This window comes from Cheilinus undulatus, linkage group 19, assembly GCF_018320785.1.
Source record: "Cheilinus undulatus linkage group 19, ASM1832078v1, whole genome shotgun sequence".
NCBI lineage: Eukaryota > Metazoa > Chordata > Actinopteri > Labriformes > Labridae > Cheilinus > Cheilinus undulatus.
The window spans coordinates 28,735,327-28,879,505 of NC_054883.1; the positions used below are offsets into that span (position 1 = coordinate 28,735,327).

At 41.3% G+C, this 144,179-nt stretch overlaps 1 protein-coding gene across 2 annotated transcripts; it reads right to left on the minus strand.

Annotated features, from left to right (window-relative positions):
* Positions 1–3,407: 3,407 nt before the first annotated feature.
* Positions 3,408–97,228, minus strand: nrp1a (neuropilin 1a). 2 transcript variants are annotated; one of them, XM_041814095.1, is made up of 18 exons: positions 96,740–97,228; positions 95,166–95,586; positions 93,856–94,030; positions 70,769–70,950; positions 58,599–58,826; positions 54,751–54,906; positions 49,927–50,093; positions 31,538–31,693; positions 26,765–26,909; positions 21,080–21,411; positions 17,566–17,710; positions 14,417–14,506; positions 13,633–13,683; positions 8,407–8,550; positions 8,022–8,299; positions 7,819–7,915; positions 7,680–7,733; positions 3,408–6,460 (listed from the first exon to the last, which is right to left on the minus strand). In XM_041814095.1, exons 2-18 carry the CDS (start codon positions 95,230–95,232, stop codon positions 6,174–6,176), a joined length of 2,754 nt encoding a protein of 917 aa, XP_041670029.1. In that variant the 5' UTR covers positions 95,233–95,586; positions 96,740–97,228; the 3' UTR covers positions 3,408–6,173. The 2 variants fall into 2 exon arrangements, with proteins under 2 accessions (XP_041670029.1, XP_041670028.1); XM_041814094.1 differs by having other exon boundaries at positions 14,396–14,506.
* Positions 97,229–144,179: the final 46,951 nt, after the last annotated feature.

A 144,179-nucleotide genomic window follows, 5' to 3' on the forward strand; every position in this document is an offset into this window, starting at 1 on the left:
ACACAGAAAGTGGGTCTCTCACAGTCCCAGGCTGAACTGCAGTGGTCCCCATAGATCTGGCGTACAGGACCACCAAAGAGTGGAAACTCCCTGATGCCTGTCAATCACCACCACAGCTGTAGGTGAATAACCCCACTCCAGTGTCTTAGTTCTTTTAAGACAAGGTAATGAAAGCCACGTCTGACAAAAAAAACAAAAAACAAAAACAAAATAAACTGTGCACAGTAAAAGGACTGTGGAATTGTTTTTCTTACTGCTACCACAAGGTTTAGGAGAGCTTGGGCTTCTTACTGGGTACTCACAACAAACAGAGGTTACTTCACTCAAGTTTGCTGACAGGAATGTTCTCCATCACCTGGCCCTTTGTGGCCATGAAACCATTTGCAACTGCCAACTATAACTTAATAGCTTTGCTTATGTAGTTAATTCAAGTGTAATCTCGGAGTGGTTCATGCAGTAGCTAAGGTGCATGATTGTCACAAGATTCATATAGTTTGCATTAGAACATTAAAGGGGAGTTTGATTCTCATGCATGTCAGCTGTTTTTGGTCAGTCTGTCTTTGTTCTACAGGATATGGACGTTTAAGAAAGCTGGACCTTCATAGGAGACACAAGGTGCAGGACAGACCCAGGATGAGCAACAGGGAAGCAGGTGATGGACTGCTGCTGACCTGACAGAGAAGAGATGGATCTCTTCTTATCAATAAATCAAAATCAGGATTCATATAAAAGGATAAAAAAAGCAGAAATAACTGCCTATTCAACATACTTTTGGAACAACTTCATTGTATTCAATATGCATTTTTATAAACCTATCTATTCATATTAGAGTTTCTGGCCATGCACTTGGAAAGTCAAGGCAGAGCCTTCTCCATAATTTATCCTTGTCTCTCTATGTAAAGGAAATGTATTTTTGCTAATTGCTCACTTTGAGATTCTGTTTCTGACATAAAATGTTGATGCGAATACTCTCTTAGAGTTTTGGTGCCGACAGAATCACAGCACAGCAGCACCACCGTGTGCCAAAACTAAGAAGTACATTACAGTCGAGCACAAGCATTATGTTTAGATTGTTACCAGTTTCAAGCCACGGTTTGGACATCCCTGGACAAGTCTAAAGCGGTAAAGCCTAATTTCACCTAATGACAGACAGGTGGGAAAAGAGCCAATGGATAAAATGTAAAAAGAGTTTCTTTCATTTATGTTCAGCAACCACCATCAGTGGCAGACTTACCATCTGGAAGATGGGTAAATGCTAGAATGGCTTCCCTTACTGGGCTGTCTAGGCCACTCAGAATGACTCATATTTCCATTTGTTAAAATAACATGAAAAAAGAAATGAAAAAAACTTCTAATAAAGTCCATTTGTGGTATTAACCAAAAGGAGGGGCAGAGTAAAATAAGAGGGAGATGAAGCACCTGTTGTCAACCTTTTGGAATATGCACTGTAACAGTGCACTGCTTTTTATATGTGTTTTGAGAAAATCATTGTATTATTGGCCATATCATTATAAAGTGGCCTTTAAAACGCTACATTTTTGGTAAAATTATACTTCTTGTGTGCTTGTGCTGAATGTTTCCCATATCAATGTATGGCCCCTGTCTTTCTCTGATTGAACTATATCCTTGCATACACAATACACTGTAGGGATTTTATTTTACATCATTTATGTGTTCTTTTTTTGGTAAATGATTACGCAACAGGCTGATTTCTAACTCAATTTTGTGTAAAACAGGGGAACTCCAACACTGTTTGTATACACTGCCCTTTAAAGAATTCTTCCCCTTGGATGTTTTACCCTTAATAAATCAGTCATGGCCAATATAATCTAGCTTTTATGACAAAAAACCTTATTGAAGAAAGATTTCCACAGAGGAATATCAGTGAAATAAAAATATGTAAGATAAAATAAGTGACTAAATAAAAATTCACCCCCTTTAAAGGGACTGACCTATTTTAACAGAGGTCCAGCCAATTTGTGTCAGTAGTCTTGTAATTAGTGAAATGGGGATCACCTGATTGCTGTGAATGTGTCTCAGGTGATTGTAGTATAAAGACACCTGTGTCTGGAAGGTCCAGTCACTGGTGAATCAGTATTCCTGGTTACCATTACACCATGAAGACAAAGGAACACTGCACAACTCAGAGAAAAGGTTACTGAAAAAAATACAAGTCAGGGGATGGAAACAAAAAATATGTGTAAATCTGCCTAGATCAGGCCATCCTCACAAACTGAGTGACTGTCCAAGAAGGAGATGAGTGACAGAGGCCACCAAGACACCTATGACTACTCTGGAGTTACATCTTCAGCAGCTGAGATGGGAGACCCTCTGCATACAACAACAGTCCTTGAAAAGTCTGAAAAAGTCTTGAATTGAACCAGAGAGGACTTAAATTTTAGCGGGGACTTATCTTTGTTTTCTAGTCCACCTTTTACAATTTTAATCTTCTCCCACAAAATGATGCTTAAATAGCCTATTCTCCATAATTCCGAAAAATTCAGTGTGCCAAATTTCCAGGAGGAGGACCCTGGACCCATCTCTTACTTTTACCTGACTCACTTTGAATAAATACACTCTGTACTGTTGTAAAACACTAGTCCAGTGCTCTAAAATCTGGGATAACAAGCATTTTTCTGCTTTCTAATTGTTAAACTGATTAGAATCAGCTCAGCACACCTGCTCAGCAGCTCTATATTGACAGAAAATAGGCATTAAATGTGCCAGAACTCAGCAAATTTGAGCGTTTATGACTAAAAAAAGTATTTTACCCTTTACCAGTTCATATTTTTAAAACAGTTGAGTAAATCGGATAATTCAGTCCTGGCCCGATGTACTGAGAAATTGCTCACCTCTCTTTTTTGACAGCTTACTGTGCAAATAAAGGTATAAATTTTTCTCAGTTCTTGCCTTTTGTTAATATTTAAATCAGGAACCCTGATATATGGAGGTGGAAATGTTCCCTGCTGTGGCCTTGTTCTTGACATATTTTACTGTGCGGTGCTGTTTTGGTCAGATTTTTTTGCTGTCACTTTTAGTATTAAAGAGCCAGAAGATGAAGTCTTGTATCGGTCCTCTTTATTAGAAGAAGGATTTCTTCTAATTGTAGTGTTATCAATAATTATCAGGAGGCATTGACTGTCTTTTGTTCTCCTGTCTTATAACATCACTTCGCGGGTTATCACTTACGTATCCTTACACCATTTTACTGCGTAAAATAGTGCCATCACATTATATTACACCAATGTGGGAATATGTAAAGCTTAGCTTAGCTCAGGTGACAAGTAATGCAAAAGTAATGTAACTTTTGCTCTGAGAAACTAAGTATTCATTACTACCCCAACACTGCTGGACACCCTTTCAGTGCATGACACGTTGAAATAATAATAAATGAAGTGCACTTATTAAGATGCCTTTTATTTGTTTCTTTGGAAAGCGATGTCTGTAAAACAAAGACTAGACAAAAGTTCTGGTTTACATCACTGTCTTTCTGCTGTAGCGCTTACACACACAGACGTGGACGGACAGAACAGATGTAGCTTCAGAAAGCTGATGGTGAGGCTGCTGGTGAACCTTTACAGCACGGCTGTGATGACGATCCGATGGGGTTCGATTCAAAAAGAAAAGTTTTGGATTCTGGATCACAACACAAATATTCACTTTTCTTTTTAAGGCTTTGCTGTTTATTCATTTTTTCCTACAACAGCAAATTACAGAAGCAGTATTGAAAATAAAAGTCTTATTTTCTTGTCCTTTGTAAAAAACAGAACAAAATCTGCACAAAATCGGAATGACAGTACAAAACGAAGCGTTAATATGCCATGTAAATGTGTCAGGGAGGGACATAACTGTTGGAAAATCTATTTGCCTTTTTCAATAATGAAAACATCTCAATATTTTTACATTTCAGAATTATATCACATAATCTGAAACTTTATATATATGTATAAAAAAGATGAAAGAAATGAACACGTGTTTTTATGTTTTTGACTTTCTTCTGTTTTTTTGCAAATGAACGCTATAAACACATAAACCTCTTAAATATATTTATCAGTGCAACATTGTTTCTCTTGAGTCCACGCTACAGTATCCTTTTTCTCTAGTTTTAGCAGACGGTGCTGGAGCTACAGTCCTCTACAGCTGAGAGCGTGGCAGACAGTTCGGTGTAGAGGTCGAGAGGTTGGATCTGAACTGAACAAAGCTGAGGATGCGTTCACCACGGCACAACGTACAAAGCACACGGATGTAAAAAAAACAAGTCACCCCTCTCAGGATCCAGTTTTTGATTGTTTGATTGCGGAGCGGAAGAACCTCTCAGATCCGGCCCCGTGGGTTCTTGTGTCCTGATACTGTCAGTCTCACACAAACAGTTCCTTCCCTTTGTAGGTTAACTGTGGGATTGTCCGATACATCCATCTGCAAACAAGAGTCTCACTAGAGATTTAAAGAGTTCACATTGAAGTGACATGTGCACTTCTTTTGAGCTTATAAAGAGATAGAAAACACACTGTAAGACAATGCTCCTCTATCTTCCCCTCTCTTTGAGGTTTGACAGAGTAAGTCTTTTCTGAGTCAAGCATCATGGGTAAACTGTGGGTTTTCTTGCCTTTGAATGTTGCTGAGAGCCCCCGGTGAACCAGAAAGGGGGCGACCATCCTTTGGTAAAGCCACAGAGGGGAGGCCAGGTGACCTGATTCAGGTGACGCCCCTCGATCCCTCGCTGTACCACCGTCCCGTCTGAATGACATCAGCTCTGACATCACAACGTTATGGCTGCTACACGTGAAACACGTAAAACTCTTTGCGGCCCTCCAAGAGGCCTTAAGCTACAATACAGCATGTGAACAATACAAACTGGGCTTTTTTTCAAAGAGACAAATGTGTCTGACTAAAGTAATGATAGCACCATTCTTCAGTTTAACCCTCGTCTTTTTAAAACAAGGAGATCGGTAACAAAGTGCATTCAAGCTGCATTGTCCAGAGAGCACTTCTTCAGTGAACAATCCACAGTGACGTTAGGAGGTGACACGCTAAAGCAGAGCAATGGTGATTGTTGGTTTTTTGGTATGCTGGCAGGTATTTTCTGTTAACCACCTCCTCTGCCGTGTTTGAAGCTACATGGAAATATTCAGATGACCAGCTTAATGCAGAGCGAATAATGAAATCAGTTAAAGAAGTTCAACTGCTTTTTGTTCTTATGATTCATTTGATGGCTTGAATGCACATTGAAAGTCGCTGTAATACCACAAAAAGCTAACTCGTCGGAGCAAAGAAACCTAGAAATCAAAAACCGTAACACTGCACCTTCCACGAAACAGTCAGAAGATTGTATTTACACACACACAAACCCATGAAAAAAGGGATACTGCAGCTTTTTTCCTTTTTACTTTCTTTAAAAAGGGCAATAAAATATATTAAAACTTATTTACAGTGTGTGGTTTTTGGACAGAAAACAACAACAACAAACAAAACAAAGCGCTGTGGTAGATTGTTATCCTGATTTGCAGATATTTATAATGTGCCCCTGTTTCCTGTCATAACTTAAGCCATGTACAGTAAAAAACACCCGGATCAACAGAAATGTACTAAAGGCACTGTCAGAACCATACATTGCCATGAATGGGACCCTCACTTTAGCATGAAAGGGGTCTAAGGGGAAATGGGCACACCCTGTATGCCTCACCATGGGGCAAATCTACAGCTTTGCCAGATATGGTTCATTTAAGATTTTGATACGTCTCTTTCTAAGTTGAAAATAAACAACCTTCATGAACTGATTATAATTAAAAAAAGATTTCTTTCTCAGAAATGATAAATACTTTAAACATTATTAATAAATTGGTCTCAACACCAGCATCCGATTGTAAAAATGAATGAAAATCAAAATAGAAAATTAAAATATCATCTGAATCATCTGTACATATTTTTTCCTGTAGTTTATTTGTACACAGTGTCCCCTACTGGTAGGTTCTTTTTACTGCAGCTCCTGAGAAAAGCATGGGTCAGTCCAAACCTCCCATTGGTTCCTGAACCTGTCCCTCATCCTGTGAGTTGAGGGTAGTGGCAGTCCTTTGAGCCTGCCTCCTCGCCGAGAGGATATGCCTACAGCCAGTCTCGTGTGCACTCTTTGAGCGCCGCACATTACACAGTCACATGATTCTCTCTGTCCCAGCTCACGCCTCTGAGTATGAGCTCTGTACATTGAGTTTGTCCTTCTTTAACTTCACCCCGTCCACAAGTTCAAAGTTATAGTTCTCCAGGGCTGATAAGTTCCTGTCTGACATGCCTCCGTGTGAGCAGGCACAGTACAAGACCACGCCGCAGATGGCGCCCAGGAAGACCCCGAGGGCCGACATGGCGATGATGGTGATGAGGATCGGGTCAAGTGTTTTCAGCATGTTGCCCGCTCCGCTGATCTGGTTGGTTTCCACAAAGTCTGGATACTCAGTGATGTCCTCAACTGGAAAAGAGACAGAAGAAGAAGAGGGGAGTCAGATGTGGTTCAATGTGGAGTGTGAAAGAAAGTAAGAGACACTCAAATTCATCAGGAATGGTTCTACAGGCGTCCGAGATTCTCAAAGTTTGGTGGACCAATTCATAAATTTAAAAAATGAAAAAATAAGCTGTTGCACCTTAGTAAATCACTATAACGTGTTTTCTTCTAATTATCTATTTAAATAGATAAATGTTTTATTAAAATATGGGCATTCTCTTGTAGTTTCTAAGTACATATTCATTCTTTTTCCCTAATTCCCAAGGTCTTGTATTCATTGAGGCACTTCTAACAATCAAATCAAAGACTTTTAAGACCTCAAAAGAAAAAGATGAATATGTGCACTGCATGGCATCAGTGCTTTTCAGCTTTAATGTAGGCTCAACAGTTTTTTATTCCCATTGTCCCGAATTTAAAAGATGTTTAGGTCACCTCATAATTAGTGTTTGCCCTGTCAAATTTATTTTTCTTCCTAGACCAAATTTGACATTTTCTGTCTTCCTGTCCAGGGATCATATTAGCTTTATAACTAACCCTAGTTCAACAGTTGTATGAAGATGAGTTAAGTTACTCTGATTTTTTTTTTTAATTTAATGTACACAGAGACTCACCTACACGGCGTTAAGCATGTAGAAATAGTATTAAAAAAAAAAAAAAGGCAGACTGGTGTGATTTACAGCATCCAGAGATATTCATAGCAAACATTAATGTCATATATATAAAGAAAACTCACAAGATAAATCCTTTCTGTTAATATTTCTGGATAGGATGATTCACAAAATGCAGATATTGTTTCAGTTTAGACTTCATGTGACCTGGTATACGTCTTCAGTATTAGAATGGAGCCAAAGTGGCCTGGTCCATGTTCTAAATGCTGTGTCTTTACATGCCTTACACAAGTTTAATGACGTGAGTCTCTGTACAGGACCAACACAGAGTGGAAACTCCCTGATGCCCATCAACCACTGCCAAAGAATTGGACCTTGATCTTAATATTAATAGAACACTGCATTATCTGAGGGTTCAAGTATTGGATATGAAATGGGGTGCTAACACAGGCCACCTATAGGTAGAATTCAGTGGTCACAGGTCGCTAGACCACAGTTAGGTTGATCCCTGAAGCGTCCCTAAAAAGGTTCCCCAATATGCATGCTGCTAAGTAGGTGCTCTGTGTTAAATAACTTACGGATGTCATTGAGACGATCCTCTGGTAGCACTGGCTCAGTGGGTTCATCAGGGTCTGTTCAAAAAGAAATTTTAATTATATCCAACACCGACAGAAAGCATACAGTATCCTTAAAATCCAGAACTGTCTGCAGCCTCACCTTTACAGTCTGTCATGCTGAGTCCATTGAGAACCTTAATGTCATCCACAGCGATGTCTCCCCAGCTCTTTCCATCAACCACACCTTCGATCACCACCTTTAAAGAAGCAGACAGTGACTTTTAGGCCACCTTTTCTTCAGTTCGTCACTGGAAAGAGCACAGATAAGAGCTCCATGGCCAAATGTCACAAAGCAAACATTACCTGATAGGGTTTGTTGTTTCGTGGCACAAGGACACGACCTTCCCTCCAGCGGTTTCCTTGGTGACCACTTAAAGTCCACAGCAGGATGTCAGCTGGACCATCTACTGTCTGTTTGCGCTGTTTGATGTGCAAAGTGCCAATGTGTGAGCCGAACATGTGGTACCAAAAAGAAACACACAGGTCTGAGTCTGGGGAGCTGACCACAGGGCTGACCAGTCGAGCCACCTCAGTCTCTTGGGGTTCTGTCGCAAGGGTATAGATGAAGTTCCCCGATCCACCTATTGGGGAGAAAAGCTTCATCACTGACAGACAAAAACTCAAACAGAACTGTATGTCTTTGAGGTATGGCGTAGCTCATTTGTTTAATTCTCAGTGGTGGCCTTACCTGTGTGGTCCATGTTGGGTCCAGTGTTGAGGGTGGGGGTGCCACTGGACTGGATCTGCCACCTCGAGCCGGTGTCTTCTGATGTCCAGCTGCAGTAGGATGGGTCATTGGCCCAGCCAAAGTCACAGGCAAACCACAGAAAAGCTGCAAAGTCATGGAAAAACAGGTTAAGATTTAGTGTCAAAGCAATAAAATTCTCCTAATCACCAGGCCCGCCCAGAGGAATGGCTGGGCCTCTGAAAAACCCCAGAGAATGGGCCCCATGCATGTTTAATCAGTAGCATTAATGCTAGTGTCCTGGCTAACAGTTACTTAATTCATGAGCCTTTTGTCACGTTTCTTTTTTATCCATTTTAGACATTTTTTTACCACTTTTTACCACATCCTTTTGAAACATTTTCCTATTTTTGCCAGGTTTTGTGTTTTATGCCCATTTTTGCCCCCTTTCACACATTTTTACCAGTTTTTTTTGCTGCTTTTTGCCCATATTTGCCTTTTTTTCCTTTCGCTTTTATTTGCTAACCGCCCCCATTTTGCTCCTGCCTTTTGGCTCAGATGTCTCTTTTTGGCCCATTCTTGCCACTTTTCACCCATTTTTGTACTGCTTTTGCCACTTTTTTGTTCATTTTTGTCCCCTTTTCAACATCTTAATGCCACTTTCACCCATTAATGCAACTTTTAGCCACTTTTGCAATTTCTTCTTACAATTTTGTCCCCAATGGTGCCACTTGTTGTCCACTTTTTCTACTTTTAATCTGTTCTGCCCTTTTTCACCCATTCTTGTAGCTTTTTTTAACCACTTTTTGACACTGCAATATTTCTTTGCTTTTTTTCGCCACCTTTTGCCATTTTTGCAATTATTCACCCATTTTCACAACTCTTTTCCAGTTTTGCAAATTTTTGCCCATATTTGCCACTGTTTTGTTGCTTTTTGCCATTTTTGCATTTTTGTTTTATGCCACTTTTCTCTCATTTATGCCACTTTTAGAACTACTTTTTACACCAATTTCTTCCATTTATGCCACCTTTTACTCTTTTTCCCTTTAACCCATATATGCTTATTTTTCACTATTGTCACATATTTTTTGCCCCTTTTTACCTAATTTTTGGTCTCTTTTTCACAAGTTTTTCATTGTTTTTAAACAATTTTGCACTTAATGCATCTTGACATTTGTGCACATTATGGCCCAGCCTTAAAGTCTGATATAACTTTCCTAATTCCTTAGTTCAGAGTGCTCATCCACATTGTTTACATTGCTAATTCTGTTTTAAGAAATTAAAAAATGCTGTATTGTACTACAGCATTAATAAAGGAAATTCCTTTTTTTGTTGCTTTAATATGAGTGGTATTTATTCGGGATATAAAGTAATTATGGTTATCAAAGCCTAGCTTTAAAATGAATCATACTTTTTCTGCCCTATATGGGCTTCAGTTTGGCTGGGCCCCAGAAAGCGCTCCTCATTATCCCCCCTTATTGGCAGCCTTGCTAATCATAACAGAAGAAAATGCTGAGATCTCCATCTTTAACTGAACAATTATCCACAGGCCTGTCGTTATTATGTCTTCAGGCTACTCTTTGTAACTTGCTTTGATCAAAATCAAGCACTAGAGGGCAGCAAAGCACTGTGGGATGTTAACTTAGCTGCCAGAGGAAAAAAAACGGCAAACTAAAGCGGGAGCAACAGACGTGGGGTTATGTCTCAGAAAAGACCTCATGTTGACTTTATATCTCAGCTGCAGTAATGATCTGCTTTAATGAACATCACAGGGTATATAAAGAGATATAGAGTGACAGTAAGGACAGGCACAGCACAAAGAGAGGGGCAGAGGGAGAGGAAGCTGGAATCTGAACATGGCGCCTGTTCATAAAGCAATGTTCATAGCAACCTGAAGAGAACTCAGGATTTTAATGAGAGCTTGAGGTTTTGACGACAGCTATGGTAACAGTGCAACAACGTGATCCCCCATGGATACACACAGCGCCTCAGTAGAGGCAAGAAAGTGTGTGGGAGCTCAGGCTTTAGTGTTTTTCAAATTGGATAAAGGGAGACTTCCAAGGAACACAAAGGAGTAAGATGTTTGGGATGTTAGCCATGGCCTTAAACTCCAGTGTGAGATGCCTTTTGAGATACAATGCGGCAGCTCTCCAAATGTCTGAATATACGAGCCAATATTCCCTTTAATAAAGGGAAGATTTTAACTGGCTTCTGCAGGCAAAGCCTCTATGTAACCATTAAACACAAAGGATGGAATTCCCATGTGGAGCCACAATTCAGGCACCAAGCCACTGTTTTTACGTTGAGACATCCCATTTCCAATTAAAAGGCTTTGGGTTTTTATTTTCCATTCTTTGACTGAGGCTACTGACAAGTTCTGGAGCAGCCACATGACTCACACGGTCATCTGATGAAAAGAGAAGTGACTCTCTCTTTTTTCATGAATGCAAATGGAAAATAACATCCTCTGAGATTAGAGTGTGCAGAGCAAACACTCTTACTCCGACAAATACACAGAACTGATAAGCATGCTCAGTTTGAGGCTCTTGAAATGAAAAGTCACACAGATAAGTGTTTACCCACAGATGTTTAGTTTTACGCAAATATGCAAACACACACCTGCACCTCAGCTCTCATTTATGATAATAGCTGGTGCCCCTGCAGACTGCAGACAGACCACAGAGCCAGCTGATGGAGTGAAGGGGGCTGGGTGGGGCCTATGGCCCATTAGCCAAGGTCAGTCTGGGGCAGAGCCTCTCAGCTGGCTGCTGCCTCATCAACCTGCAGCAGGAGACAGCGCTACATACGTGTCTCTCTGTGCGTGTGTGACCCCAAAGCACACCTCATTTCCTGTGGTCATTTGCATTTTTGCTTCTTTGTTTTTGTGTTTAGTGTGTATGTAGCGTGTGTGTGTGCTGGCCCAGTGATTAGTGATTATGCTGAGGAGGCAGCAACAGAGCACCAGTGCTAATCATCAGCCAGCCCTGCATCACACAACCTCCCTCACCCTGTCAGTGGGAGCCTCTCAGGGCCATATCATCAGCTTTAATAACAGACACACATCAGAGGAGAGAGGCCGCCTTAAGCAGGCAATCATTAGCGAAGTACGCTTCTTCATAAAACTATGGAAATAAATTCATAAAAACCTTGAGTAGATGCATAAATACACTCCTTCATAAATTCTACCATGTAATGTTTAAAGTCTGCCTATTTGCAATTCTTTTAAAAGCAGGCAGATAGGCATGAACCTGCCTCTGATACTGAACAATAATTCCTAATCCACCAGCTAGCTCTAAGGTCCTGCTCTAATGGGAGAGGGACATAAAAACACAAGAAGGCTTTTCAACGCATGTAAAATTAATGTACACCCCAGGGATGTGTCGTATTTTAATTTTTCTAAGGAATTACACTCCAAGGAATTATCAAAACCATACAAAATATACTTTATATTAATATTGGGCAAGACCGGATCAACTGAAATAGTGGGGCACTGAGGATCTTTGAGTGGCAGGAGCGAAAAATAAAACAAGAAAGGCACCTGCTGTATGATGTGGAGCACCAGTGCATGGAACGTTATCATACAGCTGTACTAATTTAGTTAGACATCCTGGTTCAGATTTTAAAAAACAATCTGATTTTACCTTCCACACATCTGTAAAAGCAGCTGAGGAATAATGAATTATTTAACCATTAATTTCACAAAGACACACAAATGAGGATGTCAGTAAAAATCAACTTCATTGCACTTCATTGCATTTGCTCCACTGCTGCAGATGTACCCTATAAAGGCCACGATACCACATTCTAAGAGGCACCAGAGAGGGCACAATATCAACTTTTGCTCACTTGGAGAGCACCATTGAAGGTACATTGTCAAATATTGCCCGCTTACTACGCAAACTAGAGAGCACCTTGTCAAGTTTTGCCCTCTTGGAGAGGACCCTTGAAGATACATTTTAAAATTTTGCCCACTTACAGAGCACACTAAAAGGCATTTTGTCAAATATTGCCCACTTAAAGAGCACCCTACGAGGCACCCTGTTAAGTTTCACTCACTTGGAAGGTACCCTAGAAAGCACCTTGTCAAGTTTTGCTTCCTTGAGGGGATTTTAGAGGGCACTGTGTCGGTTTTCTAAAGTGCAAATTGTGAAGTTTTGCTCACTTGGAGAGCACACTAAAAGGACCATTGTCATGTTTTGTCCACTTAAAGGGAACCCATGACAGCACAAATTTTGTCCACTTGGATGGCACACCAGAGAGCAGCTTTTGAAGTTTTGTGAGCTTGGAGAGCACCCTAGCAGACACATTTTCCCACTAACAGGCCAAAAGGGCACATTTTGTCCACTTGGAAGACACCCTAGAAGGTACATTGTCAAATTTTGCCAACTTGGATGGCATCCTACAGGGCACCTTGTTGAGTTTTGTCCACTAAAAGGGAACCCTAAAGGTCACTTTGTCAAATTTTGCCAACTTGGATGGCCCCCTTGAGAGTATCTTGTCAAGCCATGCCCACTTGGAGAGCATCCTAGAATGCACATTGTCAAGTTTTTCCCACTTACATAATCAAGTGGAAACCTTGTCAAAGTCGGTCCACTTAAAGGGAACCCTAGAGGGCACTTGTCAAATTTTGCCCACTTACAGGGCAACCTAAAGGGCGTCTAGCCAAGGTTTGCCAACTTACAGGGTAACCTAGGGGGCACCTTGTCAAGTTTTGTCCACTTTAAGGAAATCTCAGAGGGTACTCTGTCAAATTTTGCCCACTTGGAGAGCATCCTAAATGAGCATTTGCACTCTAGAAGGCACACTGTCAAATTTGGCCCACTTACAGGGCAACCTAGAGGGCACTCTGTGAAGTTTTGCCCATTGGAAGGCACCTTAGAGGGCTCTTTGTCAAATTGAAATCATTTTGAGGTCACATTAGAGGGCATTTTGTAATTTTTTTCCACCTAAAGAAAACCCTAGAGGGCACTTTGTCAAATTTTGTCCACAAAGAAGGCACCAAAAAGGGGACTGTATTTAAAATTTCCAGAGCCCCCTTAAGAGAATTATAAAAAAAGACCACTTGGAGGGCATCCTAGAGAGCCTCTTCTGTCTCAGACCACCAGTCAAGTTTAAATCAGTGAAAGACATGTTAAAATTACTTAAACATCCATATTGATCCATTTGAAACATACTAAGAAAAAAAAAAAGACAATTACTGTGATATGAAAAAATTCAGTTTATGCTCACCTGGGATGTTATCCACTTCAGTTGTAGTGGTCACTGGCATAATGGTACCACCTATCACAACATTAACACATTAGCAGGGTTAGCCTAGCATTACAAGAGACTCATAAAAGTTCATTGCATTTTTTCCACATCTCAGTGTTTCCATGCTTAGCTACATTAAGCTAAAAAAAGCTGTCTTGATCTTTCTTTTATAACTGCCTTGTCTCCATTCTACTTAGCACTTATATAATGCTTTCTAAACACGTGACAGAGACGGTGCCATGCTCATCATTGGAGACTGCTGGTTAATGGAAAGTGCAGGCAGCAGTGCAGCTTGAGGGAGTTACTGGGTTAGTGGGAAATGAGGCCAAGAGGAGAGAGAAAAAGGTGCAGGTGTGAGATAAAAGGACTGAGCGAGAGAGAGAGAGGAAGAACTGATTGTAGGTAGGAGCAGTTTTGTGCACATTAGAAGATCTTTCGAGCAACAATCCTCTTGTGAGCGTGCAGAGGTGGAGGTAAGAGGAGATGGACCAAGGAAAGAGGTGGGCACTACAGGTGCAGCTAATTAGGGCCTTGTTCGTGCCAGCAGGCATGTGTGTGCATGCATATGTGCTTGCAAGTGTGCAGAATCGATGGCGAATCCGCCGTAGTAACAAATCTAACTGCTACAGTGAGCGACAAGAGCTGGGAAAGCTGAGCAGATTGAGCGTGAGCTGCAGCAGAAGGAAAGGCGAGAGGGGGAGAAGGGGGTTTGTTTGCAGTCTCATGAGGGCGATGTTAGCACCTGTCACATCGTAGTCATCACCTGTGCCGCTGTGGCAGCTCGCCTGGTCGTCGTCGCACTCGTCTGATGGAGTGGTGCTGGGTGCAACTGTGGTAGGCGGAAGGGTAGGAGCTGTAAAGGTAAAATAGAAGAGATCATAAAGTTAAGCAAACTGAAAAGAAGTAATGAAGTTCCTACACAGGGAGAGCACTGGCTAATGCGTTCACTAATCTGACATTATAAGGACACCTTTGAGTGCATTGTGCTGGCAGCAGGCCTGCTAACAGAATTGGCTGAAAAACCCAGTGAATGGCCCCTCTCCAGTTGTGATTGATTGATGATTTCAATGCATGTGTGTTAGATGAGTGGTATTGGTGCTAGCATCCTGGCTAACAGTTACCTAATTATGGATCTGAAAGGTGTGTCAAGCTATTATTGGGTTCTGATGTTCAAATTATTCATTAGTGCCCTTTCATCAATGTGTCTGGCTTTTTGGCCACATTTTTTCATAATGAATCAATTTCTTGCCACATTTAACCACATTTTTGCTACATTTAACCCTTTTCACTGCTTTAGCTGCCCATTTTCGCCCCTTTGTACCCACTTCTCAGAATTATTACCATCCATTTTTGCAACTTCAAGCCTTTTCTTAACACTGTAAACCCATTTAGCCATTTTTGGCCCATTCATGCTGCTTTAACCCTTTTCTGCAACTTTAAACCCATTTTTGCCACTTTTTAACCGCTTTTCAAATTTTGACCACCCATTACTGCCATTTCTGTAATTCCCTTCTCAAACCACATTTGCTGCTTTATTTCTTTTTTTGCGCATTTTAACCTCGTTTAGCCACTTTTAACCAATTTTGCCACTCTTTAACCACTTAAACCAATTATTTCTGCCAATTTTTGCCACTTATAATCTTTTTCTGCTACTTTAAACAAGTTTATACCACTTTTTATCTACTTTTCAACACCTTTACCACCCATTTTTTTTACTTTCAACCAATTTCTTGTCAGTGTCAGACATTTTTGCCACTCTTTAACAGCTTTTCACATATTTTACGAGCAAGTACTGCACTCTTTCCCTTTCTTAAACCATATATACTGCTTTCTCTTTTTTGCCTCTTTTGACCTAGATTAATAATCTGTTATCACAACTTAAAACCCATTTTTACCACTTTTTATCTGCATTTTACAATCTATACCACAAATTTTTGTCGCTTTCTGCCAATTTCTCACCTCTGTAAGTCATTTGTTTTGCCACTTTGAACCCATTTTTCCAAAAATGTTTTAGTCAGTATTCCAGTCCACATTGTTAACATCACCAATAAAAAGGCCATTCTGTTTTAAGAAAAGTGGTTTAAATTTTGAAAATGCTACATTGTACTGCAGCCTTGATAAATACAATTAATTTTTGTTGCTTTGATCGGAGTGTATATTATCAATGAAAAATCACAACTTAACTTTCATTGGACAATGATTTTGCTGACCTCCATGGGCCCCAAAATTGGCTGGGCCCTAGAAAGCTTTCCCCTTTATCCCCCAGTGCATTTATGTCGACCTTACATTTAGTGCATGGTCAACATGTTTAAATCACCCAGATGCAACATCATTTACTCTTTAAAACCTTACAAAAACAGTAGCTTTTCTCACAATTAAAGCTGCATTTTTTAAATGTTGACTTTCTTAAAAAGGTAAGAAACATGGAAATATATGTATGGAAGTGCTGTATGTTTTACCTACAACAACATATTGGGGTTTGAGATATTAACACTCCTGATATAAAGGTGTTGGTGTATAAATAGAGTTCAAGCTCAAGCTGTGGTGGCTGAAACTAATAGATGGAGAAGCAGTGAATGAGACTGGCTATAGGCAGGGCCCCTGGCTGCCACAGAGCCCTATCATTATGGTCCCGCTGCACTTGGATGTGGATATGGCCTTAGATCCACTCCACTCTCCGCTGCTGCACAGCCGTGCTGCGGTGTGTGCACATTTGTGTGTGTTTACAATGACTGAGTAATGAGCGGGCTTCCCCAGTGAGCAGGGAGGAAAAAGGAAGGAGGAGAGAGAGACGGACATAGACAGATAGGGGCAAACTGCCTGAACGATGTATGTGCGAGCCACTGCCCGCTCTCTCTCTCTCCCTCTGCTCGATGAAATATGAGTCAGATCAGCCCCTGTCAGATTCAGGGTGGGGAAGGTCAGGGATGGGGTCAGCACTGCGTCAGGGGAGCCTCTCACAGAAATGACGATTTAGCTTTCCTGCTACTCACACATGCTTCTCCCCAGTAGTGCAGGCACCTGTGCATGAACGTGCCTGTGTATACATGCCTGTAACCACATGTTTGGCAGGGCTATTGCGGTTGCTCTGTGTGTTTACGTCTGTGTGAGTTTGGCATTTACACTGAAAACAAGCATTATCTGACTAAAGCTCCCACTGGGAGACCATGAGGCTTACAACTGAATGGGCCTCCCTGAAATCCAATATGTAAATCCACTTAGGGCTACACACACTTATATTGCTGAGCTGGTTGTGCACTATATCAGCTTTAAGAGAAAGAGAGAGAGAAGGAAAATAGGGGGTAATTTTAAGGAAAGCAAAGTGAGTGCAGCCCTTTGAAAGACATGCAGAGGTTTGGAAAAGTGCGATGAGGGCTAGGCAGTGATGATCCTACTGGGCCAGGTGGGCTTTCATTTGATCCTCTCTACAAGTGGCTATCTATGGGGGCAGCTTTGATGTAACAGGGAGACAACTGTCCCTGGTATGGATAAAGAGCAGGAGCTAGACAGCTGTGAGATCAGCCCAGGGACGACTCACGCACATCTTTAAATAACCCATGCTACTTAGAGATCTGTCCTTAGCTTCTATGATAGATGGTTCAAATGTGAGCACATGCCCATTAATGAAGTAAGGCTGACCATCATTGTTAGGCAGATTGAGAGATATAAAAGCCTAATGATGTTGGAAAGTAGCGTCAACACTGAAAAATGTTTATTGCTGCAGTTCAGAGCCTTAGCACAGCTGGAAATGTCATCAGCATGGGAAAAAAAAAGGTTTTTAATCTGAAGAATGCCAACTGGTAGAGAAATCAGCACCACAGGTGGAAACATGATTGCCTTATTTTTACATTTTACACCAAGACTAGAGTGATACTAGAGGCTAGATTTTAATGGAAGCTCTAACTTGGGTACCTTCAATTTCACAGCCAAGCAGCTCAAGTCGAAGGCCCATCCCAGCAGGAGTGGCTCTCTCTGGGTATATCCTGATGAAACGTGTCAGCAGAGGCTCCACCGTCCTCAGCTCAGGAGTGTCGTAGTTGCTATTCCCTTCAAAGATCTGTTGGAAGAAGGGAAACGGGGACAAAGAAGAAAAAGTGAGAAAAAAAGTGGCTGATAATGTCACTACTGGGAAGAAGAAAAAGACCCTGAGGCAGACTTTTCCCTGCCATCTGAGGACCATAAGGAGGGTGGAGGGCTGGGTAGGTGTGGGGATGATGGGAAAGAACAGAGGATGACCAGCGCTCTCTCATCTTGCTGACATCTAAAGCACAGCTAAGGCAAGTTAGGAATGTGGCTGGTGGCAAAAACAGCATGGCACACACCTCTGTCAAAGGCAACTTTGGGTTCCTTTAACTTTGCGTCAGATCTTCTTCAAGTGAGAGGACAAATGAGGGAAAAGAGGAGGATGAGGGGTGTAAGAGAAGCAACCAAAGTAGGAGATAGAGGATTGATGGAAGTGGATTAATGGGTGTTATCATGTGAAGGAGCCTGGTGCAACTTAGATGCTGGAAACCTCTCAGGCGAGGGGAGAGAGGCGGCTAACTAGGACGGGGGGGGATATGGATCCTCTGTACTCCCGTCATAAATCAACCATCAGCCCATCTGGATCAGATTTATGCCCTGTCAGGGACGCTTGTAATTGGGGACGAGGCTGCTGCAGCTCTTCCTGGAGGTGTGTGTGGTTGTGTACATGCTCATATATAGTATATATATTCCTCGTGTGGAAGTGTGTGCATGCATAGAGCCAAGTGTTGGTCTTCTGTGCGTGCAGTGACACTTGCTGATAAATCTCAGGTCACTTCTCCATGTTCTTCTCTCTCATCATCATCTTTCCTCGCCTGTTTCCCTTTCCCCCTCCCCTTTTACTGGAGAGGTTTCACTATCCATTGAAAGGGTTGAACAGCGTGTCGGGGGGAATACAAAGCAGGAGGAGAGATGTGGGAAAAGGACTCAGAGAGACTTGCGATGCTTATCCTAATGTGATTCAAAGCACTGCTGAAATTGACTTGGAATGACTGCTTAATGACTCACTACTGCTAGGTGAATCGCTCTGGTGAAAATTAACTAAATGCATCATAATCGGAATCAACGTTCAAATGTATTTGAGAAGCATTTTTAGAGATGACTGTTCAAATTGTTTTCCACACTGCCGAAGGTAAAACCTAGCTTTCACTTTGTGTTAGGAATCAAACCATTACCAGACCTATTTCCTCAACCGAGCTTTGCCTGAACATGAAAAGGGAATTTAAATGTTCTCTGATTAGTGTTCTGCCCCCACATTTTCAGCAGATCTGAAAACATAACTCCAAATATGCATCCACTTAGCATTGTTTAAGGGTACTGCAGCATGGTATATAAATATCCAGTCCAAAATCCTTTCCTTGTTCCTACCACTACTCTTAATGTGCCATTGATTATTTTGTACAATTTGCAGATAAATAGGTTTCTGTATGGTCAGTGACCTAATTCAACACAGGTCCAGCCAATTATTCCTGGCTACCATTACACCATGAAGACAAAAGAACACTCCAGGCAACTCAGAGAAAAGGTTACTGAAAATCATAAGTTAGGGTAAGGATGCTAAAACTTCCAAGGCACTGAACACCCCCCGGAGTTCAGTTAATCCATCATCAAGAAACATGATGAAAATGGCACATGTGTCAATCTGAGAAAACTCATATCAAATCTGGGCTAGAGTTCACCAAAAGGCATGCCAGTGACTCCATGGTCAAGTGGGAGAGAGTTCTTTGGTCTGATGAGACCAAAGTGGTGCTTTTTGGCCATCAGACTAGATGCTATGTTTGGCAGTCACCAAATACTGCACATGTCCACAAAGTACAGTAGTGGCAGCGTCATGCTGTGGGGGTGCTTCCTGGCAGCCAGCCCTGGAGGGCTCGTAAAGGTGGAGGGTAAAAGGAATACAGCACAGTATATAGAAAAATCCCAGAGAGCAATCTTGTTCAATCTGCAAGGGAAATACGGCTTGGGAGATTTATTTTCCACCAAGATGATGACCAGTCTTATTTATATCCAGTCTGGGGACATTTGCCACATTAAAAAACTCTGTCTAAAACCCACTTTTGGTTCATCATTAAGTAGTATGTTGCTTTATTTTTCCTTGGACGGGGAGGGAATCATGCACCTCACTCTGCTTCTGATTAGCTATGTCTCAGTGTTTCCTTAGTTGCTCAGATAAGACTATTGTGCTGAGACAAACAACGGCAGAGTAGGGTGGGAAATACTTAGTAGTTCTCTTGGACATCTAGTAATGTGGATGGAGCGAGGGGACCTACCCTTGCTTCTCTCATAATTTTAGATTGATCCATACTACCTGAGGTCAAGCAGCAGTCATGAAACGTTTACTTGATGGGCTGCTAAAAAAAAAAGGTATACATTAAGGCCCCGTCCACAAGGAGACAAATTCAGGCGTATAAGCAAAAGTTTTTAGTCTTATTGGCATAACTACTTTTGAAACTGGGTCCCAGAGTGAACAAATCTGTAAACGTTTACTGTTTCGTCTCCATGTGGACAGCCAACCGCAACTTTTTGAAATGACTGCATCACACATAACATCGCACACTTACCAAAACAACTATGGCGGATTAAAGGGCTGTGCTCGTGCTGCAGAAGCTATTGAGCTTATTATCGCTTTTACAGCTAAATCTGATGCTCCTTTACCACCACCAAGAACAGCACCAGATGTTCTTCAATCTACCACAGAGAACAATCAGAAGGGAAACTAGGAGAAAGTTTGTGGCAGTTTTCTGTTATCTTCTTCTCTCTTTTGGTGCATTTCCGTGGCAGCGTTACAGCGCCAATTACAGGCTTGGCATATACACTACAGCATTTTCAGTGGAGCTGTGCTTATGCAGACGTTTCCTGAAACAATCCCGTATTTACGGAAAACTTTTTCAAAACGAAACAGAAATGTAACGTTTTCGTCTCTGTGTGGACGTCTCTGTATATCCACTTCTACACACTGCGGGTTTCCTTCTTAAAATGAAAAAAAACATAAAAAATTCTCCCTCTGTAAAGTGTCTCCCTTAAAGACATGAACTATTTTGACCAAAATAATTTTTGGAACCAGGCTGTTACCAGGTTGAACTGCAGTTTTTCACTTCTGAATTAGCTTCATCTTTCAAAACTGGAGGTTGCCACTTCGCCACACTCCACAGTACTTATGGCTGTGGCTAATTTTTCAGTTCCTTTCCCGAGGAGTTGGATACAACTACAATTCCAGAAGGTCATTTTTCGTATTTAACTGATAAAGCTTGTAAAGCACTTTGGAGCTGCTCTGTTTGAAGGGCCAAATGACAAATCCTCCATCTCTAGGAAGAGCAGAGAAGATTACAGCCTGCAAAACCCAGAGATTGGTCCAAAAATTTGGCCAAGAAAGGTGGTGGGATTGAAGGAATGCGACCCTCACCTTTGGCTTGTTCCCATTGGCGTCGTAGACCATCCTCCAGTCGGAGCCGTTGTTGCTGTAGCCGAGTCGAAACTTCTTCATGAACACTTTGTTCTCCCGGTGCTTCCCTCCCTGGATGATCAATCCCTTCACCAGTTTCTCATCTCCTAGATCCACCTGCAGCCACTCATTGGTGAAGGGCTGTGGCTGGGGCAGCAGGGTCCACCCTGTCCTGCTGGTTAACAGACGTGCGTTCTCTGGTACCCAGCTCCGGTCTGTGTGCGAGGATGCAGTGATCTGGTTGTCAGTGATTAAACCTGAAACCATGCCCAGCATGCCTGAGCAAGGGTACTCTGAAAGACAAAAGAGAAAGCAAACAGAGCTTAACTTTTTGATGCAAACTGATGAAAACCTGCAGAGATGATGGATGCATAGGCAACAAAAGATTTGATCAATATCTAAGGGCATGATGTTCAACATCATTTATCGTGCCACAAGCCTAGTTTAAGTTTCAGGTTCATATAGGGGAATACTGAAAGTCAAAGTGAGGAGGACAATTCCCCAAACTCCTTGTGATGTTTCTGTGATCTCTGCCTCTATTCTCTTTCTGTCTGCAGATCTCATGCATACTAATTCCTCTGCCTGAAGCGGTTGTCTCCAGGCAGCCAATTAAAACCCTCCTCTTGGTTGGTGCTTCCACGTCCTGCATTCTGGGAGCCCTTTTTCTTTTCATCTCCCTTATCCACCCCCTCCTCCCTCTGTAGACTAGAATATACTGACACACAAAAACAGATTCTCTGTGTTTTATCTGCTGCTGCACTCATCTACCTTCTGCTCCACAGCTGTCAACATCTGTGGGACTGAGTCTTTTAACACCTTGTTGTTTCCTGTCCGCATTTTTCAAACTTTCTTCTCAGGCTTTTGTTCTACTTCTCTGATCTTATCCCTTTCTAACTCTCTGTGGGTTTTTAGCATCTTTGGATATATTTTCAAAGAGGACTTTTATTTATTGTTTTTTTTTTCTTGATACCATCCCTTCCTATCTTAGGCTTAACAGGATAAGAACCTGTTGCCACAGCTTAGCATCATTTTCATGTATCAACATGATTTTTTTCTCAACGTTTTGGAAGCAACACTACAACCTGATGAGCATTTGTAAAACAAAAAAGTCTATCTTTATTAAATTAGTTGGACTGGTTTTACTAACTCGCCTCCTTTTGTATGCTAGCCAATTAAAAACTATAGCAAACAAACTCTTTGTATTACAGTCTGGCAGTTACCTCTGCTGTGCAGCCATACAGGCTACTCTGAACTCCTTCATGTTGTAATACCACAAGTGACACTGTCTACAATGTATTAGTGCAAATCTTCCTGTTTGTCTCCTCCCAACTTTTCTTAATCCCACGATACTGAGTCAGTGACCTGTGGTAAGCAACAACATATTTACTGGCTCCCACGAAAGGACAAATCCTGTCATTGTTACATCTTCTTTGTCTGTATGGGACAAAGTGTGCTCTGTACTGCTGCAAGACTCACGCAGGGATGGAGTCAATAGCATGACAGGATCTGAGAAAAGTGAAGGAAGACTTTTAGAGTAAGGCTTCATTCAGATTTATCTTATTTTGTTTGGTTGAAGCCTTTTTGACGTATTCCTGACTTTTCAAACAACATACTTCGCTTTTCTTAGATAGGAGTAAGGGGCCCTAAGGAAACAAGGTTGGGAACCATTGCTATAGACTGATCACTAAGCTTCCATTTATCTCCAAAACACAATATCTTTGTTAAATTTAAATCCGGTTTCTGTCAAAAGTACAGTTCTGAAAAGCTCTCCTAGTTTCTAATGATATTCTAATGTGGACAGTCAAAGGGGAATTTTCCATCTTGGTTCTATTAGATTGTCATACATTACTGACCATTTAGCGGAGTAGGTGGCATAAAAAAAAAGGATGGATGAATGGGGGCAAAAAGGCAAATTTAAGTGCAGGTCATGTGTGAAAGGACTTAAGCCAGCAAAATCTATTGTCCTACCCTGGAGTTCAAGCAATCGGACCTAAGGAATATTTTCTGACATTGTGAAAGCCCATACTTTCAAGCTTCTTAAACTTTGTTCTTTCTTTGTGGAGTTCTGTTTAAGAAGCGCGCCTCCGGTTGAGCAAAGCAAAAGCACCGGCCTTTGAAGTGGTAAGATATGAGAAAAAGGTATACGAGAGTGATTGAAAGTGTATGTGTGCGTCTCTGATCTGAGTTTAGACACTTGGGTGAACTCCCCGGTTCATCTGGAGCTCTAAATCAACATCAGCTGTGATCACAGAAGCTCCAGAGATGGCATGCACGCAATGACACACCCAGAGGAGCGAACATGTGTGGGTGTTTGGGGACTGTTTGTGTGGAGATGGTGATATGTGGTTGCGCTGGTCACATCTAGGGTTTGGGTGGAGCATCAGTGGCTCATCAGAGATATTTATACCCCACAGGGTATTTACAAACAACAGGGCGGTGGATCTTTTATTAATAAGTAGCTGTTTGAATCAGAAGGCCCACGCGACCAGGATGATTTAGGGAGAAACATCTTGCAACATTTTGCTGTTGGACTCCTCTAATCTGATGTCTGATTCATAGCCTTGACTTCTAAAGTGGAAGGTGGGCACCTTCCCTCCTCTGTGGTGGCCAGATGTACCGGTTTGTCAGGCACTGTCCTGACTGTTAGCACATAGGTGTAAAATACTCCCCAATACTATCTAGATTCTTCAAATTTATTTAGATTTTTCAAAATGTTACAGTATCTATGAAAAGTAATCACCTCCTTGGATGATTTACCCTTTTATTGATTTTCTGAATCAGTCATGGTCAATATAATTTGGCTTTTTTGACAAACAAGATTCCAAAATTCTCTTATCAAAGTGAAAACTGATTTCTACAAAGTTATGTCCAACAAATGTGTGTTGAAAAATAAGTGATTGCATAAATATTAATTCCTTTTAAACAGAATGACCTAACTCAACAGAGGTCCATCTAATTGGTACTAGAAGTCTCACAATAAGTGAAAGTGCATATGTCTCAAGGGAATTTAGCATAAAGACGCCTATATCTGGAAGGTCCAGTCACTGGTGAATCAGTATTCCTGGCTACCATTACACCATGAAGACAAAAGAAGACTCTAAGCATCCCAGAGAAAAGGTTTTTGAAAATTTTAAGTCAGGGGATGAAAAAATGCACAGAACATCCCCCAGAGTCATCAGAGTCCCAAAGAGAAAGCCACTGTTGAAGAAAACTCAGCAATTCTCAGTTACAGTTTGCCAAAAGGCCTGTGTGAGACTCCATGGTCAAGTGGAAGAAAGTTTTATTGACTGATGAGACAAAAATGGGGATTTTTGGCCATCAGACAAGATGCCATCATCCCCACTGTGAAGCATGGTGGTGGTAGCATCATGCTGTGGGGATGCTTCTCAGCGGCTGGAGGACAGTCTTATTCAGTCTCCAGGAGAACTACAGCTTGGGAGAAGATTTATTCTCCAGCAAGACAGTGACCTGAAACATACAGCGAAAGCTACAAGGAAATGACTCAAAGACAGGAAGAATGTTCTGGAGCTTGACAAGTTTTGCAAAATAAAAAAATGGAGTAAAATTGCAGTGCCAAGATGTGGAAGCCTGATTGAGACCTATCCACACAGACTCAGTGCTGTGATTGCAGCCAAAGGTAAATCTACCACTTATTTATTTGACATTACTTGGAAGAAATCTATTCTCACTTTGATATTAAGGAGGTGTTTTTTATTACCCACATCGATGAAATCGGCAGGGGGTTATGTAATGGGTTCCACATCTTTCTTTCTTTCTTTCTTTCTTTCTTTCTTTCTTTCTTTCTTCGTTTGTTTGTTTGTATGTGTACAAGATAACTCCAGAACAGAAAGTCGGATCTTCACCAAACTTTCAGGGAATGTTGGGATAGTGACAGGGAAGAATCAGTTAGATTTTGGTGATGATCCGCGCACCCGTTCGGTTTTTCTCGGACTTTGAAATTTTGAACACCATATTAATCAATGGGAGCGTCAGTTCCTCAGTAGCGCTGCTTAGGCGTGGGTCTGCCGCCTCAGACGGCCATTCTAGTTTTATTATTATATTGTTGATGACTAATTTATAAAATCAATGAAAGGGTAAAACATCCCAGGGGTGAATATTTTTATAGGCTGTGTATACTTGTTGCTAAAAGTTGGCTGTTAAACCAATCAGAGGGACTTTTCAGAGGAGTTACAAAAGGCAGCCTTTTGGGAAAGTACCCAGCAACAAAAATGCTGTGCTCATGGTATTCATGGTTCAAAGGTGAGCTTGGTAGGTGTGCTAAATGCTACAATCATCCTCCCTAATGCAACCATCAAATGCTGCCTGCACAAGACCATGCAACTGCTTCTGTATGAACTTTAATTTTAAGGGTGCCAGTTTTGGAAATACAGGCACCCTACTTTCAAGCTGAGATTAGACACATTTTGTGAAATATTTAAGATGCTACTCTGGCAGCACATTCCAGGGAAAGTAGGGCGGTATTAAAAAGCTCTCGTATTTCTTTTAAGAAAAGTTTTTTTCAGAAAATTTCTGGTATCAGGGATCCAAAACTTGGAGTAGAAGTGAATGAGTCACTGAGTTTATGCAGCCTTCATAAGCCTCCCTGCTCCTCTCTCCAATATCACTGAGGGCATGTAGAGGAGCTGGCTGTGCCTTCAGAGCACCCGGGGGTGATGACGTCCTTACTGGGGCCCAGTGGTGACTTCGATCTTGTGATGTGTTTACGCTCTGTGCAGTGGTCTGGTCGTGTGCCTATAACACACGCCCCAGCTGTAACCCTGCTGTGCCCACAGTGCCGTCTGCCTTGCTATTACATGCACAGCCACGCATAGATGATGCACCAAAAAAAGTCCCAACACACTGGAAACACATCTGGCTGGCTTCAACTAATACTAAGGCTAACTTTTAGCCCAATAAGAGTTAAATCTGACCTAACGCTGACTTTAAATAGCTTTATTTCCTCCCCTTTTCTTCCTTATCAAAGCACAGAAGAACAAAACACACTTACATGCATTAATTAACATTCAATGCACATGCTCCCTAACCCACAGAGATGCACACAGATGTGCTAAACCATATGAAAGTCAGCCACACACTCAAACAAACACTAACCTCTCATTAAAACAAGATCAACAAAAAGGCAAAGATGAGAGGGGCTTTGCCAAACCAGATCTCTGTGTGATGAAGACAGACTGTGGCTAAAGAGGAGGCTGAGATGCAATCAGCAGGAGGCATGGGACCTTATAGATGCAGCCCAGCTGCCAGATGTTAGCTCCATTTATATTATATGAGGAACATCTAAACATGGGGTAACATAAATAGGTAATCCTCCTTTGTGGGTTCTTCTCTATTCTGCAGCAGCTTGCTTTGGCCTTAGAGGGAGACTCTTACAGAAATAGTGCTTCATCTCACACCTGGCAAAAGGAGAGTGTTTGTGCAACTGGGGCCTGGATGTAATAAACCGAGTATGATGCAACAGGAGAGTTGAGCTAACATTGGGACAGGTGCAAACGCAGCGTCAGATTCTTGCATTTTTAAGTGCTTTGATGTTTATTTAGACCGCTACCTTATGTTTTATGTGTCTAAGAAAAACGAAGCAGAGGCTGGCGTGTTTATGTATGCAGCAGGTTTCTCTGCAGTACCAACCTGATATCTTGCATCCGTACACCTCGAAGCGCAGTGCGATGCCTGTTTCCCAGGAAACAGGACGGATTCGGACGAAGCGTGTGAGGGTGGGTTTGGGCAGCTTCGTCTTGACAACGTCTGTTGGGTTGGTGTTGCCTTGGAAAACCTGAAGTAGAGAGAAAAGTAAAATATTGAACACGCTGAGATGAAATGCAGAGTGAAAATTGCTATGAGACCTTGACTGCATTGAATAGAGAAAAAGAGAGAGGCTTCGCAGGAAAAATTCACCTTCAATAAGAATAAAAAAATGAACCAGCAGAGTTTTTTTCCACCATGGAAACTTCACTGAAATGTGACGATTTATTGATCAGAATATGCAACAATTGACTATTTCCTAACCGTGACTGTGCATTATAGGATTTCTGTTATGCACTTTTACAACTTTGAGAACAAACAATCAAGACCTGAGTGGATCGCCCCAGTCTCATCTGCCCTGAATTTATACAAAGGCTCTTATTATCAACACAGCACTTACTGTAATGGGCTGGAACCAAACTAGATTTTCAACTCCCTTTGTAAGTGTCATTTGATGCAAGTTTTAGGGCATTTTCAGAAAAGCCAAAATTAAAATCATGGATTTAGCTTTTCATCTAACCACAAACAAACCAGACAGCTGTGAAAGCAGTTCTTGAAATACATTTAAAAAGAAAGCCACTGTCATGAGGCAACCCCATTCAATAAATGTATTATCTCTTCACTGTAGCCTTTTAAAGTTTATAGATGTGTAGACAGACAGGGCTTGATTAACCCTTTCTGGGGCAAGGAGACATATGTTCACTCTGGTAGACCTCCTTCTTGGCCTCCTTCAACTCTCTGTGATATAGTCGAACAGAAATTATTGAAATTATTTCCCTCAGTCAACATCCGACTAATCAGCCCACAGCATCTCAAACTTCCTGTTTCCTCCAGAACTTGAAAAATGGAGTTTTATGTCTCTTTTGGTCTTTTTTTACCCTAACATCATAACTAACCATGATAAGCTGATGAAACTCACAGTTTAATGTCATAAAAGGTTCTGTCTGATTTCTATAATTATTATTATCATTACTGTTATTATTATTATTATTATTATTATTATTATTATTATCGTAACAAAAATTAGAAGCAAACAAAATGGTAATAGCAGTTTCCCTGTGGTGCACCACACAGTTCAGTTTTAGGCCCAATTTCATTTTCTTTTTACTTTATCTTTTTAAAGGGACTTTAAGTCTTCATCTGCTTATAATAATAATAATAATAATAATAATAATAATAATAATAATAACAAAGGGGTGTTTTCTTGAGTTTTTCTAGGTTTTTGGTGTTTGTGTTTATCTAGTTGGATTTGTTTTCTTGCGTTCTGCTGATTATGGGGTTTGCGGGGTTTGTACTGTTATGTTCTTATGCTTTATCTTAATATTAATTCCAATTTGTCAATGCATTTGTGAACCCCTGTTTTTAAAAGTGCTATGCAAATACATTTATTTTATTATTTAGACAAAAATGTATTGGAGATCTGATAGACTTAAGACCAGTCTTGACATGCCATCCCAAATGTAACTTTGACAAAAGAAACACATTTTACAGATGCGCCTGGTTCCCTTACACTTCCTCTTTCTCCACATGTAGCAGCACTAACAGGCTATGAACTGTGACTGTGAAACCTGAGGCGGTATGTGTAACACTGACAAGACCAGATTGGCTCAAGATGCCCTCTTTCCGTCCTCTGCTCCCAGATTTGGTGGACAGGTTTTACTGCACTGTGTTGTTTAAAGGTCAGAGATGTCTCTGTTCTCCCCCGGGGTTCGCTGACAGTTTACTAGCACTGTGCACAGAGGCCGGCCACCCAGCGAAACAACTCCCCACAGTCCATCGTAGTTCATTCTGGGTAATTGAATCACAGGGGTGACCATGTGACCTCCTGACCTAATGGAAACAGTACCTATGGGGCAGAGGGGAGTCCAGCGGTGAGGGGCAGGAAGGATGGGCAGATAGCTTCGCTGAAAAGCCAACAGTGCTGATGTATTTGTCCCTCTGCAACCCATTCCCTTGTCAACTACTGCGACAAAGTCATCCACTCTCTAAAAATGTCACGCCAAGTCTCCTCTCCACTTGCTAACTGTAAAGTGGCTTTCTCCAAGAGCGGCGCTTAAACGCCAAACTGCAAGCTCAGCATGTTGCAAATGGTGCCCCTCTGCACAGAGCACTTTAGAGAGCAGAAAAACACATACCCAAGTCACCACAGCACCTTTACGCTCTGAGACTGTGTACTTTGGAGAGACCATAAAATAATCAGGCCTGGGAGCTTGTCTACACTGTGGCACAAACACGCTTGTTTGGATGGTTTGCTGCTGTTCAGAACTTTTTTGTTGCTCCTCAAACCCCAAAAAAGCCCTTCTGGTCTTTACATGAGATCTGTCAGTCACACACATGCCTCTCTGACCCTCTGATCACACACAGCGGAGGGTGTGTTTGCCTCCAGATGGACAAAACTGGCTCTGTTTGACAGGCTGATCAGCAATCAATGGTCACAGCCTGTCACGCTCCGGTCAAGCATGCCATCCCTCCGTTTCTTTCTACGCCTTTCCCTCCACCAGCTGCTCAAACATGACAGCTTCTCCTGTTTCTTTCTATCAATATCCCCTTTAACTCCTGTTTGTCAAGTCTTTTGTCATCCCGGCTTCTTTTACGACAACTTGACGGCTGCCTGACATAAAATAGAAGATACATTCCTTACATAATCCTGCCTATGGCGACTGCTGTGATGAAGTAGCACCACAGCCTGAGCTGGAAATATCATGTACCGACAAAGACGGAGGGATTACGACCATGCTGAGGAAAGTGTATAATTATATGTTGGGAGAAAGAGACTTGAGTGAACATAGTTGGGCATTCCCCCTTTTGTTGCGCTTAAAAACAACTTATGAGAGACAACAATTCAAGTCAGATGGCCGCTCCACTAAAGGGGGATATTCCAAGTTCATCACAAATGCATGTGTGGGGGCTTTTATGGTGGTCAGTACGTTTACATCCACTTTTAAAGAGATGTATAACTGTGTTGGTCTGACTTTAAGCAGGCTTTTAAAATGCATGTAAACAGGCTAACTGACTGAAATCAGATTTATCAAAGCCAGACTGACACACCTTGGATAACTGGGGCTTGATTTGCTCTTGCATGTAAACACCTCAATCACTCCAAACTGGAAAAAGCATTATGAGCATGCTCCACAGATTTCACAACAGACTTTGTTGAGCTGAATAGCATAAATGCAAAGCAGAGCAGAAGTCTGGCTGTCGTCTGTCTTTGGATATCACCATAAGCTAGGGTGATAGTGTGCATCACAACTGTACCAAAACTAAAGCATAGAGTACTTCCAGAAGTCTGAAAGTGTTTATGTGTTCACCATTTCACTTACAACCAGTTTGTTGCTTGCTAACTTGTTAGCAATGTCAACTGGGCGAAGGCCAAAAAGTAACTAGCTAAAAGGAGGCTTATCACCACCTACTACAGCACAGTCAGACATACTTCAATCATGAAATTAATTCTCCTTCAGTGCTTGTATACTAAAACAAAGATAGTAGTCCACACTGTCAAACTAAACAAGTTCAACATACACCAAATTAAAGTTGAAACCAATTATAAAAGATTTTACATAGTTGAAATACATTTTTTAATAGAGTCAAGTTCAAATTTATAATTTATACTACAATCCCCGATGAGTTAATAGAACTCAAAAATATTAGAGGAAACTGATTACATTAAGATTTAAAGTTACCAAAATAAAAGTAGCCTATTTCTACAGTAGCAGGTGCTTAGTCATTTTAAATTATATAAACTAAATTGTACTCTTATATTTAAGTTAACTTAACTTTTTAAAGCTAAACTACAATATGGAAACTTCCCTACATTTAAAAATTCTGTTTGAATTTAACTCGAAATAACATGTGTTTCCATAAAGCTACATGTTCATCATTTTCCCTTAGAAATGAAAGGCGCTCACTGAACCAGTATGCTCTCTTCCATCACGTTCATGTACCACCCACAGTATGTTGTGGTTTCTCGCCATAGGCGGGGCAGACTTAGTCAGTAACTTCACCCAGGGTGCAAAGAGTCTAATGCCCAAAGGCATTCTGGGAGAACCCTACAGATTAAGGGATTATTAGGAAATAATTTGAGAACAATGACTGAGTATAATGATTGAGTATTGCTTACTCAAAATAGAAATATGTTCAGTCAATTCAGAAATATAGAGCTGAAACAGCTACGTATGTTTAATTTTCTAAGTTAATACAACTCACTGGTTTTTCTGTTGCTGGCTAAAAGGCTTGTAGGGATTCTTTCTGATACTAAAAGGATGCTTTTAAGGAAATATGAACAGGAGATCTTCTTATAGTTATCTGTGTCACTTTTATTTTTGTTTGTTTGTTTGTAGTCTGACAATTGCATCAGTTGTGACTGTTGTGGTGGTTTTATCCTGGAATGGCTCACATGGTCAGAATGCTGAGAATCAGAGCTTTCTGCTGTTGTAGCATGTGGTATTTTGGGGTTAAACCTCTGCAGGGTCTTCCTGCAGCCACAGTGATTCAAAATAAGTCCACCACTGCTTAAACATATCTGCACCTTGTGATATCTATTTTTAAGCATAACCCCATTTTGTGAATGCTTTCCTAGCATCAAAGTAGATGATGTCTATACACCAATGATTGCTAAAGAAAATCTAACTACACCAGAGAAAACGCAATGAAATCTGTTACCTTTTGTTTGGAGCCTTCCTTCAAAGTGATCCAGTCTTCTCCATTAGAGCTGACGTCCACTTTGTAGGACCTGACATAGTAAATCCTCCGGGTCTCCTGGGAAATGGCGCCTTGGGTGCCGATGGCTGAGACGAACCTCAAGAACCCGAGGTCCACCTGTGGTTTAGGAAAGACAGAGAGAGAAACCAAGTTAGAAATAGCTGAGAGAAAAATCCTCAGGAGCTTTAAAGATGACAGATTTTCTATTTCAGTATTTAGGAGAATCCTTATTAACCTTGCTGGAATAAAGAGCTCCATGTAATGAATAGTTTAGTAAAAAGGGCTTTCATCACACGGCCTGTATTAATAATGCACCGACAAGCTAGAGAGTTAAAAATATAACCCCAGTATTAGATTCACCTCAAGCTACAGTCCCACCATGCCTCTACCTGGAATTTAATAAACAGCAATGCAACAATATTCACATTAATGAAAGAGACACAGGATGACAACTTAATTTCCTGAGACGGGAGACAAAGGCTTATTGGCTAAAAGTGAATACTGAATAGAGCAGGGTCTGCAATCGCCTTATCAAAACTGGCCAGGAGGAAAGAAAGATACAGATTGAATATCAAATATTGTACCTTTTAAAATATGCATGGGTGTTATGAAGTAATCATGAACTGCAGAGTATTACTGCAGGACTGTTATAATTTTAACAAAGAGCCTTCCAGAGGGGATGGGGCCAGACCAGGTCTGTATTCCAGTCCCGTGTACACTTTCAAGAGTGTCTGCTGCATTAAGAGCTGATCCTGCACAGAAACTGGTTTGTGTCAGACCTGCTGTGAGTGTCACAACTATGACCAGATCACATACACTCACACACGGTTGTTATATGTCACCTTGGCTTCTGGCTCTGTGTTAAGAATAGACTTTAACTGGGCTTTGTTTAACTCTGGGATTATTTGCACAAATAATCAGTGACAAGCAGCCTCAAATTAGTTCAAGCCTGTCTGGTTGCTGCAAGGCTACCCATAAAGGGGGATAAAGGGAAAGCTTTCAGGGGCCCAGAAGAATGGAGGCCCTATGGAGGTCAGGAAAATCATGATCCATTGTAAAGCTTAGCTGCAATAACCATATGTTATTTTTGGACCTGAATAATAACCACTCTTATCAAAGCAGCAAACATTTATTTATCGATTAATTAATTAATCAATTCATTCATTCATTCCAAAGTATCTAGCCTTCTTCAAAGTATGAATTTCTTTCTTAAAACAGAAAAAAAAATGAGTTAAATGTGGCAAAAGTGGGTAAATAGAGGCACAATGTTGGCAGGAAGTGGCAAAAATAGGCAGAATAGTGGCAAAAATGGGCAGAAAAATGGCAAAAGTTTGTTAGAAGTGACAAAAAGGACAGAAAGACAGTGAAATAGGGATTAATAGGTAGCAAAAAAATTTAATGTGGCAAAAATAGGTAAACACAAGTAAAAAGGCCAGAAAAGTGGCAAAAGATGGCAGAAAAGTGTGGAAAAGTGTTTGATAAATGATAAAAAAGGGTGGAAATTTGTTGAAATTGGATTTTAAAGTAGCAAAAAAGGGTAAATACTTGCAAAAACCTGTTTAAAGTAGCAAAAATATGGGGGCAGGTGAAGAAAAGGGGTTACAATGTGGCAAAAATGGGTAATAAAAGCGTGCAAAATTTATATTAAAAAAATGTGCAAGATTGATGAAAAATGAAGGTGGCATAAATTGTGAGGAAAAGAGGTTAAAAAATGTAAAAAGTCAATTTAAAAAAGTCATAAATAAATAAATAATTTCAACATCAGAGCCCAGTAATAGCTTGTCTGTTTCAGCTCCAAAATAAAGTTACTATCAGCCAAGATGCATGCTGGCATGCTAAGTTTTTTTAAGTTTTCATTTTCTGAACGTTTTATCTCTCCCATTTTTGAGGCGTCTTTGTTGTAAGATGCTGCTGAAAGCACTCCATTTCCTAATGTTGCTCTTCAAAATAAAAGTCCCCAAAGATTGTTAGCATTGGAGGCTTTTATTGTGACAGTTTTGGCCGGAAAAGAATGTGTCTATCTCCTGATACTTAACTTACTTAACTAACTGATGGTTTTGTCTTGTGTGGTAAACGAAGATCATCCTCCATTCCACTACTGCCAAAACTGCTCTTACTTGAATTTAAGTAAGGAGCAGAGGAAGCAACTCTGGTTCATTGAAAAAGCAAGAGAGCAAACTGATTACATGGCAAAATCATACAGAGCCAGTCTGGTTTGAGGAGTCAGAAAGGGACAATGTAAAAAAAGTTGCAGAGTTTGTTTAGTAACAGTTGAGCAGCCAGGGGAATATTCTTAACTTAGGGCAGACACTGTTAATAATGTTATCTTTTGTTAAACTCCCCTGTCACACTAAAATCCTGACTAGTAGCCTGGAGGTGAGGTTAACTGTTGCTTCTACTGATGAACCTAGAACTTTTCAGCCACCAGTGATGATAAATGATGTTTCCATGACCTCTGTGGAGGCTACTTAACCTCACGAAATCATCCCTCCATCCATAACAGAGGAAAAGAGTGGGTGAAGTGTGAAACTTGAAGGCTTTTAAAATGAATGCAAACTCCTCAGAGTTGCAATAGCGTGCTTAATTTTAACAAGCGTTAACACCGTCTCTGACAGGCTGAGCTGACGTTAATAAGGAGTAATGGTGTAGCGTGCAGACGCCACTTAGACACAGGAGCGATGCAGGAAGCCGGGGCGTTGGTGGAACGCGTTTCCAGATCGTGATGAGACACAAGGCCTTTGATGTTGACATGGGATGGGCTCAGGCTCTGATGGATGGCGACCAGAGTCTTGAGTAGATTATTGAATGGGTGCAGAGAATATCATGGGTATGTGCATGTGCAAGGGTGTGTAAGAAAGAGCGACAACAGTGAAATCCTTTATGTGAGTCTGAGCAGACAGACGCAGAAGCGTGCACATATTTCAGAAAATCAAAGCCAGCGTGATCTGCCTCCAAAAATCTCCATAGAGCTCCTCCAGCATGTTAAAACCATACAGCCAGTGCCAGCTAGCTCTCTCTGCCAACCTTATATACAGCGCTGCGCCATGCTTAATGACTCATAGCAAAGAGCAGGAACGAAACATCTGCATGCCACAAAATGCTGGTCATTCCTGCTCCTCAAATTCTCTTAACATAAACAGATGGGTGCAATAAATGACGTTCTACCATGTTATTCTCTTTCGCTCTCTCTCTTTTGGCTACTCAAAGGATTTGGGTGGATGAAGGCTAACAAAAAAGACAGTCAAATACTGAGACAGAATACTTTTGTTCCTGTCTACAGGCTCAAGAGGCTTATACAGTAAGACCCAGATTTCTTGTGGGTCTACAAATAGAGACAAAATCAAATCCCTGCAGCTTCAGACAGTTCCCATTTAATAACGCAGAAGCTGAATTCCTCTCTGCTGGGTAAATGGCCATATGTGTGATAGAGAAAGCACTACGGATGGCAGCAAGGCCTGTCCCTGTGTACATTAACCCAGTCAGATCTTTAACATCTGTGTTCAAATGGGCCAATCGGCCTCCTTTCCACTCTGCACCAATGGCATAGCAACTTACTGAAAAGGCTGAAAAAAGGTCTAATAGGGAGACTTGGCCCTGGGATGTTTTCTCTGAAAGGTGTAATGGAGAAGAAGAGGAGCCTCTGGGAGTGGAATGAGTGCTGGTGCTAATTGGGAACACTCATGGGTGCTCAGACTCACAATCTAAGAACCTGAATGTAATGAATTATGGGTAGTTTGAAGATAGATGGCTGATGTATGACTTTTATTGATAATTGGGTCGACTGGAAAGCTCCTTTTTTGGAGTTTTTATTTAAAGGGTAGCAATTTATTTAGGGGTTCTGTGCCATGGGGTGTGGTACGCTGCCCAGTTTAAAGAGCTGAAAGTCTAGCATACGTTCATTAGTTTGTGGTTAAGTCAGAAAAACCAAAGAGATGCTGTGGCAAAGAGAATTATTGGAATTTTTGAAGGGTTTTGGCACAAAAACTCAAAGTTAATGATACAGAATATATGCAGCCTCGGTCCATTAGGGTAGACTGAGACTGGCAAATGGAGAAGGAAGAAACGATGAAGAAAAAAGAGCATAGAAGAAGGTCAGGATGGTAAACAAGCTGCTGACAGTGATCAAGGTACCCCCATAAGGGGGATAAAAGGGAAAGCTTTCTGGGGCCCAGACAAGTGGGGGCCCATGGAGGTGGTGTGATATCCATATTTTATTTTAACCTGAACAGTAATGGTTTTTACTTATTTATTTATGCTGTAGTACATTATAGTGTTTTCAGAATGTAAACCCATTTTCTGAAAACAGGATTACCTTTTTTGGTAATGTTAACAATGAGGATGACAACACTGAGCTAAACCATGTGGAAAGTATTCTTAGACCTGATGTGCACAAACATCAGGGTATGGAGAAAAGCAGAGGGAACTGAAATACCTTTGAGGCAAATACTTAAATAATTGCATAATAAAGATGAAAATTTGCAAACATGGGCTGAAGTCATACAAATGGGCAATAAAAAATGGTGAAATGCAGTTAAAAAGTGGCAAAAAATTGGTTGAAAGTGGCAAAAAGAGGATGAAAGGGGCAAAATTGGGGGATAGGCAGCAAATATGTTTTAAGGAATAAACAAAAGCTTCAAAAACTGGCAGTAAAAAAGGGTAAAAGGGATTAAATAGGTGGCAAAATGGGTTAAAGGTGGCAAAAATGGGCTCAGATTGGCAAAAAAGGGTCTGGGTGGAAATAAAATAACTAAAAGTTACAAAAATTGGCAGTAAAATAGGTGAAAAGCACTTAAAAACTGGCAATTTGGGTTGAAATAGGCCAAAATGGGCAGCTACAGTAGTATAAACAGGTAAGTGATAAAACCTAGCAGCAACAAGTGGTAAAAGTTGGTGAAAGAGTGTCAAAAATGGGTTTAAAGTTGCAAAATGTGGCCTATAGTGGCAAAAATTTGGCTAACAGTGGTACTAATAGGCAGTACATATGGTGAAAAGCAGTTAAAAAGTGGCAAAAATGCGATATAATTGGCAAATAAGGGTTAAAATGGTGAAACATGGTTAAAGGGTGGACTGGTTATAAGCTGCAACAAAGAGGTTGCATATGGGTTAGGAAAGGAAACAAGTTGCAAAATGAACAGTAAGGTGAAAAGTGGTTAAAAGTGGCAAACAATTGTCTGAAAGTGGCAAAAACATGTTAGCAGTGGCAAAAAGGGCAGTAAAAATGGTGAAAAGCAGTTAAGAAGTGGCAAAAAAGTTTAAGAGGGGAAATAGTGGGCAGCTAACTTAGCTGAAAAGTTGCAAAAGTGGTTAAATGTGGAAACAAATGTAGCTAAACTGACAGAAACAGTAATGAAGAGGGGTTAAGTGGCATTAATATGAACATCAGAACCGGGTAATAGCTTGAAACACTTTTTAGCTCCAAAGTGAACTGTTAGCCAGGACGCTTGCACCAATGCTTCTGATCCAGCATTGATACTGTCAATAAATCACTTCTGGGGAGGACCCATTCACTGTTTTTTTCTGTGGGCAGGTCTGACAGTGATGCCTGTGAAGATGTGAAGGACAGAAGCAGAAGTAAGCAAACCAGATTAATTTCACATACACAGGTTGATTACAGGGCACAGGTAATGAGCGAAGCATGATTTATTAATGGTTGCTTGTTTGGAGCAGAGGAACAAGGCGGAGGCGGCGTTAACAGACCGGGGTTACCTGGGTCACAGAGAGAAGATGGACTACCAGGGCGCTCTGGATGTAAAGCAAAGTCCAACCCACACCACAGACACCACATTGAAAACAAACAAGCCCAGATAATGATGACTAGTGGGACTCCTTTTAGCCCAGAGCCACAGACAGCACTAGGTGACCTATATACATAAACCAACATTTAGATTTTACAAACACAGCTCGGTGGATGTCGGGTAAATAAATCACTCACAGAAGATAAAGTATTCGTCATTGAGCCGTGAACAGCTGAATCATGCCTAATGGGTGATGTAATCACTGCGCTGAAAGGTGTGAATTATGACTCATAATCTGCCATCTATGGGGATGTGCTGCATTTGAGACACTGCTGATCTAACAGAACGAAGCCTGGGTCTGTTTCTCTTATTTTCACGATGAGAGTGCTTGTTTGGACTGAGGCCCACATATAGACGGATGACACTCTTGGCATGCTGGTGCATGGTAACTCATATCAGGAGGATCACACACGTACTCTCTGGGACATAAACATGCCAGGCTGGGTAAGAAATCACCCAGACATCTGTGAAACTTTCCATAAAGTGATGGCAGGCTGAGATGTGTGTGGGCAGAGATTAAGCGTGTCCTTGCACAAAAGGCTTTATTGGTTTGTTTTTAGAGACGAGGCCAGACTTGGCTGACCTCTCTGCCCCCCCTACTGCATCCTGTCACCTCCCCTTCACTCTTTACCATTTGTGATCCTTTTTGACCTTGTGCTTTGTCGCTCTTTGTCACTTTATTTAGATCTGTTTTTCCCTACTTTTAGGCTTGCAGTGAATTTTGAATTTAGAGATAGAAACAAATGTCACTTAAAATGTACAGTTAAGATTAAAGCTCCCTCCTAGCCAGCAATAAGATTACTAGTCAGTTGAACTATTACCAACATTATAAATCAATTCAAACCCAAAATCTTGGATTACAAATGGTGGATATGGGCAGAAACTAAAGAAGAAACTGAGACATATTGAAAAACTATTAAATAATTGTGAAAAAATGGCAAAACTTGGTTAAAAGTAGAAAAAATGGGAAGAAAAGGTGGTAAAAAGTGGTCAAACAGTAGAAAAAATGGTTGAAAGAGGCAAAAAAGGGGCAAAATGGAAGGAAAATGAGTGGGAAAAATTGGTGAAAAGAGGTTAAAATTGGGCAAAACTGGGCTGAGAAAGGGGTGAAAATTGGTCAAATAGTGGAAAAAATTGGTTGAAAGCAGCAAAAATTGGTGAGAATTGGCACAAAGTGGTCAAAAGGGGAAAAAGAGGCAAAAAGGGAAAAAAGGAAGGAAAATGGACAGGAAAATTGGTGAAAATAAGTTAATTATTGGCAAAATGGGTTTCAGGTGATGGATATGGGCAGATTAAGTGGTGTACATGTGTTCAAGTGGTAAATATGTTGTCAGAAGTGTCAGAATTGGTAAAAAGAGGCAGAAAAAATGAAATAAACGTGGCAAAAACTGGATGTAAGTGGCAAACATTGGTTAAAACAGGCAAAAAGGTATAAAAAGTATAAAAAATGGGTTAAAAGGAGCTAAAATATGAAAAAGGAACCAAACATTGGCCACAAAAATGGTGAAAAGTTGTGGTGAAGTTGTTACAAAGTGGTTAAAAATACATTTAGCAACAGAATAAATAAACCTTATTAAGTAAGGTTTATTTGGGGGGGGGGGGGGGTTTACGTAATCATGATATAGGAAAGTGGATTGTGTTGGAAACTGAGGAGAGGAGGTGATGAATATACTGTATGATGTGTAAGTATGTGTGTTTTATCATTGAGCATAAATAATGTTACTGCTCTTATTGTTAAATTGTAATTATACATATATAAGTGTTCTGTACAGTCTGTTGTAAGGTGCACTAGAACTTGAACTTAAGTGGAGATTAATATGTAAGAAAAGAGCTACAGGCCAGATTCAGTCTACTTGGAGGACAACAGCCTCCACACAGAACACAGACACACTAGACCACCATTGGCCCTGAAGGTAAAATAATACAGTATCATTTATTTGACAGCTGGCTACCATCCCCATACTGATGAAATGTTTTCATATTTAAAGAGTGGATATAAGGCCATTTTAAACTAGCTAATGATTACAAAAGGGTAAAATTGACCTCACCATCTAAGAACTTTTCAGTGATGATAGAAATTTGAAGTTTGTGTTGATTGCTTCATTACTGGACTTATTCTGTGGTTTGCTGAGTAAATGAATCTGGTGTTCCTTGTTCAGACTGGGCATTGTTGAAACTGGTTTTAGCAATCACATAAGTGGGTCAATAGCTGCTGTTTCCTAAACCTGGTCACTCAGTGGTGACAGTCCTTCAGGAAGCGTTATCTGATGTTGCTAAAGTCATGGGGAAATTACAGCAACCCTTTTTGTTCATTTTTCTGTTATTTTAAAGTCATATATTTGTAAGGCTGGAGGCTACAAACAACATTTGGTAAAACCTGATTTGGCTTCTGGCCACAATTAAAGTCCTCTTTAATTGTTCCTGCCTCCTTGTTTTGCTCTTGCCTCCTGAGACTTTTCTTTTTCTTGCGAGTCCTAAACATGTTTGACTGTTTGGGTCATCTTCTACCTTTCTGTTGTGAAGAAAACTGATGACTCAAAGCCCCCTTCTCTGACAACAACCAGTGCACACGGCTCCGGTCGTTTCACAGACTAATGAAACCAGAGAGGCAGAAAAAGAATTAGTCGTGCTCGCGCTTGTAACATCAGCCAGTTAAAGCTTGGTGTGCATGCAATTAGATCAACATACTGAAATCCACATCAGGAATTTGAATGAGGCATGTGTGCGACTGTGGGAATAAATGACAGACAGAGCGTGTATTTATGTATTTATGCGTGTTTGTACAAGTTTGAAGAGATAATTTTCCAATTATCCCTCAACAGCGGTGGCAGCTGTGGGCGTGATCACTGGGTCTATTCGATACTCAGTGTATTGTCTCAGCTCTGTGTGACTCAGATGTGCAGCAGGGCCACATGATATGTATTTGAGGATTGCTGTGTGGTGCAGGGAGGAGACGTGGTTTATAAGGCTGGAGAAGGAGAGAGGAAGAGGAGGGTGCATTCAAGAAACAGCAAAGGCTCAAAAGCTTTATCTCTCGCTGCTTGATTGGCTTATAATTGAGTTGCCAAGAAGTTGTATGCAGCAATCCGTACTCTTGGAAAACTTTACTTTCTTTTAAATCCATTCCTCTTCTTCCCCTAACAGAGGGGGAAAAATAGCTTCCCATCTGTGTGTATGTGTTCAACTGCTCAGTGAATAACTGAAGCCTCTGGGGAATGGGTTTATTCGCTTTCCCTCACTGAAAAAACAACAAGAGAAATGCCGAGGGTGAGGTAGGAGGGAGTGCTCCTCTGTGTTCAAAAGTCAAAGAGCAGATGTAAACATAGACAGAGACCCCAGTCCTGGAGAAAACCTGAGGAAATGCTTTATGGATCTCAAAGGATGGTATAGTTTGAACAAAGATAGCCTGGAATTACTGCAGGCCAGTGAGCAGATGCAAAGCCTCCAGTCACCATTTTTAGCAAGCTAAATATGATTAGAAAGTTCTTTGCATAATAGGAGAAATCTTTCTGTTTTTTGTGAACTGACGTGCACACAGCTATTTTTCTTTGCAGCTACAGAGATCTGTTTCAAGCCCCATATATGGTATTTCTCAATCTTAGAGCACATCTGCTGATGTTTGAAAATTATTTAGCCTCTTGGGGGGAAATAACCAATAATTCAGGACTTTAGGTGTAGCCAGCAGATATCAGGACATGAGAAAGGGATATCAGGCTAAGATTTCCTCTCCTTCTTACTAGGCTTTGTTTGCACGGAAAAGCTTTCAGCCAAAACCTTCCGAGCTTGTTGAGAATTCTTCACATTTATCCTCAGTTTGGATGATGTTCTACTGACTAGTTGATAGCATTATTCCCATGTTATCACAATAAGACACTGTGCACCTCCAAATCCAAGGTCATGGTTCTCTGCAGGAAAATGGTGGATTGCTCCCTCCAGGTGGGGAGTGAGTCTTTGCCCCAAGTTAAGGAGTTCAAGTATCTTGGGGTCTTGTATTTATGAGTGAGGGTAAAAGCAAGCATGAGATTGACAGGTGGATTGGTGCAGCAACAACAGTACTGTGGGCTATGTGACGCACCTTCATGGTGAAGAGGGAGCTGAGCCGAGAGGCAAAGCTTTCAATTTACCAGTCAATCTACCTCCCAACCCTCACCTATGGTCATGAGCTCTGGGGTAATGACTGATAGGTGGCTGGGCTCAGCCTTAGAGATAGGGTAAGGAGTTCAGACATCCAGAGGGAGCTAGGAGTAGAGCCGCTGGCCTTTCGTTCGGGCATCTGAGCAGGATGCCGCCTGGTTGTCTCCCTGTGGAGGTATTCTGGGCATGTCCGGCTGGGAAGAGACCTCAGGGAAGATCTAGAATGCGCTGGAGTGATTACATATCCTGTCTGGTCTGGGAACACCTTGGGATCCCCAGCAGGAGATGGAAAGTGTTGCTGGGGGAAGGGAGGTCTGGGTAGACTTGCTTAGCCTGCTACCCCCACGACCTGGCCCCAGATAAGCGGAAGAAGATGGATGGATGGATGGATGGACATTTTGCAGACTCTTAGTGTTAAACTTACTAGCTAGCTTGTTTAGCTTGACTTTGCTTATTTAACAAAATGCAAGATGCCAGTAAAAATATATGAATTGACACTGACTTAACTGTCCTCTTAAATATTCTATTAAAAGTTCTGCAGATTTGATGCTTAATGTTCTTAGTGGACAAAAAGCCAATAAGACATGCATGTTTGGGTTTTGTGTTTACTCCAGTCCCTAAAGAAAGGCACAGATTTTTACCATCCCATATGCCAGTTTCTAGATCTAATATCAAACACAGCATTGGCAGAGAAGATCTGGCAAATTTTCTCATAGGAGCAACCCACATACTCAGCTCTGCTGCTCATCCTACAAATGCATGGTCCTTACAAATGTGGCACTATGTCAAAGGGAAATAAAAAGGCTTTCCAATGGTATAAGATTTATTGCCATGAAGCATTTTTACAAGAAGAAATAATCTACCAAGCACAAGCTTCCTTACTTTTTGTACTAAGTTTATTTATCTAATGTTAGCAGATGGATTTTCTTAAATTGTATTTTGTCAGTGTCTTCCTTTTTCCTCTCGACAAAGGTTTTTTATTTTCCCTGTATGAAACCATTACCCCTCAAACTGATATTTTCATTACTTTTCCAACAAAGGACTCAAATTACACCACCAAAAATCTCGCCTTAACTACTAATTCTACACTCTAATTCATATATCTGTTTATAAAGACAGATTTCAAAGCCAGCTTCCAGTTATCTGTCCACCAGTTTCCCTGCGGTCTCTTGGAAACGGAAACTTTGCTGGAATATCTCCATTACCTGGAAGTGTAATTAATTCTCCTTTCATGAAAATTGTATTACTGAAATGCTGCAGGACCTATGAGCTCCACTCACGACCTTCCATTTATCACAATATTCACCTGACAGAATCACGGGTTATTTTAAGCCCTCCAATACCTTTTTGGTGGCTTTAAATTATGCATGTCTTCCCATGTGGGCATCATCTGTATCACAGACTAAAAGGGGGGCGTATTAAAGCTTAAACGGAGTAAAAACTTGTCTTATATTCAGCGTGAAGCATGCCCTGGCCTAGATTTGTGTTGTTGCATGATTAAAGGTATCAGTCTCAGCTGTAAGAGGAAGAATGACATTTTAAGGTTTCCTTCCTGCTGAATCACTGCAAGACATTCACTCCAGGGTCATTCCCATGCTTCAACACATGACTAACCGTCTGATGGGTTATGAGCAATGATTATGTAACTGAGAAACACTTATGAAGAGGAAAACGAGGGTGACCTGAGGGCATGTCATGTCTAGTAGGTGCCTGATGATCCAGCTGCAGGATATACATCCGTGTATGACCATTAAGTGAGTAAGGCCTTTTCCTTGTCTATAGCACAGACACTAAAAATGACACTAGCTCCAGCTAAGCTGGGTGTTTGTCTCTGAAACATTATGCAACACTCTTTCATGTCATTACATCATGCCATACTTCACGTTTCAATTTCTCGTCCCACTTTTGGGCATCTTCACTTGAGAGTGGGTCTCTATCCTCTCATTGATTTTCCAATTGAGAGCAAAGCTTGGGAGCAGCGAGTCACAGACAGCATCCATTGTTTCCATCCGTACGACATGGTGATGATCTCACTGGCGGCTGCATGCCAGCCTACGCTCGTTTTTGCTCTTCTCAGGACTTCATCAACTGAGAAGCTGCTGTTAATTACCGGTCCATATTTTAATTACTCATCGCTCTGCAGGGCGGTAAGCCCTGGAACGGGGACAGAAGCCAGGAGAGGGACAATAGCAATGAAGGGGACATTTCCACAACCCACTGACCTCCTGTAATTGCAAGCACATTTGGATGAAAAGGAAAACAGGATATGGCAGAGTGTGCTTGTTTAGCGTTAGTGTTAGTCTCTGCGCTCTGGCTGTGGAGAAGATAAACAGTACGGCGGCCGGGAACAGTGTTTTCTTCGAGGAAGTGTGCAATTAGTGGTTGCTCAGTTGGTGGAACCCAACCTGTTATCTTTGCTAAGTGGTCCATGTTTCACTGCAATGTTTGCTTTGGACTGACAAGGTTTCAACTTTCATGGAAACTCATGACAAGTTCCTGTCTGAGTGGCTGACTTTATCCTCAGATTAGGGAGGAACAGGAGCATACTGAGTAAATAAATACTGATGTCATTCTCATGTTAAGTGCTCATACCTATCAGACAAGCATGATTAAAGCCATTTTGTCATGAGAACACTAAAGAAACGCACTATCCTCTTGTGACGAAGTTATCAGTGCATATAGAGGCTGATAAATACTTTCAAAGTGATTAGGGTAATGCTTCCTGGCAAGAAGACTGAACATAATGGCAGAAGCCAACGCAGTTAAATTATAAATATAAAGAGCAAAATCCACTCAGGCCCACAAGGCTTAAAAACGAGTGTATAGGATAACATGTTCAGTATATTTCCATTATGAGATACTCAATAAAGAGGCTTTCAGGTATTGATGGTTGGGTTTCCTCCAAGCTGGTGTAAATTATTCATGTTGTGAGTATGTGTGATCAATGGTAGCTGCCCGCCAGAGATCCAGTCTTGCTTCTTTTGCCTCACTCGGATGTTGTGCTGGCTCTTAGTGGCCATCAGATTCTCTTTCAAAAAAAGCTGTTTCACTCTGTCAGCTTCTTAACAATTTTCCCCGCTATGGTCCCTGAAGATCTCTTACTTTGAGGCCATGAGGCGATTCCAACTTTCCCATCAAAGACAAATATGCAGTGTTGAGCTGTGGCAGTGCTACAAAAAGTGGTGTATTTAGACCAGCAACATTTTTCAAAGGCATTGTGGTATTTTCTGAATCAAGTAGCTTAGCTGTATTATTGATCCAGTTATTCCACAGTGGAGCATTCTGTCATGGTATGAAATCACCATCTAAGCATAGGTAGAAGACACCTAACCTTGCAGCACATGGATTGGCCATGCTCCATGTTTTTTATTAATAGAGCCATCTTGCAAAGCTTCAAGGCAAACTATCATTCCGACCAAACTAAGAATGACCAAATAAATCTGTATTTGCATAAGCAGACTCAGTAAGATAAGTCTGCAAGATTTACCTATATTTTGCTGCATTCATTTTACCATCAATTTTTACAAGCCTTCCAGGCTGGCTACCAAGAAGCATCCCCACAGCATGATGCTGCCACCACCATGCTTCACAGTGGGGATAGTATGTTTGTGGCGATGTGCAGTGTTTGGTGTCTTGTCTGGTAGCCAAAAAGCATCATTTTGATCTCATCAGACCAAAGAACTTTCTTTCACTTCACTGTGGAATCTCCCAAAAGCCTCTGGAGGAATTCAATTCGAGATTTGTTGTGAGTTTTCTTCAACATTGGCTTTCCCTTTGCCCCTCTCCCATGAAGCTTTGACTGGTATAGGACCAGGGTACTTTTCAATAACATTTTCGCTGAGTTGCTTGGAGTGTTCTTTTGTCTTCATGGTGTGATGGTAGCCATGAAAGTGGCTAGACTGTCCTAACGGTAAAACTAATTACCATTAAGGAGGATTTTGCAGTAGTATTAATTGTTTCCCTTGTCTTTCCCCTCTTAGTCTGGTAGTTGCTTTAGAGTGTCCAAAAATCATTTGTTACAGACCTCTATGTCCTCTTTGATGTGTATCTTCTGACATGCACAAGTCAACAGGAGTGAGCTTTCAAATATAGAAGCTAAAAGCTCAAATTGACAGTTTTGACCTAAATGCCCTCTAATGTGGGTTCAGATATTTCCTGACCAGTGCCTATGAAAACAAGTCTACGTTAATAAAGTAAGGATCAGGCTATAAGCTTAGTAGTATCCAGGCTATCCTACTTTATTTTTGCTGCAACCTTCTGCAGAGACCCCTGCTGCTCATCCTCTTATCCTTCAAAGAAGCCACGGCTCACACAGGCAGATAATATGCAGAAATCTCCCTCTACCTTGATGTAGATCTGTAGCCCTGAATTTCAAGAGGAATGAGAGGAAGATGGGAAGAAGAAAGAAGAGCAGAGATTTGAAAGGAACAAGTGGAAAATGAAATGAAAGCCTTTTCTGAAGGACTACTGGCTCTTTCTTCGCTCCCTCCTCAAGCCGCAGACCCCCTCAAAGGACATCTGTCCATCTCTGTGTACACCAAAAGGCTGATTAATGGCCTGGCTAACCCAGCACTCAATGCCGAACCACACCACACCAATCTAATTACCAAAAGAAGAACACACAGTCTAGCATCTTGCCCTCCTCCCTCTGCATACATCAGAATGAGGCCAAATTAAAATGGATGACAAATCTGGATTATGTTTTGAAAAAAAAAAAAAAAAAAAAAAAAAAAAGAAGAAGGAAAGCAGAGCAAAAGAAAAAATGCCCAGGAATCAAAAGGCCGCCTGTCATGAATAATAAAACTGTCTGCCTCAAACTGCAGCTGGGGTATGATAATGAAATAAATAATGAATTGATTGCTATGCATCTGACGGCGCACTGAGATGATTTGTACGTGCCGCAAGGGGGCCCAAGCTTGTTGCAGCGCCATGGACGGGCTTAATGAAAGAGAAATGAAGAATTCTCCTCTTTAATACCACTTGTGATAATTGGGCTTCTGCTCAGAGTGCTCGGCACAAGTGCATCGCACTCCTTAGAAAACATAAATTATCTGGCAACCACAGACTTAGCTCCTTCACTGGGTTTGAAATTAGAAATCAGAGAGCACCATTCAATGTTTTGATCTGATTAGTATTGGGAAAACAGCATGCCCATTAGAGCACATCCAGATTATACTGCTAAATCAAATCTTCAATATGATCAATACGATGGCAGGGTTGGTCTCCAGTGGCCACAAATCACTGTGATCACTTGTAATTTCCGCTGACAAAAGACAAACATGTAGAGGATTGAATAAAGCTTGATTTATACTTATATGTTCAATCAGGATTCTGCTTCTTTTAAAGCAGTTTTATTTATATGATGTGTCTATATTGCTCTGCAGCTACACCACCTTATTGTCCATCAGCTATGCTGCAGCTCATCAACCACTTTATCAATCTTAGATGGGTACAGCATCAGATAAAATACTGTATTGATAGCTATTTTCTTAAAAGCCACATCATAACACACACAGTATGCTCCACACCTCTCCAGTGTGCCTAACATGTATGGGCCAACACAACTCCTTTAAAAAGGTTTCACTCATGATTCTGCTGCACCATATTCCATGCAATCCAAGTAGAGAATGAGTGCTTCTTTTCTGCTAGCTTGCAGATCTTAGATGACAAGTGTACAGGCAACAAATAAAAAGCTGCTTTGCTATTAAGTGTCTTATAACTGGCATCATGACTCCAGCTTAGATGTAGGTTAACTACACCTGCTTTTGTCCAGGATAATCATTGTGGTTTCCTCCAGCACTACAGCTCTGAGTGTTGACTCATCTCATACTCTTGCTATAGAAATATAGAGCTCCATCTTCTGTTGTGAACATATGAACTGTTTATTTCCCTTTTAAATGGTGCCACTTTTGTAAGGAACATGTATTTGTGGGATGAGCAGCAGAGCTGAGTAGGTGGGTTGTGCCCATAATCTTCTCGGCCAATAACAAGTTTATTTTGCTGTTGCCATTGACTCTTGTTTTGAGCGTCTGGTACCCCCAGGTGCTGACAATCAGGTACCTGATTGGGACCTGATTGTCAGCACCTGTGCCCATGGGTCCTGCTACAGTGGTCAGTAGGTGTCTGCTCCAGGAATTGGCATGCCACTTTATACTGATCTGGACAGGGCCCTTGTGATAGGGCAACTTCAAGCACAAAACCAAGCTGCAGCATTATGTGGAGTGAGCCCTTGTACCGTCTCCTAACTAAAGGCCAAGGTCCATATAACGAGGGATGTCAGAGACAGGAAGTGAGTGTCCCACGAAGACGACACCACAAGAAGTCTGTTTTCTCACCCTGTCAGCATTTAGGAACTGTAGGCTGTCTCCTACAGATTTGCAGTCAAGGTCTACAGGACAATATGGCTGATGGCTCTCTGCCCAGACAATCCAGAACAGACTGCATGCGGCCAATCTCCGGTCTGATAAGGGTGCCAGGAGGCCTGGCGTGACTGTCCTGCACCATCAGGCCCTTTTGTGCTGTTGTCGGCAACACGTGCACTAGAACCTGAACATGTACAAGAACGTTATGCACAGCAACAAGTCCAGATTCTGCCTACGGCAGTTGGATTGTTGAGTCAAAGTGTGGAGAAGATGCAGAGGACGCTAGCTGGTTGCTGCAGCGATAGAGTAACATCTTTTGGAGGAGGCAGTGTGATGGTGGGGGGCAGAAAAATGAGGCTTAACACCACTGGAAGCAATCTCAATGCAGAGAGATATCGAGATCAGATGCTGCAACCAGTGGCAATCCCATATCTCCAAACTCTATCCTCCAAGATGACAAGGCTCGCCCCCTCAGAGTGGGGTTCACCAAAGACTGAGGCTTCTGTTTGTTAAATGGATAATTGTTAAATTGCCAATATGTCTTGTTTTCTTCAGATTTCAATCATCCAATTCACCAAACAAGAGTCAACGTCAGAATAAGCTTCTGGCATTGACAGAGGAGATTTGGCAAATTTTGTCATAGGCGAAGCCCACATACTCAGCTCTGCTGCTCATCCCACAAATGCATGTTCCTTACAAATGTGGCATCATTTTAAGGGGAAATAAACATGCGTATTAAGATTTATTGCCAAGAAGCATGGTTACCTCAACTAAATAATCGATAATCCTTACTTTGTGCTTGGTTTATTTGCATTTAAAAGTCTAGACCCCTCATATTCAAATAAAAGTCTTATATCAGTGTCAATCTGCTTTCCAGTGCATAATAATCAGGCCTTGTTCCTTCCCATTGCCATAGCAAAACTGTACATCTGTTTGTATTCAATGAATTTTCCTGAAAGTGAGACAAAAAGTCATAATATCTCCTAAGATGCATGCTGGTTTCTCTGCAGGACTGTATAAACCCCATCAGACTTCGCATCTCACCCACGAAGTCAATAATACAAACATCAACAGAATAAACATGGGAGAATGTGCACAAATTAGCACAAATCAATTTTCAAACACTGATTCAATTAGTGTAAAGGAGCAACAATGTCCCTCTGGACAATATTTTCATTGGAATAATAAAGAAATAGTGATTTATAGCCCTCCCAAGCAAATATTTGGCTAGGGGTCAGTTTTATTATTCTCCCCCTGAGGAGTATGTGAGGGCCAAACTTTTCAGCGAAGACTGTAGAAAAAATAGTAGAAAAAGAAAACAGTCTGAGCATTTACAAGGCCTTGAGGCTTTCAGTTAATAAATCAAACATGCTCCGAAATCATCTGGTAGTGCCGGTGCGGTACTGGCACAGGGGGGTTTGTGAGTGGACTTGGGATATGTGACTTATCCCCATCTGGGAATGGAAGAGCTAAATCCTTAATCTTTTCACATAAAGTTCCCCCACTGGGCGATGATCACTTTGTGCAGATAAGCCGACAGAAAGAAAAATATGACAGAGCCTGTTGGTGTGTATGTGTGAAGCTAGGCAGGATGCCTGGACTAAATCCCAGCATCCCTGGAGGCTGTTATCAAGGAATGGGAAAGTTATCAGGTAGGACAGGAAGACAGAGAGAGGGAGGAGAAAGAGACTGATAGGTAGACAGTGACTGAGAGAGTGGACACTAGCAATTTTTGTGAGGTGTGGACTCAAACACCCAGGAGGGCCATGAAGACGGAGGACATTCATCATGAAAATTGTTGGGTCTCGTCAAACGTTATGGAGACTCTGCTCCTCTAGAGACTGAAGGACAAACAGAGAACGCTCCTACTGTGCTCCAGCAGGCAGGAGTCACTTCTCACACTGCATACACCCTCAGACAGTGACTCACCTCCAAAAACATACTGCAGGCAGATGGTGACTTGTTCTGTACAGCCTATCTTCAAAGATGTTCCCTATCTGTTATCAGCACTTACAGAAATTATATAAAATAACATCTAATTATTTCCTTTCAGTCGTACCTGTATCCACTCCTTGTTTGAGTCCTCCGCAGGCGTCCATGCATTCTCATAGTAGTTGAGTCTGGAGCGCTCTTGGGACCAGCTGGGGTTGTAGTGGGTTGAGGCCATGATTTGGTCCGATGTTATCTCTCCAGATTCCATTCCCAGTGGGTCGCTACAGTCGAAGTCTGAATAAAAGGATAGGGTGAAAAAGAAGAGAAAAAGATGTTTAGTTTAAAGCAGCTTTTTCAGTGTCCCCAAGAACCAGACCTTGTCCCAGGGGAATGGGACGCCACATGACAGGCACTCAGATCTGCTGGGTGGAAAGTAGCAGCACATCAGCGACGCTTCAGTAAATCCTTTCTATTTCTCTCTTTTAGTTCTTTAATGGAAGGAGGATGGAGGTGTTCCCATTAAGACATAAAAATGTCTTCATAAAACATTCAGTGTGGGCTAAGTTTACACCAGTATTAGGCGTTAAAGTGACTTTCCCTGCAGTTATTTCTTCTACTGACTAGATTCATTCCCTCCAGCTCCCTGGGGGCAGTTTATCTTTTTTGCACATAGTCACTTTTTCCACAACTCTGTCTCTTGGGGGAGTTTAGGTGTGTTAGCATCTGTATTTTGGGGCTATATATCACACTCAATGGCTGGAGCACCATGGTAGGAGGTGGTTGCTCTTGTTTGTGTTGACATGAGGCAAACCATTTTGAGGCTGCATGGTTAAATGCTCAGCTGGGTTAACATAGGGTCAGCTCCTGTAACCTCAAGAGGTTAGACATGCTGACACCGCTGTGGACGAAGCCTAAACAATGTTTTGAGTGAATGCTATGACCTTTTGGTCAGGGCAGGAGTCGTATAACGTCTCCATAACAAAGCAGAGGTATGTGAAGGCACACTTTCACACTCTCTTTCAATTACGGTCACTTTGGCTCCAAAAACAGCATGGTGGCAGCCATAATGCCAAACTTTAGGACCACTAATAAAAAAAAAAAAAAAAAAATTATTGTTGATTTTATGGTAGCTACAACTACAAACCCCAATTCCAAAATCTTAAAAAAAAAAAAAAAGAAAAAAAAAAAGAAGGTAAGTAGGTTAACAGCTGATATAACCGTGACTGGGTATAAAAGGAGCTTTCCTGAAAGGCTTAGTTGTCTATTATATACAACGGTGTTAGGTTTGTTGCAGTTGTGAATGACTGTGGGGGTAAACAGTCCAAAAATGGTCCTTAAGGTGCAGTTAAAAGGGATTCTGAAATTTTACCCAACAGTTCATAACATCATAAAAAGATTCTGAGAATTTGTGAACTGTGATCCCTTAGGTGGCACTGCATTAAAAACTAGCATCATTCTGTGCCACAATGTTGGTTCAGAAACACTTTTAGAAAAATATTGTCATTTATCACAGTGTGGCATTGGAGCTACAAAACCTTGTATCTCCATTTTTCTTTCCTTTGTTTCATAAATCAGTGCTATTGGTCCCCCTTTATATCTGTCAGTGGGTTTTAAAGCAATGAAAAAATTCAAAGAGATGCTGACTTTGACCATTCAGTGTTACTTTAATTGAAAAATGCAACATTATTTTTCAGTTACAGTATGTCTGCATCCAAATAAGGGCTGAGCGATTTAAGAAAATAATTTATTTGTGAATATAATATATGATTATTTCTGAGGTCCTTATTTTGTTGTTTCAACAAACTCAAGTAAGAAAACGTCATTCTACATAGGAATGAATGATGTGTTGAAAAGAATGCTCATTTTCATCATTTTCATTTGTAATAAGAAAAATACATGCAAAAATCAGAAAAGTAAGATTTTTATGCAAACTATTCTAGAAAAAAATGATTCTTAAATGTTTGCAAAATGTGTGTGAGATGTGTGACATCTCTGCAAAAAGGTATTAAAAAAGTATTTTGACACATTTCAGGTGAAAGAAATTTTGCAACTTCTGCGATTTGATAATCTGTGATTTGATTAATCCGATTTTGATTGACTAGCCCAGCCCTAATCCAGATGATGCCTTTCTCAGGGATGTCCATGCTTATTTCAGCGAGACAATGCCTAGCCAAATTCTGCACAAGTAACAACAGCATGGCTATTATCAATAACGGGGTACTAGACTGAAGTCCAGACCTGTGTCCTGTTTAAAATTTGTTCATTTAGAAGTGCAAACTTAGAAAATTGAAACCCCACACTGCTGAGCAACTTCACATGTACAGCAAGAATGGGAACGAATCCCACCCTTATACTTCGACATTAAGTGTTGTTATGTGTTAAACATGCTCCTGTCCCAACTTTTTTGGAATGTGTGCAGGCATCAAATATAGAATGTGTGTATATTTCTTAAAACACAATAAAGTTTGTCAGTCTGATCATGATTTACTGTATGTCTTCTTTGTGCTGTATTCAACTGAATAAAGGATTTGCAAATAATTATCTGTTTTCATTTTACTTAATGTCCCAAGTTTTTTAGAATTAGGATTTGTATTGCTTTAATACCCTCTTATAACTCTTCAAAGTTTGCTAATCTACATATCAGGCTCCATAAACATATGGTCCTATGCCTAAAAATGCAGCCACTTGCCTGCCATGGACCAACACACAATCATGGTACACGGGACGAGGGGCAGCGCAGAACTGCTGTGTGGTCACTGCCTACAAGCTTACACAGATGGTCACCCCATCTGCCACACCTCAGTCACTGGGTCAGTGTATGTGTTTGTGCTATACAGAGTCAATGGGCGCTCGCATATGTACGTGCTTGTGCGTTGGAGTGCGTCAGAGTCTCGGTGGGAGGCTGAGAGAAGCGTCTCACACATTTCCATTCTCACTTGTTGAGACAACTTCTTTGTCTTGTTTAAACTTTTGTACTTAGCACACTTAGATAACATGATCATGACTGACAAAAACACAAAAAGCCTCTGCTATGGATGCTATCTGATCATTTGGAGGAAAGCTGATAGCCCAAGAAGATAGTGAGGGGTGGCTTGATAGGTGAGGTGAGTTATTGGAGAGAGTTAGAGCAAGAGAAAGAGGGACAGAACAAAACACAAAGCCTCCTTTCATCACTTTATCACCTCTCATCAGTAGCTTTCAGCACGAGTGTACCCTCCTCTTGCCGAAGCGAGAAAATCCAGCGTGCATTATGCATAAGGAGATTATGAATGATTTAAGTCGTACAAGTCTGGAGCAGTGCACACAAAGTTTGGGGATTGTTTTTTTTCCATCTTGGATTTGTCTCAGTTGGTGATGTAAGACCAAGAAACTCATACAAATGGAGTTATTTACTTATCGTGGTTCAGATGTTTCCCCATGCCTCTTAATTTGGGAATGTGAAAAGTTGATTTGGGTAATCTGATCTTATATGTGCGATTACAGAGGCTTAAGTAACTTTGAGAAAACAAAGCAGGAATGACATCACCAGTCACTGCTGTGCTCATTACGGCTTGTTCTGGTTGTTGTGCGTGTTTCTGTGCATCCACTTGGCGTCTGTCTCCCCTTTGGGCAAAAAGGAACCTTTATTTTAAGATGATTAGTGGATTTGTTGAATGTCATCCATCTGCCTTGTTGTTCAAAGACTAACCGTGCATGTTTGGGGTGGTCTAGCCTCCGGACAGATTTACGACTCCTAGAAGCGCTCGTCTTCTTAATGAAATGTTTAGTCAGAGCGTTTTGCAAAATGGGGTCAGAGGGTCGGGCCCTGTGACGACGATCCTACATGTTAAAGCCCTGAGGGGCGTAGTTAGTGTATGTCCTGGGTGGTTACTGGTTGGGAAGCTGCCTTTTGCAGCAGTGTTTAAAGTCTTGTAAACACAGAGGGGGAGACAGAGTTGGACCGTGTAGAACATTCACCAAATGAAGAAGCAGGAGGTGTTTATTTAATAACTCTTAAACTCTGTTAAATGTGTGGGAATCTGTAATAATGGAACCACTTGTGGCTTAGTTGTGGACAACATGCTCTTGTAATACTTCTTTGGGGTCAGTTTATACTCACTTTGTCTGCTACTTTGGTCTTTGTCAGCTAGAAGAATGCTAATGATTGGGGTAGTCATCTGTGAGTCGTAGGCAGAGTTCTTGACTCCAGCTCTGCCCAGCCCCGATAATTCCTTAGCCTTTGGGAGCTACTACCATTATAGCAGGAACTTTTCAAGGGGTGTATAAATTTCTTAGTTTAAGTCTTGGTTCCTGCAGTTGAAAATTGCTTTTGAACAGTTCTTCAGATCATTCCCGTTGTGGGGAAAGTTCCTGCCAGTGGAAATGCAACTTATTACAACTATTCTTTTTCAGCATTAGGGAGCATGGTCCACCTCTTTAATGTGGCACTACTGTATGTGCTTTCTTGTTTAATGTTATATTTGTGTTTTATCATGTTTCATGGTTTTAAATGGCTTATATCAGCAGTGAGGTAGTTCCTTTTCTCATTCCTATACCAGTAACCAGTCTGATTATGGGAGCCAGACACCTTTTGTACTTTCATAAGTCGGATTAAAACTTAGCTTTATGATAAAGCTTATAATTAGGGCTATAGGCTCAGACAGACTGGGGAATGTTACAAAAGTTAAGCTCATTGTATAAACTTGTTAAACAAGGTTCTCCTTGCTGCTGTTGCCAAGTACTTGGTGGATTAAGATCAGTCTTTGTAAACACCATTATAGAGAGTATAATCCAGACTTCTTCTATATGTCAAGTGTGATAAATTAACCTTTTCTGCAGTTTGGGAAAGTAAATAAAAATTCTAGGCATTGGATTTTTGCTATGCAGAGTTTTTGCCACTTATCTCAGACTTGCTCTGCTCCTGCCTCCCTGACTGTCCCCATATATCAGATTGTTTTTTATGTCAGCTCACCCTCTGGAACAGTCCTCTCAATGACAGTAAAGTTGGCAGAGAAGCCCTCTTTAGCGATGGCGCTGTCAGTGTTGATTGTCAGTGCCAGGATGCCGGTGTAGGAGATGATCCTACCGGGGGTGTTCTGCCCACAGTATCTCCCGATGTAGGGACCCACTGGAGCCGAAACGGCAACCGGAGAGAGAAAAAGAGAGAGAGAGGAGAGAAAAGCACATCAGGTTAGACTTGGGTTAACTCAATATTTGTTTGTTTGCCAGAGCCATGTCACACGTCGGTTTTACTACCAACTCTCCCAGTGGAGGTGTGAAAACTAGTGTGTCAGTGAGGTATGCCGCCGACTTCATTTCTTTAACCCGACCCCATAAAAAAGCTCGAAAAAAGACTCCAAACATTCCCAGCTTGTTTGCCTGTTGGACACAAAAAGAGCAAAGCAGAAGAAGGACCTCTGGTGTGGGAGGGTGACGGTCTCTGTCTATTTGCTGGCCATAAATTCCTTAGACCCCCCATCTTCCTGGTCTTTTTTAATTGAGGTGGACACAGCCATGGCTGAGCGAGTTTTGTGGAGGAGAATAGACAAGTAAAGACTGGGTAGGACGCTTAGAACAGAGAGCAATAAAAGAAAGAGAGGGATGAGTGAGCAGAGGAAAAGGGCGCCTGAGAATGGGAGGTGCATTAGGGGAGACAGCGAGGTGGAGAAACATGGTGAAAATGTCATGGGGTAACATGGGAGCACAATGACCTTGCCCTATGTGTGCTATGACCCATGCACAGTTTGGAGCGTGCGTTTCTGTTAGAGACCTGCAGCTTATCTGTGATTAGTAATGCTCTGAGTGACAGTCCTGCCTCCCTCTGGCCTCCCGTCATCCAGAACAAGCCTCTTCCAGCCCAGGGCTGACATGAAAGGCAAAGGCCGGACCACGGGGACTTACAGGGCATGGGTGTGATGGCTCAGATTAATCTTCATAACCCTGGTGCCTCTTGTATGTGCGTGGGAATATATGTACGCTTTTAAACCCGCTAAGGCTTTGGCTGAACAAAAAAAGGCCATCTACCAGATTATCTGCATGACTCCCCAGCTCTATGAAATTTTAAGACATCGCTCCTGCCTTCCTCTCCATTCCTCCGGGAAGACAGACCTGGGAATGGAGGTTTTTCTTGTGTCCAGTGAGGTGTGCTTTCAGAGGTGTAATTCCCCCAGTGGTTCACACAGGCTTGCTCAGACATGTCCCACCCCTGCGCACCTCCCCGACAGCTAGCATGCCTCCAGCCTTCTGTGCTAATGCACTATCGATCCAGCAGGCACCACAGGAACCGCCTGGCAAAAGCCAACATGCATTTTCCTCCCATGGCTTATTTTTATACCAGGGCGTCTGTCACATACAACAACGCTTGAAAAGTGTAATGCCATGTCAGTCTAGTTTCTGCTCTGAAAGGCTCCCAGTTGGAGAAAAGGATGTCTTTATGTACCTTAATAATATTCTTTTGTGTCCTATAAAGGAAGGATATCTCAAAGAGAGAGAAATCTCTCAATTTTGATGAGCACAGGAGGAGTAAACACCCCTGAGATTCTGATGTATTAAAAAGTGATAATAATGTGACATATTCTCAAAACCTTTGCAAGTTTTAATCAACACAAACCTTGCAAATTAAACATGTCCCACCTCAGAGGAAAACATGCATATAAGTTCATGGAAATACTTTGTGGAAGCAAAGGGAAACTCTTTGGAGAGGTGAGCACACAATAAGAAAATCAACTTTGAGTAAATTGCTTGAGAAGGCGCAGTGATTTACACTTCAGCCTTATCATTCTGAATGCTATAACAGAGAACACCGATGGGCCCCGGGTTGAATGCAATTCGATAAAATTCTTTCAATTTGCAGCCCCTGATGGGTGAGAAAACCTTTCATCTTGTCTGCACCCCCTGTTGAAATAGCCAGAAGAAAAATAAAAAAAAAAAACTTCAAGAGGTGATTTCGTTCACAGAGTTCAAAGCCGTATCTCAGGCCATGGAAGCATTGCTATGAACACTCCTCGCCCTCTCTCGCTCTTTCTCTCACCTGCTGGTATTTGCAGTTGAATTGACTTTCTTTTTTTTTAGGCAATATTTTATTTTGTGCCTGAATCCAAGCAAGCGCTGCAGCCTTCGCTTCATCAGAGAGTCTGGGTCTTATCAGACCAAGCTTGTTCAGGTTTTTAATAAGCGTGTTTGCATCACTGGGGAACAAGAATATGTTCAAAAGAACTTCCTTAAACAATATTTTTCCTGTGTTTTCAATGCGTCTGGGTGCTTAGACTAAAGCTGGAATTCCCATCTGTACAGACACTTGTAAATCCTCTGCACAATGCAGCCTGTGACAGAAAAAGGAAGGGCGGGAGAGTCTCGTAATCAGGAAGTATGTGGCATTCAGCAGTATCAAAGAGTTATACTCATGACCCCTCTTGGATGCCTGCCATGTGTGGTTAAAGCATACTGGCTTGCAAAATGCCATTAAACTGTCTAAAACTGTTCATTCTTTTGAAATAAAAACATTAAGTAGTGAAGCTGAAACCCCCCTCTCCCCAACAGCACCCCTTTTCTCTTCTTCAGATTCCTGAACTCTGAAAAATACCAATCTGATCTCATTTGTCCTTATAATACAATGCTCTACCTCTTTCTTCATTAGAAATGGAATGATAGTTTACCAGTTAAATAGCCTCACTTTTTTGTCAACTTATAACCAGGGATGTATGCCATTAGCTAGCTTAAAGGTAAAGCTAATTCTGAATATTTCTTAGGATTGTAGGACCTAAATCTGAGCCAAATGCTTCTTATAAATTGTAACACAGCCCTGACTACTAGTAGCGACTGTAGCTCCAGTTAAGACTACTGCCACCCTGCCATAATGCTCTTTAACACAAATGTAAACAATGGTGAATGGATAGCATCGATAGCACCGTGTAGGAACAGTATGGTTTAGCCATTATATTTTTACTGTTTGTAATACATACAAATATTTGAGTTTGACTCCATATTTTTTTTTCTTTTGTCTTTATAGACATATTTTTTAAAAATTCAAGTGACATTACTGCAGCACACACAGGTTGTCCTGAAAAGAGGATGTTTAGAGCTTGACTGTGCACCACAGTGTTGATGATTTACAAGCTTTTCAAAGAAAAATCCAGGTGACACAGAATGGTTAAAAAATAGCTCAGGGCTCAGAGAGTTAAGATTTGTAAAAGTAGAGAACAATGGCTACAAGTGTGAATTTAAGTGCTCTGCTCAGGTTCCATAACAAAGTCCCATCCTGGGGTGACATTAGCTAGTCTGGAGTCCTTCACTGATGTACTGTACTTAAGTAATGATTTTTTGCAAGTAATCAATCACTGCATCAGCTATTCACTTACAACTATGTGATATTTTCATGGAGCATTTCATAAATAATCAAAACTATATGACACACTCCTCTAAAATGCACATATTTGTATTGCATTTTAAAATGTTGTATTCATTTTATCATTTTAAATTAGGAAATATTAGCCTTTCCATTTCTCTGTTGCTTTTTAATTTGTTTTCATCATTGTTTTGGTGTTCCTGATTTTTTGTTGCCTGTTTAACCTAAAATTTGAAGTATAAATAAAGGACTTTATTTTGCTCTATGAACAAACCCATTATGAAATATGACCTTGAAACTGAGGTAGGAACAGAACCATGACCTCTGCAAACCCTAACAGTCCCCTGAAAATATTAGTGCTTAATTTTGGCTGTTAACTAAATTGCTCTTCAATTCAGACTAGTAGATTAGATGCAGTTAGAACCTACATTTCACTGGACATGAATATTTGCCTAGGAACATCAGTGCTTGCTCACCTCCTGGAAAGCCATCCCAGATCTCCAGCCTGTCATAGCGGCAGAAAACACCAGCAGGAGGGGTTGGGTCCGGCTCAAGTTCGAAGCTCTCAAACTCCAGAATGATCTCAGACATCCTGGGTGCGAAGATCATGAAAGTGCAGTCCAGGTTGTTGGGGTATTTCTCCGGGAAACCTGGCGACTTTATGACACCGCTGTTGGATGTGAAGTTCCTGGAGCATTCAGGACCTGTGGGAAGAAAGAGGGGAGGAAACGAGATGATTAGACAGGACAAGGACAAAGGAGAGGGTGGAGATGATACTTTTCAATGACTGTTGGTTAAGTGATCTCTGTTAGGTGGGGGTATTGTGGAGATGCGCCTCACAGCTGCTCTATTGAGTGGAGGGCAGTTTTATTGCCCATAGACGACGGACCACCTCGATAGTGACTCCATTCACTATGGGCTACATCTGCGTTTCTGTGCTTTTTTCATTCTGTTATGGTCACAAATGTCACAGTTCCTCATTCCTGCAACATCTGTAGTTCCTGGAACATCTGGACTGTGAGTGAACACCTTAGTGAAAGGCTTCAATAACCATGAGGAACGATGGATAAACAGGATGATTTACTCTGCAAAAACCTGTCCATCACTCATCAGGAAACGTCTGTGAAACATATGAGAGGTGCTCAGGCAAAATTACAGCACCGCTGATGGAAGTGGAGGGTTCTGAACAGGCATACATCAATACACACACTCTTAAACACACAATTATACACAAGAGAGAGTCAAAATATTTATTCACAGCTCCCTGGAGAGGTGCCTTTCAGATGATGAGGAGCGGTAACACATTTCCAATGTTAGCCACTTCTCAGAACACCATGAGCACGAGATCACGATTCAAGAATGACTGACGTGATAAAAAATGATGCAAAAAACTGCAGGAAATTCACTGAGAGAGGCAGAACAAGACATTAAGAGTTTTCACTATGCAAGCTCGGCAACAGTGTGCAAGAAAGAGGACTGCTGTCATAGGCGATTATTTAGTACCATTAAAGGCACCCAGGATAATGTCATTTACATGGCAGTCTGACAGACAGCGTGATAGGCAAAGATGTGAAGGACAGGAATCAAAATTGCAGGAAGTTTCATGATAGTGCCTCCATTCTACAGTTATTGTTGCTTAAGTGAATGTGGCAAACTGCTTCTGAAGCCTCTTACTGGGACCATAATTCAAGACCATCAGGCCCACTTCAACCGGTCCACTGCCAGGAGTGAGTGAGAACCATGTTGATTTTCCAAGTTGAAAGCCATTGCAAGTGGCGTTTTGACTCTAAAGAGAGCTGACATTTAGTGCAGCAGCTAAAGTGTAGCTTTCGAGAACAGTGGGCACCATTAATTTCACAGCTTCCCCTCCTATTTACCCCCGGAAAATGGAGAGATTTTGACAAGAGAGAGCGAGTGTTCCCCGGGATGACAGGGTTGCTGGATGCTGCGGTTCTGCACTTTACCTCGCCGTATTGAAGAAAAATGTCAGACAGTTAGGCTTCGAAAAATGCGGGACACATCTTTAGAAAAAAGGCGCCTGTTTTTCCTGAGTGCTCTGGACAGCTGCAGGACCCAAAGTGCAATTTAGGTCAGTGTGTTGCATTTCCTGGGGATATTGGCTCACGGCTCCACTCTCCCCACTCTCCATCCATTTCATCAGCCTCCACCACCACCCTTATCTCAGCTCAGCAGTTGACCAGAACGAAAACCTGTCTTAATCCAGGCGCAAAACTGGCAACAAAACAAGTGTAGTAAAGCCTGGACTGATGCATCTATTACTTCATATTTCATCAGCATGAATTCTAATCCCACAATTTGATGGCTTTATTCTATAAATGGATTTCTGAGAAGCTGGCAGTGCTTATTAAGTCAAATAAAGTTGTGCGTATATTGCTACTGACCTAATTAGAAAAGAAAATAAGCAACTTTCTGTGGATGGACTTATGAAATAAGCTTAACTAAGGAATCTGCAAGAGAGGTAAATGTTTGATAATTAATAAAAACAAAAAAATAGGTCGGGCCTAATTGAGGCTGCCCATAAGGGGGAATAAAGTGGAGAGCTTTCCGGGGGCCAGCCAAACTGAGTGGCCCATGGATGTCAGCAAAATCATGGTCCACAGTAAAGTTAAGCTGTGATAATATTTCATTATTTAACCTGAATAATAACCTCTTTCATCAAAGAAACAATTCCTTTAAAAAAATGTAAACCCTTTTTCTTTGAACAGAAATACCTTTTAACTGGTGATGATAACAATGAGGATGGGCAAATTGAACAAAACTATTTGGAAAGTGATGTCTGACCTCATAGCTAAGCCATGATGTGTGCAAATGTTAAGATGACAGGAAATAGAGCAGAAAAATCTGAGACAATGTAAATAGAGAATAATTACATAATTTTGAATAGAGGCTTAAAAGAAGGGGGGGAAGTGGCAACAATGGGTCAAAACTGGCAAAAAGAAGTGGTAAACATGCGCAAAAGGGGGCAAATATGGGTAAAAAAGTGGCAAAAACATGGCATAAAATGGCATTAAATAACAACAACTGGTGAAAACTGGCAAAAAGAGGTGGCGAACATGGGCGGAAAGGGCCAAAAATGGACAAAGAGCAGCACAATGGGTTTAAAAGGAAAGACAGCGGCAAAAAGTGACAAGAAGTGGCAAAAAGGGCATTAAACAACAAAAATGGGTTAAAACTGGCAAAAGAGGTGGGAAACATGGGCGAAAAGGGACAAAATGGGGAGAAAATAGCAACAATGGCTTAAGTGGCAAAAATGGACAAAAAGCAGCAAAATGGGTTTAAAAGGGCAAAACAGTGGCAAAAAAATTGACAAAAATTGGCAAAAAGTTGTAAAAACATGTTAAATTTTGGTTAAAAGTGGAAAAAAAATATTGGCAGAAAATGTGAAGAAAAGGGGTTAAAAAGTACCCCCCTTGCCCCCATTCCAAAATCTCTGGCACCCCCTCTTGGGGTGCCCAGACCCCAAGTGTGCTGAAAAGGGCAATAAAACATGCAATAAATTTAATGCTAAGAATGCACAGATTAAATACTCTTAATATTCAGGGTGGTTTTCTTATTCTTTGTATTTTTATCTTTTGTATCTTTTATGGCCTCCTAGATGCTCTGCCAGTTTTATAGACACAAACCACCATGGAATAAGAAAAAGCTGCTCAACTCAAACTGAACTTAAACTAAATTGCACTTGTTTCAGCATTTCTGTTTTGATTTTCTGTCCAGTTCCCTTATTTTTGTTATAGTTCGTAATGTATATTCTTATTTCCTCTCCAGTCTCAATGCCCCATAATCACCCTTAGGTCACCATTTCATGCATTGTTTCTGAATTACAGTGACAACAGCCCACTAACTTCTCAGTCGTCAACTTTTGAGTGCCTTGCTGGGTTTATTTCCCCAAAGAAAGGCCAGGCTGAAGACGTCACAACAAACCAGAGCAAGAGAGTGGCGAGAGAAGACAGAGTGCTCTGGTCGTTCCCAGCGGTGAGATAATCATCCAACAGATCTCTTTTATCTCGTGTCTCCACATGGGAGGGCTTCTGTCTCCGGCTCCCCTCTCTACACCCAGGATGCTTTGTGTTGATGTCTGCGTGTGTGGCATTCACTGATAGCTGTCATGCTCTCCTGTGGCAGCACCCATGTACAGCGTGTGTTCATGCATCTGTGTTGACAAGGAGCTCAAGAAGAGACAAATAAATCCTTTTGTCAGCCAAACGCTACCTCACACTCTGCCTCGGCCTTGTTCCTGTTTTTTCCTGCTGGATTTATCGCCTCAGTGGGAAAGGGGTTTCGGTAAATATGAGGGGGTTTGACTCAGGTAGTGCTGATAGAAAACACAAACAAAGCTTGTTCTATTTCATTTTAGATAAAACGGATTGTTTGACCACAGTAGTCCGGCCGCTGCTTTAAAAGCGGGTGATTTTACGGCAGAATGTTAGGAGGGAGACAAAGAAGTAACCTTGAACGAACATTCATCGACAACCTCCAACAGGCGCTCAAACATTTACTGCTGCAGTAATGGATTCCTTTAACTCCTGTTTATATTGGGCCCTTCTCCTACAGAGGGGAAGTAAACAAATGTCACTCTGCCTCGCTCGCTGAGTGATTAGTTTGTTTAATAGGACACGTCATAGCAGACAAAATGATATTTAATGGAGCTCTGATTTCAGCTTCAGGAGCGTAAGTGATCAATAATAATAAGTGTTAAATAAATATGGTTTCCACTGTTACTCTCCCTGATGACTTGTCCTCTATGTCTCTATTAGGCTGCTGCTCTAAGTGCTCAGAGCCAACTAGAGACCCGGCGTTAATCATTGCAACAACATCAGGCCAAAGAACAGGCGTTAAATGTGCTGCCTGGTTACTATTTTCATTTCTGAATCTGTCTCGCGCTCTCTTTTCATGTCTCGCACCTCTTTCCCCATCCTTCCCTCTCGTCTCAGTCAGGGTTATTAGTGGCCGGAGCCACGGGGGCTGAAGGTGTTGTTCTTGGACTGCAGAGTAAATCACCGCTGTTTATGTTCCACGCCGCTCTCTGGGCTGATCATTAGCCCAGTTCACAGCCCTCCACCACCCATTACTGCCCCCACCCCTGTCATACCTCCCCTCCTCTCCACTCTGTGTCTATGCCACACTGACAGAAGGGTTAATCGTCAGTGGAGAATTAACTCTTTCAGCTGTAAATCAAACATTAACCTGAAGCCTGCTGAGTGTCACTCACTGAAACAGATGGAGAGGCAGGTTTACCCATAAGCACACATACCCTGAGGCCCTGCTGACACAGTGCATTTACTGTGCCTGTGACGTTGCCTCCCACCAATCCAATGAGGGGTGACACGCTGCTGATGGGACGGTCGTTTCAGGGAGGGGTTACAGTCACTCTTGCTCCCTTTTAAGATATTTGCTGTCTTAGGTTTCCATGGGGGTTGTCTGTGCATGTTTTTGGTGCACGTTTGATGACAGTGCGCCTCCATGCCAGATGTGACCTATGCCATCAGGGCGTGCCGTCCATGAAAGCAGAATGTGCCCCCTATTAGGACCCACCCAACATGCATACATACTCTCACAGACACCTTGAAAGTGTTTTCACAGGTGTGTGGTAAAAGTGAAAGCGCCCACATAGCTGTGACATGATAAAAAGGGCTTTAACGTGAAGAGATGACGCCATGTACCTCAACGTGGGAGATTTGGACTAAATTCAATGTTATTTGTCTGAAACTACACAACCATGGCCACTCTTTGCACCAAGATCTATGCTACTTAGACATTAAAGTGGCTGACAGACAAATTACTTGCAAGGGTCCAAGATTTACATTGGGAGAAGCATGATGCAAAATCAAAAATGTGCACATCTTTAAAAAATAAAACAAAATTACAGTCTGTGATATATTAGTTCTGCATGTCAAGTAGTTCAGTGCTTTATCATAAAAGTAATCCATTACTGAAAAAATGTCTGTTTTCCTTGTCTTTGTTTTTGCTTGCACAAAGCGTGTGCACTGTTTCTGTTTCTCTCTGACAAGCTGCATACCTGCTGAAGGAAAACTACAGCCGTGTCATTGTGCAGTTATAGCTAAAAGGCAGAAGGGAAGCATTAACTTTGGGAAAATGCCCCAATATATTAAGTTTTTAAATGAAAGGGACAAGATCAACATAAAGATGACACATGAATTCAAAAGCTGATGTTACATTGTTTTCTCTGAAACGGTTGCATCTAAAACGCCATTCAGAACTTGAGGTTGTGTTTAAGAATGGGAAAAAATAGAGTTTAAAAAAGAGACTTTCGGAATCTACCCACTGTGGCTTATAGATAGGGTTCTATCAGTCCCAAATTATCTTCCCTGAATCAAGACCTTTATTCTGAAGAAAACAATATTTGGTATTACTACATGAATAACTAATCACAGGCAAAGCTGGCTTTGATGTTCTTGCTAGCAGATGCTGTGCAGCATAACTCTGGAGGACAAAAGCAATAAAACAAGGGATCTCAGCGTCCAATTATAAAATCAGCCTAACATAAGGGGACCTCTGTTTTTGATCAAAGAGTCAGTGTCTGTTTTGTGTGCCTGTTTACTTTGGCATGCACAAGTCCAGACTGAAATGCTTGAACCCATGTTTGGACACGGATCATTTCCGTGATAAAATGCTGATTAATAAGTGGAAATGTGTGCTGAGTCATTCTGCTGTGTAACTGAGAGAAGACAAGAGTGTGTGTGTCTGTGAACAGGAAGGCTCTAGTGGCACTATCTCTGCTTCCTCGCCCACATCAGTGGATCCTCTGCCAGCATTGATGTGGCTCTAAGAAAACTGCAGAGCTGTTAAAGGAAAACATATGTTGTGCATGTGTATCGACTTAAGAGGACTGATCTTTCCAGAGACTCTTAAGGAGATAGGATAAATACAGCTTTGAGACTTCTACAAAAGCTCCAGGATTTGGTGGAGGTTAACCCCACCTTGTCTTATTTTGTCCTGGTCTTTAGGGCTGACATCAGTGATTTTTGTTCCTACTTGTGGTTGTTTACATAGACTGTACACAAGAAGTTGATGTAGCCACCATGACGTCACCAATTTCTGGTATTTGGATTACCCTTCTGAAGACTTGAGTTCAGCATTTTTGTCATCCTTATCTTTGTGTTCTCTATCCAGAAGTGACCATATTTGGACTCAAAGGTGGTTATGCACTGAAACTGAAACCCTGATTGACCATCTGTCTAAGCAGGAACTTGTCAAACATACAAACCACAAACATATTGTCTGTTTTACTTATAGCACCAATATCTAAGAAAAAGAAATAAGCAACCATGGCTATAAATAGTAAGGGTATTTTCTATTGGCTTCCATACATTTCATATTCACCACTGCTGAGTCGACCCTGGGTTGATTGGGTGGAGGTTAACCCCACCTTGTCTTATTTGCCTGACCCTAAGGGCTGACACCAGTGATTTTTTGTTCCCACTTGTGGTTGTTTACAATGACTGTAAACAAAAGTTAATGTAACCACCATGACATCACCCATCTTGGGGTTTTATACTGCCATTTTTTGCAAGCTGTTTAGCATTTGTTCTATCCTTTTCTTAGTTTTTTTGAAGTGACTATATTTGGAATCAGGGTAGTAACCAAAGTCTTAACTGACCATATGCCTAAGCTGAAAATCAGCAGAGATAGCATGTCCTAATCTATACCCTCCTTTGTCTATCTTATGCCTGGGAGGATGGCATTTTAAATTATGAACATTGTACTGAGTTGAAGAAATCCTGAAATTTTACCATTGCCCCTTAATTTTGGATGCAAATATTGGTAGCATATGTACCTAAACTTATGAAATCCACAGCCAAAACTGGCTAACATATACAGGTGACACAGGCAGATAGTTACAGCTTATAAAGGCAAATATTTTCAGCAAATATGGGCTGATATTTACAGCTGATATAGGCCAATATTTACAGGTATTTAGGCCAGTATTTAGAGCCAGTTAAGACTAATATTTACACCTAGTATAGGCAGATATTTATAGCCAGTGTAGGCAGAAATTTACAGCTTATAAAGGCAAATATTCTCTGCCAATATGGGCTGCTATTTACAGCTATTGTAAACTGATACTTACAGGTAATTTAGGCCAGTATTCACAGCCAATTTAGACTGGTATTAACACCCAGTATAGGCATATATTTACAACTAATAAAGGCCAATATTTACTGCCATGATGGATTGATATTTACAGCTGACATAGGAAGATATTCACATCTTATAATAGCAAATATTTACAGCCAGTATAGGCAGATATGCTCAGCTGATATGTGCTGATATAGGCAGATATTCACAGCTTATAAAGGAAAATATTTGCAGTAGATATATGTCAGTATTTAGGGCAAATTTAGCAAAAATTTAGACTGATATTTACACCCTGTATAGGCTGATATTTATAGCTGATATATATGTAGATATAGGCTGATAGTTGCAGCTTATTTATGTGGATATTTACAGCTAGTATAGGTGGATTTTTACAGCTGTTAACTTGGTTGTAAGTAAAGGTAGACATTTTCATATAATTTTCCCACTTTTACAACCATTTTAGTCATTCCTGCTGGTTATTCAAAATCTCAGTATTAGGTATATCTGCATTAATTTTATGACTGAAATCAAGAGGTTGCATCCACCTCCTTTATACAGACTTTTGTTTATTAACTCAAGGCCATAGTTTGCACATCTCTTGTATTCCCTGTTTTAATACTGCCTTGAAGTTGAGGGTCTCCATAGAGATAACCAGCTTGCTAATCTGCATCCTTCAGCTGAAATATTCCTCACTCCCCTGACTTATCCCTCTCTTCTATCTCTTTCTCCCCCACCGTCTCATTTTTTCCGTCTCTTGCCAGACTTCAGCCAGCGGAGCGAGGCTGCCAATTTGCAGGCTATAAAATAAATAGCCCATGCTAATTAAGATGGTTGGATGGGAATGAGGAGCAGAGAGGGGTAAAGGCTGTTGTGGAAACAGCCACAGAGAGCCGCAAAACAACCTGCTCTTTTCCAATTAGACACTTTGCAGGCTACAGTTGACGAAAGACAGAGCTGCAAATGCCAGCTTGTTGATGTACAGAGTGAAAGTGTATTTACATAGTCTATGGCTTAAGTGGGTAAGCCCACACATGTAAACATACTTGTGTTCGTTGGCATATGATCCCTAAAGGGAGTTCATGTGTTTGCTTTGTGGTTATATTTATCTTCCATGTGACCTTTGCTTGCATGCACCCCCACATGAAAGGCAGTACCAGTCCCCGGGGTGGACTTCCCGTGATCTTCAGGCCTCTCATCACTCTGATAAACAGCCTTGCATTCTTTGCATTTCCCTTCATTGGCATGCACAAGCGCAAGCTTCCCATTCCTCCATCCGTTATCGGAGCATCTGTGTATCATCATTAACGTTACATGTGTTAGCCAACACAATGTTTTCCCAGCTAATACCCTGCTTGTTGATAAGCTGTACTAATCAGCTAGTTTGGAATCTCTTTTTTTTTGGTTGTCTCTCTTGCTCCAACAAACTGGGATGTTAACAGATCTCAGAACCTCGTTCTTAGCGACATGCAGTGCAGTAGTCAAAACAGAGCAATTTCAAGAGGGTCTGGCTTTTCTACGGCACACCCATGGCGATCTTGTCCACAGCGGGGTGGCACTAGTTGCAAAACAAGATGAAAAAGTTCAGCCTACAGCAACATCACTGATTCTCCATCAGATAGTCCCATCTCTTTAGTCATAGTTTTCTTCTAACATCTGAATTTCTTGCAAGATCTGTATTTTCTTGTATCCTAGTGCCTCAGCAGTTTCTCCCCCATCACTGCAACCCTAACACGCCTCATTTGTTATAAGTCTTGGCTAATAGATGAGACTGCGAAATACCAAGCTAATCATGGGAAGAATGCGGTACACTGAAGCTCCTTATTAAGGGGAATGAGGTGGCAGTTTGTGCGGATGAGTTTGTCGGGGTGGAGTGTCGCTTTGATCTTGTAAATGGACCCACACTCCACCAGCTGCCCTGCTGTGATGCTGACACACAAACACACACCATCCCAGATTAAAAGGAAGGAGGAACCTTACAAGGCCATTCATCATGTCTCTGAGGGTCATGGGAGGCTTTCCCATACACTGCTGCTAAGGTTAATTAATGAAAGTGGAGTCTGTAGCACCTGTCTGCCCACGAGTCACTCTGCAGATATGTCCCATCCTCCTCCTCCTTCCTTCAGTCTAAACAAAGACGTTGCAGCTAAGCAACAGGAAATTCTCTCCATGTTATGCTTTGTTCTGATAAGATAGACATCCCCTGAGGATATTTGTGTTTTATCACGCCTGATTCCTGAATAGGATTACTCAGAGCTCTTATTTTTAGCTTAACATTAAGGAAGGAAGCTCAAACCGATTCTAGTGCTTAAACAGACGAAGGTGAAAGCACTTTTCTAACCCTGTATCCAGTTCAGTTGCTTAAATTCTGCTTGCTTTGGACCGCAATCTGACAATGAACAGAATTAGTCAAATCAATGCTTAGCGGATGATGCCCTTGCTCATTGTACAGTGATTCACAGCACATAAAAACTGCTATGATTATGGAGCATATGGGACCATGATTCATTGCTTTTGAATGGAGCATATTGGCTGCCATATTGCAATTGCATAATTTGTCGCTCTGGTGCTTTGACTAAATCACAAACAAACCATGAAATTAGACAGAGAGGCGCTTTTTTTAATCCTCAAATCAAAAGTATTCCTACAACTTTCATCCAATCGTACTCTGTGTGTTTGATAGTTTTGGCTTAAGACAAATCTGGTTGCATTCGTCTGTGATGTGGAAATAATACAGTGTTTCAAAGAAAAAGGAGGCTTCTGTCAACAGTCTGGCATGTCAATGAGTATCAGAACAATTTTGGAAAGGTATTTTGATTAACAAAAAAGTGCTGTCACCATCAAATAATGATTACAAGTGTCAACAGCTTTTCATTTTGCCTTTTTTTTCTTTAAAGAAACCTCCTTGGTTTCTTCACAGGACAGCCTGTTGTTCAGTTGCAAATTAGAAGTGTTATCTTGAATGGCTGATGGAACATGTAGTTGCATTTCTATTGACAGGGGTGAGTCCAGACATTTTTGAATAGGGGTAGCCCAGCTGGGGTACTAACTCTCCACCAATCACTGCTAATTTAAAGAAAAACATGAAAATGGCAACAAACAGATCCTCATTCTTTTAGACTAAGGGGGAAATTTTCTGTTAAAAGTCACAACAGGCTGTTGCAATGTGATCCAGAATATCTGTTGGGAGTCTGGAAGTGTGGGACAACCATTAGGAATGAATGGGAATGGAGGAAAGTTAGTACTTTACAGCTCTAAATGTACCTGTATGCTGCAAATATCATCAGAAAATATATTAATTTTATAACAATGATATACGATCAACAGAATAAACCTTGTGGGTAAGTGATCGAATAATGATGTGCTGTTCATGAAGAAGCCTGTTCTTTAATGTTAGCCAAAGTAGCTAGCTTTCATTTGAGTACCAGTTTCCTTTCCTCCATCCTTTGTTGTAATTTAGTCCTCCCTCAAAAGATGACAATGTTCCCAAATAAGTAGCTGTTTGGGAGGCAAACAACCAGCTTTACTGAGCTGAGCCAAACGATCTGGATCTCCCCGCTGTGAAGCACAGTGGTGGCAGCATCATGCTGTGAGGATGCTTCTCAGCAGCTTGATGAATGGCTTGTAAACGGTAAAATGAATGAATTATAGGACAATCTCATTCCACCTACAAGAGAACTAAGGCTTAGGAGATGATTTATTTCCCAGCAGGACAATAACCTGAAGAGTACAGCGGAAGCTACACAGAAATGGTTTAAAAACAGTAAGGTGAACGTTCTGGAGTGGTCAAGTCAAAGCCTAGACCTCAATCAAATAGAGAATTTGTGGCTGGACTTGAAAAGAGCTGTTCAAGCTTGATCCTCATGCAGCCTGACAGAGCTTGAGCAGTTCTGCAAGGAAGAATGGAGTAAAATTGTGGTGTCCAGATGTGCAAGCCTGATTGAGACCTGTCCACACAGACTCAGTGCTGTGATTGTGGCCAAAGGTGATTCTACTAACCTCTACTGACTTGAAGGGGTTGAATATGTATGATGTCACTTAACACAAAGTGTATGACAGGGATTTTACAAGAACAGTTACAAGATTAGTCACTTCTAGCAAGATAACTATTAGGGTAGCCACAAACATGCTTAGGTTGTAATGATGTGTAGATGGGCAAACTCATATTTCCATGGAAAATCAGCTGTAGCTTTAATTTTTAGAGACACAGTCAAACATGGTGGCTCACCAGTTTAACATTTCTGCTGCGTGAAGCAACCAGGTTAATGAAAATGGTTTCCTTAACCTGTGAAATACAGCAATAGCATGAGCAATACCCTCGAGATGTAAAAGTGTCTGCAGGGTTTTTCTCTTGAAATAATAACTAGGTGACACACTTAGTTTGATAAAAATAATCCAATGACGAAACACTCACACCATATGAACTACAGATGTGGGTGTAGGTCTAATATCTCCAGTATAAGTGACATTTTAGGATATATACCAAATTGTATGGATATAACAGAAGCCCTAGCTGTCTCAGGCCACCCACCTGTCTTGAAGATCTCGTATCTGATGGAGAAACCTGCTCCATGAGTCTCGTAGTCAGAGACAAATTTGATGAAGAGCTGGTTTCCTGAAGAGACAACCGGAGAAGGAGCGATCTTTCCACAGTACTTCCCCACAAGCTGACCGGTCTCATCCACACCGTCCCGCACCTCCACATAGTCATACCTGATAAAAAGAAAAAAAAAAAAAAAGGGAAAAGAAGCAGTGTTAGCTTAGTTTTCCTCCCTTTGGGTTTCTCTTTGTTGATGTAAATTGGATTTGTTGGAAATTAGGCTCATGTTGTGCCTGAACACACAGATAACCACATACATCCATACTCAGAGGAGCAGCGCAGCATATTGTGCAGGTAATGTAGTGGAAATGAAACACAGTGTACTAATGAGGTCTCAGGTTAAAACTCAGGAACAGGTGGGCAGGTTTTGCTTTCATTACGCACAAACACAAGCGCATTTGCCGCAGAGGTTTGTGCCCCGAGCAGGTCGAGTTTACGTAACTGTTTCAGCTGGGCTGAACACTTGTCTATCAGCTGTTTCACCACAGCACAACACCAACAGACTGTGTGGGCCTGTTTTATAGGAGAAAATGGGAATTGAAAGTGATAATATCTCACCCTTTGGCTTAGGCTGTTGTTTAGAATGAAGCAGGTGTTAAAGCTGTTAAACAGTACAGCATCACGGTGAAATGGAATTTCAGACCCACGGCTACAGGAGGGAGAGCCGCCTAATTGAGTCAGCGAAGAGTTTAGGAGCAAAAGAGGAAAACAGCTTTGAAATAAGGCTTTGGAACGGGAGCTGCGGCACACATACACATGGATGGTATCTGGCATGTGAAACCCAAGCTGGTGAAAGAGAAATTAGACTGACTGGCCAATGAGGGTGGTCCAAACAGCCTCTGGGTCGCTTTCTGAATATGTGTGTGGTTGGATTTCAGGCACTTTTTGGATTAAATACTTCAAATTGTGGTTTTCACTCCAGTGCGTGTGTATGTGTAAGTTTGCATGATGCTTCAGATGACTTTTCCGTGCTGTGTTCTGACTGTGAGTAACACAACTGAGCGTCTATCCAAACGCTGATTTCACTTCTACAGTTTCCTAATTGCCCGTAACGCCGATTCCGGCCAAGTTCTCGTCTCTCTGAGGCCTCTTAGCGAGCATACTCATGCTGATGACCTGCTGCGATGGTCCTCCATCTTCATCACTCGGATAGAAAAAATGCAATAAGTACAAAAATGCATTCTGGTGTATGCAAGTGTAATTTTCAGCAGGTGTGCAAGCGCTTTAGTCACACACATGCTCTTTCTACTTTCTCTAAGAAGTATGTGCCTTCTGGGCAAAAGGGGCCTGTTTTCATAGTTTTTCTTGATTCCCAAATTACTGTCAAAACATCACGTCTCCTTAGCAGCTCGGGCGTTCACACAAAAAGGCGATTTACACTTTGAATGATGGCTCAGGGTGGGCTAAATCCCTCAGGTGGGGCCTTTCTTGTATCCGCACGCACTCTTTGGCACCTTGGTTTCCTTCTCTTTCCTCAAAAGTATTTTAAAAACAAAAAAATGAGGTAGATTTGGGGAGTTAAGGGAGAAGCGTCCTTTGGGTTTTTTACATAAATATTAAGGCGAGTACTAAGAGGCAGCTTGTGAGAGGAAAGGACAGAGTGTTACTAAATGTAGAGCTGGTGCTGCTTGAAATTGGCTCCCCGGAGGAGGTGCGGAGGATGGATGACTTCACTCATCTTTCTGCTTGGATAGAGTGATCTGAGGTGATATTGAGCTGTCAGCATGCATCAAGTGCCCTCTCTTCATCCCTCTTTTAAATTTTCAGATTGCTGGGTTAAAGGTTTGCAACATGAAGCTGCTGTCTGTCTTTAAAACTAGGCCACGAGGCAGTCCTGAAACCTTAGCACAAGTGGACAAAAGGCATATGGGAGACACCATTGTTTGGTCTGACAGGAGCAAAATGATGCTTTTTGGGCATCAGACAAGACGCTTTGTTTGGCGGACATCAATCACTGCACATCACCACAAACGCACCATCCCCACTGAGGTATGGTGGTGGCAGCATCATGCTGTGGGGATGCTTCTCAGCGGCTGGCCCTGGAAGGCTTAGAGGGTAAAACGAACGCATCAAACGCCTTCTCTTCATCCTGCCTTTGAATCTTCAGTTTGCTGGGTTAAAGTTTTTGCAACAAAAAGCTGCTTGCTGTATTTCTTAAAACTAGCCCACAAGGCAGTCCTGAAACCTTAGAACAAGTGTCATCAAAACTGGCTTCAATCTATTTCTTTCACTTTTCTTCTTTACATATTTCTAAATCTCTTAATCCATTTTCTTTTCAGACCATCTCTTCCTCTTTTCTCACTGGGCTTACAAGTGCTGCTTTGTTTCAGGCTACTTCATCATCTGCAGCAAAGAAAAAAACACAAGCTTCACATGGTGTTTACAATATTTACCCCAGGCTATGTAGCATCACTTATTATTTAGTTAGCCCCTGTAGATCCCTGCACCAGCATTCAGTGTTATTCTTTCCTGCTAGGATGATATCATCGTCTAGTTTCATCACGAGAATAAATATTTATGGTGCTTGTAAAGCTACAACACTCATCCTTGTTAAGGGAAAGACAGCGAGAGAACTTTTAAAAGCCTTTTCTCACTGTTAACCTACATTATAGCCATGTGAAAAAAAGATGTTCCAAGAAGATGCAATGGCTACATTTCCACTCCTATACTCTTCTCTCCTCTCCTCCTTTCACTTCCCATCTCACAAACACTGAGCATCAATCTTCCTGTGGCCCTGCTCTCTTCTATCAGCCGACTTATAATTCACCTCAGAGCCTCTGTCTCTGCAGCCCCCCTCCGACCCCCATGCAAGTGCCAAAAGCTGAGCATTGCCAGACATCTAAAAAATTGATGCTGAGATGCATCACTGAGCTGCAGTGCAGCTGAAGGAGCCAAGAGTGTAAAAGTGTTTGGTTGTATGTTTTCTGTGTACATGCACCATGTACTATGCCCAAATAAAGTATTCACCCGTTGGATGTTTTACCCTTTTTTTTGATTTTATAAATCAGTGCTGGTCCATTTATTTTGGTTATTTCAACCAAAAAAAAATCTCTTTAATGTCACAGTGAAGACAGTTTTATGCAAAGTAATGTCAATCAAGTGAAAACATGTTATGTAACTCCATAAACATTCACCCTCTTCAAGTATTTAGTAGGTGCACCTTTGGCTGCAATCACAGCACTGGGTCTGTGTGGATAGGTGTCAATCAGGCCTGTGCGTTTGGACACTGCAATTTTACTCCATTCATCTTTGCAAAACTGCTCAAGCTCTATCAGGTTGCATGGGGTGTAAACAGCCCTTTTCAAACTCAGCCACAAATTCTCTATTTGATTGAGGTCTAGGCTATGACTCAAGAACATTAACCTTGTTGTCTTAAAACTATTTCTGTGTAGCTATCAGTGTATACTTTGGGTCATCGTTTTACTGGAAAATAAGTCCTCTTCCAAGCCATAGTTCTCTTGCAGACTGTATCAGAATGTCCTCCACGATTTTCCATTATTTTGCCAAATTCATTCTAACCTCTACCTATACAAGCCTTCCAGGGCTGGCTGCTGAGAAGCATCCCCACAGTATGATGCTGCAACCACTGTGTGCTTCACAGAGGGGATGGTGTTTGTGGTGATGTGCTAGTGTTTGGTGTCCGCCAAACACAATGTCTCCTGGCTTATTCTCTCCACTAACCTTGTCCTTGAGTTTTCTGGATCGTTCTTTGTCTTAATGGCGTAATGGTAGCCAGGAATACTGATTAACCAGTGACTGGACACTCCAGACACAGGTGTCTTTATACTACAATCAATTGAGACACACTCACTATTTACTAAATGTGAAAATATTAGCACTAATTAGCTGGGCCTCTATTGAATTCTGTTAGTCACATGCATGCAATCACTTATTCTAAACTACATATTTTTATTTAATGGTCATAACCTTATAGGAACCGGTTTTCAATTTGATGCTAAAGACTTTCTTTAATTTTTTTTTTTTTTTTTTTGCCAAAATTGCTAAAATACAGTGACTATGATTGATTTATAAAATCACTAAAAGGGTAAAAGATCCAAAGAGATAAACATTTTTCATAGGCACTGTATTGTGCATTAGTAATGAGTGTTTCTATGTCTACACATGATGTCAGTCAGCCAATGTTTTCATTTCCCCTGCCCTCACGAACCCTTTATTCACCATCCAAACAAGAGCAACACTCTTATTTTTGTTTCCAATTCAACTCTCACACCTCCAGAAAAAGCTGTTTATTGCATTTTTACCCTGGCGTACCATCAGCTCAGATGGCCCTCTTAAAAAGCAGCGCAGCGGGAGAGGGGGATGCAGATGGAATGGAGAAAACGCCCCGGGGGTCCTCGCTGCGCTCTATGTACGAGGGAAAGAAAAGAAAAGGAGACCTCCCTTGTAAAATGTCTCTATTTGTGCCTAAATGACTGGCGTGTCAGCCTGAGCCGCAGCAGTTCTGCACAATTGGGTCCACACTGCGCTCTTCTTTGTTAACAGAGATCCATCCAGGTCTTATCATGTGGAAGACATTATAAGGAATGCTTTCCAGAGCGGTTCATACAAGCAAAAGGGTCTTCTCTTGCCTGGCGTGTTAAATGTGGCTCTAATCTGTTGCTCTAAACACCTGTAGGGACTATGAATGCAGAATCAACTGGGAAAATGACCTCTGTTAGGATGAAAAGGAATAACTTGGCTGCACGTTTTAAGGGTTTTCTCCTCATTTAACCCAGCAAGTTAAACTTTGATTCCTCTTCTTTAGGGGCCTTTTTAAAGCTTTTTTACATCGTATCACTGCTGTTGTTGTGTCTTTCATTCCCCATGACAATACGATCCAGTTGAGCCATGCACCTATTTATCCGTCTAGTCGGCTTTGGGTCTGGGTGGGCCTGCCAGCACGCCACAACACACATCCACAGATGATTACACACACGCAGGCACACAGTGAGCAGCCTACCACAGTGCTAATAGTAAAAACGGTTTGCCAATCCAGTGGGGAAATTAAAGGGAAAAAAGAGAGGGGGCGAAGGGGGGTGAATGTAATTCTCAACGACCTTCGCTTCACCGACTCAAATGTATTAGCCTGCCTTCTTTCTTCAGGCACAGAGAGAAAGCAATCCGCTAGTGTCAAACAAGAACATTAGCCCTCCTTGCAAAGCCAAAGAGAAGGCGACAAACCGTCGGCCTAACAATATAACACTTATACTGCCTGAAGCTTTCCCATGGATATAATCTGTCCTCCCTCTATAAATGTCCGCTTGATATGGTTCTACAAAAGCAGTGCAATCTGAGGCAACGGAATAACGCTATGACAGACTGCATAAGCCTCACACAATTGGTTAGATTTCTTAATCAGACCATTTACAAGCTGTGGAAACCCCCCAGAACAAGAGCTCTTTTCTTTGTTACTACTCCCTTTTAGTTCTGCTGTGAGGGGAGCAAATGCCCTGCACTTTTCTCAAGCATGTCTCTTTCTGCTGCTGTCACAGTATAGCCAGCCATTTCACAAAAACATGTCACCTACAGCATGTCAAAACATCTCTGCGTAACACAAGAGGAAAAGCCTAAACAACAGGCATGGGGCAGCTCTGTGAGGCCCAGGGGACTTAGGACTAAGTTGTCAGCTGTCAGAAAAGTTAAAAAAAATATATCCCCTAGACTTCATGTGTTAAGGAGTCTTGGTTAACAAACTGTCACTTGGGGCTCCGGAAAAACATCATTAACATTTGTACAAGGGGGCACAAGACAAGCTGATCTTCAACTTACGTTCTCCAAGCCCTGAGGGGACATACCTCGCTGAAATAAAATTCTCCCTCCTGGACTGCCTCCCTCTTGCATGTGACATTCATTAACCCGCTCTAGAATGACGGGTTCCCTCTTTCCTTTGGCTCAGTCCAGCTGTAATGACCCCCTTGTCAGCTTGCCTGGACGTATTAAAAGAGGGAAAAAAGGCTGCAGTAAACCTGTTTTACATCTTAATGTCTTCAGCTAAAGACATTAAGCCTAATTGACTCGCCAACAGTATACGGCGTCCATTAAAGGTCAGGATCTCATCGCTGGAACAGACGCTTGACCGTGAAGCATGAAGTTTATTTTAGCTATCACCCTCCCCGTTGATGTCTCCACTCCTGAATCTGCTGAAAGGAGTTGTGCTGTAACCCGTCCAGCGGGATAAACCGCCGACCAATCAGAGGGTTCAGAAGTGGTTCCTTGTCAGCGAAGGGGAGAAGGGCATGATTGCTTCGCTCACCACCACACTGCCACATGGATTGATGGAGGGAGATATAAAAAAAGATGGATGAAAAGACGGAGAAACTCCCACCCAGACGGCTCAGCTGCGCTCCTCCAAGTGGCCTCTTTGGGTGTCACCCCCACATGCTTACCCTAGTTGTATTTTTAGACATGGGGGCTGTTTGTGATTTCGCGGCAGCCTTGGCTACATGTTTATAAAGCATATTTCCTTTCCTGAACAGCAATTATCATTAGCATTGATGGATTTAGCGTGCCTCTATCCATTAGCTTTCCTAATTACACTGTCGAGAGATCTGCTGTCGCCAACAATCAAATTAATGAATTTGGCTATTTAGGCTCAATTATTGTATCCCCCTCCCTCTGCAACATGCACAATAATCCTTTATTTGGAAATATGAGCACAGACTGACAGAGGGAGATTTCTGCCCCAAGGGGGGAATCCTGTCAGCTCAGCACAGAGGAGGCTCACACTACTGGAGCTGGAGGGGGAGTAAAACAAGCACGGGAAATAAAACTGACCACAATAGTTGCCACTGTTAGCGAGCCGTCTAAATCCCCCTGATCACCTCACATGTAAGGCCTGCTGCACTTTGAACCCTGCCAATGCCCGAGTATGCTCAGCTGACTTGTTTCTATTCCCCCGGGCGACCGAGACGCGCCTGCAGGGCCGCGCATATTTTCAGTCATCCTGTTAGGGACACTTTGACCTTCTCCCCTCATTAAAATTGCAAAGCATGACAAATAGGTCACAATAACGTGATTATAGAGATGTGAAGATGTGTCAGTCGTTTAAACAAAAGAGGCAACACATCTGCTGTTGGTTGCAGAAGTTGTAAAAACACCTTAATTCTTAATGCTTGTTGTTTTAATGTCAGTAATAGAGATGCACTTGTTTAGCCGGCTAATCATGTGCAAATAAAGTAATTATTAATAATTAATTATTTTTCTCAGCTCAGGCCCACAGTCCTTGCCAAAGGCTTCATCTAACTCTACCACAGCTTCCCACTACTAGTCACTACTGTAGCTCCAGTTCATTGGTAATGTTATGCTACCATGGTACTCTTTATTATTAATGTACACAACAGTGAACTAATAGCATTGATAGCATCTTATATGAGCAGCATGGTTAAGCACTGTTTTGATCTAGAAAATGGGAAAAATGTTGCTTGTTGGCTGTGCCAGGCTCTAGTCACATACGACTAAAGCATAACGACATTCAGCCCAAGAATCAGGGCGTTAATCTTAGACTTGTGATGCTAGCGGTGCTAATGTTGGCTGGAATCCGTACATCTACTTCCAAATGCGCTGCTTTTGTAAATAAATAGTGCTCAGCTTCTAATGTGTGCTGATTGATTTTTTGCTGTTTTACACGGGTCGACATAACGCAAGTGTAAAGGGGCGTCTGGATAGCTCTGTGGTTTACATTGCTGGCTTTGTTACAGGAGATAGGGGGGTCTGAATCCTGAAGATACAATGAGTATCCAGTGTGCGCTCATGGCAAAAAATGCCAAAAAACCTGTCCCATAATCCTGGTGTTGGGACAAAATCTTGGATCTCCATTTTTCACTTTTTTTCAAAAATCAGTGCAATTGGTCACCCTTTACATTTACCAGCGGGTTTTAACACATTTTCAAGCATAAAAAGTGTCAAAAAGATGCTGACTATGACCATCTGATGTTAAATCAATAGAAAAATACAGCATTTTTTCATTCCTTGAAAAGTGGTGATTTTGGAGATACAAGGTTTTGGTCCAACGGCAACAATATGAACATACATTGGACAAAATTGTCTGCTAAATGACACCGTAGCATTGTTCCATTTAATTCTTTCTCAAGCAAATCCAGAGCCGAAACTTACAGTAGTGGTGCAGTTTGACTCCCACGATGAAGACACAGCATGTGTCAAAATGCTAAACCTCTGCAACCGGTTCAAGTTGCACTAAAGTGACTCATGTGCTCTGGTTTCTTCTTTGGAGTTGTACATCACTGGTCCTTTCAGAGAACAATGACCACCTGTGAAGGGGCTGACTCCTTCTAACACAACTGCATTTTCAATTTTAATTAGATTTGAAATTATTCACCTTGGAACATTACTAGTTACCAAAGATTTCAGTTTTTAGAAGTTATTGTGATTTCTGTCCCATTAAATTCATTCTTCCTGCAGAACTAAGAAAATTGTAAAACCCACTGACAGATGTAAAGGGTGACCAGTGGCACTCATTTAAGAAAAAATCCAAATCATGAAAAATGGAGATAAGAGGTTTTGGCCCGATCCTAATATATTGTATACTGTATAACTGTTATTTTAAATACTGGATCATTAAGACATTTTTTCATCAAACAACATAAAATGACTTTGAAGGTAGCAGGGGATCAATGGAATGATTTCTTTCTAATCTAGTCCCCCTCCCCGAGATGAAACTAAAGTCTGAATGGACCATAGAAGAATGGGGGAGCTTGTAGGGTGAGCTTGGAACTTGTGGGCAATGGCAGAGAAAAATTGAGGTCCATCACAAATAAGCAAAACATGAATGAGATACAGCACAGAACAGCAGGTTCTAGTAACAGCTCCTGCTTTTTTTTATGTAGCCATGATTGACTCAACATCCAGTGCTCCAACAGCCTTCACTGTAAACAAGATACAACAGATTACTCTGGCAGTGAAACAGTTGAAAGAATCTGGGGTAAGCGGATAAAGCCAGACAGGTACAGAGATGGGGAATGACTTGCAGGAAAGAAGCCATAGGTTGGATTACAGCCTGGGCCATCAGCATTGAGGACAAGAGCCTCTAGATGGAGCACATGGTTGCAAGGTATAACATTTGAGTTTATTAACACCTTTAAACTGCATCACGTTCTAAATAGCTCAAAAAGTTGAGAATTTTAACTAGCAAAGTGTGTCAATACAGCATATTTCATACAAAACAAAAAAAAAAAAAAAATCTACTAAGCCTGAGAAGAAACTTCAACTATCAGAGTATGTGGGGATTGTAAAGTTTAAGTCAACATAAAGCTTTATAAAGTAGTAGCAGTTGTGAGCAGAGCTGGATATCACTTTGATTCAGTGAGAATGAGTAATCATTATTAATGAGAAAAGTCGCCCAGGGCAATATGGAAACACACATTTAGCATTTTTTTCCCCACTAAGCGAGCTTTGGGTGTGAAATGCTTCGCATACACTATGGAACTGAGTGTGCAGATATGAATATTCATACATGAAAGTATGTTTTTGCAAATAGCAGCCCTGAGGATACATTTCCAAGAAGCACTCCATGGAAGTAAATCCAAAGATCTATTAGGTAGTCAATATTACTGAGCGGTATTATGCAATAGAAGAGTTACACACTCCATTATGAAAGGTTCACAATGTTAGAACAATAAAGCTAGAATTTAAAAAGGGCAATAAAGAATGACAGGAAATTAGTATTATAGTTTGAACATTTTTAGGAAAGAAAGCAAGCCAATATGATCAAAAAGATGAAAAAGGTGCTGGTGCTTTCTCAAAGAGAGAGAGGGAGACAGGGAAGGTGGAGGAGCACTCCAGCCCATTTCTGGGGCCATTACAGGAGGGAATGGCTCCCATTTGTCCCACCTTGACATTTGAGAGGATCTCTGATTACACAGGAGAGAGGGGCAGAGAGAGGTGAGCAAAGAGAGAGTCCTCCACAGGGGTCTGCAGCATGACTCCAATGAGACGCCGTCGTTACAACAAAGAAAAGTCAAGGGTAAAAATAACAGGGCATTGGGACAAAGGGGGAGATATGGCACAGCGGGACTGATGTGTCAACTGTCTTTTTAAAACACACTGTTCCTGCCCTGCACTCTTCACCTACATCCTCAGGGGGCAACGACAGGACTCAGTGGCATGGTAGCACATGCAACCTGCAGGGAGGGAGGGGAAACAAGGACGCTTCATTGCAATCTGATGTAGACTCAAACACACACAACTCTTAGCCTTGTTCACAATATGTGTAATATCTTAGTTTTGGTATTAATTACAGCTGGGCAGGGAAACATGGTGTGAAAGAACCATCTGTCATTAATGCTTTTCACAGTCAGGGCTGTTAGGGCTGGAGACAGTCCAGGCTGTGATTGGATTAGAGGGGGTAATCGCTGGACTGGTTGCCAGTCAATCACAGGGCTGATATATAGAGACAAACAAGCAGCCATGCTTATAGTCACACCTACGGGCAATTTAGAGTCATTAATGAGCATGGCTTTGGTCTGTAGGAGGAAATTGGGGTACCAGGACAAAACCCACATAAGCGACCAGTCTGTGAAATCGACTGTTTCATGTGATAACAAGTTCGATGAGAATCCGATGATGTTCACCCTCACTGTCACTAGTACACACAACATGAGCTGCTCAGCTTAGTCAGGTAAAGGCCTTTGCACATAAAGGACAACACAAATACACAGCGAACTCTGGCATGCCCTTAGATGCACGTCAGGAGCAATGCGATTTGCAGAATAAATTCTGCACAATCTACCTTCAACAACAAGTGTTTTGATTGGTCAGATGTGTGCTTGTTGGAGTGAAACTACAAAAAATTGAACATGTTTGAAAAAATAGTAGCTGCAGTTTCACAGGGAGAAATAACATTGCTTGTATGTTAGCTTGCATTGACTCCCTACATACTTGAAACCAAAACAACTGTGATACATTTATGACAAATGTATTGAATACAATAGAATTAGTTCAAAAGCAATTAATCCATAGTAGCATGATTCTAAATATGAGGGTGCAACAAGCTTTATGCTATAAAGGAAGTGGCTGGGGTGGAGGAGGTTAAGCTTTGCCAGCAGCAGCAGCATGGTGCATCAGCATTAATGCAAGCAGGGATTCGTGAAAAGTACATCATATTTAGATGCATCACAGTGTTGAGAGAAAGAGCTGTGATTGGCTGTGAGAGGCCATAATTGAGATCAGCCGGCCATCAGGTGATCACTGCTGGGTGTATGACTACCGTGTCCTGCATGAACTAACGCTAGACTTCATCAGGTATGCAGGGGCCTTTAGTCTTCAGTCTAAGTTAACTCAGCGTTCTCCTCTTTAACACCACCACCTCCTCCTCAAATCATTTTGATATGCAAAAACACTGAATGAAATGTCTACTTCTTTTTTTTGTTTTGCAACCAGTCCAAATATGGGTAATAGAGGAGATCATAACATAAATTGAGAGCACAAAACTCAAAGGCATTTTTATCTTTAGATTAGGGTGGAGCTCTGTGACAATTTACACCATCCTTATGCATTGTAATAGAAAACAACTTATGGTGTTGAGAACCAGAAGCACAGCACTGAAACACCTGAGCAAGATTCACACATAAACTCAGAAACCCATAAAGGCCTACTGGCTCTGACACCTCACAATACACTACTATGCTTCTGTTACTACCTCCAGTGCCTGCTCAGCAGCAGAGCCACTATGCAACTACCACTACTTCAACATTTCAAAGATGACGACAAATAGCCAAGGCTTAAAAATTCCATCAGGCAATCTAAAAAGGTGTTCCCATTTGTAAACCATAAACGAAACCAAACAATGTAAAATGCAACATTTAATGGCAGTCCCCTACACTTTAGGACTAGAATTAGTTATTGGTATTGCTGCATTGTGTTTGCATTTGACTGCACAGACACGGACATACATTTTGGTCCTTAACTCCAAGGAATTAACATTCAGAAGAAGCAGGGATTATGGCACTGTTAAAAGGTGATCAAGAACAGTTCCCCATTTATCTGAGTACTATATATCATAAAAAGGAGATCTTGTTAGGGGACAGTCCATGCTGAATATCCTACATTTGTAGAATCCACATGTAAACCATGTGACAAAAAGAAACATGAAGAAACATGGAGGTAATTGTCAACAACCTTGAGCTAGTGACCTACTGAACTCAACATGGGACTGAAATTAGCCTAGTGAACGCTACATGACTCCATATTTCATCGGAAGAAACAGACAACACAAAAGCATGCACACTCCAAAAAATGGAGTGGAATATACAAAGGCAATCATCTATTTGCTTCTGATGCTGTGAGGAGGTAGCAGTGCTCCCTGCTGGGTAATGAGCTGTGTGTGTGGGGAGCATGCCGCTTTCAAAGAAAGCACAAGGAGCAGAGCGAAAGAGGAAGAGGAGAGGGAGGGGAGCTAAATCTGAGGTCAGCTAGAGGTAAAGCTTTTGGGTGCTGTTCAAAACTCTCATCTTCACAATGGGCAGGAAGACAGAGAGAGTGTGGCGTGGGCGGGGTTGGTGCCGGTGGTGTTTGTGCGTTAAAAGGAAACAGACTGGCGAGGGAGATAGAGAAAGAGTGTGAAGGCATGTAAGTTGAATGGTCGATCAAGGGAGCGAAGGAACAGAAACAATCGAGAGAAATGATGCATATTACTGATAGAGGTGGCTGGCAAACAGGTGCCAACATAAATCCAGCAAAAGGTTCAACAGCATGAAGCATGCTCTCCTCCCTCTCTCTCTCCCTCTCTCTGTGAGATTGTTTTACAAGGCTCTGCAGCGGCGAGGAAGCTCGAGGGCAACGGTGGTAATAACTGCACTGGGAATTATTCAATTAAACAGCCCATCCGTCCCCTCTAGCATTCTCCCGCCGCTTCCTTCTCTCTGTCCTCCCGGCTGTCTGTGGAGGCGGCTAGTGGGTCGGGGGGTCAGGGAGCAGTCTGGGCTGGCCGCTCATGACCCGGTCATCTGGCTGGACATGCGGCCACTTGGTTAGGGGGGCAGTGGAGGCTGCGAACAGGCCTTGAGAGAGTGTTGTGAAGGACTTTGATTGTCCTTTTCAGTGTATACAATATGCACAAACAGCCGGCAGCAACCACACCTGACCTTAAACCACAGAATAACCTTGGTACAAGACATCTATTTCTAGTTATTAACAGGAAAGGGAAAAAGGAAGGTGACAAGAATAAGCAAAAGAGTTTACTTGGCATTCAATTCCTCACATAGATATTTGATCAGTCGCCAGATTCCTTGGATGCACATCTAACGATTAAAACCACATCCTTTTTTTTTTGACTCCAATGGCTTCATTGTTCTAACTGCATGCAAGAAGTCAGATTTTCCAATGATGCAGCAGTTTGAAAGCCAAATAAGGCATGCTGTGAGGGGCCACATGCCAGGCAGTGCCTCTCTTCCGTGGTGCTGGGCAGAGAGGTTGAATGCTTGGCGTTACAGGTCTGATCTAAGTGCTGATGGGCAGCCTGCTTTTGCCAACATTTGGAGGGCAAGGTGACTCTTCCATTTACTGGCCCTACAATCAAACTTTCCTGCCAACTTGGACACCGTCTGTCCAGTTTTTCCCCTGGGAGACTGTGTAAGTATGCACGGTAGAGAGGGGCCTTCTTGTCCCTTCTCCATGTGTAGGCAGGGGTCAGCCTAAAATGACTGGACAGGCGCCAGAGGTACAGGTTGCTAATAACACTTCAAACTCTACCCTGCTGTGATAATGCAATAAAATGTTGCCTTGAGGCTGAATTTACAGTCCCTTTTTGACAATTACTGCCCTATAACAAAAGAAATAAAGCCGTGAGAAAAAATAGTGCCACGGCAGCCGCGGCGCAAAAGAAAGACCACAACTAATGCTGCCAATTTAGTGAGGAGAGATCAAGCAAAGAGCCGACAAAGCGAGCGATTGTGAGTGGCTCTAACTCAATCAGAGAGCAGTGGGGAACCGCCCCATCAATCACTGTCTGCTTGCCACCCCAGCCGAATCACGCCGAGCTGAGTGGCGAAGGAACACCGGAGAGTCGACAGCCTGCTGCGTGCAAACACAGTGACCGAAAATGACCCCAGGGATCATGCGCTGAGGCAGGAGGGGTCTCTGGCTTTACTTCCTTGCTACCTACGCTCTCAACCTCCGCAAACAAACTTTGAGCGTCTCTTGGGACTTGATTGTTTGAATAAAGAGCCCTGCGGTCCCTGAGGCCCCCCACCCCCCTCCACATCTTGTGGATCTGTAAGCACCGGGGTGTTAGGGCAACAAACAGGACCACAGCCGCATCAATCAAAATCATGAGTCCCATTCAAGGTTGGAGCACTAAACGAAACATGTCTGACAAGCCTGGACACGCTGTATTAGAGTCCAGGACTCCTTCATCAATGCATCTCTCTTCTTTTGCTCCTCTAAGTAAGACTTGGCGGCTCTGTTTTAAAATAAAACCACCCTTTACAGCCGCCCCACCACCCACATATCATCGACACTGGCAATCACTGAGAGTTGTTTTCCATACAGCCTCATAAACGGGGAAATCAGCATTTGATGGGGAGAAAAAAGCACAACAGACGAAAACCTGTTGCTAATTATATTACATGAGGCGGCAAGAGGGGGAGACGGCGCTTATTGCCAACTGTCCTTTGGAAACAGAATCACATAATTGAATCATAGCCTCAGTGTTAATGCTTTTTCATCAGCGCTGGAAGGGAAACGAGGACGAATTTCCTTACAGTGAATAGATGTGTGTCGAGATAAAGAGCTGGGATTAAAACCAAATGTTGTCCTCTAATCACGAGTCTCCTAAAAATAAAAGAGCATACGGCTAACATCATGGAAACGTCTAAAAAGGGATGCTTGTGCTGGTTTTCAGCACCAGAGAGTTGAAGAATAATAGGAGGGAAATAAAATTCAGCAGCTGTGTGCCAGAATCAGCTTAGTGACATTGATTTCCTGGCAAGAACCAGTTGCTTACACCCACATGAAGATGGAAAACAAAACATGCAGGCACGTGAGACTGTATGCTGCTTTTGTGCCGCCTCGGATATGTGACAAAGGCTTGAAATCCAGCGGGTTATTTATGAGCACTCTCTTTTCCTCTCTCTCCCTCCTTTTTCCTACTCCTCCACTGTGAAGTGGACCGCCGTCCCGCTGTGAGGCAGAGTGGCTCGCCTCCCGGTTGTGGTCAGGTTGTGCATGAATCAAAGTGGTGACAGAGCAGCGGGGAGGATGGCAGATGCCACGGCCAGAAAGCTTTTCAATCAGCCTGCCCTTCCAAGCTGCGGCCAAGGTGAAACACTTCAGCGGCTGATGAAAAAAAGACCCTCAACCCCTCGGTCACTCACATACACATACATGGACGACATGCATGCTAGCACACATATGCAGAGACCTACTTTAATCCTGTTCATTAGCCAGGATGAAGAAGAGGGAGCAGGAGTAATAAGAGGGAAGGTCAGCCGCTTTCTGATGCAACATCTCTGTCTTCTGTCTTTTTCTACCTTAGTAGTGATCACCTAGCTTTAGCACCAATGCCTTATTGCCCACCGACCTTGGAGCAAGGACTCCATTGAAACTGAAGACGTTCGTTTGGGGGACTTCACATGCCTAAGAAGAAAACTGTCCCCCATTGGAAATTTTTGTCTGGTTGTGGAATTGGCCAAGTCCATTGCACAAAGGCCCAAAACGTGAGATAGGGGACTGAGTGCAAGAGCTACTTCCATGGAAATAGGTACAAGTCTGTCATGATAAGATGAAAAAAGTCTCTTGGGACAGTTCTCTAAAATTTACAGGAAACAGTTCAAGGTCATTTTTTTGGCTCCATCACTGGCTACACATCTGAAGAATCACCACCTACAGAGTTCATTGGATTGTCTCCAAATTTTTTGCTTAATCTAGACAAGATAGTGAGAAATTTGATATCTCGCCAATTTCACAGGAAGTTTCCATTACTCTAATATGAAACATCTGATTTCATTCAAATTTCACATGTATGATCAAGGTCAGCCCCTAACAACATTTAAAGGTTAATTTCACCATTTTGCTATAGCATCCCCTACTGAAAACAGGAAGTGACACAATTGGGCCATTTATTTATTCTTCTGACTAAGGTGAACCTATCAAAATCTGATTTTAATAGAGAGGAATCAGTTTTGTCTACACCACTGACATCTCTTTTAAAGGATGCCTCTCTGCCAATGTTGTGCATTTGTATCTCACCAGTTTCACAGGAAGTTGCAATGACTCTAATATGAAACATCTGATTTCAGTCAAATTTTCCATGTATGATCAGGGTCTTCCCCTCAATACATTCAAAGATTGTTTTTATTGTTTTGCTATAGCGTCCCCTACTGAAAACAGGACAGAATCAGTCCATTTCTTTATTCCTCTTACTGAGTTGAACCTATCAAGCTTTTATTTTGATAGAGAGGCCTCAGTATTTGTCCACAACACTGGCATGCCTCACTGCCAATGTTGAACATCTTGATATCTTGCCAATTTCACAGGAAGTTGCCATGACTCTAATATAAAACATCCAATATCATTCATATTTCACATGTATGATCAGGTCTGCCCCTCTATACATTTAAATGTCAGTTTCATGGTTTTGCTGTAGTGCCAGCTTCTGTAAGATGCAAATAGCAACTCTTAAATATATTATGTCCCATTTTCTTTGTACTGTACACAATAAATATTGGTCCCGCTCTGCTCACATCTACATATTTTAGCATATTCCTTTGTCATAGTGTTACCTGTTGACAGGGAGTACTATCACATATACAAAGTGCAATGTGCTCATTATTTTGATTTTAATGACATCCTGCAAGGATCTCTTTGCAGTACTGCAGCACACTGCACAGGTTGCTAACAACCAAGTATTTCCACACACCTGACATGCACCTGGGTGCGAGAGCCCTTCAGTGCCGGTTGCAGCCCTATTTCATTCATCACCTTATGGGATGATAAACATAACCATGAGTTGCAAAATGTTTCTCTTTAAGTTTTATCATGCTAACAAAATAAAATTTGGAGTAATTGCTGTCAAGTGCAAACAAGACATTTAAAGTGGATTGCTTTCTGATAGGCTGCTGACAAGCTAGGCTTTCAAGGCGTGATGTTTCAATGTAATTTTAGATGTAATTTGATTTCCATTGTTGTGAACTGTGGGAGTCTATTGCGGCGGAAAATACCAGGTGCATAATTTCAGCAGCTTTTGTCAAATCCTGTTGTTAAGAGAAGCAGCATCGCCCTACGCTCTTTTTATTTCGCTCTGCCTGTTTTATTTTGTGGCGATGCTTTGAACTCACTCCGCACGGATGCTTCTGTGACATGAGCTTTTAAAAGATGCATCCACAACAGAAATAAATGTCCTCTAACAGGCCATAAGTATCCACAACAATTCCTGTCACTTCTAAGCCCCTTCCCCTAAGCTGCGAAGGTCACAGCACTTCCTTTCTCTTTTAAAGTCTCTAAAAGTTCTTGATGCATTCCTGCTTTATTTATTTTCCTCCATGACAACCGGTGATAAACGTTCACTCAGCCTACTTTTCCTTATTTGCCCATGGTTGCCTTGCAGAGGAGTGTGAGAGAGGAATTAAGAGGGATGAGCGTTTTCAGATCCAGAGAAGAGTTATCGCCTCACTCTCCAGCTGTGAAGCTGCACTGCTCTCTGTCATGGATCTTTCTCAGGTGGAGGGGTAACAGGGGAAGAGCTGACAAGTATGGATCTTTTCCCTGAAGCCTCTTTTGACCTCCACTCTCACTTCCTAGAAACAGGTGGCACTCTTTGTCATGTCCGTTTGAGTGGCGTGAGTACGATGACAAAGAAGAGGCCAACTATAGATCCAGGGAAGGATAAACCTCCCCTTCCACAAGCTGCTCTTAGTCATCCCTGGAGTCCATGCTTGGTCAGGAATGCCATGAGGGGCAGGATGTCTATTGTGGAGGGTGCACAGCAGAAAATGTTTGCCTTCCCAGCAGGCCTAGCAGCTCAACAGGGGCAGCTCAGCAGGAGATCCGAGTGGAAAGGGGGGGTAGTGGGACAGAGAAAGTAGAGGGCTACAATTAAAAAGAGGAAAAGAGTGCTTTCCTAAAGCTTTGAGTTACAGGCACCTAAAGGTAGGGGGGCTGGCAGACTTTTTGAAGCGTGGCGAGGCGAGAGGCTCTACCCTGTCTCCCACACACAAAAGCTCGCTTGAGAAAGCATTCTTCAAATATCTCTGCTGCCTAGTACCACCCTGCTATACATCTCATCCGAGCCCCCCCCTCCATCTGCTGCACACACAGGAATTTCTGTAGAGTCCAGAAAAATACTACCCAGACAGAGAGGAAAGCAAAGAAATGAGGGACTGCTGAGACACAGGAGACAGCCTCTTCTTTCTCTGTTTTTTACCCATGTCTTCTCCTCCTGCAGAACAAACAGTGCAGCATTGACTGGATTTCAGTGTGCCGAGCTGAAGGAGGAACTGTGTTTTGGTCTGGTCAGCAAATCTGATGTCATCAATGATTCATAATGTTGTCAGGAGTGCATCATAACTATAAAAGTTGTTTTTTCTCTTTGAGTCAGCAGGAGAGGAAGATATAGAGCAACCTACAGCCGGCAATGAAATACTCCCCAGATATTGATTTATCACATTTAGAGCTGTGGTAAGTTGGTCGACTCAAACTATGCCTAAAAATGCTCATGACTACTCTTTTCCGTGAGGAAGACGAGACTAAGACTTGCTAGAAATAGATCTGGTGATAAGAACGCTGATGAAAAGTAGGTTTAGTTTTAATCAAGGAGACTAAAATGAGACTAAAATATTAGTGCTGGACTTTAAAAATCCAGGATATTTTTTCACTTTGCACGTAAGGTATTTTCGCCAGTTAATTTTAAATCCATTAAAAGTATTGAAAGTGCATTGTAATGTGTTTTACATCTTTAATATATTTTGCCCCAATTGAATGAATTCATTCAATTTAAAACTGCTGCCAAAATGAACCTTGATTTAAAGCAGCAGTTGATAACTCTCAGCTGACTTCTTGGGTGCACTGGTTTTAAACTGGTGCCACAAACAAACAAAAAAATCACAAATATGTACAGATTTTCAATAAAATTCAATTGCTCCCTTCCCTTCCCCTGTATAACATATATTCTTACTCCACAACAATTTGAAGAGGAGACAAATAGAGGCAGACTTAATCATTAGGCAAAGGTAGGTGATTGGGCGGGTCCCCCTGGCTACTATGGGCCCCATGAGGACATAATCAACTTAATCGTCTCACCTGCACTGCCCCTATTCTGGCCGTTTTGAATCTAAGCAGATGATAACGCTCATTAAAATTATGAAATATTGGGTAAACTTTGTTATGTTGTAGACTATTAGGAAGAGTGGAACCTCAAGATTCCAACAGAATCCAACAATATCGACTCACAAATATAATGACACAGAAACTAGCCCTTTAGTATGAGGAAAAAAAGGAAAATAATCGAACACAATATGTCCTGTCTGCCTGCTCTGTCAAATAGAAGCCCAAAATCAGACAAATCCTGGTAATCCTGGAATCAGATGAAGGTAAAAGACCAACAAACAAAACTAGCAGCTCTTGATCTCAATTAGTCCCAAAAGTTTGCCAACTCAGAAGTCTCACAGGAACTGCCTTGACTCTAATTATGAAACATCTTTTTCAGATTTTACATGTATGATCAAGGGTGGCCCCTCAATACATTCAAAGGTTAATTTGATCAAATTTTGCGAGTCCCCAACTGGCAACAGGAAGTAACACTTTTAGGCCATTTTTTTTTTATTCCTCTGACTGAGTTGAACCTTCAAGCTCAAATTTTCATGGAAAGGCCTCAGTATTTGTCCACACCACTGATATTTCTTATTAAAGGATGCCTCACTGCCTATGTTGAGCATTTTGATATCTCGCCAATTTCACAGGAAGTTGCCAAGAATCCAAAATGAAACATCAGATTTTATTCATTCAGACCAAATCCTGCTAGTTCTCCGGGTATGTGGCCATGATGGCTCCATTATGTATTTAAGCTTAAACATCACAGCCATAAAAAAATTTACAATTAAAATGTATTTAACTTTTTAGACAGATTTTTAGGCTAGTCTCTTTGTATTCTTTTACCTGAAACACTTTTGTGAAGTTTGAATTCAAATTCACCGCGTTTTCCAACCAGATTAGCAGAGCAGCCGTTATCAGATTGCAGAGAAACAGTGAAAAGCATGAGAGGGGAGGGGGGTTAAGCAAAAGCATATCTGTTTACTTCAGTTTTTCAATAGAGCTTAGCTGGCTCATTCCACTGTTCTTCAGAGTTGAATTGACTTCAAATATTTGTCTTGATGCGGGCTGCTCCTTCCCCTCAAACTTCATTAGCTGTGAGAGCGGCGAGGGCGGCCCCCCGAAACTCCACTCTGTGAAAGTCTACAACGGTGCGTGAAAGGTAAACACGTTCTGCATTCAGAATCGCGAGGGCTCACTTAGTCTCCTTATCTCTGTGATGAAGTGTTTTCCTCCCCCAGCTCTCAGGATACAGGCCTCTGCACTTCCCCAAACAAACCTGTCAAGGGTAGCGCACACGTGCAACAACACGGCCGCGGCCAGACTCCACTCAGCGATCCCCTGTTTTTCTTTTTATGAGCGCCACTTTGAGTGCTTCTTGTTTGGTTTGCTGATAACAGCCATGTTGGGGAACATGTGGTGCATGTGTGTTCCATTTACCCACTAATTAGATTGCAAGGCAGTGCACTGAAGCATGCATTGTAGCCCCTGCCCCCCACCCTCTTTTCCTCCACCCACTCTGCCAGTCCATCAGATAAGGAAGCCATTCTGGCTCTCATCAGTTTCCATTATGTAAGGGGTAGATTTGGTGAGTGTGTCTGAAGGCTCCAACACAAATCACACCCAACTGCTGTCTTCAGATACATAAGCAGCTACCCCCTCCTCTCCTAATTGAGTTAGCTATGACATGCCTTGTCAGCAATTAGCACAATAACCACCCTATGTTACATAGAGGCATAATTTGAAATTAAGAAGGGAGAAGGGGAAATGGGTTTCCCGTCATGGTTTGTCTTTGCAGGGTTAAGCCAAAGTGAAGCCACACAAGGTGGAAGACATTGCGAAGTGGAACTAAAGTCCCATGAAAACCACTCCATTAAAACCATTAAAAATGAAACGGTACACCAAGTTAAAAATAGAATAAAAGGCTGTGGGTCAGGTTGGCCCGTTTCTGTGCTGCGATCTCTGCAGATCCCACATAAATTGGAGACTTACTTAAATTTCAAACGTGTGCCATTTGATTCCATGTCCTTGAAGCATAAATTATACAACCCTCTGATCATTATTTATAGATCTTATGGCTCCAAATTGACTTGATAAGAAACAACTGTAGAGGCAAGGAAAGAGAAAAAGCACATCCACAAATTCCCAAACAACCGATGAACTAATGAGCCACAATCTGCTAACTCAGAGGCTGTTCAGTGATAGAGATGAGCTAATTTGTAAATGATACATCTATGGATCGCTGATCTCAAAGCCTGCCCTCTTTGCAGCTTCCTTCCTCAAGTCTAAAAGGGAGTGAATTCTTTGACTGTGTGTGTTTAGACACAGGAAATTCATTCCTGACTAATTTGATTAGCACAAGCATTGTTACAGCCACTCTCCCTCCCTTTACCCTCCCTCTCTCTCTCTCTTTCTAGCTGTGGGTCTTGGATGCTTTAATAGTCCCTCTGGTGTTGAAATCCAACCCAAAAGAAGTGTCAAGGAGCATCCAGCCTTTCAAAGACGGCAGCATTCAGCCTGCCATAAATCTCTGACAGAGGTAAAGAACGCTTAAAGTAGGATTCAATCCAGGATTAAAACACTAAACGTTATACGGGGGGGCCGTTGAGGGAGCACAAAAGAAGTGCAGGGTCCAGGTTTAGGGTGGAGCGGGGATACAGTAACAGGATCCTCCAAAGCCCTGTTCTCTCCCGAGCCCTGCAGGGTAAACAAACAGCTGAGACTGAGGCACCGACACACGCACCAAACCGCACAATCATACGCACACGCGGACAGGCAATCAGAGCGAGGCAGTCTGCCCGTGCAAGGCAAGGCTCACCTCAGGGCACACGCACACTGACATGGGCTCATCACATTACTGTCTGTCTCCGGTTTCAGCGGCTTAAACTATCTATCTGACAACAGGTCAGCCGCTTAGCCTTTTGTTTGATGCGACAGCATGTGGTTTAAAGTCAAATAAGCTTTGGTAACTAACTGTCACTGAGAAATCCAACCTTAAAGGGTCATTTCACCTTATTCTGACTCCAAATCCAGGTGGAAGAAAGAGATGAGTCACTTGTTTCCAGCTGCATAATTAAAAATGAGCTGAGACTTGCCTTTAATGTAACTCACTGGTTTGGAAAGCAATTGTATCTTAAAGGGAATCTGAAAATAAATAGCTGCCTTTTACCCAAAGTTAAGAGCCTTTAATGATTCTTGTGACCCTTTGCTCTCATTCAATTCTTTTTGCAGAAACTCAAATCAATATAATACCCCTATGACTTCATCCCACAAGGTGGGGAGAGTGAGGACGCTCCAAAACCAAAAGGCAGGGGTGAGACATTCCTGCTGCTCTGTGTGGCGCGAGAGCCGCAATGCATTGACACAGTTTCAGAGAGCCTGCGGACACTAGATGGAGCAGTTTCATGTGCAATGTGCACAAGGGAGAGTGCCATTCACACACAAACACCCATATGCATCAGTGAAACACTCACAGGATCCCACACGCATTTATAAATCTCAGAAAATCTGTTTATCTCTGAATTTCATCTTAGAGTTCTAGGGGCCAAACAAGTGCCCTGAAAGGTTTTCTAGACAGTTCAATTTCATTAACTCTGTCACTTTATGAACCCAAGAAGATTCATTGGAGTTTTCAGCAGCTTCTCCTCGACTGAATCAGACAGAGCCAAGAAATACAATCTGATTGCATGAAAAACAATGATTTTTTGGAGTGGATAGCACATCTGTTTTTCATAGACAAGGTAAATCTGCAGCCAACTTACTTGCACTCCCGGTCCTCCAGATCAAAATGCGGATTGAAGTTGATGAGAATCCGCTGGTGAGGACCAGGCGCAGATATCACCCACGTGCATCTCTGAGAAGAGGTATAAGACATGGGGTATCCCGGCGAGGTGAGGTAGTTGGCGTTTGAGATTCTGATGTTGCCTCCACATTTGTCTGCAGAGCGGGAGGGAGAATTAGTTTGGTGAAGGAAGAAAACTCCAGCAGATTAGAGAGAGAGAACAGCTGAATGGTACAAAGAAGTGTCTCATTTAATTTTAAACTTTGTAAAATATCCAGGAAGGAGATTTGTGGGTATTTTTGCAGACTGTAATGGGTTTTAGCAAACTAAATCTGTGCACAAACTTTAATTAATCAACGTGCATCAGCATGCTCTGGAAATTAGGCCTATAATTTTTAATTTTGGATCACAAAGGAAAAATTATTGTTTATGCCTAGCTTCTAGCAGTCAGTCAATCCTTCTATTTAATGCTGGGAAACAAAAGGATAATCTTTAATTACACTGGCATAAATGAGGATTAATTCACTTCCAACAGAGTTTAGTTTTTATGCATCCAAAAGTTACTTTCAACTTCTTCATATAGAGTCCCTTTATTAAAAGGAGTACATATTTGTTTTGCACAGGCCCGCTGCAGCTCCACACATTTATCTTCATTTGCGCTTTACTCATCCTTTTATTACAAAAGCCTTCACCATCTGCTGCTCCAACCTTTGCGCACTGGCACCTCGTGGAAATCAATTAAATCGGAATGAAACGAGAGAGGAAATAAAAGCGAAAAGTTGAAACGAAACTAGTGCAGAAAGAAGAACAAGGAAAAGTTTAGAGTGAGCGACAGGGCTGACTTTTTCCCAACTTCATAACGCACGGAGTCAACTAATCTTAACAGAGAGCCTTCTTTATCCAAAGGTTTTTACAAATATTATACATTGAAAGAAGTTTATAAATGTTAAAAAGGAAAACACCAAGCAAAAAAATCTGAATAAAGAAGAAAATGAAAGACAGAAAAATGCGTTATTGAGAGGGGAAAAGGTAAGAGGGACATTTACGGAATGTTATCTATAAAACATTTCTAAAGTCACTAAAGCAGGTCTTCTACTCTATCATTAATGCTACTTTTGTCTTAATCTTTGTAGAAATATCATAAGGGGGATTTTCCTTGTGTGGGCAGGTGAGTTTGCCAAAAGATCAGCGGAGATCAGAGCAGCGTAATCTCTTTAAAAAACAGCAGGATTAGTATCTTTGCAGAGCACATAAAAGCTTATTTATATAGATATCACATGTCACACTTACCGTTTTTAAAAGCCTTGACCACCAAAAGGATTCCCATGAACAGGATAAAGACTAATCCACAATGCATCCTTGTTTCCTCTCCCAAAAAATAAAATTACGCATATAAAAAACTCCAAAATTAAACTCCTCCGACAGGGTTTCTGTGCGCCAAGTGTTCGTCCTCAGTCTTCAAATAAATGAAAAGTGTTTCTTTGAATGGTGCTGATCTGAGAGCGTGCTCAGGTCGCTGGCATCCTGTCATTCAGCTCCTGTTTCCTCTCGCCTGTGCCGGCTGCGCTCTTCTCTCCATCGCTGCCCGTGCCATATCCTCTCCAAAAGGAGCCAAACGCGTAAAATATATGAAGAAATGACTCACTCCTTTTTTTTTTTTTTTTTTTTTTTTACTCCGTCAAATGATCAGGCTGGGGGTAATCCTTATTGGCTGTGGAAGTGAGCAGAGAAAGATGTGAGCAGGTTAAGAATGAGTGCTGCTGCTGTTGTGCTGTGCGCTCTGGACGGATCCACAAGCTGTCTAAACGCGCTGATACAAACAAGACTATAAAGGCACGGGTACACCCCTTCCCCAAAAAAAGTGTGACCACTTTGCTTCTATAGGCTCAGAGAAGGGACTTGGAGAGGCTGATGATTGGCTTGATTACTTATAGCCAACCTATGTGGGGGAAAAGCCCAGTGTCTTTATATGTAAGCGGAGCTGCACACTGAGTCACAGAGCACCAGCAGTCCGTTAAGTGACATGACTCTCTCTCTCTCTCTCTCTTTTACGCACACACTCTCTCTCTTCCCTCCCTCACTCTCTTACAAAAGGAGCAAGACATTAATGGAGCATGTAGCAGCCAAACAGGATTCCCTGCAGGAGCATTTAAAAAAATAATTCAAGGTTTAAAACATGACATTTTTGCCATTAGACACATTTTAGACTGAATTATTGGAATGAGTATTTCATCAGGATGTTTGGGATTTATTAGACATCTGACACACTGAACTATAAAAATGTTTCCTTTTGTGTCCCACAGCTCAGATAGTACTCAATCTCCTCTGCAGTGCTTAAAACAGGCCCAGATTTTTTTCTTTTTGCTCAGGAGCTAAATAATAGAAGTGCTTTCCTCCCCCTTTTAGTCCTTGTGGATTTCTTTAATGCATCAGTAGCTCTCCAGATGCGCCGATTGTCAAACCTGCCCCACAACAGTGACACCATTAAACTGGCACTTGGAAAATTTAGGAGAAATCAATTAAAGCGTAAATTAAAGTAGCCTGGAGGCTGCCCTTAGTGGGTCACACTGCACAAAAAAGGAACTGAGGAGGATTGTGTTTAACAAACCTCAACAGACACGTTCAGTCATGTGCAGAAAACGGTGCCAAAATATTACAAATGACAGGAATTAATTATATCTTTGAAATTTTACGCAAAAGAGCTATGCGTTTTTAAATTGGAACTTAAAATAAAGACGAGAAACGACGCACTGTAATGTGCAGATTTATGAGGATAAAGTTGTAAATGAGCATTATAGAATATCTTCAATGACTTCAGTGTGATATTTTGCCATGTTTGAGTCAATAATAACAGCTGCATTCACCTGCGTCTTCAGGACTCGCAACCCCGCAGGCATCCAGCCCTTCTCTCGCCTCTTCCAGCATGCGTGGAGCAGAGTGTACGATCCGATAGCTCCCCTTGTTTCTCTTTAAAATGTCACCAAATCTTCTCCAGAGAGCCAGGGAATAAAGTCAAGTTATTTCCCCTCCCACCCCGAGCCCCCTCTAACAGAGCCGGGTGAGACTTAACCGCAGTCCCCGTTCGCTCCTGGATCCCCACCGCGCAAAGACGCACAGCCGCTGCCCGGAGTCTCGCTCTCCTCTCCGCGTACAGTCTAGTCTCCTCTCCGCTGATCTCTCCGCGCCTCTCTCCTCGTTTCGCTGCCTTTCATTCAGCCAAGTGAAATCCAGTCAGAGAGAGGGCAAAAGCCAGAAAAGCCTCAGGATACTGTAGCGAAGCAGACAAAAAAAGTCCTATTTGATTTGAAACAAGTTTCTTTTCCTCGTCCGTGTCTCCGTGCGCCACCGCTCTCCGCTGCTTCACTGATGCGAATGCAGAAGGTTTGAGTCCCTGCCAGACCCACACGCCCCCTTTACGAGGGATGAGTACGCGGACGCGCGTGGTTGTTAGCGTGCCTGTGTGTTAGTGTGTGAAGACAAGAGTGTCTGCAACCGAGATGCAGATTTCCCCCAGCTGCCTCTCGCTCTCTTCCAGCCTGTAACCTCATCAGAAATTCACATTAGACATTAAATGACCTGATGGATGCACGTGAGCCATCAGATCTAGAAGAAAGATACTATTGTCTTCATCCCATCTCGCGGAAAACCAAAGAAAGTTACTCACTTTATGAGCTATATCAGGATTCAACAGGGATACTGCTTTAAATCTGCAGCTCTAAAGGACTTTTAGGTTACTGAAGTGATAAAAAAAAATCTTAGAGGTACTGTGTGGGCTGATGCCCTCTTTTCTGGGAGCCCGTAGGGGCCCGGGGACTCAAAGTGTGCAGTGCTGCTTTCTTCAACAAAGTAGCTGCTCTGTTTTTGAACAATCTGTCACCTATCTGTCACCGTGTTCCAAAAATACACTCAGACATATGAACAATCAACAGCACGTGTCATTTTGATCATGATCTTGTCATTCACATGGACTGTGAGTGTGAGATGTGACACAATAAGGGCTGTTGTGTTATTAAAAATGTGTGTCTTAACATACTAGATATGTTGGAAAAAAGTTGCTCTTAACATGTGAAAACACTGTGCAGCTGATTTTTTTATTCAGAAGCTTAGAAAGTTGTTCACCTCCTTCCTGGCTTGGTTTGATGTGAGCAGGACAAATGTAGGAGCCCATGACAACACTGGTCCTGATGGGGAGTAACCCCGCCCCCTAATGCTACAACAATCTAAAATCACAGAGCAGTCCATCTCAATATGGTCTGGTAGCTGATGTCACTGCCTTCATTGAAAGTGGTTTTGTTCATTGTGAGGTAACTTTCCCAAATCTATCAGCCACGATGTCCTACGGGTCTTTTAAAATGGAGAGATTTGTGCCAGAAAACAGTAAATTCAATCCTCAACTTTTGACTCTGCTCTGGCACAGAGTCAAACAACGCAGAAGCTTTTTTTTTCTTTGAAATCTTAGAGGATGTCGTTCTTGTGAGTGGGTGTGGCTATGGCATATTCAACTGACACGCCCACAATCCTAGAGCAGATATTACTGCCTCTTTTTCATGATTTTGAAGCTTAATTTGATAAACTTAGGGATGTTTTTAATGCCTGAAATTAGGCCTGGTGGTTCACAACACAGTGGCCTGTCATACAACAAACCTAAAATAAAGACTTTTTCATCACTTTACAGGGACTTTAAAACTACAAATCAAGCAAATGTGCCACATGTTTGTTTTTCATTAGATACTAAAGCAAGATTAAAGCTGATTATGGCTAAACTTTTGTTGGAGTTGTCCTATCTTAACTTTTAAATAAGGGATTTTGGATTTCAAAAGACTAATCTTAAGGGTAGGAGCTCCAGAATCTTGTATTCTATTATGATTTCTTCATGAAATCATAAACCCACATCTGAATATACTTGACCCGGGAAATGCCTAGACGGATTTCTTCTGTTTCATTCAGCTGTGACTAAAACCTGACACAGTCTTGGAACTAACAGTGGAAAGAGCAAAACTTTTGGTCCAAGCATTCATTCACATTTTCTCTGATTGTGCAACTCTCCAAAAAACAGGAAGTGGAGCTGAAACAGCTCTGAATTTCCCCTAAATCTACTGTCCCTCTGCCTTAAGGGTAAAACAGGGCACATGCACATATTGCACAAGTCTTCTCCATTTTTAGCTCACTGACAGCGCTAACTGGAGGCTTCCAGCTGCACAGCTCTATGGTTAGGAGCCCCTCTGCCCTGTAGGGGGCATCAGAGCTGGTGCAGCTCAGAGGGAGCCCCCCATTGCTACTCTGGCTCACCTTACTGTAATGCCTTTGAGATGGCACAGCTGGGTTTACAAACAAGTGTGCTGATTAAATGTTTTTGCAGCCTTAATCACTATATTCAGCTAAATTTCAGCCAGACTTCCCATGAATCAGCATAAAGTGCATTTAAAGCACTGTAATTTTTATTTGGTTTGAGAGAAATAATAATTTTCATGCACTGATTATGATCTTTTTTTCTGTGAGCAATGCAGCAATGGGTCAACTCAAGTTGACACCCATTTTGTATGAAGATGTCCCCTTTCTGACAAGGTTTTGTGATACAAAAGAGCAAGATAAGCCGACAATCCTTGCACATGATTATTTCTATTCCTAGAGAGGAATGAAGGAGACAGCAGATTGAGTGGCTTTATTTCCACCTCAGCCTTGGTAATTCCGTTTTGCAGATAGCACGAATGTTAAAATGGTGCCAGGCATCTCTATCAAAAGCAGCTCTAACTAGCCTTTGGTGTCTGCAGGATAACACAGGAACAATGGCTTAGAGTCATTTCACAAGGGTGCCTGTCTGTGCCGTATCTAAAATGAGGGTGGGAAGGATTGTAGGGGAACAATAAAAGAGCCATTTAAAGGATTTGCTTCTTCATATATATATCTGTGCTGATCTTTAGTACAGCCTCGATGAATAATTAGCTCTGGTACAAAAGCAGACGTTTTATGGCTCCTGTGAGCAGTCGACTTGATTTCATTAGCTTGGCCTTTATTCACTCGAGTGAGTGAGTCGGAGTGAAATGTAAAGGTTCAAGCCATTTGGCACAAAGTCACTGTAGAAGTCTACAATCAGGTCCTGATTGAAGTGTCTGTCTCTGGATTCATTTGCCTGGAAGTTGAACTTGTTTTGACATTTCTGTGCTACTTTGGGTTAGAGGTCACAGTCGAAAGGGAGAAAACCCGGACGTGAATTATTCAGCTTTAGTGCCAAATGGAAACTAAAGTTGAAAGAAAAATATTTAAAGAATGTCTAAACTGGGCTCTTTACAAAATCATTTGCCTATCAGATTCCACCTTTATGCAAGCACTTGGCTGTAACATAGCATGAAAATTGGCGTGAACATAACAAAAGCCAGATCCAAGACAAGCCTTCCTGAGCTTAATCTAACTTTTCAACACAGGAGAGTACTGGCCTTTCCCAGGTCTGGAAGATGATCGCAAAGGAATACTGATGTCTCTAACTTTGCATAGCAGATAGATACGCCTATTTCCGTGTTTCTCACTGGTGAATCCATCTTGCAGAGCTCGCGTCGGAACAGTTTGGGCCCAGTTAGAAAGTCACAGGACCAATCAGCGACGAGGGGCAGTACTTTCAGGCACGGCAGAGTCACAACGTAAACAAGCAGCAACAAGAGGCTGGTGCAATTATGGTGGAAGACATTAGCATGGATGCTGCAAAGTGCCAGTTTTATCAGAACTTAACGACATTTCTTCGTTAAAAGAAGAACAAAGGACAGCAGTGAGTTGTTCTCTTTTCAAAAATAACAAAAGTCATATACTACAGTCACCATGGTTCATGTTATGCAGTTCTCTATGGAGTTTACTCCTCGGTAGGGGCTACGTCACGTGTTTTGTTGCTTTGATTGGCCCGTGAAGATGTGACAGACAGAACGTTCATCCAATCACCCTCCCAGTTTTTTTTCAAAGCCTCTGACCTTTCCCAAATACCGTCTATGGGGGCTTCCCAGATGGATGTGTGGAACAAATCCATCTGGCATGCCAGGTTATGATATCTCAGCTCTGCATGAAAATCTAGACACTTTTAAATACATAGTATGTAAAACTCTGCCACTAGGGGGCTCTGAACCAAAACAATAACACAATACAATGAGTCCAGAGCAGAGCAACCCAGCTCCACCCATCTCTACTGTTTAGTTCTTGTTTTGAATTGAGGAGTTCAGTAAAAATGGACCCTGTTGTGTGTATTTACGAAACAGAAAAATAACATTTTGTTTTCATTCAAAAATGTGGTAGAATGTGCTCTTCTGCATTCATGCTGTATGTGGAAGTGCACTTTTAAGTGCATTTCTCCCTCATTATCAGGACCGAGTCTAGTCAAGTGCAATCAGAGATACGGCAAAGACATTTGGTCTAGGTTGGGCTCTAAGCTGGCACAAAGCAGCCCAGATCTGGCTGAATGCCAGCAAAGGCTGTGCCAAGTTAAAGCCGGAACTTGGCCAAATGTGTTTTCTATCAGGGATATAGCAAAGACATGCGGCCCAGATCTGGCTCCAAGCTTGCACAATTCGGCTCGTATCTTCCTAAAAGTCAGCACAGGCTGAGCCAGCTTAAGGCCAGATCTGGGAAAAATACATTTGTTATCAGGTATACAGCAAAGACTTTTGGTCCAGATCCGGCTCACAGCCAGCACAAGCCAACGAATTTGGACCAAAAATTAACTTGGTTTCCACTTATCTGGACCTGTTCTGGTCCAAAACTGTTACAGAGCCATCAAATGACTACACAGCAGATTAGGCCCATTGTGCAAAAAAAAAAAAAAAAAAAAAAAAAAAAAAAAAAAACTGGACAGGACTCAAAATTGGAGTGCATCAGGCCCATGTCTGGGCTAGTTGTATTTCACCATGGGAACTCAACAATTGTATCAGGATCTCTACGTCAGTTACAAGAAAGTCATATTCTATGTGTAGGCACAACTTCTTTTTCTTGATGCTTAAGTTTAGGTTTCTGGTTATTGCAAGTGCAGGATCTTCTAAAAGGCATGCAATTCTACATGATCCTGGAAACCTTGGAGAAGCTATGGAGACATATCAAAAGGGAATGCAATTAACACAGTAAGTTGTTCTAACCTCTTGACATCTCTTACATCTGTGATATGTATCTTTCACTTCTCTCTAAATGGGCTTGTACTCAGATTGTAACCTGACCTGATCAAGCTAGTTTAGATCCAAAGGAGCACTCTGCATGCAAAAGAGATATTTACAGTAACGGGTGGCCAGCTGAAGGATGAGCCAGTGTCCGGCCTGGACCAACAAAGACTCACTTTGTCTTTTTGATACTTCAGCAAACAGGACCCTCTTCAGGATCTATATCAGGACGTTATCCCTGTAAGCACTACCTTGTGCTCACAACAAAGACATTTAAACAGTAGTTCCTCCTCCTGATTAGTTGCTGTCACCTCACCTCACTGGAACCCAGCTCCTAAACTGTCTGGAGAAACTCTAGATGAATGAGAATAGTTTACACAAGCAACAGGTTTACTGAACTGAATCTATGGAAGTAAACTCCACTCAAATGCTCTATTTACCTCATCTGGTTTGTAGTTATAACTGTATCCAAAACAGTTTACTGTTGAAGAGAATCAAACCAGCAAGCTTGGCCACCCATCCTGATATTTTGTCCATTTTCCTATCACAGCTGCACAACATGGCTTGATATTTTCAGCCCTGCTGCCCCAAATGACTAGGTGCAAGATGCCAGTCCTGATGTCATATCATCCGACCCATGTTGCACTGATTTTAGTCAGACGTTTGGGCTTTCTTGTTGGTGTCATATGGACCATTTAATTCCTTGGATTTATGTGCATAAAACCCCAGCCTTTGATATGAGCCTTACTATATCCATCTTGGCAGTATTTACCTTGTAAAAACAACAACTTCTCTCACTGAGTGCATCAGGGACATTGGTGCAGTGCATGCCCCGGACTCATACGTTCCATGTGAGATGAAACATCCACCAGCATAAATGCATGTTCCTGTTCCACTGCATTAAAAAGTGGATTAGAAGTGCAGACCATGAACTTTTAAAAGACCTTTTTACCTTCTAATCATGCTGCGTTCAAGTTTCTCCTCCATGACAACGGCTAAGAAAGACAGCTACAGGCTGAAAGGTTACTGTGCACATGAATAGGGGCTAAAAAGCTCCCACACGATACAAGCTGCTATACCTGTTTCACAATTTCTGAAACAGTTGATAATTACCAGCTGAGGAATGTTTTGGGCTCCGTTGAACAGACTTTCTTGCACAACGGCACACCTTCAAACTCTGTCAGTGTGGTTTAATCTTGGCTTTTTTGTTTTACGACTGTGAACTGTGTTTTTGTGAAACAGGAGGTGAAGAAGCAGGGACAGGGAGAGGTGGATGAAGCCTAGAACAAAACAGAGGGAGACAAACAGAAGCCAAAATGAGCTGGCTTACTGAGATTCCCTTTCTGAGGCTATGGGTTATCTATGGGTTAACACTGGAAAGGCCATAATTCCAAAAGTACTAGTTAAATGTGGGTATGGCAAAAACTTGGATGTACATATGCTCACTTCCACACACAGATCAGCATTTAGCAATCTGAATGTGAGTGTATGATAAGCTTAAATCCCACACCAGGTCAGCTAGTGTACACACGTTTGCAACTCAGTGTAAGTTACATGGTGATAGTCGTAGTAGCATTAGCCCCCGATGATTTTAGCGACAGGGCCCCTTCAAACAAGGTGTGCTTGGAGAAGCTAGGTGATACGGCATAGCAAGGTAAAAATAGGCCAGAATGTTGGCTCAATTGTACCTGATATCAAATTTCTTGGAAGCATTTTATTTTTCACTAGGAAAGCTGCTGTATTTGGCACTATTTTGCATTGCAAGCTTTGACGAAGTACTCTTCCACCTCAGTGTATCTAAAAAGCTTGTATTGGTGTGCAGGCTTTGTAAAAGGAAACAAATGACTAATCTAAAACATGACTAAAATGACTGATTTCAACTCGAGTGATGATGGCATGACGTTTTCTGTGGATACGTGGGGATACTTTTATGACTTGGAGTAGTCAGAGGAACAACTTCAGCTGGAGACTCAGCGGAAAGAAAGAGGGTGGAGACATTTTAGTAGAGACTGGTTAGCTCGCCTGTGGTGAAGGTGTGGAAACTGGTAGCCCATGTCCACGAGAGCTACTCTTGTCATGAGTGAGACTTTACAGGAAATTTCTGATTGAGGATAGCAGCTCACAGACGCCTGCAGCCTGCATCACTCTCCATCCAGAGTTCTCTGTCTTAGTCAGCGCGGGTGTTTAATGGACCTTCTTGAACTTTCTGAAAATAGATTAGAGAAACCAACCATGACTAAAAGAGCTAAATAGAAATTTGTCATCCAAGTAAGTGATGGTTTTGTTCTCCTAATCGCTGATAACTACACAAGCAATAGTCGGCACAATACATTCACTTTATGAAAACACTGCATCAGCTGTTGAAGTTAAAAACTGAGCTGAAATAACTTGTTGACAAAGCACGCAAACCCAAACAGCTGACTGGATACACTGAAGCAAAAGAGCATCTAGTAGCTAAAACTTGCAATGCAAAACAGTTCCAAACACAGAGGCTCACTGGGTGAAAAATTTAACGCTTAAAAATGTTTGATTTAGTGTACAATTGATCCAGCAATGTTTTTAAGCCCATATTACCTTAAAATTGGCAAGTTCATAGAGAAACTGTACCCGTCTGCAAGATGTATGGCCTAGCTTCTCCAACTACATCCTGTGTAAAGGGGCAACACTTACAGAAATCACTGAATCTCTAATGCCCATACTGTCACCAAGTACCTTATACCAAATTCAAAAATATCGAAATATCCCTTTAAAGCATTTTTCATTTATGATTGTTAATATTATTTCAGTTATCTTAATCCCAATCTTTGTTTGTATGGCCCAAGTTATCTCAAGTCACTTTACAAAGAGGGCAGGTCTAGACCACTCTCTCTGTTGTGGCTTATTATAATAGATCAGTTTTAATCATTAATACTACAATAAAAACTATACCTTATTATAGTAAAGACCAGCATTAACCACCATGAGTAGTGCATTAACACAGTGGGGACATGAACCTGTCGAGCAGACCAGGTTCATGTCGACAGCCCTCTGCCAAAGCTTTGCCAGGGTTGGAAAGGGCTAGAAGGCGAGAGAGAGGGGTGGGAGAAAAGCAGGAAGAAGAGCCATAAACTTATCTCTATCACGTTAGCAGTAACAGCTTTGATCGATGGAAAACTAGTGTGATAGAAACAGGAAACAGAACAAGTGTTGGCTTTTTAGTTAGAAGTTTAATTAGAGCTACTTTTAAAGACTGTGGCACATATCCTGTCAATAATGACATATTTATCATGTCCAGAATAGATGTGCTAGCAAGAGACTTAACCAGCTTGGTTGGGATTGGGTCTAAAAGACAGTTTGGTTGTTTGGAAGAAGAGATTATTGATCCGAGTTCTTGAAGACTGATGGGGGAGAAAAAAATCTAGGTTGGTATCTGGTTCTAAAGCTGAGTGTACTATTAGGGTTTTTTTTTCTGTGCTTTGTTTTTGGCAGTGCTAATCTGTAAGTTTAGCTGTACTTCTCTGTACTACAATGGGCTTTAACTTGTAAATTCTGAGGTAAATTTGTTTTACAAAACCATGATGAAATGTCCTGATTGCAGCCAAAGCAGTGTTTTCTGATGCCTCTCTCTCTCCATAACAGCTGGACAGAGCTGATTTCATACTGTGGTAACCCTGAATTTGTCATTCAAACTGGCCCTTGATCAGCACCACAGAGCGGCACATTTATCATGCTAATAAACAGCCTAAAACTTCCCCAGCCTGGATAAATGAAACTATTAAACATCTAAAATTGGTCCAGAAGCCAAGATGCAGCTGCCACTACAGAAGAATGTATTAATCTAAGTGCAGCATAAAATCAATGCAGTCCAAATGATGGCCAGTGGTCTTCCTGGTTAGAGGTTATATTTTATTTGCCTTTTGTGTAATCTGTTAAAATAACACTTTCAATTCAAAAACAGACACTTTTAATAAAAGTTATGGACCAGCAGCAATGTAACTTTTTATTCAGCAAATTATATTGTATTACAAATGTGAAAATGACTGCCATGGTTGTTCTAGTGTTAAGATATTGAAAATAGAAAAGATGGTAAACCTCCCTTCTAGGCTGACTCCAGAGGGGCTGGTGGTGGAGGGACGGGGGCTCAGTCAGATCAAGGTCTGGAGTAATTGCTACAAAGGCAGCAATTCTCCTCTGAGGCGTTTGGAGCGAGGTGAAACTAAGTGTGAACGGAATTAGCAGAGGGCTGAATAAAGCGCTTCTGAAGTTAGGAGACATTATGGTAATACGGAAAGAACAACGAACCTGAAACATTTTCAGGGGTATTCCTCAATGAAAAGGAAACACAAGAGGAGGAGGAGGAGGAGGAGGAGGAGGAGGAGGGGGGCGGGGTGGAGGCAATAGAACAAAAACATAAAGAAATGGCTTCATTAGAAGTAGAAACATTTACAGTGACATTTAGTGAAGCGGGGATGTATGAATAAATATGCATAATGTTGCCGGGAAGCATGGAGAGCTTCTCAGGGGCAGAAGGAGGGTGAGAGTGATGGTTCCTGAATTAATGATGAGGGAGCCTACTGTCTGTCTCCGGCTGCATGCGTGTCTGTATGAGCGTCTGCACGTGTGACAGCATTTAGCTGCAAATGGATGTGGGTGTGTGCGAACTTAGGGCACGCTCACATATCCAACTCACTCCTGCAGCACCCCAATTTCACATCATCACTGATGGAAATTACCCAATCCTCGATAGCTAATCAAGCGAACATTTTTGGGAGGCACACAGATTTGCGATTGTCCCTGATGCTTAATTACATTTCTGGAAAGCCTGGGTGCAAACCGCCTGGCAAATTCCAATTTTTATTGTAGATATTTTTTTTTTCTTCTGGGGTGGGTTAATGTTCTTTTCACCACTTGTTTTTTTTTTTTTTTTCTCCCGTTGGGAAGCTGAGACGATGAATATTGTGCTGCTCATCATCAAACGCACAGGGAGAAGCCCCGGAGATCAGGGCAATGGAGGAGAGGAAGGGAGGGAGGGAACTGTCAGGGAGAAATGCTATGTAGGTCAATGAAGAATTGCACTGGGATATTGCCTCCTCAGCTCACAGTCTGGGAAGCTGATTTGATTTCCGGTGAATCCATCCGACTTGAATTATGAGAGATTACCCTCCCTAAAATCACCTTGGTGACTGCAGTAGACACCCTCTGCTCTCAAGGGAGATCTATGCATAGAGATCCATAGGAGTATATTGGATATCATATGTACTTTAAAAAGTTCTTCATTGAAAGCTCAGACATTTGGAGTCTTTTCTATGATGGTTGTTCTTCATATATTTAGCAGCATGTTAGGGAAATATATCTTTAACTTTTTGTGGTTATTTCATAAAATATACAAAGCTAAATCCACTTTTCTAGGCATAAATATCTCACCTTTCTTCAGCCTTGAACTGATGTATAAAAGTAGATGAATAGGGAATAAGTGGGCGATTTTGTTCCTGCCTTGGAGCCTGCAGTTGAGGCAGTAAAAAGCATCGACATCAGTGTAAAAGGGTGACAGATCAGAGGTTTTGAGGATGTTTTATGTGTGCAACCCACCAGAAGTTTGCAGCTAACCTACAGTTACCAAAATATTCCACGATATGGGACACAAGAGCTAATTTTCCTCTGAGCACAGAACGAAATAAACCACCATAGTCAATAGTGAAAGATCATTATAAGTGTTAATTGCACAGTATGTAAATCCTGCTTCCAGGGGCTTTCCATCTGATAACAACAAATAATGGCGCAGAGGACAGCTAGGGATCACAGATGTAATTTTGCAGCACCACCCTCCAATTAAAACAAACTGCAAATGAAACATTGTCAATATGAGGAGGTAAAACCGACCCCAGGATAAAAATGTGTTCAGCGTTGCTAAGGGAGCTCTGGCTACAAAGCTAATGGCAGAGAATAATTGGGGTCCATCACAAGTAAACAGCACGAAATATGAAAGAGGTACAGCAGCAGAACAGCAGTTTCCAGAAACAGTTCTGTATCTAACCATCTTTTAAGTGGGTTTTAAACACATCATGTCTGTCATGATGGCTGCATACCAACCTTAAAAAATAGTTTATGGGTGGTAAATAATATCCAATCAAATTGATTACATTATACTGAAAGAAATTAGGTAAACAAAATAATTGTATCACATTGGGTATGTTTTAGCTACATTACCTATTTAACAGTAACTATTCCAACACAATTACATTAAAAAAATAATCACAATGAAACTCTGGTGTCATTGTTTATTCTTTACCTAGCCTGCAAAATACACATAGGATGACTGCGTGGCACACTGAAGCGCCATGGGTTTGCTCTGACCGAAGGTGAGCAACCTCTCCCACTGGAAGCGTGTCTACAGTGTGCAGCACTGTTCGGCGGGCAGAGATCACGGGAGAACTGCAAGTTCACGGAGGAATAGTATGTCAACAGTGGACTGTTTTACCTTTTGCGGTTGATTTATCATCCATTCCAGTATAAGTCCATGATATTATTGCTTCCACCATTGGGTGTGTACATTAGGAAGTTAGGAGGTTGATGTTTGCTTAAATGATCTGTGGTTTTATGTGAAATTCTTGGCTAAATGTCCTTAAAAGTTAACTTTTCCTCGCCAATGTCACCGTTGTAGCTCTGTGTTCCACTGACCTCTTGGTGACCCTTTGCTCTTGCTGCAGGATGAGACGTAATATTGATATAGTGATGATTTGCAAGTGGAAGTCTGTGCATCAGTTGGGATATTCTACTCTTTTGACTTCCTTTTTGGAGCTTTCTGATTGATGGGAATTGACGCAGTTTGGCAGCAGCCAGCGCTGAAAACAGACCTGCAGCGAATCTCAAACGAAGCGGAGCTGAGTGCTGTCCAGGGACGCTGCAAGACTGGAGTGCTGGCTGTGGAACTGCTCTGATGGACTAGAGAGGGAGTGATGTGCAGTACGATTCGCCGGCGGATTGCAGTGCGGTCCGTGGAATTTGGAGGTAAGAAAAATTGCACAAAATAATATTGTGTAAAGCTGATGAGTAAAGAAAAGGAAATAAGATATAATATCCCTGTTGTAAAGGGTAAATATTTCTCCTTTTTATTAAGTCATAAGTTGGAAAAAATCTATTTAGAAAATTTAAATAGAAATGTAACCTGTATATTTGAGTATATTGTAGTAGTTAACTCTAGGTACCATTACTCAAAAGAACTGCGTAAAATTTACACAGTTGAACTAAGTGTTACCTCAGTTTTATTAAGAAGATTATGTGGGGTTTTTAGGTTGTGTTAAATTTAACTGTTTGTAAATTTGAGGTTATATAAGCACTCAACAATATATAACATGAGTTAAGTCATTTCAGATTTAATTCAGACAATTCACATCAACCATTCTCCATATTGTAATTTTCCGAAACCAGTGTCATTACTGGAAACATGTTTTACACCACACCAGACCTTGTTGTAATCTTTCACTTGTTTGCTTAGAGAACTTATGCATGCTGTCTAAAACTGTTAACTCAGACAGCTATACACTTGTGTTTTCTGGTTAGGTGTTAAAAAAAGCTGGCATAATGATGGGCGTTCAGCACAGAGTTAAAGAGTGATCACTGTCTTAAAAGCTCCATTGTAAAAGAGACCCTGGAAACAGGCAGAAGTGTTAACATCGGATGATCTTCAAAAAGCTCACCATAATTTTAATGATGTCTTTAAAGAGAAAAAATGAAGTTAAGTGAAAGAGCCGGGGCTGTCTAATCACTGCATACAGTGCATGCTATGTGAAGCCAAACAATAATCGCCCTACGTAACTCTTCATGATGCTGGGCTAGCAAGGTCATTTTCAATTTTGTGGAATCAATACTTGTTTCCAAAAGAACAATGATGAGTTCAAGAGGTAATCATCTGGGAGTCCACATCAAAACAAGATGAGAAGAAACATGCTGTTTATACATATGCACTCCTAAAGAAAGAGATGATTCCTGTCACACAAAGGGGGTCTTCAGAGGTAAGCAACTGCCCCAAAACACACATAAAGCTGCCCATCCCCGGTCTACATTGATGGGCCAGTTGCAGGAGGCAAACGTTGTTGTTCCCACCTGCTTTATTGCCATGAATTTTCCTGAATATGTTCGTCTGTGTTCTCACACTGGTTTACCCTGACTTTACGAGGGACATTTACCATGTACTTGTGTGATAAAGTCCAGATAAGAATGCTGCCAATTGCATTCAACCATGTAGCTCGTCCTGGAAATGTTGGGATGTTTTCATGAGTTTTGTGCATATGTGGGACTACAGTAAGCTTATCATTGAGCCAGACTGTTCAAAATGTAACAAGGACCTTGTCTTAATATTAAAGAAGCTTTTTTGGGGGGGGGATCTTTGTGATTTTCTTGATTCAAGTAATGTTCTTGCAAAGAGGGTCATGATCCCAACTTCAGCCAAAAAAAAAAAAACTAATAAATGAAACAAACTTGAAGCCTTTGAACATAGTGAAACACTGAAAAGCAATCATGAAAGCTGTTTTATATCTATTATAACCTCTGTGGGTCTTCATAATAGTTAAAAATAAAACAGACCTTACCTATTAAAAATTTATTGATCTGATATGAAGGGTGGTTGTTGGGGATTGCAATTCAACACGTACTGTATTTTGCACAAAACTTCCCTTAGGGCAACAGACAGCAATACATAAGAAAGACTAAACCCAAGTGTCCAGTGTTTATTTGCCCTTTTATCATTCATGCTGAGGAAAAGTGTTCATGAATAATTCTCTTTGAGTTGTTTTTGCTCCTCTTTTGAACACAGTTGAACAACCATCAAGGTTTAAACCAAGCTTTTTCCAGATCTTTTAATGCACAACTGAAATAACTGTAGGATTTTAGTATAACTAGGGCTGTTACATGATGTTTAATGTCAGATGTCCCGGTTTAGTTGTTACTTTCTCTGAGTAACTAGCCCAAATAAGGTTAGCAAAAGAGCTTAGAGAGTTTTTCAAGGAACTGTTCTTTGTCATGCTTTTCATGTATTATCACAAGCTATGTGGACTTAATTTCCTGTGTGGATAAAACTTGCCTTTATTAAGATAGAAAATGAGGAAAATTTGTTAGATCACAGTTACATTATCTCAGCCACCAAAAAGGAAACACTTGGTACTGGGAAATAAAGAAAGAAAAGCACAAAAGTGAATATTAAAAAAGTAAAATGACTATTATTACAGGATGAAGTTGTCTGCAAGTTTCTGCAAGAACATGATTAATGCAATATAGGAAATTTAATGCGTCCATTTTGGACATAAATCGCACCACCATTCGGGGGTGGCAGCCCTGATCATAACTGTCTTGAGATGTAAAGGTATTGTTAATATCACAGTGACACATACCATCATAGACATGCAAAGGTTTCCAGGGGTCAGTCTTAAGGGTAAAAAGTGTCTTTTTTAGTGGAGGGAACTAAAGTTATCATTGGCCCTTGTGTACCCATCATCCCTCCACTCACTGTCTTGATCAAATTGTGTGAAAATGGTGGCTGCTCCTTGTGGTGAAGGAGAACAGAGTTTTTGAGATTGTTGAGGCTGCAGCAACATTTAAATCTAACATGGAGAAACATTTTGGTTTCCCCATGTAAAGAAAGTAAAAAGAAAACTGTATGAAGACTCTGCCAGACTGTGGTAACACATTCGATGGGGAATATGAGAAACATAAGGAGCCATTTGGCAAATCGTCACCTCGAAAAGATTTAGAAGATGCGAGGAGCAGAATCCAGCAAGGCCAAAAGAAAAAAAACTCACAATCCCACCTCCCCCCGACAGCGTGAGGGCTCAACAGATCACAAGGTGCATCAGTGAATATGTCCCCAAAAACCTGCAGCTATATTCAGTCGTGGACAACAAAGGTTTTAAAAGGTAAAGCCAAACTTTAAGCTTATATTTTTAAACATAATGCACACCTATGACACTTTTTTGCACATATTACTAAATTAAAAGTGCAAATGTTTAATGAATGCCAGCGTCACTTTTATTCCGAATCTTTAAACGTTTGGGTGTTGTTATAGGATACTGTACCGTAAGTCCATACCGTGGACTTCTTATCAATGTATTATTATATCGAGAGATCTTAATAGTGTTACATCCCTGTAACTGCAAGGTTTTTTCTTTGTATGAGATGAAGCTGCAATGGTGAAGTAAATTCAGTCATTGTTCCCCTTTTTAGGGCACTCACACTGCTCTTTTTGCTTACTATCTTACCGTCATTTTGACTTCATCGAATGGAAATGAAAGGACCTCCACCGTTGCCCATGCTGTCTTAGTAGAGTAGGTTCTTTACTTAAGTGCTGAATCATCTCTTTCAATGCAGGGTGTACTTTTCTGATTTGAATGACTGTTTTCTTGTTAGAAAAAAGTTAGACTATATCCCCTCCCTGCCCTGCTTTGTTCAGTTAGTAATTAACACAACAGGTGGTAAACCTAGCTGCCCCTCTGGCCCTCACGGCTGGGTTAAAGATGCACACAACAGGGTTAGAAATAGAGCTTCAAACAGCAGCACAATGAGCACAAAGCCCAGTGTCATAGTAATTAAGAAGAGGAAATCCCAACAATGGCGGCCCGGCCTGTGATGGTAAAGATTAGCTGAAACAGTGAGACGGGACGCTGAGGAACATGAGACTCTGGCCTTTGTGGATGAGTGTGCATGGCTGGAGGGATAGGAGTTAACTCATCAGTCTTACTGTTGGAGCTAGTGTGACTGGATAGGGTCACTCTTACAGTGTGTACACTGTTATGTTGACATATATATCTTATTTTTAATGTAGCTATTTTAACACCTTTGTTTGTGCCTTCTATATATCTGTCTTTGTCATGAGGCCTAAGCATTGTCATGAGGCTGCTGACAGAACAGTGCATCATATGACAGGACTGCTGTTTAGTCTCGGATTGTTTGTAGAGGGATGTGGAAAAGACAGGATGTGACTTAAGAGGCACAGAGAAAATAACTAAACAGCTGACGTTTGAGTCAGAAGTAAGATGGACAGGAAGTTGAACATAACTATAATGTACAAGTCCAAGATAATATGTATCACAAGACTAAGTCACAAAGGAATGGTTTCCAGGAAAGCAGAAGTACAGAGGGGAAATTTTCATATCCGTCTAATTGTGTTGCAGAGAACCTTGTGATGCACATATATCAACAAAACAATTCTTACCCTAAACAAATCATCTGCAGCTTAGAAAGGGACATGAAACTTTTAAATATGAGGCTGCCGGTAACTCTATAATGTTATTTCTAGGTGCTGCATGGGTCCAGTATAAGTAGTTTAAGTATTTAAAAAAAAAAAAATCCACTTGTAGTGTTGGTCAGGGGTAAGAGATGTGGAAAAAACAAAATTATGTGCAAAATTTTACATAATATATCATATAAAACTACTCAAAAACTTTTTTTTAAAGTGCTGACTCCTCCATTTATTAAGTCTTACACACTTCTGCCATGTTCATCTTTTCAAGCATTAATTTAACTATTAAGCTATCATAATGATTACAATCAAAGTAAGTCATGAACCTAAACTATCCCATTTCTATTCTCAGACTGAAAACAGTTGTCCTACCCTCATGTTCAAGTTTACATTGCTGTACCTTCAGTGGATGTGTGCAGAACAGTGAAGCTTCATCCCTTCTTCCTGCCAGCCCATGGTGACCCCTGAAGTCCTCCCCGTCAATATGTGGAGTTGTTATCCTGACTGCAGAGTACTGCCATCACTGCAGGAACAAACTAACTCCATTTCAGCATGTCAGAGTGCAGCCCTGAGAGAAACCAACCTGTCCACCGAGACAAATCGAGACGGACAGCGGGAGAAAGAGATACAGCAGGACAGAGACTGAGCGGATGAAGAGGCAGGCAGAGACAAATAGATGCAGACTGAGAAAGAGAGAAGGGGATTGAAATATTTGGAGTCAGATGCAAGTGAATGAAAAATGTATGTACATCAGGAGGGAGAAATGGAATTGGATGGAGAGAGAAGGATGGGGGGAGAAATTGTTCACAGCAGAGATGGAGAAATAGAAAGAGTGGAGGGAGAAATAGAGGGGTTTGGAGTTGAATGCAGACAGAAGGAGAGGGAAGAAGAAATGGAGGCTGACAGGGAGGGAGAAAAATGTAATTGGATGCAGACAGAGAAACAGAGCAGGGAGTCAAGTACAGAGAATGGATAACAGGACTCTACTGTAATCACATCTTTGTACACTATTAAAAACCCTGCTGCAGAATATTTAGGCCAATTTATATACATGTAAATTATATTTTAGCTTGTGGCTGTTTCAGTATGTTCGACAAATCCCATTAAAGACAATGGAAATGTATTGATCCTTCGAGGGCTTGGTAACATCGAGTTTTTAGGATGAATCAGTACATTTCCAAGGTAAGACAATAAGGTTTATATCCATGTAGCTATGTTGATTAAAATATAGATAGATAAATAAATACATACCAGCCCTTATGCTAAGTATAAAGCTTCTTTACAGTATGAATCACCAGCAGTAACAGCCACAAGGTAACCTATTTTGGCTAAATGGGGTATGATTAAAGTGTATGTGAACCCCCAACTCAAAGCTCCACCCACTTCAGGATTTCAAAAAATGTACAGAAAGGGAGCAGTTTGGTACTGAGAGGCGGGAGGGGACAAGGACTTTTTTTTTCTTTAAAGGACGGGGTTTTCCAGATGAAGCGGAAGTGACAGTGACTACCCTTGCTGGAAAGTGACACAGAGTCCTGCAGCACTGCTGCCTCAGAGCGATCTTTTGAGGTGGAGGAATGTTCCCCTTCAGAGTCCCCTGAAGCAGGCTGTGGATTGGTGGTGGACCTTGGTGGTCCTGAGCACTATCTGTTTGGGCCGTGTGCTCCAGAGCCAGAGCTCTCGGAGCCGAAGCAGTGCAGGAGCAGGCAGGAGAGGATGTGAGTGGTATCTGTGTGGTTAAGTCAGTTAGAGGCGGTAGTGGTTGATACGTTTGTCACATGAGCACTGCCTTCTCAGAAAAGATTTTTCAAAGCAGATGTCCGTTTGAGCTAATTAAAAGTCATAAAATGCAGATTTTTAACAGTTTGGTGCAAATGTCATAAATAACACCATCCTTGATGTGCTTTATCATAATTCAGTCAGATACCTCAGTGTTTAGCTAAGAAAAAAAAAAACGTTAAAGTGTTCACTACTTCTTTAATAACCAACTGCAGACATACTAGAGGTCAGCTGCAGCAACTTAAATTCATAAAAAATAAAAACGTTTTAATCACATTAAATAATTAAATAAATAACTTGATTATGTATTATTTTAAATCTCACAAAACACAGCCAGAAGTTTTATCTCATGTCACCTTTTAATAATTTATTTTGTCTGACCTACACAACTAGTGTAGTGTAATGCTTTAACTGGTATTGGATTAACTAGTGACACTCCATAAAACTAACCTTTGCTCTAGTTATTATCTATCTTTCTCTCCTGGCCTTCCTGGCCCAAAAACCGGCCCAGCCCACCAGGAATTCTCCAGATTTGCCACTCTAGGCCCGGTGAGAGGTGAGGTAAACCCTGGACTGGCTGCCAGTCAATCAGGGCTGTCAAATACAGACAAGGTCATGCTATGGATAATTTAGAGACTTCATGTTCTCCCTGTGCTCCAGCCTCCTCCCACCAGCCAAAGTAATTCAGCTCTATGGGCTTAATGCCAACTCCAAACAAACAGACCCTGTCTGAGAGGGATTTGAACCAGGAACCTTTTTGTTGTGAGCCAACAGCGCTAAGCAGTGTACCATTGTCTAGCTTGTCCTTTCTTTCATGTAACTCTTAAATATGGAGAGAAGGTGTACAACATTTTTCCACAACCATGCAGCCCCCATACATCTGCTTTTGACTGACACTTTACACATATTTGAGGTTTATTTCCATATTCGCTATTTTTCAAGGAGAAGAGATAACAAAAAGTAGACATATTCCATCCTGTATTTGGTACTGGTGTTGGCTCTTGCAAAATGTATCCTTTATAGGTATGCATTTTTATCCATATACAGAACATATAGAGAGAGCGAAAAAGGAGTGAAAGGTACATTTGGACAGAGAGAGGCAGTCTGGAGAAGTAGACAGTGAGAAACTTGGGAATTCAGAAACTTTCTCTTCAACAACTTTCACAGATTTTGTGGCTTTCAAACAGAGACGACTGTTATCTGAAGGAAAACCAACCTCCTGGTCTCCCATGAACATGAGATTTCCTGTCCAAGTGTAGAAAAGTGCATGTTTATTTGGAAAGGCCTTGAATTCATGCCATACTTGTTACTAAATCAATACACTGTGGGCTTCTCACTTTTTTGACATAACTATTAAGATAGCAAGATAGCTGGCAATCCAGAATTCTTATCATTTTATAAAGTGTAGACAAAGTGTAATCTATGGGGTTTAAAGTTCAAATACTAAATTTAATCACCAAATTAGAATATTCTTTTTACTCTTATTATACAAAACATAATAAAACAAACATTCCCTTGCAAACAATGCTGCAAAATCACACTACTTGGTTTATTTGCAATAAAGACTCATGAAATCATTCTTTTAGAGGAAGCCAGGCCTGTTTTTGGACAGCAGACAAAGCAACAGCTCACCACACTTCCTCTGGTCGCATTTTATGGTTAATTATAAAGCGTTTGATGAGAGTGGCTGTTTTTTAAAAGGCCAAATGGATTCGATGGCGAAGCTGCAGTGTTCACAGACGAGACATATGGCTGGGTGTAATCGCCACAAGGTTTCAGCAAATGCTCTGAAAGCGAAGGCCTGGCAGTGGAAGACAACAACACAAACTACACACTTGTTCATAACACATTGCTTTCTTGTTAACTGTTGCATTAATATGGAGTCCGACACAATAATTTCAGGCTCTGTTGATTTTTCAAATGCACCCCCTTGCTGTTGAAACAAATCACTTCCCAGGCTATGAGCTACTATTCTCTTTTGTAATATTGTTTCAATGTCGTTTTATTAGCTCCCTTGTTTCTGCAAGACTAACAGTCATACCAGCAGCAAACTGACATGGTGGTGTTGTTGACCGGCTGTGACCCTATTTTGTTTCACTGCCAGTGTCTGATGCAGTGATATGCCGCTGTCTGTGTTATCAGCCGTGGTCTGTGCCTCTCCAACTGTGCCACCTCTACAATGGGCTTCTTTAGTCACACAGTAGCGCATATATGCCCAGCGTGACACATATGTATAGAGGTTATCTTGCCTTGCCATGGTGGTTGCAATCAGTGTCACCTCACATTGTGCGGAGCATATCCAACAGCTCTCCAAATGAGGCCTTTAAAATGAAGTGCTCTTCTCAGCCTCATGCTTTCTTGTCCGCTCTTTTCCCATTACGCCGCCCCCATCATCCTGTCAAGCCGAGGAAGTGGGCCTAAGCAGACACTTAATTTGTCTTGTTTTGTCATTAGCTCTGTGGCCACGGCGAGACTCACAAATACATGCCCCCCCTATTGATTTTATGTCAGCTGCTGTGCAGCGGTGATGCACGGATTCGCAGCACTTGTTTTGGTTCAAGAAAAAAACTGATTGGACATCTCATTGAAAGTTGTGTCTCACACCGACAAGATACAAAGTGCAGCAGGGTGACAAGCAGGACTGATGGTGTTTGATATAGTGTTCCTTCAGTGTTTCGAAAAGCCAACACACATGTCGAGTACGCTGTCTGTATGATGAATGGATGGTCTGAAAAAAGTGGCAACCCACTGTGTTAAAAAGTGACGTGGAAGCATGAAAAACTCCTGCAGTTTGGGGGCATGGATGGCCTCGTGGTTTAAGGCAGCCCCATGTTTTTGGGTGGCCTGGGTTCGACTCTGGTCTGTGGCACTACTTCCTGCATGCCAGTTTTTTTTTACTTCTGCTGAAGTTTATTTTGACCAAAGTGTACTTTTACATAAGTACAGTAGTCTTGTACTTCATCCACCTTGGTTTTTACACATTCCACAATGTGCAGAGTAGAGCCCTGCAGCACTTTTCCACCCGCTCCTGCACGATTTTTGATCATAACTGTTCACCCCCGTCCACATGCACAACAAGTGTGTTCACTTGAGTACCTCCCTGAATGAAGGAGAAAACAACTGCAACACTTATGTCCTCGTCTTGCATAAAGATGCCACACATCAACAAAAGAGAAGCTGGGAGCCACAGACTGATATAACTCTTGGTTGTGGCCTAGTATAAGTAATGTCAAAGTAATATGTACTGACCTTATTTACACATTTGTTTTTAAGTCATACAGAAGTGGAATTGTTTCCCGATCTCAAGAAAGTTTGTGCTTCACGGCAGCCCAGGTTGGTAACAGCATGGCGTTAATGGAGTATGATTAGTCTACGAGAGCTGATGAAAGTGCTCTTGCTGTAGTTTTTATTACACACAAACTTTCCAGAGAATTGCCTCACAGCAAGAAGGTCCTGAATCAATTCCCGGTCAAGGCTTTTCTGTGTGGAATTTGCATGTTCTCCCTGTGCATCTGTGAGTTCTCTCCAGGCACTCCAGAGTTCTCCTACCACTAAAGACATGCTTGTTAGGTTAATTGGTGACTCTGTTAGCCGTAGGTGTGAGTGTGAGAGTGCCTGGTTGTTTGTCTCTACATGTCAGCCCTGCAATTGGGGACCAGTCCAGGGTGTACCCGGCCTCCTGCCCATTGACAGCTGGGATAGGCTCCAGCCCCCCCACAACCTTGAACGGGCAGTGTAGAAAATGGAGTGGATGTTACCATAATGTGACAAGGCCAATCTGCCCGGGAAGGGATGTTTTTCCTCAAACATCTGCATAATGGCTCAACATCTCTGCAAGCTGGTGCTCCCGTTATTGTGCTGTGCACACAATAACAGGAGTGTTATGGCTGATTTACAAAGTTTTAGTGCATGCACTTTATTGTGGTGCTTTAGAACAGTATTACAGTGTTTGGTTGTGCAGAGAAAGATTCAGATTCTTACATGGCTGCAGCAACATAGCGGACCAGCACAGTTGGTTGGGCTCCGTGCTCGCCCTGTCACTCATCAAATTTGCTTATTCTTCACCTCCTGCAAACAACAGCTCGATCAGTGTTTTATTGAAAAAGCAGCAAAGGCAAACATATGCCAAGAAGCAGAAATTTCAAGCAAACAATGGCAAGAAGCTAAGCCAAAAATGCCAGCATGAATTTATTTTAGGGCTAATCTCTGTTGTTTTTGGATTATAAGAAACTGCTTGACAAGTAATTGTGCGTTTCTGTTTTTAAATTCGATGGTACTTTCACACCTTTCTTATGGTTTAACAGCCTGGTCCCAAACTAATCAGTCAGTGATCAAACCCTTAGAGTGTCTCTACAACCGAGCTCTGAAAATCCTGGATAAAAAACAAATTAGACACCATCACTGCCATGTTTTAAACAAATACAAGATCTTAAGTTTTAGTAATTTTATTAATTTCCACAATGTAAAGTTTGTGTTTAAATGCTTAAATGGATTTGCTCCTCCACCTTTCTGCACATATATAAGGAGACTACAGAGCTGCAGCAGATCCACCAGAGCAGCATCAAATGGAAACTGTGTCATTTTCATTTTGCGAAACATCATTTGCTCAGACTGCATTCTCTGTGAAAGGAATAAAATTCTGGAATTCTCTACCTGAACACCTGAAATGTATCACAAACTTCACCTCCTTTAAGAGAGCCACCAAATCCAGGTTATTTCAGCAACAGAGCTGCTCTCATGTTTGATTTTCTGTAACATTGTCATTGTTTAATGTCTTTTTTACTGTCTCTATTGTACCCTGTCATTTTTTTCCCTTTTTAATCAACTGATTTAGCTTTTTATTCTTATAAAAGCCCTTCTAGGGACGGGTGTTGCAAATTAGCATTTGCTACAAACACTATGATACTTGCATGGGATGCCTGTTCTCAGTTGTCTATGTTTATTGTATCTGTCCCTATTAAATAAACCTTAAATAATAATAATGTTTATAGAGCATTGACAACTCCAGTTGAAAAATAACAGCAATTAAATCATAATTTCTATTGGCATGTGACACCTCTCCTGTGATCTTGTTTAATATGAGCACAGATGTGCTTTATCATAATCAGCGCTTACTCTGATCAGGGACTGTGGAGCAGATGTATCTTCATCCAGGGGTGACAAATACGTTTCCTTGTGGGCGTGTTTCAACACAGTCCAGTTGCAGCTGGCTCTGTCACTTGCTCTTATTAAAAAAAATATTCACAGACTGGCATTCCTGTGTTTTGTTGTAAAAGAGTGGTGTAAATCTTTTTTTTCCAAAGAAATTTGTTTAGTTCCATCATACACACTTGCTTTCCCTTTCCCACTGAATTTTTTTTTGTCCACCCGCTCTCACCTGCAGTGATGTCAAAACTGCCTACATACTGTTTTTGAAGCTTACAGCAATCTAAACTCGGGCTTAAATGATAAGCTGTGTTAGAGTGTTTAATTTTGTAATAAAACTCCATCCCCAACCCCAAATCTGAACAGGGTGATATTACTTAATTATTTAATTTTTTATATAGATTGCAGTCTTGTTTATCTATTTGTTGAGTTTAGGTGGATGATTACATTACAAACTCAGTAATGGGAAGATCAACTGACTTGTTCTGAGAAAATCCCAAATCTCAAAGTGAAATAACTCTCTAATAAGTACTTCTTGCTTTGTTTACACAAAACTTATGCAGTAAAGTTTCATTATTACATTAAGGCCTGTCTAAATGGATGGACCGGTCTTTCCAATGGGCTGGACTCAGTGTCACAGTGACTGACTGCTTTGTTTGTGGACTAAAAAACACAATTATCCCTCTGTGACTTCAGCAAACACATTCTTCAATATTGATTTCATGTGACAACTTGCAATCAGTTGCTAAAATAAACTGTTTTCTCGAGTCCCTTTATCATCATCATTGCATTTATCATTCTTTGTTTCAGAAAATTCTGCTTTTTGACTTTTAGTATAATTGGGATGTTTGTATTGTTGCTTCTTCCTTAGCTCTCTGATATTTGCTCCCATCGTTTTTGATGGGAATGTTTTATAGTATATACAGAGTGGATAAATGCATTTGTGTATGTCAGACCATTCATCTAAAAGAGAATTTGCATTAGTGTTGTGAGCATTACACATCTCATTATGTTTGAGTGTGCATTTGTAAATGTTTGGTGTGGATTCAGACTGAATGGATGGAAGTTATCTGTAGTTCATAGCTCCGCATAGTTCTATGGCACTGTCTAAGACAAAAAAACATTCCTAGTTCAAGTTTGAGGAGCATTAACCAACATTTACCAACAAAATATTTTTTGCCCACATCTTCTCTGGCCCTCTGCAGAAAACTTCAGGAATGTAAGAATAAGTTAAGACGTAGATATTCAACTTCTGCTCAACAAACATTCAACTGTGGACAAAGATGGCATGCATACCCATGCATGCTATTTTTCTCTGTTTCAGGGTTTGGTGCATTTTTCTCCGTTTAAAGCCAATGCTTTGTTCATGTTCCCATTGCATATGCTCCAGAAGAAGTTTGTGGCGAGACTCAGACCTACTCCTCTGAAGACTCTTGGTATGCTTGTTTTGTTTTTGTCTACATCCAAGTGCGGTTTCTGTGGTCAAATCTGCCCTAATACATCACATCAACAGGGAAAGATGAGCCAGGAGGAGTCCCCTTGTGTTAACTCAGCTTATTACTCCCATAACCTCAATGATTCAAATACTTAACCAGTCTGAATGTGGATCAAGATCTAAAAGGTCCTGTAATCAAATAGATCATTTTATAATTGCCTCCTAAGACAGCTCTTACGAAATGCTTTGGCTGTAAAATCTGGACTGACCTGTGAGTAGCGTCAACCTCAACCCCTCCCCTTCAAACACCTTGTGGATAAATTGAAAAGCTCAGGCAAAAAATCAGTGTCTAACCACACTAATTCCTTGGTGGCGGAACAGGTTTTGGCAGCCAGGTTCCCAACTCCTTGGAGGCTGCTTCAGCAGCAGATTAAGTCCAGAGTTTTGGACTTTGATGTGCCAGAATCATACTTACTCATGGTTTTTGGAAATCTTCACATATTTCCTATATACTTTTGGTCAATACTGGTCTCCCAAGTAAAATGACATCTTCATATACTTATGTCCAAGTGACAGAGTCCTGAAACAACCCGAGTCATGGTGATGTGAATGTGGCAGAATGATGGGATATTTTATGGGGCATCCAAGTCCACAAAGGAAAAAAGGCTGGACTGAACGGCTGGGGCAACATAATCTATATATATCCCTGAAAGTTTAATTTTCTATTCGATAGTATAATCATTAACCCTTTAACATATGGTTATTATACCTAACCAGATCTGACCTCAGAAAACTAACCACTGTGTATTAATGCTCTTCTACAACAGTATCGAAAGGTGATATGACACAATATGACACTATACGATGCAATTGCAGTTCTATATGATGACATGATTAATTTGGCTGGATACGGTATGAAACAGTACAATCTGAAGGGATTAAAATGATAGGGTGTGATTAGTTCAGTTTGACACATTATATGTATTAAAGTAGTTTTTGCACCTGTTAATTATTAAGTTCAGGTGTTTCATTTAGACCCACTGCTACAGGTATGTAAAATCAAGCACCTAGCCAATCAGTCTCCATTTGCAAACATTTGTCATACAAAATGGGTCATTGGAAAATTGGAAGTGTGTAGGAACAACAGAAACTCAGACCATGTAAAATCACAGAGCGGACTCAACAACTGCTCAGGTGAATAAAGTCACCAACAATTGGGTCGTGATAGTTAATGTCACTATTTGGGCACCATGTGGGTGTTTACTACCTGACTGCAGGTTGTGACATTGTAGGTGTTTATAACTAGCCTAAAGAGCCTTTTGGTCTGTTACTAGGATTCTGTATATCTATCAGACCTGTACCATAGTACTGTCATTTTATGAAGCAGTTTTATTTAACTGTGATTGGTAAATGCTATGAAAGTGTAGATTTGTCTCGTGCTTTTAATTGTTGCATTAAACCAGACCAACGGTTACATTTTTGTGGCAGAAGGCATGGGCCAGCATCACATTTTCATCATAATCTAAAGGACTTGTTGTTTTGGTTAAATAGTACACATTATTGTCTTCAGTTATGTGATGGGCAATTGTTTTCAATGAAAAAGTCACAATCCAAGTATCTTTGCTTGGCAGAGACAAATGATAATTTCTCAGTGCCTAACTGCAGAGGACACAGACACACAAATGAACACCAGACAGGAAATTTAACCAACATTTCCCTGTAATTGCACGTCGCTTTCATTCAAAAACTTTGTGTAGACTTTATATAACAAGGTTTGATGTTTACTTTGTGTCAGAAGGTGTTCTCTGCCTCTTCACATGTCCTCGTCATACTCCAGTTTCCAGGCAACTGAAGGGCATGGTGATGAGAACAGCAGAGCATAATACAGGGCTGGCATCGCTGCAGCGGGGACTTGACAAGTTTAATGAAGACAGGCAGGGAAACAAAGAGGAGAAAGAAAAAAAGAAGAAGCCAGTAAAGACTTCAGGTCAAATGATCGAGGAGAGAGTGGAAGAGCGGCACAGCGGCTCTCGGATGACTTCCAAGTCTCCCACAAATTCGACCAAGACCAAAGCCTGGCCTTGATATATGTGGTAATAAAGTTATTAAGGGCGTCGTAGGCCGTTTCGCTTCGGGGGTGATTCAACAAAATGACCTCACTTAGATATGATGCTGCTTTGGAAATGGCTCTGACAGTCTGCAACAGTGAACCCACAAGTCTCCCAAAGCTCCTCTGATACCAATACATGAGGAATGTTTTTCTTGGCTTGGCTGCACGATGCAAAGCTCAGAATATATTTTGATTTTCAGTGTGGGTGAGGATTTTTTTCTTTAGAGAGGGCAGTTTGAAGCTCAGTTGAGAGCACCAGGTGGGATTTGAGGGTTTAGTTTGGAAATTGGATGATTCAATAAGATGTTTGTGGAAACTTGTGCTTTTATTGCTTGTTTAATCCTGGACTGAAAAGGGCTCATTCGTGCTACCAACATTCAAACTGGTTTCACAATTTCACGCTTCAGGTCCCCATAAAAGGTAATGCTTATTGGTAAGAAGAAATGGTACATTTTTCAAAGACCCTCTGACATAAACATTTAAGCCCCTCTTTAAATGTAGAGGCTTCGTTGTCAAACCAGAGGAGGACAATAAATGTTATAAAAGCTAAACCAAACAGCGTGGATTGAGGTTTCCTTTCCCAAAAGGCATCACCACATGAGAAAGCTGTTTAGTTATTTGCAAAGGAAAGCCTCTTTCCAAACATGAAAGCTTTGTTCTTTTACTTTACCAAACCCCTTAGATAAATGCTAAGTAAATACAAAGCTTTAAGTTCGAAAATTCAAGTTAGCATGTTGTTTCCTGGCTTCTTTTCTGCATGTCTACTGCTAAGGCCTATTATAAGATCAAAACAGTCTGTCACTGGCGCCGCTGCAGAAAAGAGAGACAAAAACATTGCATATTAGTGCAACTGTTTTTCTCTAAGAATTAACAGACATTTCTTTGGATCCTGATTTAAGGAAGAACATCTTGTTCCAAAAAAAAAAAAAAAATACCTCCACAAATTCAATTTTCTAGCTGTTGTGGAGCATTTGATCTTGATTTTTATCAGCATATGTGGAAAAACAAAATATTTGTCACTGACACAGTGCTGACTCCAATCATTCATCAAATTGCTTCTAAAAACAAGACAGCAATACTTTTTGGCAGTTTTCAACAACAGATCAAAGTTTCTGCCAGGCCGTGCCGGAAAGTGGCTGACTCAGACTAAAGCAGAGGAGAATCTGACAGCCCTGCTTAGCAAGCTAACCAATCCATTTTACTGCTTTATGCTTTTGTGTGGGAAAACCTCACGGCTGATTTTTAACCAAAATCCTTATAAAAACAATCAGAGTTTGTCTAGCTCCAGTGTTAATGGATACAACAGTTACTTTTCTTTGTTTTTCTCATAAAAGACTGTTTACCTCTTGATTTAAAACTAAAACCTGCAGCATTAAACCACACTTAAACTGTGCCTAAAAGGTATTTACCACCTTTTGTGTTTTGCCATTTTATTGATGTTTTAAACCAATCATGGTCAATATAATTGGGCTTTTTTTGACAAAAAGAACGATTTAATGTCAAGTGAAAACAGATTTCTATGCGGTTATGTTATTTCAGTCAGTTAAAAAAAAATACGTAAAAGGAGTTATTGCATGGTTATTCACACCCTTTCAAGGTTTGGTTAGGTTAGGGCAGGTTTTGTTAGGTGATGTAAGATTGGGTTAGGTAAGGTTAGATTGGGTTGGGTTAGGTCAGGTCAGGTTAGGTTGGGTTGATTAGGTTCTTTTAGGTTAGGTTAGATTAGGTTAGGTCGGATTTTGTTAGGTAATGCTAGATTGGGTTAGGTCAGGTTAGGTTAGGTTAGATTAGGTTAGGTTAGGTTAGGTTGGATTTTGTTAGGTAATGCTAGATTAGGTTAGGTCAGGTTAGGTTAGGTTAGATTAGGTTCTTTTAGGTTAGGTTAGATTAGGTTAGGTAATGCTAGATTGGGTTAGGTTAGGTTAGGTTAGGTTAGGAGAGATTAGGTTAGGTTAGGTTAGGTCGGATTTTGTTAGGTAATGCTAGATTGGGTTAGGTTAGGTTAGGTTAGGAGAGATTAGGTTAGGTTAGGTTGGATTTTGTTAGGTAATGCTAGATTGGGTTAGGTTAGGTTAGGTTAGGTTAGGTTAGGTTAGGTTAGGTTGGGTTGATTAGGTTCTTTTAGGTTAGGTTAGGTTAGGGTGGGTTTTGTTAGGTAGATTAGATTGTGATTGGTTCAAGTAGGTTAGGTTAGGTTATGTTAGGTTTTATTAGGTTAGGTTAGGTTAGGTTAGGTTAGGTTAGGTTAGGTTAGGTGGGGTTTTGTAAGAGGTGGGGTAAGGTAAGATTGCATTTTGTTTGGTTAAATTAGGTTAAGTTAGGTGTGGATTGTTAGAGTAGGTTAAGTTAGGTTAGATCAGGTCAGGTTAGGGTAGGTTAGGTTTGATTAGGTTAGGTTAAGTTAGGTGGGGTTTTTATAGGTAAGGTTAGCTTGGGTTTGGTTCGGTTAGGCTAGGTTAGACTAGGTTAGGCTAAGGCTAGACTTGGTTTGGGGAGGTAAGGTTAGGCAATGGCCAGAAGTGCCATGTCACTGTACGCCGTGAGTCTAGTTTCAACAGCAATGCTGAACAGAGGATATCATCCAAAACACATCCACACTAATACAACAAAATTTAACATTATGTACAGACTGTCAATCACACATCCTCACAGGGGGGGTCACCCTGCTGCTTCAGAAATGGGCCCAGAAGGCAAGGGCGAACCCAGGTGAAGCTGCTGTGGGTTAGGGGCTACGTTAGTTCATTCCATATGCAGCACAAACATTATTTATCTGCCTGTATTATTTTTTAAAGTCTAAACGTCTCTTCATAAAACATTTAGAATGCAAATACATTGAGCAGCTTTCATACAGCTTGCCATTTCACAGATTCCTATACGACCAGCGCAGCTTTTAACAGTTTACACTGAATCATCATGTTCTGACATGTTTATATTGCAGAGGCAGCACTAATTGCTGTGCGAGTCTCATGTGTCAGTTTCTATAGAAGTATAAGAGAGAAATGTTTGGCTGAAAGACGCTAGTACAATTACAATCACACATGTTCTTCAGGAATCCACAGAGATGTCCACGTGTTCATTTTGAAACTATTCCTTGAAGAAGATGTTCATGCTGTTGACACATCCTGTATTTCCCCAGACTCGTCCTTATCAGAGAGGATAGATGAGGAATGTGTGTTTATGAGTGTGTCGAGTGCACATCAGAAGGGGAGCTGCTGAAGCTTTTGTCTGAGTTAATTACTAAAGTAGCATCAAACAACGGAACAGAAAAGCTCTCCATGGATAGCCTCAGCTGGCTGGACAGTTTGTCACAGCTTCAAAAGCACCTCCCACTGCTGTGATAAGGTGGATAGCATAGCGTCTTTCTGTTTGTCTGTGTTTTCCTGATGTGAGCTTGTGTGTGTGTTGTCGTGCTGGGTGTCCCACAACAATTTTGACAGCGGGTAGATAAAGAAAAGAGTCCGCGTGTGTCCAAACATTTTAGCAGCAAACACACCAGCATGACACATTCCGGTCAGGTTTGGTGAAATATTTCCACAGCAGCAGAGGAAGAAGGCTTACAGAGATAAGGCCCTGAGGCCTGCAGGCTTTTTACAACACAACTTTAGTTTGCTGAGGTTCACTGACAACTCCACTTTCAAATCACATCAGCCAAATTCCCATTAGGTCTGGTAATATTTCCCCAACTCGTGTAATTTTTAGCACTGTGGTTAGTATCATTTTAACTTCAGTGTGCAGGTCTTAACACTGAACACCATTATACAACTGAATAGAAATGGACCTTAAAGTGAATAGCTTTTTAAAACCATTTTCACAGTCAGTAGAAGTTACAGTATTCTGCTGGATTTACCAATGCTCTTTACTGCTCAGACTGAATCTGGCAAATCTGTTATTGAGAGATTTGATACCAATTACACCTGAATCCCCTTTCGATTTCATGAAGTTGAATTTAGTATAAGTGCAAATGATATTCTGCCAAATGGACTCTTAGGGATAAAGGTAGCATAACAATCTGGGACAACCAGAAATCCATAAGCAAACATAAAGTTTTAAAGTTTTAAAAGTAGGCAGCAACACGAGTGATGGCCTGTGGCTGTTCAAAGCAGTCATCTACCTTAAAATAATATTGTTAATGAAAAAATCTTCTGAAGAAAGTGGATAGTATTATACACAATACTAAATGACTGCCGTGGTTGGGCCATAAATCAGTGAAAAATAAGCAAGAAGCAGCCTCAAGGATAATTTTGCTACATTTATCTACAGCAATATATCAGTATATATCAAATGATAGCCTTGCTCTTGTGGCCTGTCTCTGTGGGTGGGTGTGCTAAAAACATACATATGCTTGTGGTTTCTAATAACACAATTTTCCATAATATCACCTCACAAAGTTCAAGTAAAGATATGCTATTTTTCAAAGGATACTTCTTTGTTGTGTTTTACTGCTCTGGCCTCAGGTCTTGCACTGTTCTGACTCTGTTCGGTTCAGGGCTCAAATTGTTACAGTGTTGTAGTTTCCTGTGGTTTGGTTAGCTTGTGCATTGCAATTGGTCAAACGATCCAAACCGTCTGGAAAACATCCAGCAGTTGCACACCTGTGGCGCTGTCGTCCTAAACCAAGTGCAGGGAAGAAGAGAAGGAGACATAGAAGAGGACAATCCCTCTTCTGCACCTTTTCTTTTTTTTTTTTTTTAACCACATAAACAATGAAACAACACCGAATTTCTGCTTTTGGAGGCATTATGCAAGGCAGCAAGCTGTCCAGCATGTCATTCCTTGTACAGGCTGAATGAATCATTACTGAAGACGAAGGCGAGCTGAAATGAGAGTGAGAGACTATGATGTGTTGCCATGGTTACACAGACGCCAAGCAAGGTACTGACATGCATGTGAGTGAATTAAATGATACAAATATATACCAGGCAACCATTACACTTTATGCAACCTCCTGCCTTTGGTTCACAAGTTGGTTTGCTTTCTTTCACACCTTGAACAAACCGGACCGGGGTTTGTTTGGAAGCGAACCCCTGTTTTTAAGCAGACCAGAGTTCACTTGTTAAGTCTGCACCAGAGTTCTTATGAGCCTTCACACCACAAACTATACAGCAAAAGACCAAAGTCAAAGTAAAGCAGACCAAATAGCTCTGGTGTAAATGCCACCTTAGTTTTTATACAACTGATACAGACTTGTAGCATTTTCACATTATGCACAATTGTTTTGCACTCTGCTTTGGCGTTGGCATTACTCCCCTACCCCCAGAGTTTTCACTTTAATAACATTGTTCCATATAAGCACTACTCAGTATGGTACAGTTGGTGGCAGCATGCAAGTATTTGGTTTGAAAATCTGCCAAGAAGAAAGAAGAGACATCATGACGACCACTTGTATTGGCATTTCTTTGTGTTCCTTGAAGACAATGGAGTCCAACCCTCAGGGACCAGATGGTTGTATGACTGGGCATAGCATTTCAGCTGACTTATGGTCTTTGCACATTAAATCTGTAATTTTCGGATACGTTTTTTCCGAGTCCTGAATCTGAAAAAAGCCTCACACACTTGAACCTTGCACATTAACTCTAATGTGTTTTATTTATATTATATTTTATCTATATTTATTAAATTCATTCTGAAAAATTTGTAGAATGTGACAGAAATCTTACAGCACCAGCTCATATGTCACAGTTTCGCCAAGTTACAGAGATGGAGAACAACTTTTAATTCAGTCTTTCTTTGATGTGAGAAAAAACTTTATGCCTTTATCTGTTATATACTATGGTTGATATCCATTATACAGTACATATACATTATACACAGACAAATCACAGTGTTTTAAGTAAGGTTACAGTGCGATAGAGGGGGAGAGAAAGGGAGGGATGAGTGAAGGAGAAGGAAGCAGTAGACACAGTTTTTAGTTAATTAATCACCATCTAAATGACTTGGACTGATGTGAAAACTTGCATAAAATCGAACCTGTTCGAAAAAATAATGATGGAAGAAAGTCTGGGTGTCAGAGTGCAACATGATTGCAACACAAGATCGATTTTCTTTTCTACTTCGGATGAAAAAACTGACTCAGTGTGCAAAGGCCGTAAGAGTTGAAAGTTACGACTGACTTCAAGTCCCACCCTGTGCACTGGCTGGACAGCTCTGTTTAAGCTCCGCCTGGGTGTAACTTTTATCCCTAGAATAGAGCAAGTGTACCTTTTTCTCTCTCAGTAGGCAGTGTCATAATCATTCATATAAAGGAACTTATATTTCAATACTATTCAGTAAATAAATGTGAGGGGTGTTTTATTGATCCAAGAGACTCCATAATTCCGTACAGCAGAGCTGGGCAGGCCTGTAAGGAACCCAATAATATTTATCAGACAACAGCATGCCAGTTTATAAGAAGTGTTTCTTTAGGCTCTACACAGAAATAATGTGAACACACAACAAGACAGGTTGCAGCTACGACCGTTCAGTGCTGTACTTGGTGCACTCTGTGTAAAGTTGAGCCTGGAAGTCAGTCGTAGCTAAATCGGACGTAAGAAATAAGGCCAACTTAAGTTGCATTCAGCTGGTGCATTTAGCCCCAGGCTACTACAGATGCCAACAATGACCTCTTCCTACTTCTACATGCCGACCAGACAATGCTGTTGGGAAGAGACAGGTGGCAACTCTACTACCAGAAATGTATCCTGAACTTATTCACTTTAGTGTCCACATCCCATGTAACATGCCTGAATACTATGCTTAAACCATACCCACAATAACCTCTGCAATGGCATGATGCTTGTGTTTACAATGATCGAATGAACTAGACTTTGGGGTCACTCACATCTGGGCCTGGGTTTTTATGTGGAACCACCCTAAATGTCATCACTTGATGCAATTAATCAATGTCATGCAGGTTTGAAATGGTTTTCAACAGGCTTTGAGGAATGTTTTTGTCTTTTTCTTTTTAACACAATAGACTGCAAGGTCCATTTACCTCCATGTCTGGCACGGTTCATTTAACTCCAAAATTACTGAAAAGGCTGTGCACTTGCCTAACACAACTTACACAACAGGTTTCTCAGTGCATTTCCATTTTCACTAAAATAAATGATTTGCTTCCTGCAACTAAACAAAGTAACAAACACATATTTAACCAAAATATGTTCCGATTTAAGCATGATTAAGCAAGCTTTGTTTCTATCCCAAAAAGTCCATACAAATGGCAGAATATCTACACTAACCTTGACCCACTTTGATCACTTGTGTTTGTTGTAGCTTAAAAACATTTGGTTGTGTCATGAATGACAAACTTTAGACTGAATATGTATGTAGAGAGATTTTACAGGTTAAATTTAAGAATGTATCAAGCAAAAACAAAACTGAGTTAATCTCTTTGTACAGTGATGATAAAAAGTATTCACCCCCTTGGTTGTTTAATCCTTTTGATGATTTTATAAATCAATCCTTGTCAATGTAAGTTGGCTTTTTTGACTTTGTCTAAGTGAAAACAGATGTTTACAAAGTGATGCCACTTGAATAACAATATGTAAGGTAAATTAAGTGACTGCATTCAGATTCACCCCCTATTGTCAGTGTTTATTAGATGCACCTTTGGCTGCAATCACAGCACTGAGTCTGTGTGGATAGGTCTCAATCAGGCTTGACATCTGGACGATGCAATTTTACTCAGTTCTTCTTTACAAAACTGCTCAAGCTCTGTCAGGGATTGGGTGTGAATAGCCCTTTTCAAGTCCAGCTACAAATTCTCAACTGGATTGAGGTCTGGGCTTTGACTCAGCCACTCCAGAACATTTACCATATTATCTAAAATAATTTCTGTGTAGCTTTTGTTGTTTGCTTCGGGTCATTCTCTTGCTAGAAAATAAATGTTCTTCCAAATCACAGTTCTCTTGCAGACTAAATAAGATTGCCCTTCAGGATTTTTCTATTTGCCACATTCATTTAACCCTCCACCTTTACAATCCTTCCAGGGGCCAGCTGCCAAAAAGCATCCCCACAGCATGATGCTGCCACCACCGGGCTTCACAGTAGGGATGGTGTGTTTGTGGTGATGTGCTGTGTTTAGTGTCCAGCAAACATAGTGTCTTTTCTGATCGCCAAAAAGCACCACTTTGACCTCATCAGATCAAAAACTTTCTTCCACTTGATTATGGAGTCTCCCTCATGTGTTGTGGTTAACTTTAGCAAGGATTTAATATTTGTTTTCTACAATAGTGTCTTTTTCTTTACCTCTCTCTTTGTCTGGTGAAGAAGCCAGGCAACAGTTGTTGCATGCAGAGTCTTTCCAGTCTCAGCTGCTGAAGCTTGTAACTCCCTCCGAGTTGTCACAGGTGTCTCGGTGGTCCCTCTGTCAGTAGTCTCCTTCTTGCACAATCATTTGGTTTGTGAAGATGGCCTGATCTAGGCAGATTTACACATGTGCAATATTCCTAACATGTCTTGATGATGGATTTAACTGAACCCCTCAGGATGTTCAGTGCCTTTAATTTTTTTTCTTTTCATCCCCTGACTTATACTTTTCTTTAAACCCTTTTCTCTGAGTTGCTTGGAGTGTTCTTTTGTCCTTATGGTGTAATGGTATCCAGGAACAATGATTAACCAGTGACTTGACCTTCCAGACCAAGGTGTCTTTATACTATCCCCATTTCACTATTTGGAGGTCACTTTAAAGTGGGAGAATATTTATGCAATGACTTATTTTTACATTAGATGTTTTTGTTTATATGACATTACTTTGTAGAAATCGGTTTTCACTTTGACAATAAGGATTTTTTTTTGTAATTTTCTCTTTTTCAAAAAAGCCAAATTATCTTGACCATGGAGGAAGTTAACAGTCCTCCAAACTGGTTGCCCATACTCATAAACCTGTACGTTTTTTAAAGTACATAGAAATGCATGAAAATATTCACTAATCAAAGTAAGCTGTGGTAAGTGAAGTTGTGAAAGTGCTCATGAGCATGAGCTTTTAGGAAAACCTTTATCTGTGCATGTGGATGTTTTGAGTGTTTAAGATTAACAGCTATCATTCCAGGGATACTATTCTTCTCACACTATTGTTGGATATTTCCTTTCCTCTTCAGGTTGAATCATATCTTCATCCCCCTTTATTAAAATCCCTTTTTCAATATCTTAGTTCCCCATTGGAGTCACGTCTGGGCCCCTGTGAGTGACACAATAAGTTGATATCTTATTCAATTGAAATGCCATGGAGCAATAACGATTTGCTACAGCAAACAGCTTGCAAATAAAGCTTGTCTCCCTGAGCGGTAATAAAAAGCCTCATGTGGAAGAGGTTATATTAGGACTGTGAGAAATCAAATAGATAGGATCTGAAGTGTTAGATTTTACTCAGAGACCCAAAAAGAGAAAAGGCCGCATTCTGGGGAAGGGCAAATATTGGAATACAGCAGTCAAACTAAGTCAGGGGAGTTGAGCAACATGCTGAAATGTTAGCAGGTTATGGACACGTGTGCAAAGACTGATCTCTAGAGGCTACGTGTCTGGCCTCCCTGACAGAGATAGTCAAATCTTGTGTTAGTGTTTACATGCACTTATGAAACCAGGGTTTCTGGGACACAAAGCTGTGCTCAGTAATTAGGACAAGGCTTAAGAGAGACAACGTCTGGAAAGATTTCACCTGGACAGACTAGGCCAGTCGTGGATACATGGGGTTTAAAAATAGTGCATGAGCAGGACAGTAGGGCAGGGAAGGCCACTCACTGTGTTGCAATGATTTAGGATGTTAAAACTGATTCATTCATGATATACCATAAAACATAAGCACTTCAGAAATAGAAAATGTAAGACCTGGTCTATTACTGCTGTAATTTCTGATATCTGCTTTTAACAACAAAGGCAGGAGAATTTCATCTGACTCATCTTTTCAAGGGTGCAATTTCCAGGTCTAGAGGAGCTGCAAATGTCCTTCCTCTACATTTTTTCATGATGAAAAAAGCACACAGAGCTATCAAGCTCAACAGCCTCCGTGCACTTTTTGGGTGTCTCTGGTCCTAGAAGTAAAATTCTCCATTCAGTTTCACCATAGACATGTCGTAAAATCCTTATCACAATACTTGTAATACTTAAACCAAGCTAACCAGCTACCTGAATACTCATGATTATATAACATAAGCACAAATCTAACCCTTGAACTTTGCTGGATTGTTAGTTATCAGTACTGTACCAAGGGGACTTTTATTTTGGTGGGTGAAAACAGAAGTTTTGTGCTTTTGCAATTGCGATGCTGTGACAGTGATTGACAAATAATTGTTACTGTCTTGTTCATGTTACTGAGCTCCATGTTGACTTTTGCTTTACATTTACAGTTTTGGTGCAAATACTGATCCCCTGCTACTTTATTAACATTATATATATATATATATATATATCCCATTCTTAATCCATGGGGTTAATCTGACATCGGTCCACCCTTTGCCGCTGTAACAGCTTCAACTCTTCTGGGAGGGCTTTCCATAAGGTGTAGTAGTGTGTTTATGGAAATTTTTGACCATTCTTCCAGAAGTGCACTTGTGAGGTCACACACTGATGTTGGACGAGCAGGCCTGGCTCTCAGTCTCTGCTCTAATTCATTCCAAAGGTGTTCTACTGGGTTGAGGTCAGGACTCTGTGCAGGCCAGTCAAGTTCATCCACACCAAACTCTCTCATCCATGTTTTACGGACCTTGCTTCGTGCACTGGTGCACAGTCGTGTTGGAACAGGAAGGGGCCATCCCCAAACTGTCCCCACAAAGTTGGGAGCATGGAATTGTCCAAAATTTCTTGGTATGTTGAAGCATTCAGTTCCTTTCACTGGAACTAAGGGGCCATGCCCAGCTCCTAAAAAACAACCCCACACCATTACCCCCCCTCCACCAAACTTTACACAATGCACAGTGCAGTCAGACAAGTACCATTCTCCTGGCAACCGCCAAACCCAGACCCGTCTATCAGATTGCCAGATGGAAAAGTGTGATTCGTCACTCCAGAGAACACATCTCCACTGCTCTAGAGTCCAGTGGTGGTGTGCTTTACACCACTGCATCTGATGCTGTGCTTTGCACTTGGTGATGTATGGCTTGGATGCAGCTGCTTGGCCATGGAAACCCATTCTATGTAGCTCTCAACGCACTGTTCTTGAGCTAATCTGAAGGCCACATGAAGTTTGGAGATCTATAGCGATTGACTGCAGAAAGTTGGTGACCTCTGCGCAGTATGTGCCTCAGCATCCGCTGACCCTGCCCCATTATTTTACGTGGCCTACCACTTTGTGGCTGAGTTGCTGTCGTTCCCAATCGCTTCCACTTTGTTATACAAAGTCAGCAAGACAGTTGACTGTGGAATATTTAGGAGCAAGGAAATTTCACAACTGGACTTGTTGCACAGGTGGCATCCTATCACAGTACCACACTGGAATTCACTGAGCTCCTGAGAGCGACCAATTCTTTCACAAATGTTTGTGGAAACAGTCTGCATGCCTAGGTGCTTGATTTTATACACCTGTGGCCATGGAAGTGATTGGAACACCTGATTTCAATTATTTGGATGGGTGAGTGAATACTTTTGGCAATATAGAATCCCTAGATGATAGAATAGATGAGATAGATGAGAATCCTAGACGAGTGAATTTCCCTTCGGGGATGAATAAAGTTCTTGTATTATATTGTATTGTATTATAGTGTGTGTGTGTATATATATATATATATATATATATATATATATATATATATTCAAACTTTCAAACTCTCTCCCTTAATATTTCTAATCTCTTTTCAGCTTCTCTGTCCAATAAAGGCAAAAAGGCGGTTAAATGATCTTAAGAAGATTGATTCGTGACCATGGGATTGGGTTGAATTTTGATCTGACTAGCTTGTGTCTGGAAGCTTCTGAAAGCTTTGCCTAAACTCATAAAATGCAGATATGTCAGGTAGGCAGCAGTTGCCAGGGGAAAAATGATTATATAAAAGTAAACTGACTCAGTATGCATTTGGGAATTGCATTATGCAAAAGTATCCTTTAAAACAAGTAACACTGGTTCAAATTTTAGGTCAAAGAGAGGGAGGGAATCTAACTGAATTGACATTTATGAATGAAATGAAATTTGTGTGACTGAGCGTTGAACACAAATTTTCCTGCATGTAACCACAGCTTGTGTTTTCTTGTGCAATCTGATTTCTTCGGTGACGTTTTCTTATCTTAATGCAGTAAACAGGCTTTAGACACACTCGATGACTTTTTGTTCTTGTCTGAAGTTTTACTGGTCAACGGTATGCCGTCCAGCCTCAGGTAAAAACAAGCATTTTGTTTTACTCTGTGATTTACTTGAGAGTAGAATAAATGGCTTTGCATGCTTGTACACTTACACGGATGATGGGATCCATGCCTGCAGAGGTCAAAAACTACAAAAGCTCTTTTATTATGTTGAATGTTAACCTTTAACCAGAGCCAGCTTTGAGGTTTCTGCATACACAAAGGCTAACAAGGTCACACAAGCTTGCTATCCTGTGGACATGCCTGCAGGGTCCAGACTCCACTCTAAATTGGAGATAACCTTCCTAAACAACAGAGGTCCTAGGACTCGGGGCAAATGAGTCACCGATTATCTGTGTTTGCAAAGGTCAGCGCTGTTAGAGCCCTGGACGTGGAGTGTCCACTAGTTTATCTGTCACCTGGCCTCAGTGGCCACGCAGGCTGCTGTGTGAAGAGCTCAGAGCTGAACTGTCAGACGATCCAGTAAACAAGCTGTGGCCATGGCTCATCTGAAGCCTGATGTGTGATAGCTTGCAGAAACAGTTCATGTGTGCTTGTGAAAGAAAGACAGATAGGAAAGTGTGAGAGAGAGGTAGAGAGGGAAGCCCCTCACGGCCCTCAGGACATAATTAGACTTCCCCATTCCAACCAGTGCAGCACGGTGGTGAAGCCGCAACTCCAGGACTCTGCTGAATCTTTTGATTAGGTGGCCAGGGGAAGCGCTCCCTTTTCTGACCATGTGCCTTGAAGCAGAACATGTACATGACATGTTATTAGGGAACAGGACAGAGACGGTGCAGGGAATTTTAATAACGCTAAGTGCATAAAGACTCATTTTTAAAACCTGGCTTGAAAGATTTTCTTGTCAACACTGGAGCTTTCAGCAGGAGCCTGTTAACAAATGCTATTATCATCATCAAATGTGAGTGTCTGGGTGCTTGTGCATCACGTTAATGCCATGAAAAGGTTAGTGGTTGTCAATTATGTCAACTTGTAAGTGTACAAACCACATTTGCTGCTAAATTATGCACAAGTACTATGTAGGTCTTTTAGTTTGGAGTAAAATTGAACTATCCTGGCTGTTGCTCTTTTTTTCTTTTTTCTTTTTTTTTTTTTTTGCTAAAACATGCAGAAATGTTTACTGTTAACCCTCAAATAAAGACCAGGGCCTTTACCAGGGAAATAAGATAAGATGCCTTATTTGAAGGGGGCTTATTACCAGTAAGCTGACCTTTATTTCTAGTTCTCCCCGAGAAGTAAAATTCTGCATATTTTGGTGTACAGCAATTACCATTCTATAACTTTACCACTAAAAGCCGAAAAGAAAATATCTTATGAAATGGAGGTTTAACCTGACACACCAGATGGATAACAAATCCATCTGGAAAACCTTCTGACTAAGCACTGGAGAAGCCCCTGACTGCAGTGTGCAATTCGGGCGACACTCAACATTCGGCGTTTGACTCCACCCATCTCAACGTTCTGTAAACCAATCACATTCAGTCTCATTACATACAACTTCACTTCATTTTCCAACTGCTTTTTTACCCTGTCTCCTGCTCTACTCCCAACTTGTAATTTCTCCTGATTATCCCCCTGTTTTTAAGTATGGTCCTGTCATCTCTAATATTTTTCAATTCAAAGCAAGTCCTCTACTTGTGCCTTATATACAAACCTCATAAACTCTAAATTTCTCTCCCACTCATCTACATAAACTCCAAATCAGTAAATACCTTTCTAAATACCGCTAAGGACGTTAAGCTCCACCTCATCCAATAGCATGCCGACGTTGAGCTCCAACTCAGCCAATAGAATGGCGTTGAGCTCCATGTGTTTTAATCCATAGACACCTGTCTTTAGTCATAGATGATTAAAAGAAACAGGCTGTGGCTGTCTCTCTACAGGCAGAAACAGGTAAATCCCTCATGTGTTAGCACTGCCATGCTAAAGATCAGTAAAGTGTCTGATGTGTGAGATGTTCTGTTCCTGCCAAGTCTGTAACAATAAAACTCTCTAATGCTAAGCATCATTGAAGACTTTTATTTTGAAGAGCAACATCAGGAAATGGAGTGTTTTTGGCAGCAACTCAACAAAGACGTCACATAAACGGGAAGGAGATATAACTTCGCATAACTCAAAAAATGAGATGTAAGGAATACCTGAAGAATTAAAAACAGAATGAGAAAATGAAACTGAGACTTTTTGGCTCTAAACTGTCTGCCTGTCATGACATAAATGTGATTGTTTCTCTAGAGGCAGCCATTGCTAACTGCTGATGTCCTCTGAGCAGGTGGCCCCGGTTCAAGTCTGATCTGTGGTGGCTCCCATCATTCCCCACACTCTCTCCCCATTTTTTTCTCTCAATCCACTGTCCTTTGAAAACAAAGGCATAAGGAATCCCTGAATTAACTTTTAGGATAAAAGGTTGCCAAGAGGGGCCCTTGCTGGCTTGTTGAGCTGGATCTGGCTGCTGACTGTTGCTATCTGACACCCCTTCCTCCAGACGACCACTAAGAGACACCAATTCCATCAGCACAGAAGTGACGTGACTTGAGAGTACAATATATCTGCTGTCTTAGAAGTGGTTATGTGAAATGTGGCTAGCTGTTTTAGTGTGTTTTTATGGAGGACATGCTTTTCTGTCAGCACACAGTCTAGTTAGGTCAGGTAAGTCCCTCTGGTTTGAAAAGTTTTATAGCAAAAATAAGTTTCAGTGTCGATTAGGCCATCCCTAGCCCACCCTACTGAAACCCTAATCCTAACTGGAAGTATAATCCAATTTGATTTTCAGAGTTATTGCATATATTTCTCCTGATAATGGTGGACTATCCAACTTCTTTGTTATCACTAACACTTTAGTGGAGCTGTCTGTACCCACCCTTTATGTAATGAGAGTTAATTTACAGCAAATACTTATTTCATTCTTGCAAAAAAAGACACAAACTCAGGTGACATGTCTTATCAGTCAAGCCAGGAGGATTGAAGAGGCATTCACGGGGGGATTGTAATCTTCACTGTGTATCACCCTCCTGAATGTCTCTCTATCTTATGGAGAAGGAAGACAAACTGATGACCTACATCTATTAGAGACACAGACAGTTACGCTTAGTCATGTCAGAAAATCCTCTCATTAATGCACATGAGCAAAACAGGCATTCACACAGGCAAACACATCCTCACACAACCCGAGGGCTGCTTTAGGGTGGAATAAACAAAGCGTGCAAATGAGTGAGAGTGCAAACAGGCTGTAAATAGAAAAAGGAAGGAAAACAAAGGGTGAGATCACGTACGCCACAACATCCCTTTGACGCATTTAATCTTTATGGTGCTGTGGGGTTTAAAGAATGGATCAGTGATTTCTTAACAGGGCTAACTGCTGTACATTATTGCAGTGTGTCTCACTGGGATATACTCCATTTTTCATGGATTATTTCCTTCAAAGTAAATCTACATTTGGTGCTGTAAAGAAAACACTCTTACTACTTTTCCTTGGTCGTCATAAAGTCTGCTTTATAAGTCACACCAATATGGAAGATGCAGTCCACAGTGTACATTTTCTTTGCACTACTGTTTTCACCCCAGCCAGTGATACTACCTCAGCATACAGAGGTAGTTGCGAAGTACAGACCTACAGCCTCACTCTGCACACCTCTTGAAGTCAACTGTTCTTAAATGAAGACTTTCTCAATCAAACCAGCACGCCACATGATTTATTTACCTGATACTTCACCACCTTTTTCTGCAGGATGAATGCAGGTTTATGATCTCATGAGGGAGACAAGCTGTAAATCCTGTTACAGACTGGTTGCTAATGACCATGTCATGGTGGCATCACAGCTTGATTTTCATTTCAACATGCAAGATAAGTCAGGGCCTTCAGACTACCTGTGTGAGCGCCGCATCTAGTCTCAGTCTGGTCTTTCTCATGGAAAAAAAAAAAAAAGGCTGTCGCCGAACATTTTTAATTATAGTTGTAGTTGATGAAATCAACACTGCCACAAACCATCCACAATGTGAACCATGGTGGTGGCAGCATCATACTGTGGGGGTGCTTCTCAGCAGCCAGCCCTGGAAGGCTTCTGACCATTTTACTGACTACCATCCAATCAGACCTCCCTGATCATCAGGCATAGGCCTCCTCAGTGTTCCTAAAATTAAAACTAAATCTGGTGAAGGTGCATTTAGTCACTATGGTGCTATCCTCTGGAACAATCTGCCTTCTGTCCTGAGATCTGTTGAAACACTTAGTTCTTTCAAAAACAGCCTTAAAACACTGCTTTTTTCTCAAGCCTTTGCCTATTAGTTTTTCCTTGTGTGCAGAGTGATTCATGGATTTGAGTATGGTCCTTATAGGAGACCCCAAAATTAGTATATGCAAAATGCTGAACAGATTGGTGCAAGTTGTGTCCAAGCTCAATGATTATTATGCCTGCAATTTATGTATTTCTTGACTCACTGTTGTATCTTTGTTGCTGTTTGTCTTTCTGTTTTGTGTCTGCTTTTTATCCTCTGTAAAGCACATTGAGTTTACATTTGTATGAAATGTGCTATAGAAATAAAATTGAATTGAATTGAAAGAAAATCCTTGAGGATCTTATTCAGTCTGCATAAGAACTACAGCATGGGAGATTTATTTTCCAGCAAGACAACGAGCCGAAGCAAACAGCAAAAGCTACATAGAAATGTTTTACAGACAACATGGTGAATGTTTTGGAGTGAAAGCTCAGACCTTAGTCGAATAGAAAATTCATGGCTGGATGTGAAAAGTGCTGTCCACACCTGATGCCCATGCAACATGACAGAGCTGGAGCAGTTTTGCAAAAAAGAACAGAGTAAAGGTGCATCCACTAAATACTGGCTTAAAGGGAATGAATAGTGCAGTCACTTATTATACATGACATATTTTATGTAATTGACTTTACTTTGTAGAAATCTGTTTTCACTTGACATTAAAGAGTTAAGAGCAAGTTATATTAGCCGTGATTGTTTTATAAAATCAATAAAAAGGGCAAAATTCCAAAGGGGTCAAATACTTTTTATAGGCACTATAGAGCTAGAGAGTTTTTTGTGAGAGATTATGTGCCTCTTTTGTGAGTGCCTGTTTACAGCAGTCCATCTTTGTGTGAACCGTTTTTTTGGACTCTGTAGTACAGATGGAGTTTAGTTATGTCCTCTAAAACATACTGTATGTCTGGGCAAAGATTGCTTTGGTCATGAAGCGGTTTCATTAAATTCAAACATATCCATCTCCATAGTGTATTTACAGCATGAATATGTGCTCCACTGAGTAAAAATAAACTGCAGTGTTTTCATTTTAATGAAACAGGAGCTTTGTGTCATGGAGAAATGACATCTACCAGGCACTGGATGCATACAATATTTTTTATAGGGGTACATTCATTGGTGGTGTGGGTGTTTTCATTGGCACTGTTGTCAATCAGAAAGATATAAAATACCACAACAATACTTGAGGGGAAATTCTTCCCACTGCATAGTCTGAATATTTGAATTGACAAACAGGCTGCCACTCAAACTGCCTCCTCTGTGTTGTTGCGAGGTGTTTCATTAAAGCACATAGAAGTCAAATTGTCTCTCTTTTTCTTCTGCTATCACTCCCTCTCCCCCAATATGTAGCTCTGCACAGACCACACTTTAATGAGGCCATTTCATTTACTGGAACCTTTATGCAAAATACCCACGTCATTTTAATCAACGCTGTCTGTTTGATTGCAACTCTACTATGAAACTTCGCCTTCTCTATTTTGCATTACGCTTGGAGCTGCCACGGTGACCTTGCCGTGCCCTGTGTCTGGGATTCAGCAGCCCAATCAGCCCACCCACTTATGTGACACCATTTTAGGACAGTGTTGCGTTATTGATGTCAGACGGCCCGTTGCGCCTTTGCGAATTGGCTGCGGAATCAGTAATGCAGTTGATGCAAGGAGGAAGAGAGCAAAAAAATTTTCCTTTTTGGTTGGACGTTTGCAAATATGTTCAGAGAGGATGAATCTTTGAGGTGCCGGCTGATGGGTTTCAAACAGCATAACATTTATGTGTTTGAGGAAACATGCAACGCTGAGAGGGATGGGATCTGTCGTCGGGGGTTTCCTGAGACGGGTTGATGCGCCACTTTCACTTCAACCCCCTGCTGCTCTCATTCCTCACTCCCTTCACCGCTTCACGGTTTGCATCCTTTCTCTGTAGCATTTCTTACCCACTCTTATTGCACATTCCCCCTTTTTTTTAGTGCTCCTCATTCTAAGAGTTCAAGGAAATTATCTTCTTTACTGATTCCCTCTCTTGTGGTTGATGTTGATGGGAGGCAGGGACACGCATCCCTCTCTCTGTCTTTCTTGGTTGCTTTTTAATGCCGTCTGTCTGCTTGACTCTTCTCTCAGACGGGGGGGCTCATAGTGATGAAGATGCTCATTTCTCTCTCCCCTGGAGGGCCAGATTGCACTGTTGTGCCATTAACCAGAAGTTGCGCTCACGCCTTGGCAGCCTATTAACATATTTCATCTGCATGTGCTGCTCTCCTTTCACAATTCAATTGTGCTTCTTATTTTTCTCGCGGTAATGTGCTAGATATAAGAAACAATAACTTATTTTGGTAATTCCAGTGAAATAACCACTGTTTCCATTAAGAGCAGAGGCAACCGTTTAAGAACATAATTACACTGAAAGAAAAAAGAGGCTCTGCCAAATTATAAAGCTATCCGTAATATTTAAGAACAACAGAAAGACAGATGTGGCCACACACATACACGCAAGGAAAACAAATAGTTGGCCACACACTGACTTGTTACCACACAAAATCTGTCAAACAGGCTTGTGAAAGTGTGACAGAATCTGGGAAGGGGAACAGTACAGCTGGAAAAGGAAGAGGCACATCTACAGTGTCTTCACAGAGCAGTTTAACATGTTAAGGTGCTGTACAGCTACACAAAAACACGAACACAATCAAAACACCGTCATTAAAATGCACCTGCCTCCTCTCTGTCCACTCTCCCTGTTGCCCTGTTCTGGCCCGCTTCTTTTGTTCAGTGCTAATGGTCCGCAGCAATCTTCAGTCATCCTAAAAAGCAGGGATGTTGCACAAACCAACAGGAGGGCAGTTAACCCGAGCAGCAGGGAAGGCCTGGAGGGGGTAAAACAGCCAGAGCTTTTTTAAACGGCACCACAGTGGATTAAACTTTGACCCATAGCATGAAGCTCTGAAAGCTCAGAAGTCTCAGTTGCAGATAAAGGAGGTGTGCATAGTTGTTTAATGACTCAGCGTTAAGTCTCTGAGGGGGTAAGTGTCAACTATCAGCTGGACTCACTAATAAAGCCTGAGGCATGCTAATCATCCGTCACAGGTCTGGCCAGACAACGATGAGCAAATGTTTTCAACAATGAAAGATAAACACAGAGAAACATGTCCCAAATCAGGGACTGCAGCCTTTGGAGGGTACATTTAAAGACCAGTTAGCTCACGGCAGAGTGTAGAAGGATAAATGTTTCTTACTTTCCTCAGACAAGGATTCATCCAGTTCATCCTTCATGGCCCAAAAAATTCTGAGATTTGTTGTGCATAACACACCGGTGGACCCTCATAAGCTGGGCCCCTAGGAGGATGCAACCCTTGAATTGAGACACAGCTGAATACTCATTAGACCAAAGAAAAGCTCAATTGAAGAAATGCACAATATTTCGGGAAAACCTATCAGAGTGTAGTTTTTGCCTTATGTCATCAGGGTGCATTGGAAAAAAGTCAAATTTAAACTTCACAGATCAAATAAACATTTTTAAGTTGTTTGTTGTGGTATTTCAGATATACTTACATTATAATTGACATATATTTTTGTAATATGTGGGGGTGGTGAGCTGGTGGTGGTATGATTTTAAAAAATTGAAAAACATTCTTTGTTTTGTTTATTGAAAGGCATTCAGCAACCTCCACTTTGCCTCACAGTCCCCTGAGGGGCTCCAACTTCCACTTAGAGAACCACTGCAATAGCTAAAGGTACAGTGTGTAAAACTGGGATTTTTAGCAAACAGCCAGATTCTATATTGTAATTCTCACTTCTGGTGGTAACTAGGGCAGCACAGATACTGATACCAGTATCAGATACTGGTGCCAATACTAAGCCTAAGTACTCGTGCTCATAAAACATAGCAGATAATGTACTCTGTATGTGAGTATGTAGTTAGAGTGGGAGCCATGTCTGCAGTTTTGTCATATTTTAACATGAATGAGGATGGCTACAAACCATGCGCT

Bases quoted from the DNA above. Each gene is read 5' to 3' on its own strand.
- nrp1a (XM_041814094.1), bottom strand. From the start codon at position 95,232: ATGCATTGTGGATTAGTCTTTATCCTGTTCATGGGAATCCTTTTGGTG. The intron at 54,907-58,598 runs GTGAGCAAGCAC...TTTCGGCTCCAG, and splicing joins CTGGGATGGCTTTCCAGGAG to TGGGTCCCTACATCGGGAGA. The intron at 26,910-31,537 runs GTAACAGATTTC...TCTCTACTTCAG, and splicing joins AGGAAGGCTCCAAACAAAAG to GTTTTCCAAGGCAACACCAA.